The sequence below is a fragment of the Dipodomys ordii genome, unplaced genomic scaffold (genome assembly GCF_000151885.1).
Source record: "Dipodomys ordii isolate 6190 unplaced genomic scaffold, Dord_2.0 Scaffold127, whole genome shotgun sequence".
Classification (NCBI taxonomy): domain Eukaryota; kingdom Metazoa; phylum Chordata; class Mammalia; order Rodentia; family Heteromyidae; genus Dipodomys; species Dipodomys ordii.
The window spans coordinates 246,101-371,307 of record NW_012267343.1 but is presented as its reverse complement, the minus strand read 5'-3'; the positions used below and the strand labels follow the sequence as shown (position 1 = coordinate 371,307).

General features: G+C 44.0%; 2 protein-coding genes across 3 annotated transcripts; both read left to right on the top strand.

Moving 5' to 3' along the window:
• Nucleotides 1-3,612: 3,612 nt before the first annotated feature.
• Mrrf (mitochondrial ribosome recycling factor) lies at nucleotides 3,613-59,352 on the top strand. Of its 2 annotated transcripts, XM_013030199.1 has the most exons (6): nucleotides 3,626-3,831; nucleotides 10,237-10,392; nucleotides 14,615-14,733; nucleotides 23,295-23,386; nucleotides 46,159-46,318; nucleotides 58,531-59,352. In XM_013030199.1, the coding sequence occupies exons 1-6, from the start codon at nucleotides 3,648-3,650 to the stop codon at nucleotides 58,606-58,608; spliced, it is 789 nt and encodes a 262-aa protein (XP_012885653.1). In that variant the 5' UTR covers nucleotides 3,626-3,647; the 3' UTR covers nucleotides 58,609-59,352. The 2 variants fall into 2 exon arrangements, with proteins under 2 accessions (XP_012885654.1, XP_012885653.1); XM_013030200.1 differs by lacking the exon at nucleotides 46,159-46,318 and having other exon boundaries at nucleotides 3,613-3,831.
• Nucleotides 59,353-98,584: 39,232 nt separating this feature from the next.
• On the top strand, nucleotides 98,585-119,154 carry Ptgs1 (prostaglandin-endoperoxide synthase 1 (prostaglandin G/H synthase and cyclooxygenase)). Its single transcript, XM_013030196.1, has 11 exons — nucleotides 98,585-98,643; nucleotides 98,726-98,815; nucleotides 104,548-104,664; nucleotides 105,018-105,158; nucleotides 105,365-105,508; nucleotides 108,529-108,710; nucleotides 108,821-108,904; nucleotides 110,667-110,913; nucleotides 112,747-113,033; nucleotides 116,340-116,487; nucleotides 117,928-119,154. The coding sequence occupies exons 1-11, from the start codon at nucleotides 98,637-98,639 to the stop codon at nucleotides 118,281-118,283; spliced, it is 1,803 nt and encodes a 600-aa protein (XP_012885650.1). The 5' UTR covers nucleotides 98,585-98,636; the 3' UTR covers nucleotides 118,284-119,154.
• Nucleotides 119,155-125,207: the final 6,053 nt, after the last annotated feature.

Here is a 125,207-nt window from a genome sequence, read left to right as displayed (position 1 = left end):
CCCCCCCCCCCCCGTTATCATACTCTTCATTTCCGAGAATCTTGGCGTGCTTATGAGATGAAAACTTGCCCCAGTTAAGGGCTCTCGCTGCCTGGACTGCAGGAGGAACTTATGGTTCTCCTGCCTTCTCCAAGCTGATAATTTTATAGTAAAACAAAACCTAGATAGGAGAAATGATTTAATACATTTACAAGTGATAGAAGTACACCGGATGCTTTTTGTTTTTTTTTTTTGCCGTTCGTGGGACTTGAGCTCTCAGCCTGGGCACTGTGTCTCAGCAATTCAGCTAAAGGCCAGCGCTCTACCACTTGAGCCACAGCACCACTGCCGGCTTTTCTGTTTATGTGGTGCTGAGGAATCGAACCCAGGGTCTCATGCATGCTAGGCAAGCGCTCTACCACTGAGCCACCTTCCCAGCCCATGATCTCTGCCTCTTGAGTCACTAGAATTGCAGGTGTGAGCCACCAGTGTCTTGGCCTACTGCTTTATGTACACAGTGTCCTATAATAGTTAAGAGTGCAGACTTTGGAGCTAAGTTGTGTTAGTTTAATCTTAGGCAATTCACTTGTGCTTTTGTTTCCTCATCTGTAAAGTGGAGACAGTTTTAATACTTACAGGGTTATCTTGAGGCCCAGATAAGTTAATGTGTTGTGTGAAGTAGAGTATGGTATGTAATATAATTATCACTAAAATATTAGCTATCATCATTACTAGTGCTATAATACTATAAACCCAAAAATATAATTATAATAATTTATTATATAATAACCTTTTTATAGGGGGGCAATACTAGGGTCTAAACTCAGGACCTGGGCTTGCTTGCACAAATAAATGGCCTATCATTTGAGCCATTTCCCCAACCGTTGGTATCTTCTTAAAAACTCATTAATATCACTGCAGTGAGGTAGAAATTGTTGCTCAAAAAGGCTATATGACCTACTCAAGGTCATATTATCTATTTAGTGGGGGAACTAAGATTCCAGTTCCACAATATGCCCAAAGCCCTACACTATAGCCACATTGCTTCTGCGTATGGGTTAATTTTGTTTGAAAGTTCTACAACTCTCATGATGTTTCTTTAACATTAATTCTTTATCTATGCTGAATTGAATGTTTATGTGTTTGTCCTTATGGTAAAGATTCAAGCGACAGCCTTTATTCAGTTTTGACTTTGATATTTCCTGACTTCTATGTAATTAAAATCTATGCCTCAAAGCATTTCAGCAATATGGTCTATTTATAGAATTGTCTTCCGGTTCATGTGTACCGGGTCTGCTTTTGGGTGTTGCATTTTCTGTCAAAGGTTGTTTATTTCTAACCCATTTTGACTTCCTGTTGCTTTGTGGATTGGTACTCTGACCTGTAATAGGAACATCAGGAAACCTGTCATACAGGGGGTAGCCAGATTGGGCCTCTCTATATTAAATATTATGTAGCCATATTTGGATGTTAGTGAGTTAGGTCCTGGCTATATTAGGCAAAAATGTAGTTTTAGAAGTTTCACTAGGAGTTAGGTAACAGTGGCTCATGCCTGTAACCCTAGCCTCTCAGGAGGCTGTGATCTGAGGATTGTCGTTTGAAGCCAGCCTACACAAGAAAGTCTGTGAGATGCTTATCTCCAATTAACCCCCCCCCCCACACACACAAAAAGAGAAGTTAGGTGTGGCACCAATGGTAGAGCACCATCCTTGAGCAGAAAAAGCAAAGTGAGAGCATAAGGCCCTGAGTTCAAACTCCAATACAACACAAAAAGAAAGCAGGAAAGAAAGGTAAAGAAAAGAGATCTCCCTGCGATCCAAGCCAAACTTTTGTGAATAGCACTTAAGGAGAACTGGGCTATTAGCTGCATGTTCTTGGACAGTGACTTAATCCCTGAGAGCCTCAGTTTTCAACTCTTTATACTTTGTTGAATTATCAACAAGATGTATTAATCTAGAGCTGGTTCTAGCGGCTCATGTCTGTAATTCTAGCTCAGGAGACTGAGATCTAAGGATTTTCATTCAAAGCCTGCCTGGACAGGAATGTCCATGAGACTCTTGTTTCCAGTTAACCACCAAAAAGCTCATGTGGAGCTATAGTTCAAGTAGTAGAAACTAACCTTGAGCAAAAAAGCCCAAGGAAAGTGCTCTGAGTTCAAGCTCAAGGACCACACATACCCACAAAAGAATAAAACAAGAAGATAAGACCTGACCTCAATGGATATTAACTATTGATAATTAAAAAGGAGGGAAAAGTATTTTTTACTTTTCATTCAGGTCTGTTAGTAAAGACTTCATACACTAATCACTGCTGCCAGCACACTTGTTATTGAAAATTCCATCAGGAGAAAGTAGTTACTTTTGTACTACTCATTTGTTTCTCTTTAGAAAAGAAATAATGATAATAATGGTAGTAGCTATGTTCATTAATAGCTACCATATTCCAGACAATGGGCTACATATTTATATACACTCATGATTTCATTTTATTTGAAGAGCAGGTTCCTTTTCTCATTGGTAAAGAAAGTGATGCCCAGAAAGGTAGAATAAATTATCCAAAGTAGAAATTTGCATACATGTCTGACTGACTCCAAGCCACCTTAAACATCAGCATTAATGATATACATATAGAATTTCTTTGTGTCTGACCCTTAAGAAAAAGATGAAACTGTTAATAGATACTTATTAGTCATTGTGCTATGTAACCTTGTTCTGAATTCTTAAGAAACAAATAATATGTCTTTTTTACAGTAGGGAAATTAAGATGCTGAGAAATGTAGAACATTTATTTAGTGGTGGAGCTGGGACTGGATCCCTGTTTTTCCAGGCTTCAAAGTCCTTATCTTTGGTCAGTCTGTTAAACTGCATTAGAATTTTTAGGAAGATGTTTTAAATTTTTAAATGAGATGTGGGACTGATTTTCAAAGAACAGCTTCTGAATACTTGCCACCAATTTTTAGTTGAATAATAATAGCCAGATTCTGGGCAGATGCTATAATACTGTGTTTGTTGGCTAGGACTGTGTTCCATTTCAGGGGCAGCATCTTTCAGACCTCAGAATTATAATATATAACTTACATTAACCTAGTGGAGGGTAGTATTTTCCAGTGCTTTTATACCATAGAAGACCTCAGGCCCCAATTATGCTTCAGACTCACATTAAACTGTGTTCTAATTGGTAATCAGTGCATAAGGAACCAAAGAAAATTTTAATTAAATGCTGTCGTGTAAATTTTCCAGTCATTTTATGCCTGTTGAAATGGTTTTCTTATTTAAAGTCCTCATCCAGTGTTCTGCTCTTCCTTTTAAACTTCATCTAGATTTTGAGCTTTTTCTTATATTAAAATTTAATTAGCAGTACTTAAAGATTTAGGCTGCTGCACATTTGCTTAATAGGCATTTTGGTGCAATAGAAAGAACTGGGGTTCTGTGTCCTGTAGGCTGTGGGAAAGTTACTTAAATCACTGTGTGCCTCAATTTGTTTATCTTTATAAAGTGAAGCAAGTCTTTTTTGTCTACAGTTATTGGAATATTAGACATAATAGATCTACATTGTCTGGTCCCACTTGTTGATAATTGGTAAGAATTTTCTAAACTATGGTTTCTTTTACTTAGATCTCCTTTTTTTGTCTTCTTTCTAGTGGATATTCACAAGGATTGTCTTCTGTCATGGCCTTGGGATTAAAGTGTTTCCGCTTGATCCATCCTGCATTTTGCAGTTACCTTACAACTTTGACCAGACCTATTTCAGAAATCACAGTGAAGACAATGAGTGGCAGACAACCTGACCATAGGCAGTACATGGCCTGTACAGTTGTACCAGTTCGACATTTTGCCACTAAGAAAGCCAAAGGTATAGACATATGACCTCCCCTCCCCTTTCTTATGTTTGACCCAGGAATTATAAACTGTCTGTGATCTCAAAGATACACTGAATTTCTTTCCTGTCCACACAAGGAAATTATGTCTTGGACAGTTCAGTTGAATTGCTTGAAAGGTCTCAATAACAAGAGACTGTGTGTGAACCCAGATCCTTTTTTCTTTTACTATGCTGCCTCATTTATTTCTTGGTGGCTCAGAACATACCTAACTTATTCTTTCAGGTTTAGAATTAGAGGTTTAAGTATCAACCAAACAGGAATGCTTGTGACAGGCATCATCATCTTCTCTCCTAGAAGGAAGATACATGGTGGAAGCATAATTAAAAGCAGGAGGTTTTTGGGTAAAAGGAGTATTAGAACTGTGGATGTAGATGGATGATCTTAATAGCTTTTGTCATCTAAGAATGAGATTTTGATGTACCACAGGTCTCGGCTAAAATAGCACTTCCTTAGGGAAGCCTTCCCTGACCTCTTAGAGTAGGTCAGGTCCCGAGTTACCTGCACTCATGCACACTGTTATTTTACCTTTGATGCACTTAGAACAGCAGTAATTAATTAATTAATTAGTCACTTGTGAAATTATTGTTTCTTATGGTCTCCCATGTTGAACCCAACAAAGGTAGTCTTTTTTTTTTTTTGTTGTTGTTATTTAGCACCCACCACCAGGGCCTGACTCATGGTATATATTCCACACGTTTGTTGGATGCATGAATAAGAATTTGTAGTAGTGGGTCAGGTAGTCCATGCTCAAGGGTGGTGTTACAGATATGACACTAATATTTTCCTATTCACTGTCCTTTTCTGGTTTCATGCTGTTAATTACTGAAAGATGATGAATGGTCAGAAGACTTTACATTCTGTTAAGAGTGCTTCAATAATAACATTTGACATATATGTTTTATTATATTTATTTTTTAAGTTCTCTTATGTTTACTGGATTAGTCTTTATCATTTATTCCTTGAAGGGGTTTTTAATAATTACCTAGTTAATCCAGATCTGACCATTTTGCAAATGAGAAAAGTCCAGTACCTTTGTAAAAAATTTGCCCATGGTCATGTCTAGTTAGTGGAAGAGCTGGAAACCTGAGCCTCTTGTTGCAGCAGCATTTCAGTTTCCTAGACACCCGACTTGAACTGCGGCCTCTAACCAACTTCTTTTCATATTCAGTGGGCTGTTCAGGTTTTTTTTTTTTTTTTTTAAGTTTCCTTAAAAAGTTGCTTTTCTTTTTCTTTTAGATTTATCATTCTTTTTATATTAGGGATACTAATCTTTTGTTGATTGTGTTATAAGTTATCTTTTTCTTTTTTACTGTGTTTATGGTGTTTTTGCTGGATATAAGTTTTCATGTTGTTATGTTTTTCAGCTTTTTCCTTTGTCATTTATGCTTTTTATGCCTTTTTTCTTTTTTTGTTTTAAAAAACAGTTTTATTGAGATACAGTTCACATTTCTATAATTTAGAGTGCACCTCACTGTTTTTTTTTTACAACTGTACCTTTTTTCTTTTTATTATTATACTTAAGTAGTTGTACAAAGTTCACCAAAATAGTTTATAAATATATCTTGGTCAGTGGCTTTTTCAATTAATATTTCCTGTCCCGAGAGAGTTTATATCTGAATATGGTGTGAATTAAAACACTAGTTTTAAGTTTCTTTTCTATTATTATCAGTCATAAGTTGTTTTATACCATATGTAGTTCATCCAGGTTTACAATGACTCCTCTTTTCTTTATATGTATGGTATTGTTCCTGAGCTTTTGTGTTTGTTGAACTACTTTTTCTCTCTGCATTTAATTCCTGACTGCTTGAATCACTGTCACAAAATCTTGAATTTATTGAGTCAAATCTTTCCCCTCATTATATATTTTTTAATTTTCTTTTCAGCCTTTTAATCTTCCTTATGAAATTTATAACCATACTGTCAACTTTTTCCAGAAGAATTTGCACAATCTTTTAGTCAAATATGTTTATGGGGTACTGTAACATTTTTGTTACTTTTGTATTTGATATATTTAAAAATTATTTTGAGCTACAGCATATATACTTGTATGTGTGTACTATATATATATATATATATATATCTAATAGAATTTGGGTAGTAGATATCTAAATTTCAAGTGTATGGCTCAGGAATTTTTTTTCTTTTTTCTTTTTGATGGTATTGTTTAAGTTCAGGGCTTTCCACTTGCTAGTTAGGTGCTCTACCACTTGAGCTATATGTGCTTTAGTTATTTTTCACATAGCATCTTGAATATTTTGCTTGGGGATGGCCTAAGATAGCAAATCTGCTACACTATGCCTTCTATGTAGTTGGGATCACGGGCATCTGGCATAAGCAAGTATCTTCTATCCTTATTTGCTAAAAGATATTTAGCAATCAGGTGCTGGTGGCTCATGCTTGTAATCATAGCTACTCAGGAGGTTGAGATCTGAGGATCAAAGTTGGAAGCCATCCCCAACAGAAAAATTCATAAGACTGCATCTCCAATTAACCAATAGAAAAGGCTAGACTTGGGTGTGTGGCTCAAGTGGTAGAGTGCTAGCTATGAGTGAAAAAGCTTGTATTGACAAAAGGGGAAAAAGATTTTTTTTTAGCAAAACAAGCATACAACAAAACCCTTTTAAATTTTAAATTAGTTTAAGTCAAATGTTACCACATTTATTGAGATTATCTCCTCCCTGCACCTCTTATCTCCCCTCCCTGACTTTTTCTGCAATGCTGGGGATTGAACTTATGACCTTGCTCATGTTAGGCAAGTGATCTATCACTCAGCAACATCCCTAGCCCATCTTTGATTAATATGGTAACTCAAAACCATTTTTGGAATTTTGGTATGAGGCCTGCTTGCTATTGATATATAGTTTGAGTATACATTGCTTAGTATATAATCTGTATCTATCTTGCAACATTTATTGAGCCTGTATTTAGGATTTATATGTATTGTGTTTGTTGAGTGTTTACATTTTTATCCTAGTAATTTTGAATTTTCTCTATGTCTGCGATTATCTTTTTATTTCTTTCTTTTTTTGGTTCCGGTCATGGGGCCTGAACTCTGGGTCTGGGCGCTGTCCCTCAGCTCTTCAGCTCAAGGCTAGCGCTCTACCACTTGAGCCACAGCGCTACTTCCGGCTTTTTTTTTCTTATGTGGTGCTAGGGAATCGAACCCAGGGCCTCATGCATGCAAGGCAAGCGCTCTACCACTGAGCCACCTTCCCAGCCCCATCTTTTTATTTCTTTCCATTAATAATCTAGTATCTTTGCTAATTATTTCTTTGTTTCTTTTGTATCTCTGTTGAGTTAGAAGACATATATTCTCTTTTGTTTAAGTTTGATAGTTGCCCTTAATTAATTTCCTTTTACCTTTTTATAGAAATAAAAAAAAGCACGCCGGGCGCTGGTGGCTCACGCCTGTAATCCTAGCTACTCAGGAGGCTGAGATCTGAGGATTGCGGTTCAAAGCCAGCCCGGGCAGGAGAGACCGTGAGACTCCTATCTCCAATAAACCACCAGAAAACCGGAAGTGGCGCTGTAGCTCAAGTGGTAGAGCGCTCGCCTTGAGTTGAAGAGCTGAGGGACAGCGCCCAGGCCCAGAGTTCAAGCCCCATGACCGACCAAAAAAAAATAAAAAAAAGCATTTTAGGAAAATACAGCTATCATATGACTCGCACAAACTGAAATCACTTTGTCTAACCAATATCCAAATCAGTGGTATACATCTGTACCACCTTAAGGATAGGAGGTAGGAGGACACTGAGTTTAAGGCTACCTGGACTACGTAGTTCAAGGCTATCCTGAGCCACATAGTGAGATTGGTCTAAAAAAAAAATAAATAAAAAAGAAAGAAATTAAGTAGGAACTAGGAATGTATTTCAGTGGTAGAATGTTTGCCTGTCATATGAGGTCATAGATATGGTCAAATGTACTGCAGATAATGATAATAATGAGAGAATACTCTAGCACATTAAACACATCTAATAAGTATATTTTCTTTGCAAGTAATTATTATTCAGCTTTTAGTGGCAAGGATTAGTTTTTGTCTATTTTATACTGTTCAGCATCTGTTCTTGTCTATGGATTTTTACCATACAGTTGTATTTTTGTGTCTGGCCTCTTTGCTCAGCATTATATTTGTGAGATTGATTTAAATTCTCTGTAGCTATAGATGATTCTTCCTCAGGAAAATATAGTATTTTATTCTTACCATTATCCAGTCTAATGTTGATGAGTATATCTTTAATATGCCTACTTATATTTTTAACATGCATGCTTGATTTAAAAAGTCTAAAGTTGAAGGTATCATTTCCATTGTTTATAGCACTTAGAAAGCATTCTAAATTTTTCTTTTTCTTTTCTTTTTTTAGCTGGACGTTATTCCTTAGCTTGTTTTGCTCAAGACTGGCTCTATACCACTTGAGCCACAACTCTACCTTTAGCTTTTTGCTGGTAAATTGGAGATAAGAGTCTCAGGGGCTTTTCTGTGCTAGGTAGTTCCAAATTGTGATCCCCAGATCTTAGCCTCCTGAGATTATAGGCAGCTAGGCCTATAGCTAGCAATTCTTTTGAAGAGTTCATTTTCTCCTGGTCTTTTTCAAGATTTTTATGTCCTTGATTTTCTTTATTTGCAAGAAGCTTAGCTATGGGTTTGCTTTTATTATCCCATTTCTGATTTGTATTTCTGAACCTCAAATTGATATTTTTAATTATTTCTAAAGATTCTAATTCATTAGTTTGTTAATTCAGGAGCAATAGGGGTTCCAGCATGATGGTACAGCAGTGTTGTTGTTTGTTTGTTTTCTGATTCTTGAATTTAGGGCCTGTGCAATGTCCCTGAACTTTTTTACTCAAGGATAGCACTTTACCACTTAAGCCACAGCTACATTTTTAGCTTTAGGATGGTTAATTAGAGCTAAGAATCACACAAACCTTCCTTCATGGCCTGGCTTTGAACCATAATCCTCAGAGGTCAGCCTCCTGAGTAGCTAGGATTACAGGCTTGAGCCAGTGTTTTAAAAAAACAGCAAAAATCACTTTGCTGCTTACTGGTTACTTACTTTGGTTAAGACATTTAAATGACATGTACTTCAGATTTCTTATCTGTACACTGGGTATAATAATAGTCTCTATTTTCCTACCTTAGAGAGCTATCTTGAATATGAAGTAAAAGTATGCCCTTGAAATTGCATTGGAAATTAGAATATGCTTTATAGATATAACCCAGGATAGTACTTGCTATAGATATTTGTTTCATGAGTCTAGTTTTTGTTGCATGAACAGTGTAATATTATATATAGATATTCATTTCAATTTTTTTTTTTGTCAGTCATGGGGCCTGAACTCTGGGCCTGAGCACTGTCCCTCAGCTCTTCAGTTCAAGGCTGGCACTCTACCACTTGAGCCATAGCACCACTTTCAGCTTTTTCTGCTTATGTGGTACTGAGGAATCAAACCCAAGGCCTCATGCATGCGAGGCAAGCACTCTACCACTGAGCCACCTTTCCAGCCCTCATTTCAATTTTTTTCTTTCCCTACCTCCATAAAGAAATGTAAGAGAATTTGTATTCCATACATGTGAAAAATCAGTATGATGGTTTAGACATAAAATCCAATTTTCAATGCTGACTTTCTAAAATAAAAGCTATTATTATTATTGATAGTGTCTAATGTCTCTAAACTATTGCTGTTTTTGCATGTATCAGCCATTCATTATTGTATATAACCTTGTCTTAATATTCATTTTTAAATGTACTGATGTGTTTCCTCTGTCTCCAATTAGATTTTATGGAGATGGTCTATTGGGAATTCATGGGTGTAAAATTAGACCAAATCCTGACTTTATCATTTCCTTTGATATTAGGCAAGTCACTTTACCTTTCTTACAATTTCATTTTTTTTTGAAAAATAAAGTGTTAGTTCCTTTATGGATCCCCTGTGATGTATATAAGACTCTTGAGGTGTTTGAATGACTTAATTTATATTTTTAGAGCAATATAGATTTTAGTACTTCTCTTTTACAGGTAGGGAATGTAATACTCAGAAAGGTAGAGTAACTTGCCTGAGGTTATATTGCAGGATTTTAACTGGAGTGTTTACTTACAAAGCCTGTGCCCTCATTGATATCTGAGCAGTGTATAACACAATGCTAGGTACCTACTTAGCAATAAGGAAATACAGGGTTGTGTGTGTGTGTGTGTGTGTGTGTGTGTGTGTGTGTGTGTGTGTGTGTGTGTGTGTGTGTGTGTGTGTCACAGAGAGTGTTTTATAATTTAGTCTTCTAGCACTAGGCATTTTCACCTACACAGTGTAGGCTATCCTTCACCAATGCTTATGGATCCTGTTCATGCTACTGTTCTTTTATTTACTGAATGCTGACTTTCTAGCTAAAGGGAAAGGACAATCCCAGACCAGAGTAAACATTAACATAGCCTTGGTGGAGGATATAATTAACTTGGAAGAGGTAGATGAAGAAATGAAGTCTGTGACGGAAGCACTCAAGGACAACTTCAATAAGACCCTCAACATAAGGACCTCACCAGGTTAGTGACCAAATCAGTGTTTTGGGGAGGGCTGTAGTGGAAAGAACATGGCTTTGGTTGAGTCTTAGTTCTAGCTTTGGCACTGACTGACTGACTTTCTGGTGACCATGGGTAGTTACTTTTCAGGTCTTTATTTTCTTGTCTGATTCTTACCTTACAGTTTGGGAGTAAGTGTTAAAATAATGGAGGTTTAGTGCAACAGCACAATATCTGGCACATAGTTAACACTACTTAGCAGTAAGCAAGCCTAAGGTGAACTAGGGATTGTGCTTATGCACAAGGAACTAGGAACAATAAAAAACAATAATGGTGGTCATTGTTCTCAAAAATTAGCAGTTACTTGACAGGCAGAGATGGAGAGGATTGAGTCATGGGGCTAGTCTAGACAAAAGTATCGTGAGACTCCATCTCAAGCAATAAAACTGGATGTGGTGGTATATGTCTGTTATCCCAACTATACAGGGAAGTGTAAATAGGAAGATCACTGTCCAGATTGGCCCTATTTCAAAAACCACCAAATCAAAACGGGCTGGGGGCCTGGCTCAAGGAGTGGAGGAGCACTTGCCTAGCAAGCATGTTGCCATCAGTTCCACCAAGGAGGAAAAAAAAGGAAATAAAGGAATTTTATTACTACTGTAAACACATCTATTTAGGTTCACGGGTCTGATACCTTGGTCTGCCTTTTCCAATTTGTCTTATTTGGCAGTTGTTATCCCTTACAGAGAATTAAATGGCTGTAGAGCTGTCCACCTGAGGCCTTTCTGTACCCCTGAGCTTGACCAGGAAGATTTCTTCTGGGTTAATAGCTTCCTGAAAGCAGCTTTTCTAAGTGGGAAATGTCAGAACAGTCCAGAAGAACTGTTTGCAGATGTGATGGAGAAGTGAGTTGTCAGCTAATGGTGCAGGCAGGCAGGAAAAATCCAATTGCTGTTAAATTGGCCTTTTGCAAATTGTCATCATCCTATAGTTAAGCCTGGGACCCCCTCTGAAGTTATCTGTGGGAGCTTTGGCTGCTCCCACTCAAGTCTTGATTGGGGAACTTTGTAAGGGAAATATAAAATACTTCATGAAATAGAAAATACTTAATGAACTCATTCTTAAGAGAGCCAAGTAAAAAATATAGAACTTCATTCTAAACACTATCAGAAACATTGTGAGTTCAGAGATGAGATTCAGTGTGAAACTAGGAAACTATTCCCAGCATTTGTCAACCTTTAGACTGGGGCATTTGTGCTTTTGCTGACAGTAGAGTGTGCCATTCAATCTCTCTCAGCTGTTTACTTTAAACTTGCTTATTATTTTAGGTATGAAACTGATAAAGTGCTCTGTCTCCCATGTGCTTTCTGGCCTGTTAACATTCTGCAGCCGAAACCAGAGAGCAGTTTGAGAGGAGCTTGGGGAGAAATGTGATACTTAAAATTAGCCAGCAAACTCCACTCTTGTTGAACTTAAAAAGATGATGGGCCTGGAAAGAGGTTGGGAGTGTAATTTGTTAAATGTTAACCTCTGAGAAAATGAGGGGCAGGAATGGGGCTGAGGGAGATTCTCGCTGGGGACAGATTGAGGGAAAAGGATTTGATGCATTATGTCGATATGGATTTAAGGAATGGGAACCAACCACCACAATTGCATACTGAATTGCCTTTGTTGGAACTTCTGTGGCAAGGGATCTTATGGCAAATCAGGAAGGCTAAATTAAGATCCATTTTCAAAAGGCCTACCCTTGGTATTTCCTCTTTGCTTCTTTTTCTTTGGGTTATGTTTATGTAATGTTCTGTGTAGAACTTGGGACCATGAAGAAACTGGGTGAAACAGGCTAAGCTCAGCTAGATTCTTTCATATCGTATTTCATTACTATCTGAACCAGCAGGCACTTTTCCTTTTACACTTCTATGTGTCTAAATTTCTATTTCCAAGATAGTTGACAGGTTTTAACAGTTGTCTAAGTTACAGATTTCTTTTATCCTTTTCTGTTCTCATTTCCTTTCATCTATCCATTCCTTTCATTTAGTCACTATAGCAATATTGAGCACTTAATCTGTAGTAGTTACTTTAATATGTGCTGTAGCTACAGAGAGAAAACATTATTTCCACTTCTAAGAGCCTAGGACCATATATAAAGGGGCAGAGAAGTAAACCATCATGTTTATACCACCTACAAAGCAGAATGGGCAAGACCATGGCTTGGAGATAGTAAGATCTAGATTTGAATTCAGGCTCTATTATTAAAGAGCTGTTGTGATCTTGGGCAACTTACTCATGTATAAAGTGGTGGAAGTAATAACCATCATTATCATTTTTGATAATAAGAGCAAATACATTGTAGAAAGTCTTCAGCATGATATGTTGCCCATAGGAAGTGTTCAGTAAATTTAGGTATCATCATTATTTGTAGAATGGGGACTCACATTAGGGGTCTGAGAAAGTCAAACATATTTATGAGATTAGATGCTACTAATAGCTGAGTATTAAAAAAATTGAAAATTATCTGAGCAGATAATTATCCTGAGGCAAGAGAGGACACTGTGTTAGAGAAATTACAACTACATTAGTTTGATTAAAATGTAGAAAAATGTCAAGAAGTAATAACAGTAAATACTATTGGGACACATTTATGTATCTTTTTTCCAATACTCTTTTATTTAATCCTCTTAAGAACTCTTTAATACAATGTTTATGTTCATTTTAGAGATGAGGAAACCAAGGCCCGTGAGGTTGGAGAGATCCACCCAGATCTCACAATCTAGAAGTAACAGAATAGGTATTTGAACTCAGGTTTTTGTTCTTTAGAATCGTGGGGACTTTGATCATTATACCTCCTGGACTGTCACAGTTAGACTTTTCTAGTAATGTCAATAACCTTTTATCTTGACATTGAATCTGGTTGAGTACTTCAAATCAGATCTTTGGAGCATAGTGTGGTGCAGCATTATTATAATACTACAGGATAACTCCAGTTTGTATAAGAGATTCCACAGGCCCTTTCTCTTTGTCTGAATGAGCCATCGTGAGTGGTTCCTGCTATGGATGGTAAGGCTTTTCTGCTAGTTTCAGTTGGATAGGAAATCAGGGAGTCTGAATAATGTACCTTCTGTAGCTGTAGCTTTAGTGATTACCTTCTTCAGTTTCTGAAAGTTTTGCCTAAGGTTTTCTAGAATTAGGATGTGGAAAAAGGTCAGATCTGGGATAACAGCAAAGCATTAATAGGTGTTTTGTTTTAGACAGGGTCTGGCTGTCCAGACTGGCCTAGAACTCTTGGTTCTCCTGCCTTAGTCTCTCCAGGGCTGCGATTGTAGGCGTATAGCATTGTGTCTTGCTCCTACCCTCCCTCTCTCATTTTCTTGCCTTCTTTTTTGGTTAATGGGCTTGCTTCAGGAGAGCATCTCAACACCAGAATCAAAAGTGGCAGAGGGAATAGCCTGTCTGTGTGCTAGAATTATGTGGTGAATTTAAAAAAATTTACCAGATCCCTTCCCAAATCAGGATTGCTGAGATGGGGTCCCGGAATCTAATGTTAAAAGCTCCTGCATGATTCTGATGCAAGGCAAATTTGTGTTCTACTCATGTTAGGGAAAGAACCTTGATTGAAATCAGAATTAAGCATACCTGAATTGAAACTTAGTTCTTGGTTTTCCTTAAGTTAGCACTATGATCTTGGCCCATTTATCCTTCTCAAGTCTCCTTGAAAAGTGGTGGTGGTAGTATAGTGAACAAGGAGTTATGAGAACTAAACAGGATAAGATATCTTTTCAGTGCTTATTTTTTGGTATTGGTTATATACCTGGTCATTTTTATTTAGCATTTTTATTTATTTATAGTCTTTTAGCTTCAAACTTTAACTTTAATTCTGTAAGGTAGTTTTTTTTTCTTAATTAAGATCAAAACAGAAAAAAAGTAACTTGAATGATGTTTCGTAACTAGTAAATGTTGCTAGAAGGGTGATTCTACTCTTCATTCTCAGCTCTGAAAATTCTATATCAAAGAAAACCCCTTGAATTCAAGTAAATGAGAATGGTTGCTAGCAAGGAATCCCAACCTATTTCAGTAAGTGAGTCAAGATCTCTCTGTCATGTGACACTTCTAAACAATACCCTTAAACAGTTGTATCACATTAGTATGCCTGAATGTTTGTTGAATCCAAATTAAGTAGGAACTTAGACATGACTCTTAAGGTCCTTTGGAATTCTGAAACTTGATAATTTATTTTTTTATTTTTTTTTAGGATCCCTTGATAATATTACTGTGGTAACTGCTGATGGGAAGCTTACTTTAAACCAGATTGGCCAGATATCCATGAAGTCACCACAGTTGATTTTGGTGAATATGGCCAGCTTTCCAGAGGTTAGTTGGTTTTGCTGAAAGGGTCTCTCCACGGTCTCTTTTGGAATAAAGGAATGGGTCAGGAAGAATTATTCTCTTCAGCTTGGGATGAAAGAAGAGTAGAGATTTACTCACCAAAGGGAACTTAGAATGAACAAAGCTCTGTCCTGTTTCTAAATTGTTTATCTGATAAAGGCTATATGTGAGTAATTTGAATATTTATATAGCTTCATTTAAGAAAAACAATAATGGAGATGCAGTAATTGGATCTGGCTGATGTTCTGGGACTTTAGATACCTGGATAGCCTGTGCCTTGTCTGAGGGGATAGCTTGCCCAGCCCCTACAGATGAACATTGCCACATACAGATGTAGGTCAGATACTATAATTCTATTTCTAGAAGAGCCATAATTCAAATTTTTGTATATCTTTGTTTGCTAAGTATTGATGACTAATTCACTTTTCCTTTTATTTATTTATTTTTCCTTTCATGCATTTTTTATTATTACTATAAAGGTGATAAGTGGTTATGTAAGATAGAGTATATTTCTTTTTGGACAATGTCACTTCTTCCCTCGCTCTCTTCCAGTTTTTCCCACCCCTCCCTGCCCACACATTGTATAATTCATTTTCAGCATAGTGTCTAGTGAGTACCACTGCTGCATTTGTTCACCCTTTGTCCCACCATTTCTGTGCCCCCTTCCCTCCCAAAGACAGATAAACAAGACAAAAAGAAGACAAAAACAGCAACAAAGAAAGAAAAGCCCTCTTGTTTCCATTTCAGAATTCGTTTCGATGAATATTATTTTATATGATCAGCTGCACATAGGTATTGCATCTTTGTGTTCCTCTCCTAAGAATATCCTCCTTTGCTCTTACTATGTATGAATGCCTAGAGACCTGTATAATTTATCATGTCCCTGTAGTAGACTAATGGATCAAGAAAATGTGGTATGTATACACAATGGAATTCTACTCATCCATCAGAAAGAATGATATTGTACCATTCATGAAGAAATAGACTTGGAAAATTTTATATTAAGCAAAGTAAGCCAAACCCAGACAAATAAAGGTTGTGTGTTTTCCCTCATTTGTAGTAGCTAGAATGTGCCTATAAATCTACAAGTAATCACTTCTCTTTTTGAAAACCTTGAGATAAAGTCAGGTGCTGGTTACTCAGGAGTCTGAGGTCAAGAAAATCACAATTTGAAGCCAGCCTGGGCAGAAAAGTCTGTAAGACTGTCTCCAAAATAAACAGCAAAAAGGAGGGCTGGAGGCTTGGCAAAAGAGAGTACTAAACAAAGAAGCAAGAAAAAAAAAGACTTTTAAGTTCAAATCCTGGTTTTGACAAAAAATGGAAACAAAAACCAAGAAAAACCTGTGAGACAAATAAAACATTTTAATAGGACATATATAGCCTGAGTGCCATCAATTTGTGATTTCTCTATTAGTATTTGAAGGAGACACTCCAAAGATTTCACATTCTTTTTTAAACTAGACTGTTTTCAGACTGACCATTGCAGAATATTGAACAGAGTACATTGCTTCCAAGATCAGAGGGTAAATTGCATTAAATCAATTATAACCTTTATTTTAGGCTGTGTGGTATTAAGTCTAGTTGAGGAGGGTAATTGGATTCTTCCTTAATTTTTTTTTTTTTTAAGTCCAAGACTGGGACTTAAACTCAGTACCTGGTGCTTTCACTTACTAGCTAGGGCTCTACCAACTGAGCTACGTCTCTAACACCAGATCCTTCCTTATTGGTCCAGTAGGAATTGGCCTAGCTTGGGTGTCCTATAGGGTCTGAAATTTGGTCCCATCCCTAGCTCTAATTGGTTGTTAGAACTTGGGCAAGTAGTTTAACTCTCTGGGCCTGTATTTCCTCATATGCTAATATAAAGTAAGATCTTCTTATTCTCTATCTCAAAGACTTAGACCAAAGTTCAACATGTACAAGATTTGACAAACTTAGTATCTGTAAAGGGGGAAAGTCCTTGCTGTAAACAAACTTTCAAACCAGAGGCTTCTTGTAGCAAATGTGCTAGGTATACTTACTGGGTTGCTATTAGTTACCACTGCCCAACTCTGTTCTATCTACTGCAGTTAATTTGTAAAAGGATGTATTGGATTACATCATTGCTAAGTCTATGTTTTAAGTTTAAGTGGTTTAATGGTGTATTCAAGTAATCTTTGAGAAATTAAAGATACAAGATCAAGAATCTGAAAGTACTGTGGACTTGGAATTTACATGATTTGGCCTGTCATTTTTTTCCAATCTTGTTTGTATACTGCTGTATCTACACTGGCCTTCTAGTTCTTTAAAATAACAAATCCCATTGCATACTTTAAACTTTACTCCCATTGCATCCTTTGGGCCTTTTCATATATTGTTTGTACAGTTTGGAACACGTTTGGCTGGTTAATTGCTACTCATATTTTGGATCACTACAGCAGTGTCACTTTTTCAAGGAAGCCTTCCCTAATCTACCTAGTTTAACTCTCCTCCTTTTTCACTTTCACTAAATTGTAAGCTTGGACTATACTACAATAACTACACCTTTGTCACAGTTTTGTGGGTTTTCTGTTGTTGTTTTTGTTTTTCTTGTGATATGGAGATTGAACTCTGGACTTTATGCTTGCTAGGTAGATGCTCTACCATTTCAGCCATGCTTTCAGTCTGATTCATGAATTAATACATTTGTTTTTTTTGTTGGTTTTGGGGTTTGAACTCAGGGCCTGGGCACAGTCTCTGAGCCTCCTTTGTGCTCAAGGCTGTACTTTACCACCTGAGCTACAGCACCACTTCTAGCTTTTTCTGAGTAGCTTATTAGAGGTAAGAGTCTCATGCACTTTTTCTGTCTGGGCTGACTTTGAACCTCAATCCTCAGATCTCAGCCTCCTGAGTGTCTAAGATTATAGGTGTGAGTGAGCCACTAGCTCTTGGCATGAATTTATTACATCTAGTTTTGACCAAGTGTGATACAAGGTAAATCAGTAAATAGAAAAAAGCAAAAGAAGCGGGCACCAGTGGCTCATGCCTGTAATCCTAGCTACTCAGGAGGCTGAGATCTGAGGATCAAGGTTCAGAGCCAGCCTGGGCAGGAAAGTCTGTGAGACTCTTATCTCCAATAAACCACTAGAAAACTGGAAGTGGTGCTGTGGCTCAAGTGGTAGAGCACTTGCCTTGAGCTGAAGAGCTGAGGGATAGTGCCTAAGCACAGAGTTCAAGCCCCACTACCCCCCCCCCCAAAAAAAAAAAAGAAAAGAAAAAGAAAAAAGAAATGTAAACAATTACATTTCCACTGGTACTGGTAATCCTAGCTACCCAGAAAGCTGAGATTTGGAGGATCATAGTTCAAAGCCAGCCCAGGCAAGAAAGTTCATGAGACTTGATCTCCAATTAACCAGCAAAATGCCATTTTAGAGAAAAGACTCAAGTGGTAGAGTACCAGCCATGAACATCATCTGAGTGAGAGCACAAGGCCTAAAGTTTGAGCCTTGGTGCTAGAAAAATAAATAAATGTAAATTTCTTCACATGCTTTATGCAGCTGAGTTGACTCAAGTTCTCAATCAGGCATTACCATAAGTTATGTTAAAATCAATGTGTTCTCCTGGTTCCCTGCCACTAAAATAGGTCTCCCAAAAGGCAAATGGTGCCCCCCAAATAAAGTAAACGTTAATGATAATCCTCTCAAGCTGCCAAGGGCGTATGTTGTGCTTAATTTAAGTGATAGAGTGAACATTTTAGATTCGTCTTTAGTGGAAATTAGTTGGCATTATGGGGAAATAAATCAAGCATCAGCAGTATTCAAGATGAAGATGAAATAAGATTTAGTTTTTGGTGAGTAGTATTTATGTATGCAACAATAATTTTTTTGTATGTGTGTGCCAGTCCTAGGGCTTGAACTCTGGGCCTGGTCTCTGTTTCTGAGCTTTTAAAATGCTCAAATGTAGCTCTTTGCCACTTGAACCACAGCTCCACTTTTGGCTTTCAGGTGATTAATTGGAGGGCTTTTTTGCCTAATCTGTCTTCAAACTGTGATCCTTAGATCCCAGCTTCCTGAGTAGCTAGAATTCCAGGTGTGAGCCATCAACACTCAACATAAAAGTTTCAAGTTATAGATTCCCAGACCTACTGTACATACAGGTAAATTTGAATAATCTTAGAGTTCTGAACTCTGCATACTGAACATTTGTCGTTTTTCCTCATTGGTGGTCTCCTTAGAACCATATATCTATGATACCCAAGGTCTACTGTTAAAGTGTCTAGCTTTTTCATTGTGTCTAGTATCAAACACAATGAATGAAACTACAATGCTGATACTTAGAAGTAGTCCATAAATTTTCCTTGATGGATGAATTCTTGCCCTTAGGTTGTTGGAAGGGAACACTCATTCATGAGGTTACTGAGGAACAGGGAAATGGATGAAAGAGGAAACACCGCTCTTTCCCTTACTGGCCTCTCTGAACCCGCTATGGCCTTTTTGTCTTGTTCATCTAATCCCATAGGCACTGTAGGCCAATTTAGGGAATAGCCTCCTAATTACACAGCTTGAAGACCTCATCAGGCAGATTGCTTTTCAGAGCCAGCCACTTCTGTTATTAAATATCAAATGGTATTCACAAAAGAAGTACCTGATTGGCTACCAAAGCATCTTCTATGGTAGGAGGAGGTAGTAACAGCATAATTTTTTCTTAGGAAGTTGGAATATATCTCCAAAATATCTTTGCCATTTTTCCAGGTTGAAATTCTCTGGCTTTTGAAAAAGCTTAACAAGCACTGCAGCAGAGAGGTTCATATTTATAGGGACAGAGTGAGAAAGTGTGAGTTACATTGTCTTTTAAATTTCTTTATCTCATCTGGTGTATATATTAAATAAATAACTCTAACTAAACATTTCCTTCCTCCAGCTTACAAGCTGTCCATGGAGTTTTCAGGTTCATAACTTCAAAATGCTGAGCTAATCCTCTCTCTGTTTATATAATCCCTTTTTGTTTCACATATAAGTTGGCTTTCTTTCCAAATCAGAGCATATCTGTGTCATGCTGCAGTGACATGATGCAGATTTGCATGTAAAATCTTTTTTGAATGCATTGAGGACAAAAAACTGTGTTGCATTTGTTTAACATATGTCCTGATTGATAAATGATACACACAATTGCTGCCTTCCATAAACTTGTCCAAAGCTAGAATTAATGATGGGAAAAGAAGGGAATGTAGCTACAATATTATTTGAACCAAACAAAGCAAATACAAGAGAAAATTCTGCATGCTCTGTTCTTGTGGAGAGGAGACAGCTACTAATGTGTGTTGCCAGTCACTTTCTCATATTTTATTTCACATGATCAACAATAAAATTAGCATTATTGTTCCATTTTATAGATGTAGAAACAGGCTCAGAGAAATAAAATGTCTCCCCTATATTCATACTGTTTTTACATAGTTAAGATTTGAATGTAGCTCTTTGAGAACAAAGCCTATGTTTCTTTTACCATTCATAATTCAATATGTATTTTGGGGAATTCATTGATGATTGAGAGAGATTAGATCTGTTTTCATAGACTTTGCATTCCTGGGATTCATTTGGATACAGAGGACACAGAAGGCCAGTAATTGATATGGTAATTTACAGAATTGAGCTTGATTTCAAATTCTCAAGCTCTTGTTCACCTGTCTACAAGTCTGTCATATTTTGCTCTTCAGCATAGATAGCTTAAGAAGAGCAATGTCACACATTGCTAATTAATCATAGCACTCTTTTTTGTCTGACCCCAGTTGGAATCAGTGATCTTTCTTAGTACAGTACTCTAGTATCCCTAACCAGTGGTTCAGGGCTGCCATATGAGAGTAATCAGTTAGCCTTGCAATGCTGGTGAGCATCCTCCTTCAGTGAGAGGGTAAAGGCTAAGATAAGGGATAGAAATTCTATATGTATGTGTGACCCGTGAGTAGTTCAGGTTTGTGTTGAGGAAATGACTAATTTCCTGTGAGGGTTTGCATCCTACCATGCCAACTTAGAGTCTATAGACCTAGAATACATTGGGTCAGCTACTTCTTACAGTAAATTTCTTTACAAAAATGAAGCCTTATATTTTTATCTATAAAAAGACATGAAAAAGTTAACAGTATAAAATCAAGTTTGGGAGGTTATATAGATGAAGTAAGGAGATGACTTTTTCTGATAGATTTAAACCAGATCATTCTTTTAGTAAGCTTTTACTGAGCACTTAGCTTGTACCTGTCACTTTGCCTTGTATTGGGAAGTTGTAAATACTGAAATGCAGTTTCTGCCCAGCTTAGTGTCACTAGTGAGTGTTCCTGTGCCAAGGGAAGGTTATATGAAACTACTTGGGCCAGACTGTGAAAGGTGGTGGTGATAGTAGTGGTACATTATAGCAATGTCTTGCCAGCTGTGGAGGGAGAAGCTGAAGAAGAGGACTGGGAGATTTGAGATCAGGCTCTCCTTCCAAGTGGAGATTTGTCATTAACTTTGTAAGTTACTGTTTAATTTTATTAAGGATGATGATTCTCATGCAGAGGAAAATCAATTTCATTTCTTTATCTTGTTAACTTTTATTTACTTTGGTCATATCCTTTATACACAAGACCTAGTTCTATTTTTTTTTTGGTTAATAGGAAATCAGCTTGTCATAATTTCTGAATACATTGAACTTAGACAAAGTAACACCATTAAACTAAATCTCCATTCAAATCCCCCTTAACTGTCAATAACTAGAAGTAAGATAGAAACCTTGTTCCATCTCTCAGATTCTAAGAGAAGACTGTGTGTATGCTTAGGGATTTGACTTTATCCTTTGGATTCCAATACACTGTACATAATGTAAGCTATGCTTAGTTAACTAGAAATTCTTTCTTTCTTTTTTTTTTTTGGGTCCAGTCGTGGGGCCTGAACTCTGGGCCTGGGCGCTGTCCCTAAGCTCTTCAGCTCAAGGCTAGCACTCTACCACTTGAGCCACAGTGCCACTGCCGGCTTTTTTCTTTTTGCTTATGTGGTGCTGAGTAATCGAACCCAGGGCCTCAGGCATGCAAGGCAAGCGCTTTACCACTGAGCTACCTTCCCAGCCCCACTAGAAATTCTTTCTAAAACTGATTAACTCTGGTCAGAAGTTTCATTTGAAGCATTTATTATTTTAGGCACTGGCCACAATCAGGTTCTATACACACTTAGAGTCTACACATCTATATGTGAACATTCTGGTTTGTAATTTTGATCTATGGTAGTATTTAATATGAGTGTAAAATTAAGGTCACTTAACAATGAAATGAAAAGCTTCTTAGGCATCTTCTCCAAAATAAGAACATGTTTATAAAATAAGGAACAGCTCATGCATTTAAAATGCAAAGTCAAATGGAGGAACTTAAGAACTGGCCTGTGAATCCAAGTGATGTGAATTGGCTCTGGTCAAACCTAAGATTCCATTACATTCCAGGTACAGCTACAGTGTTGCTCTTGGGTGAGGTAAGGCCAGTATACTGGTGTGCTAGAGAAGCCCTTCAAGCCCTTCAAGAATGTTAGTGTATCACCTAGGTGATGACAGCAACTCAGCCTTTTTTGGGGGGTTTTGTGCATTCCATGTTTGTTTGTCCAGGACTGGAGCTTGAAATCAGTGCCTCCTACTTTCACACAGCTTTTCCACTCTAAACTGGTATTCTGCCACTTGAACTACTCCTCCACTTCTGGCTTTTTGCTGTTTAATTAGAGATAAAAGTCTTGAGGAATCTAATTTCCTAGGCTAGTTTCAAACTGACATCTCAGATCTCAGCCTCCTAAGAAGCTTACAATCATAAACACGGGCCAGTGGTGCCTGGGCTATTTTTAATAAATATTTGTAATTTGTTTCTGTAATGACTGAGTGGCAGGAACATAGCCTGATGAATTGCTTGTGCTATCTCATGACTTGAGGTTTAAGTATCATCTCAGATCATGAATTCAAAGATGTCACACTTACTGCTCTTAGTCAAATGGTTATCTGAGCTGGGATTTAAAATACGAGTTTTCTGACTCTAAAGCCAATGCTTTTTACCTTGATTCCATTTTACCTTTCCTGCAGCACTTAGCAGTGAGATTTATTATTCATTTGAAAACGTGAGTGCGTTTGGTATGAGTATAGATGTGAATGAGTTAAATTTATTTATTCACTCTAAATCTACATTGGTATATTTTGTAAATGTCAACTAGAGTTTTTAATGTATGAAATCTTTCATCTGTCTTTACACCAATCTTTGCACAGACTAGCCCTCCTCCCTTGAGAATTTCTTGTGGTTTTGATCTGTGTTGCCTCAAACCATTGAAATCTTTTCAAAGAAGCAGAGCTGTTTTCTTTTTATTTTTTCTTCTCTGTCTTTTTTTCCTTCTGCAATACACTGGTACCAGGAGTGGACATAGTTTGCTATTCAGCTTGATCAAAGCGCTCTACACCAATGTAACTTCCTGATCTTACTGGTAACAGAACTAAATGTTTCCATGTTCTGCCAAGATGGGTTGCCAGTTATCGACAGAGGGCTCACATCTGGTAATAATTATTTACTAATTCTGTTTACCTTTTGATCTGGTTTTCAGTGTACAGCTGCAGCTATCAAGGCTATAAGAGAAAGTGGAATGAATCTGAACCCAGAAGTGGAAGGGACGCTAATTCGGGTTCCCATTCCTAAGTAAGTTTGGCTGAAATTTATGTATTTCAGAGAGATGAGGTGATTGTCTTTGGATGGAAACCAGTACCCTACTATATACTCTTAGGCCAGTAGCATACCTAACCTACATCTTTCATCTTAGCAAACCCATTTTAGATCCAGTTTACTGGTTCAGAAATATCTATCAAGTGTCTGTTATGTGTCACATACTGAATATTAAGCAGTAAACTTATGTATTTCTAACCAGAAATACATTCTGGTTAGAAAGTTAGGCCAAACAAGCAGACAAGGTCACTATAGGTAGTGAAATGCTTTGCGGAAAGAAAATTCCATGATGTCTGATAGAAGTGGAGAGGATGGTGGCAGGAGCGCCTCGAGCCTAGGACGACTCTCTGGAGGTAACACTGCTGCTGAGAGCTGGATGGAGTCGAGTCATCAGCTTAGGGGAAGAGCATTCCCATCAGTGAACAGCAAAAGGGCTCTAGGTCAAAAAAGGCAGCCCCCTTGACCAGCTATTTTTAGCTTGCTAGTTGAAGAGTTTTAGGTATAAAAACAGAATAGTGTTAATTCTATAAGGATTTAGAACTTAAAGACTCCTATATGTTCTTTTTTTTTTTTTGCCACTTTTGGTTTTGTGTGTTCATTCTGTTTTCTTGCTCATGTCTGGGGTTGTGCCTTTTGAGTCATATGTCCAGTCTAGCATTTTGTTGGTTAGTTGGAGATGGGAGTCTTGCAAGACTTTTCTACCCAGGCTGGCTTTGAACCATGATCCTTCAGGTATCAGCTTCTTGAGTTGCTAAGATTATAGATGTGAACTACTAGAGTCTGGTATAGAACTCTTTTAAGTTTTAGTAAAATATGTATTATGTTTTAAATTAAAAACAAAAAGACAACAGCATTCAGATAGAGGCAGAAGAGTCATGAGTTTAAGGAAAGCCTAGGCTACCCAATGAGATTCTGTCTCAGGAAAGAAAAGTAAAGAAAAAGGAAGACCTTGGTGTGCTTGAGAAAAAGAAAAACTGGTAAATCTAAAATTCTGAGAGTATTAGGAGAAAGAGGTTAGACTAGTCTGGGTTGGTGGATGGTAGAGGCTTCATAAGTGGGATTTGGACTTTATTCTAATTGTGATGGGAAGCCATTGAAACAAATGAGTGATCTGATATGGGCTTTAGGAGCAATTGGCTAATAACCTGAATGTAGGGAACATAGTGGACATGAGAACAGTCAAGAGCCAGCTGTCCTGTCTAAGTGAGACAAAAGTCTCAGATTCCCGAGCAGAAGACTTAAACCTCTACTCGACACAACTATTTGTTGAATTAACTTGTTGAGTCATTCAGCAAACATTAAGCATGAAGTACAAGCCAGATATTTTCTCAGTTATGGTGATATGGCAATTAAAACAACAAAGCTGGACACTGGTGACTCAAACCTGTAATCCTGGCTACTCTGGAGGCTGAGATCTGAGGATCACAATTGGAAGCCACCCCTGGCAAGAAAGTCTGTGAGACTCTTACCTCCAGATAACCACCAGAAAACCAGAAGTAGAGCTGTGGCTCAAAGTGGTAGAATGCTAGCCTTGAGCAGAAAAGCTCAGACCCAGCAAAAAAACAAAAACAAATTCCCTGTCCTGAAGCTTGCCTAACAGTGGAGTACATGTAGCATCTAGAAAAAGAAAAACATACTATACTGCCAAAAAATGAGTAATAATAATGAGAGAGGGATTTGGGGGCTCTATTATAGATAGGTCACGAAGGAAGTGACATTTGAATGAAGGTGAATGAGTGAAACTTTCCAGTTAACAAGGAGGGAAGTGGAGTATAACCCTAATTAGGTTTCTCTTTGTACCTATGTTTCTTTGTACCTTTATTTCTTTAAACATATTGTCTGACTCAACACAGAATTCCTGTCAGGTAGGTGTTTTTCTGTATGAAATTTAGGACTAGAGAAGTAAAGTAGTGTGGCTACACTACTTAAGGCTACAAGCTTATTCTGAAGCTGGGACCTAAACCCAGGTTTAGTTGATTCCAAAGCCCCATGATAACATCAAGAATATTTATTTATTTATTTATTTAGTTAGTTAGTTAGTTAAACTTAGAGACATGGTTTCTATGCATTCTAGCCCATCCTTGAAATCCTCTTGCCCTAGCCTAGTTGGGATTTTAGTGTGTACCACAATATCTGCAGTGAGAATTACTAACACATAATAGAAACTTTCAACTGAACTTTTTTTCTTTTTGCCTTAAGGTTAGTAAATGGCTCTCTTATTCTTTTGTGTTTTCAATACTCTGTAAGGCCTAATTTATACTCTGTGTTGAAATCATGTGAAGTGCAAGCAATAGAACCTGGTGTTTCAACAGCATACAGACCTGGTTCAAGATTAGTACCTATTTGATTAGTAAGTTCATTGATTTGCTCAATCTGTCTTTGGAGAATGTGCGCCTAACAAGTTCTACTAGGGGCCTAAAGACCTGCTGTTTGCCTTTGTGGCCTTCACAGGCTGTGTGCCAGGTCTCTTGTTTATGTTACCTCCTGCTGACTTGTGGAACTTATTATGACCCACAGTGTATAGACCAAAAATAAATCCTTGAAATTCAGACAATGTCAGGGACTTCACAAGATTATATTATAGATAAGTGGCCATCAGGATCCAAATCCTTTTTTCTATTACTTACTGGAAGTGCTAAGTGAATTATGGACATTAGAAACAAGATTTACAAGTGGAATAGATTGCAGTTAGCAGGTTAATTTTCTGCTTCTTTTTCTGTCTGTGATAACTTGAGCAAACCATCTTACTTCCCTCAGCTGAGGTTTCAAAAATATAACAAGTGAAAGTGTGCTTCTAAGCTCTTGCAGGTCTCTTAAGAAACTCTGAAAATTCTCTATGAATTTATGTTAAATTTTTAAATATTAAATGTATTTATGTTAAATGAATTTATGCTAAATGTACATTACTGACTTGGAGTTTTTCAGAGCAGTCCAGTTTTAGGTTACATGTTTCCTTCAAAGACTAGGTTGATAAACCATGAATCACTGCAATGCCATCAAGAGTTCAGTGTTGTCCTTGGTATGTTCCTTGAAGGAACAGTAAATTTAATTTGAATTTCTAAAGACATGAGGATTTGTTACATTATTTTTTGTCATATTTTATCTTGGACTGACAGGTGTAATCTAAGAGAAAGTTGACAGACCCAAACCGTCTGCTCCTGCAAACCTCATTTTTTATATACTTTGTTCCCTTTGACAAGGTGGTGGGGTCATGAGGCCTGTTGCTGAATTATGTGTTTGATAGTATTCCAGATAAAAAATGAACGATCTGTTCTTTATTATGTAGACTGTGTCATGTGAAGGAATAAAAAGTTGATTTAGAGTAAGGGCACCAAGGTTTTTTGTTAGGGTGTGGTAGTGACTTCCGTATGACTGGGCATATCATCCTAGCAGTTTGCTGCTTTTTCAGTTCCTTATTTGTAAAGTAGGTGAATAGTACATGGGCAGGAATTTGGTGAGCTTAAGAGAGAAAATAATTAAATAGGATGATTTCCTTAAAGAAACTGTGCAAGTGTAGAGTGGATTATGATTTTAGTAAGATGAATTTTCTATTTACTTACAATTTTAGGAAAAAAGAAAGATGTAAGAAAGGGAGTTAATCTGCTAGAAACTTTCTTTCCCTGACATACAGGGAAAGACAACAGTATGGTGGTTAAATTTCTGTCTTGGTGTCATATTGAATTGAGTTCCAGCTCTTAAGCTTTTTAGTTGTATGAGTCTCAAAGCCCATCTGCAAAATTAAAACTTATGGAATTTGTTTTACATAATTCTTAGGGAATTTCATTGTGCAAATAATCTGCAGGAAGCTTTTGATGTTTATTAAACACACAATGTTAGCAAATGTTCTATTGCTTTCATTTCCTGTCACAAATAGGTAAGAGCATCATTCTCTTTTAGAGATGAGGAACTGAGATTCAGAGAGGTAAAGTATTAGTCTTGGGCCACACAGCTGGAAATTGTTGCCAGTTCCTCTTTTTGTAGCTTCTGTAGATCAGCTTTGAGTTGCTGAGTCTGTCTTGTCTCTCTTCAGGCAAAATACTATTGAGCCTCAGAGACTGGCTTATATTCTTCCCCACAAACTGTGGATGTAGTTTTACTTTCTTCTCCAGCCAGTGTTTTTATTAAGATAAGGCAGTCAGCTGAATGAAACCTTTGAACATTCCTTTTGAGATTAGCTAAAATAGTTTCTTTTACTTTTCTTTCCTATTTATGCAATCACATTTGAGGTACCATTTACTAACCATTTACACTAGAGGTTCTGCTGATTCTGTCCATACTATGTGGTTAGGAGTCTGGGATTTGTTGTTGTTGTTTTGTTTGTGCTATCCTGGGACTTGAACTCAGGGCCTGGGTGCTGTTCTTGAGCTTTTTTTGCTCAAGACTAGCATTCTGCCACTTGAACTCCATTTCCAACATTTGGATGGTTAATTGGAGATATGAGTCTCAGGGACTTTCCTGCCTAGGCTGGCTTGGCCCTGTGATCTTCAGATCTCAGTCTTTTAGTGCCTGATGTCGGAGTTTGTTTTGAGCCTCCTCTGATGGATGAAGTGCCTGTAGTTCTCAGATGTTAAAGCTTGAGATCACATTGCTGAAAGTGGCCCAAGTGGGGTCAGAATGGATTCTTTGTGACTGCTTTTCTTTCTTTGTTTTTTTAATCTTTTGATAGCAGCCTTTCTCTTCTTAATCTGGCCTTCTGAAAGGTTTTGAGGTATTTGCTTTGATTGGTCCATTTCTGCCTCCATCTTATTCACTTCTTCATTCTGCCCTAAACTACACCAAGTGGAATCTGGCTGCTTTGGTTTGAAACTGCTAAGTTCATGTCTAGTTTTAAATAAATGCTGTAACAAAATGATAAATTCACTCAAGAGATAAAAGTACATATGATTAATTAATATCCTTTCAGTTTATATATATATATATATATATTTTTTTTTTTCAGTGGTGAGGCCTGAACTCTGGGTCTGGGTGCTGTCCCTCAGCTCTTCAGCTCAGGGCTAGCACTCTTCCACTTGAGCTACAACACCACTTTCGGCTTTTTCTGCTTATGTGGTGCTGAGGACTCGAACCCAGGGCCTCATACATGTAAGGCAAGCACTGTCCACTGAGCCACCTTCCCAGCCATGTCCTACTATTCTTTTATCAGTGACTGCATTACATTTTTTTAAGTGGAATTAAATAAAAAATTAAAACACTTCCATCATCTTTTGCATAGGAAACCACTACTGATTTTGTAGAACTTTTTGTTTGCAAAGTCAACAGATGTCAGTGAAGACTTTCAATGAAAGTGGAGTGATCAGCTATTCTGAATACTGCTGATGGGTCTGCTGATAATTGCATGTAATAGTCTAATTTATCACTTAATCCATCTCTGTGGTATAAGAAGATGACCAGGCTTCAGGATTAGGGCTGGGCTTAAGTCCCTATTCTGTCACTTTCTGGATTTTTCAGTTGGTATCCTCCGAGAAGCAGATACCAGGACAGAATAAGATATGTAAGAGATATATTGCTTCTGACACGCATGAGAGATAAAGAGGAAGGGAAGTGAGTGTAGGTAGGGTCCAGGTCTGAGACCATGAAGGAAGGAAAGGAGGATGGTTTGGATAGGATATTTACTGCAGTGCAGCTAAGAGAAAGTCTTAGCCAGGATGCTCAGGTGTTCCTGAGCAAAGAGAATCTGTTATGGACCCCTTCTTTGATTATAATGGTCTGGCTTTAGTGTATTCTGCCATTCAGGTCATTGGCTTGGAGCGGTCCAGAGAATGGGGTCTTGGCATGGTGTCAAACCCAGATGCCCCTCAGTAGATGAAAGGATCAAGAAAATGTGGTATATATATACAATGGAATTCTATGCCTCTATCAGAAAGAATGACATTGCCCCATTTGTTAGGAAATGGAAAGACTTGGAAAAAATTATATTAAGTAAGCTAGGCACAAAGAAACATAGGTCCCATGGTTTCCCTTATTTGTAATAACTAGTATATGTCTGAGAAGCAGAAAAGGTCAGATAAGTTGAGGTTAGGTGAAATGAACCCCAAGATCGGTATTCAAATGTTTTTTTTTCTTGCAATTGTTTCTAACATATTTATAAGATGATTTGTTTGTTGCTTTGTATGCCCCTCCCCCACAGTATAACCCCTGCTTTCATTGTATTTGATGCTGGTATAATTTGTGGAGGGGAAGGGAAAAAACAAATCATTTAAATAGGGATACAGGTGGACCCATTGCAACAATGAGATGTACAAGTTGTTATGTCAAAAACAAAATTTACAACTTTGGCTGGGGGGGGAGGGGTGGGAAATGGAAAGGGATGGGAAGGGGAAACAAAAGAGGAGGCAACAATGCTTGATAAGAAATATACTCATTACCTTGCCCATGTAATTGTAACCCCTCTGTAAGGTATTTTCACAATAAAAAAAAAATGTGTGTTATAGATGACCTGACAGTTTCATAGCTGGAAGCTGTGAGGGTGTGCTTCTCCAAGCCCTGAGATCCCATCTGAGGCATGTACCTCCCACTGCAGTCAGTGACTCCCAGTAGGATGCTTAGTTTTGGTTTGGTTTGATTTGGTTTGGTGTGGGTGTCAAAGCTGTCCCTGAGCCTCTTTGTGTTCAGGGCTAGCACTCTACCACTTGACCCACAGCGCCACTTCTAGTATTTGAGTGGTTAATTGGTTATAAAAGGCTCACAGGGACTTTCCTGACCAGTCTGGCTTTGAACTCTGTTCCTCAGATCTCAGCCTCCTGAGTAGCTAGGATTACAGGCATCAGCCACCCGTGCCTGGCTTGGTTAAAATTTTGAAGTTGACAGCCTCCTTAGTTTAAAATGAGAATAATGTCTGTGTTTTTTTGGAATTCTAGGATATTATACATGAGGATTCATGTGGGAGGCATATCATAGGTACTTGACATATTTTAATTCTTTTACAGTATCTATCATTATCTAATTCTCCTGGCTAAGTAGTTTTGGAATCATCTCTTTCTCTCTCTTTTTTTTCCCCTGATTATTTGGGAGTCAAACTAAGGATATTTATTCTGTTGCTGAATTCTCTTTCTGTCCTCAGTGCTCTCTTCTGTCTCCTCTAGCCTCTCTCCCAACCCCAGGTTCATGAGCTAGCTTGCTTGTTTGCTCCTTCCTTCCTTCCTTTTTTCTTTCCTTCTTTCCTTCCTCCCTTTCCTCTCTCTCTCTCTCTCCCCCTTTTCCTTCCTCTGTCTGTTTCCCTGTCTCTGCCTCTGTCTGTCTCTGTCTGTCTGTCTGTCTGTCTGTCTGTCTCTCTCTCTCTCTCTCACACACACACACACACACTTTTAGGGATGGGAAGAATTGAGTAATTATGTTGTAATTATCATGGAATTTAAGTTGCTCAGGAACACTGTAGTCTGATTGTTAATAAGCACTTGGTTTGTTCTTTGCATGTGAATTATGGTGAACAAGACCTCCTGGAAGGTATATCTCAAATAGGAAAATCTAGAGACTAGTCCTGCCTGTGCTGTGAGGTTTGTTTTATTTTCTGCCAGGGACTCTCACTTTCCTTTGTATTCTGCTCACAGAAGAAGTCTTTAAGGCCTCCTCACTATCGGATATTTGGATATTTGCTGTCATCAGCTCCCTCTTTTCTTTTGGGCATTGTTGGAAGACCTGATGCCTATACTAAGCAAACTTAGTTCCCAGGTGATAGAAGGCAGATTCTACTTAGAATCAGACAAGGTAGCTTCCCAATAACAACAGTAAAAGGCCCTTAGTTATAGTTTCTTCAGGCTAATTTCTGTTTGTTTTTTGTTTTCTCTACTGTATGAACAGTTTGTCATGGATGCTGACCAGGATTTTTTGGGTGAAGCAGGGTAGCATGTTTCCCAGGCAGTGCTGGATGGGAAGGGGAGGCTGCTCTACAGCCAAGGAACTGATACGGGGAAGAACCTCAGGGATAGAAACATTCTAAAAAAGAATGAAAGGTCTGTGCCCTTTGGTGAAATATTTCAGCTTTCTGAGCCTTAGTTTGTAAGTTGGGGTAATAGCAACATTAACTTCTGTGAAGGTTTGTTGGGAGAGGGCTGGGAAGCAGCTCAGTGGTAGGGCCCCTGCCTGATATGAAGGAGCCTCTGGCTTCAGTCATAAGCAAGATGTGGTAGGTAGGGAGTAGGGGGATAAACTCCTGTGAAGGAGGAAGAGGAGAGAGAGCAGGAAAGCAGATTAGACATTAGAACATTAGAAGCCAGTACAGAGGAAAATGGAAAGACGCTCAATACAGGTGATTTTTAAAAAATTGTCATAAAGTTTTCCATCCTCTGACCTTTTCTGCCTGAAGTTAATGGTTCTGGTAGTATCACCTTCACAGTCCTGAGGAAATGGCCTGACAGTTCTTTGATTAGGACTAGAGAGATTGAGGCTTTTTAACAGTTTTGTTGACATCTTAATTCACCACTACAAGAATGTAAGTCTGGGGCTGGGAAGGTGACTCAGTGGTAGAGCGCTTGCCTTGCATGCCTGAGGCCCTGGGTTTGATTCCCCAGCACCACATAAGCAAAAAGAAAAAAGCCGGAAGTGGCGCTGTGGCTCAAGTGGTAGAGCACTAGCTTTGAGCTGAAAAGCTGAGGGACAGCGCCCAGGCCCAGAGTTCAGGCCCAACGACCGGACCCCCCCCAAAAAAAAGAACGTAAGTCTGGCTTTTATTTATTTAATATGTCCACAGAGGTGTACAGCCATCACCACAATCACTTTTAGGACATTTTTTTCACTGTCACATACCTAAAACCTAGTACCATTATCAGTCACACTCTACTTCTGCCCCAGACATCCTTCTGGGATAGGCATAGGCAGCTACTAATTTATTTTCCATCTCTAGTTCTCCTATTCCAAACATTTCATATAAATGAAATCATAAAGTCTATGGTCTTTTGTGATTGGCTTCTTTCACTTAGGATACTGTTCTCAGGGCTCATCAACACAATAACATGTACTGGTGCTTTTTGATTGAAAAATAATATTCCATTCTGCAGATATACACCACATTTTATTTAGCAGTTTGCCAGCTGAGGACCATTTGGATTTTTCTTCCTTTTTAGCTACTGTGAACAATGTACCATGCATATTGTACAAGTTTTTGTGGGAACATGTTTTTAATTTTCTTGGATATATTCCTAGTAGTAGAGTTGCTGGGTTATATTGTAACTCCAACTTTTGAGGAACTGCCAGCTGTTCACCTAGGCACTTCCCATTTTACATTCCTACCAACAATATATGAAATTTCCAGTTTCTTACTTCCTTGCCAACACTTACTATTATCCTAATGGTGTGAAGTGAAATCTCATGCTTTTAATTTGCTTTTCTCTAGTGACTAGTGATATTGGCCTTCTTTTCATGTGCTTTGTATTTTCCTTAGAAAAATATCTGTTCAAATTTTTTGCCCATTTTTTGATTGGTTAGTTTCCCCTTTTATTGTTGTGTTATAAATATATATTGTGGCCATGAGTCTCGTATCAAATATATAATTTTCATTTCTCTCTCTCTCTCTCTCTGTTTCTCTTTCTCTCTCTCTCTCTCTCTCTTTCAATTCTGCAGTTTGATCTCAGGGTCTAGGTGCTATCCCTCAGTTTTTTGCTCAAGGCTAGCACTCTACCACTTTAGCCACAGCACCACTTCCAGCTTTATAGTGCTTAACTGGAGATGAATCTCACGAACTTTCCTTCTTAGGCTGGCTTTGAACTATGATCCTCAGCTCTCAGCCTCCTGAGTAGCTAGGGTTACAGACATGATTATAGGTGTGAGCCAGAGGTGCCTGGCTTATCTCTTTTTTTTAATTGCAAGAATACACATCACAAACATTCAGGTCCTATAGAAAGCTAAGAGCTGGAATCTCACACCCATAATCTTTGCTCCTTAGGGTACTGAGACCTGCTCAGAAAAGTCTGAAATGATGGGCTGGAGGCAGAGTGCAATTGGTAGATCCCCAGCCATGAGCAAGAAAGCCAAGCAAGAGCTGAAGGCCCTGAGTTCTGCCCTGGTACTGATTTACACATGAAAAAATCCTATAGAAATATAAAAAGAAATGTTACTTACTATTCCCCAAGTTTATTACTATTCTTTCTAGTAGTAAATGCTTTTTACTTTAGTATGCATTCTCCTATATTTTAAAAGATGCATATATTAACGTATACACGTACACACAAACACACAGTTGTTGGCTTGTGATGATTTGATATACGATTTTTAATTTTATGATGATGTGGAGTCAGTGGAAACTGTACTTTGAATTTTATGTTTTTTAACCTCCTTGGCTAGCAATATGTGGTACAGTACTTCCTTGTGGTCTTGGTTGTGGCAGTGAGTCTTAGCTCCTAGGCAATCATGTAATAACAATGGGAAAGTATATTGAACAGTCTGCTGAAGTGTTAAGCTACATTGTTTGGTAGGTTAGGCATGTGATATAATGCATTTTTAGCTTAGAATATTTCAGTTTACAATGAGTTTATTAGAACATTATCCTCATTATAAGAGGAACACTTATATTTAGTTTATATACATAGTATTAAATGCCTGTAGTGCCACATCATGCCTTTATTCTTTTTAATTTATTCCCTTTTTTTTTTTTTTTTTTTGGTTGGTCGTGGGGCTTGAACTTTGGGCCTGGGTTCTGTCTCTCTGCTCTTCAGCTCAAGGTGAGCGCTCTTGAGCCATAGTGCCACTTGTTTTTTCTGGTGGTTAGTTGGAGATAAGAGTCTCACAGACTTTCTTGCCCGAGCTGGCTTTAAACCGTGATCCTCAGATCTCAGTCTCCTGAGTAGCTAGAATTATAGGCGTGAGTCACCGGCTCCTGGCTTTAATTCTTAATAATATGTGTATATATTTTCATGGTGATTTCATTATTTTTTTGACTGCTTAAAAATACCTTTTTTGAGATGGTATAATACAAAGAAGGAAACTAGGATCAGAAAGTTTATTGGTAAGGTTACAGGTTAGAAAGTGGGGGAGCCATTATTCAGTTTTGAATCTGTGTGCTTCTAGAGCCCCAGTCCTTGCCATACTATCTCATTGCTGCTGAAGCTGATGACATGGGCTGCTGGGCCAGCACTGTATTACCTTACAGATCTTGTTACAGGGATGGTATATATAATTTACACATTCCGGTAGTTCTCATTTCTTACATAGCCCATACATATCTAGTAATCTTGAAAGGAAAAGAAAACATCAAAGAAGAATGCCTGGTGAGATACATGATGGGCTAATTATCTGTCTTGTACTAGGGTGTCCACAAAATTCCACTTGAAGCAGCTGTGGCTGCTTTCTTCTTTTCCGGTTTATCCTTACAACCTGCTTGGCTGCTTTATAGGACCATTCATTCTCCAGGTTGAATTCAGTGTTCCATCTTCTTTCACCATCTAGTCATCTAGTCCTGGAGATTCCATGTAGTTCCGGATTCCTGTCTAGTCCTATTTCAGCATTGCTTCCGACTGTGGTTTTTCAGAAGTGCCTCTTCATACTGCATGTCCCAAGAGTATAGGTGGGGCCACCTCTAGGCACCAATGTGCTGATTGAAGCACAGAAAGAAGCCTGGGCAGAGTAGAGTTATCATCAATACTTAGGTTAAAATTGCACACGGACAAGGCTTTTTCTCTCCCTGCCCCTTCAGGATTCTCTTCCCTGTATTTCATGTACCACTTTACAGTACCTAGTAATTGTTTTTGTTTTTGTTTTATTCCATTGCAGTCACCTACAGTTATTCCCTCTTTCTTCCCTTCCTTACCCTGCTACCTTCCTCCAGCCATTCTTGGATGTATATGGGGAATTGGAGAGTATCAGTGAGATATATATCTCAGCAGATTTTAATGGATGAGGAATTCTCTTCTTACTAATACCTCTAGTAAGGATATCTACTAGATTTATCTAACCAACAAATCTATAGGAAGTACAGCGGAAGGCCTGGAACTCAGGAGTCAACCTAGACTGGATTTACATTCCAGGTCTGTCAGGAATAGGCAGAGTTCTTGATCTGAACCTCTGCTTTGTACTTGGTAAAATTCAGGAAATAATAATCTTAATGTCTAGGATTTTAGTGAGGTTCACTGAGCTTGCATCAGCCCAGTGCCCAGTTGTTCAAAGGTCTCTGCAAATATTAGTTATTATTTTTATAGAAAGGAGACAGATAGCACTAGGGCCAGATGAAGAGGCAAATATAAACCAGGTTATTACAATACTGCTGCCAAGATGCTTCATTTATTTGTTTACTGTCTTATCTGCCCTTTATTAGAATGTGTATCTTTTTAGAAGAGAGAGGGAGGACTCTGTCAGTTTTATTAATTGGAGTATCCCTGGAATAGGGCTTGTTATGTAGGAAGTATGCAGTCACGTAGCCAGTATTTGTGGAATAAAGGAGAATGAGTGCGAGTGCTCACTATGTGTATGTGCGTGCCTACTACAGTTCCTGATACTGTTCATGTATTAGCTGACACGTTCAGTCTTTTAAACAGTCTTTTCAGGTCAGAATGTTAATTACTCCTGTTTGAGGAACAAAGAGGAACAAAAATCACAGAAGGAAGTTCTTTGTGCCCCATCTCAGAACCTGTGTGTGTATGTTAAACTCTCTCTCTCTCAGTAGTGTGGAGGATTGAACCCAGAACCTCACAGGTAGTAAGTAAGTACTCTACAACTGAGCTACACACCGCCCACCACAAAATCTATTATCTTGTAATTGACAGCTTAAAATAATTTAATACCTTCATATACAGTTCTTTAATCATCATCTATCGTTTACTCAAAACCCTGTGGAGAATAGGAACATTTTTAACCCCATCCCAGCCCCTAGCCCTTCATTTAACAATCGTGAAAATAACATATAGTATTTATATATACTCGTACATTTATTAACTTCAATATTTTATTAATTATATAAGTTAACATATAATGCAATTATATACTTATATAAATTAATAATTTATTAACTTTAATCCTCATAACAGTCTGCCTAAGTGAATAGTATTATATATACTGACAGGAAAACTGAAACAAAGGTTAATTTATTTGCCCAGGATCACATACTTTAGACACGATAGCTCTGGGCTTTGAACCCTGGAAGTTTGGATTCAGTGACTTCCCTCTAATGCTTCACTAGACAGACACAAAGCCACTGTCCAGTTATTCAGCTTTGCATTGAGAATCAGGTGTGTGTTGACCATCAAACCTAGGCTTGTTCTTATCTCTGTGAGAATTGGGGAAAGAGTTGTGTCTACCTGTCCCAGGGCTTGGATTCCACCCTAGGGTGATAAGGAAGGAGAAATGACTCAGTCAGGGTAACACTGGCCTCCTGTTTCTTTTTGTGTCCCGAGGGCCTGTGTTTCAGGGAGGGTTTAGCTGGGCTCACAGAATAAACCTTTGAAAGCAGGTGACCAGTTGGGTCCCCAGAGACAACTAAAATTCCTGTTGGGAGGTAAAAGTCTTTCTCAAGTGATTTCCTCTATACTGTGTCTTTATGAGACTTTAATGTATGTAAGATAGGCCAGTGGTAGGGAAAGGGGGTAGGGCACCTGGAAGCATAGGAAATCTGGCTGGGCTGCACAAACAAAAACATTTCCTACAGTCTCTGAAGGCATTGGGCAGCCATTTCCAGTAAACAACAAAGCAGGACACACGTCTGCTGATGGTAGGCCCATGCTACTACTCTGGGAATCTCCTTGCAACCCTGTGTGGAGGTAGCTGGCTTGAGAAAGAGGAATTGTCAGAAATACGTTTTAATATGCCATTCTCTAGAGCGCAGCTTCTTTCTCCCTTAGCTTCCCCCCTGCTCCCAGCTGCTGGAGCAGAAGCAGTGGTTTTTGTGGCCCCCACTGCCACGTCTGTTGCTGCTCTCTGTTTCCCTGCTGTCCCTCTGCTCACTGTCCACTCCGTGGGCCAAATTCCAAGGGACTGACTGCTTTCAGAATCATACCCTTGTTGTCTCCAAGACCTGGAGAGTCTGTAGGAAGAATAATAGTGCAGCCACCCTGCACTGAGCTCCTACAGTGTATAGCCTTGACAATAGGCTAGGCCTTTGCTCCTTATCATTTCATTTCATCCTCACATCCACACTCAGGGTGATATCCATACTTCCCATTCCATACATGAGAAAATGGGAGACATTCAAAGTTATACAGCTAATAAGCTGGCAGAATTGTGATTCCAACTTGGGTCTTGGCTTTAAAGCATGTCTGTCCAAGGCTTAAAAAGACTCTTTTTTTTAAAAATGATCAAAGATCTTTCTAAAGTTGAATGTCTCCCTACAACTGGTGTTTGCTAATTGCCCCAAAGGGAACAAGTCTTCCTGTGCTGATGTGTAGCTTTGTCTGTGTGTCCCATGTGGTTGAAACAATAGGAAATATCACTTCAGTCAGTGGGATTCTCTGTTTTGTTAGTTACCAGTGGGGCATGCCCTCTGCCTATTGTTCATAGGAACATGCTCAAGGAACTTTGCAAGAAGGCCCCTGACCAGGATGTTACTGGAAGATCTGGCTGGCAGAATTTGTACAAACAAAGTATGACCTTGCCAGCTTAGGCCAACCCCCACCTTGTGCCAGAGGCTCCCTGCCCCTTGAAGAAAAAGTTATCACTTTCATCACCGAACCAAGATGCTGCTGGGGGATGGGTCTTGATTTCCCATCCTCCTGCCTGCTTAGGGGCTTTTGTGTGATTTCTCCCATGTACTTAGATGTGGTTTGTACAGTGATGTCTACACAAAAGTCTGGTAAAAATTTCCTCTGTCTCCTGAAACTCTCCTGCGTACATGTACCATGTTCATTGGAACAATCTACCAAGACACCCACTTCCCTACTTTAAAAATCTATAAAGTATAGGTCTGAGAAGGTGGCTCAGTGGTAGAGTGCTTGCCTTGCATGTATGAGGCCCTGGGTTCAATTCCTCAGCACCACCTAAGCAGAAAAAGCTGGAAGTGGTGTTCTGGCTCAAGTGGTAGAGCGCTAGCCTTGAGTTGAATTGCTGAGGGACAGTGCCCAGGCCCCGAGTTTAGGCCCCACAACTGACAAAAAAAAAATTACATACTAAAAATGTGGCTGTTTTAGTCAGTAACATTAACTCACATTGTTACACTGCCAGTCTCTAAAACGCCTTTCATCCTGCTAAACTGAAACTCTGTATTCATTTGAAAAGTCTTCATTTAACTCTTCCCCTCATTTCCCTTTTCCCATCAGTGTAACTGCTATTTATCTTCTTTTAAGGATTTGACAAATCAGAAGTGGAGGTGTGGCTCAAGTGGGTAGAGTACTAGTCCTGAGTTCAAGCCCTACTACCAGCAAAAATTAACCAAAAGACAACTTCAGAAACTTTATATAAAATGAAACCATAAAGTATATTTGTGCTGTTGACTCTCTCATATTTCACTTACCATATTCTCTTAAACCTTATTCATGTGTGACACATACTAGGATATCAATTTTTTTAAGGCTGGATGGTATTCCAGTACATGTTTCCATTTTAGCATGACATTGAAGGGCCCGTGTAGCCTTGCCCTTGCCAACCTCTTGAATCTCCTCATTTGAGATAGTCTTTATCCTCTTCTGTGGCAACATGGCCTTTTTTTCAGACTATTCAAGAGCACCGTCCATACCTGGAGACAAAATGCCTTTTACATTTCTTCCTTCCCTTTGTTGAGTATGATCTCCCACCATTCTGTCCTCATTCTTACTATCTTAACTTAAATATCTTGACATTTAGTTCCTACGATCCCAGGATTGATTGGATACCCTTCCTTTGCAAATTATTTTCATGGAATTCTGTATGTTTTTTTTTTGCCAGTCCTGAGGCTTGAACTCAGGGTCGGGTGCTGTCCCTGAGCCTCTTTGTGCTCAAGACTAGTGCTCTACCATTTGAGCCACAGTGCCATGTTCAGCTTTTTTTGAGTAGTTTATTAGAGATAGGTTCTCATGGGGACTTTTCTGCCCAGGCTGGCTTCAAGCCATGATCCTCAGATCTCAGCCTCCTAAGTAGCCACCAGTACCCAGCTAATTTTATGTCTTTATAGTGTTCATTAGAATTGTAAGTTAGTTAATAACTATGTCTGTCTTCCTTGATAGACTGTGTATTTAAGATAATATCCCTTATTTCTGCCATAATAATATAAAATATCCCTTATTTCTGCCATAATAATATAATATAATACCTATTATATGGCATATAATAGGTAAACAATTGTTGAATGATTGAATGAATGAATGAAGAATGAAAAGAAGATTTCAGGACTATCTGCAGAAACATTTGAATTCTAAAATGCTTGTGAGATGATCAATTATTCATCAAAGCCATCTTGCTGAATTGTAAATCTTGTTCTGTTATTTCTCTGTTAGATAAAACTTTCAACCCCGTGGAGGTTACTGAAGCCTAAGTAGCAACAGAAGACAGTTCACATTATCTGAGTGTTTATTTTTTATCAGAATAAGCTTGACTGGCTACTTTCCTGAGACTCATCATAACTCTGAAATGGAACTACTGTTTTGTTTTGTTTGTTTTAAAGTTCTTTTTCCAGATGAGAAACTAAAGCTCAGAGAGTTTAAATAACTAGCTTAGTCACTCAGCTTGGAAGTGACAGGCTCAGAGTGGCATGGAGCTGGGTTTTGCAGTCTGGTTAGAGCTGTACCCTTCCTCAGCCACTACCTTCCCATCATCATCTGGTCATTGAGAAAATTTAGAATTTATCATATAAATGGGACCTCGGCCTTTTTTTTTTTTAAGCCTGAATTTTGTGGCTTGTAAAACCTGTAGGCCTGCAGAACAAATGCATGTGGGCGTGCACTTTCCAGCCTTGTTCTTCTACCATTACATCTCTTCCTGTCCTGTGCTTCTCTTCCAAATACCCTCTGTTCTGAAGCCAACAGTCAGCAGGCACTCTAGGCATTTTCCAAATCTCAAAGCAAAAGACTATGCCACAATTCTACAAGCTTCTTCCAAGACAGAAGGTCCTAACACAATTTATGGTCTTTGTAAGTACTGTAGTAGCCTACAGATTTGTATCCACCAGTCTCTGGAAAAGGTGACCCAGCCTGTCTCCTCTCTAGAGTGCCCAGAGTCTGGCCATGAGTACTTGATTGATAAGCTGATGAACATCAAATTATTTTGGAGGCTCAGGACTGAGTATCTTGGTTCAAAATCCTAGAAACAAGCCAGGCATTTAACCCTGCTACTCATAAGGTTAAGATGTGAAGGATCATGATTTGAAGCCAGCCTGGGCAGAAAGCCTATGTGATTATCTCCAAAATAACCAGTAAAAGCCAGGCTGGAGGCAAAGTGCCAGCCAAGCCAACAAGCTGAGCAAGTTTGAGACCTTTAGTTAAAACCCCAAGTTCAAACCCCAGTATCACAAAAGAAAGAGAGAGAGAAAAAAAAAGGAAGGAAGGAAAAAAGCCTTAAATGTGAGTTCATACACAGAACCCTATGAATGTGAGATGCAGATGATCAGATGTATTAATCACTAGTTTGGAAAGAAATAAAAATATTTCCATAATATAATATGTTCCTTTTCTAAAACAGATGTGCCCTTATTATTTCATGAGGAAGTTATTAAATGTATTTGATTAAAACACTCATAAATACTGCACACTGCCATCTTTGCTTGTACTTTATGTTCCTAGTATCAGTTTCTCTAGTTACCCTGTCAGATGTCTGTTTTGTCTTCATTTAAAGGTAAGGAAACTCAGGTTCAGAAAGGTAAAGTCGATTTTGCTACCTTTCAGCTTGGGTATCCCGAACCAGTATGCATTTGCATTTGCCCTTCTTCCTCTCAGCACTCCCTGTGTCATATCCAGCATCCTTGCTTGTGATGACTGTTTGAATTCTGAGACATATTTTATTTATTTTGTTCTACTTACTTAGGTGGTACTCAGAATTAAGCTCAGGGCCTTTTACTTACCAGGCAGGCAGTCTGCCACTTAAGCCACGTCCTCCTAACACTTTCTTGCCTTCAGCTTCACTGGATCACCAGGTCCAGCTTATTGGTTGAGATGAACATCCTGGCTGTCCTGGAACTGTGATTTCAGACAAAAGCCACAGTACCTAACCTATTTTGGTTTTTTGAGATAGGAAATGCTCTCCTAGAACTTGGAATCTCTCTGCCTCAGTCTCCCTAGTGCTGAGAGTACAGGCATGTAACAGCACAGCCAGCTAAATAGGTATTTTTGACAATGTCAAAATAATAACTGTATTAATAATACAATAATATGTTTACATTAATAAATACAAAATAATACATTAAAGCCAAGTTACATATAATAAATTCTTTTTCTTTATGTGCCCTTTTAAAACTTTTTGAGTCTGTGTTTTTAAAAGTACTGTTTTTTCTTCCATTTAAAATACAAATATAACAAGGCATTGAAAAGAAAAATAGATAAAAATTTTCATTAAGGATTTCTAAATAGTGGGATACCCATTTAAAATTCTGTATGAAATATTTGATCTTTTGAGAGAAGTTTAAAAAGTTTCTTACAATCTGATTCATTTATTTTCTGCCCCTCCTAGTATTTCAACAGGATTAAGGTTTTGAATCAGTGGATCGTTTTAATTTTCCTTTTCCTTCCTTATACTGACATATGCTTTGGCAGAACAAAAAAGAGACCTAAACATGTCAGCATGATTTTTGTTCAGTGAATTAAAAACCATAAAAGTAACAAGATCTGATCCAAATCCCTAAACTCCTGACATGGTGGTTTTGTCCTTTTCAGTCCTAAGATTCATATTACTGACTTTGAAAAGCTTTCTGCCTGGAAGCAGAAGTGCATGATTTATTTGAAATAGGTTACAAGGGGTAAGCAACATGGAGGAGTAGAAAGAATGGAGTCTAGCATGATTTGGATTTGAATTCCAGTGCTGTCACACAGGCATACACACAATTCAGAGCCTCAGTTTCCTCAGTGGAAAATGAGGGTCTACTTTGAAGAGTTTGTGTGAGGATGACTGAGTACTCAACATGGCGTAGAGGGGTTTTAATAATAATAGTAATGAGAACCAGTTTTATTTGGAGAACATTTTCTAGTAATTGAATTCGGAAGAAGTTATTTATAAAACAGCTGTCTACTTTGTCTTCAGAGCTTTTTCTTCCTCAAAATTCTCGTTTACTCATTTTTGTTATCAGAAAAAATGTCAGGTAAATGCCTCCTAATGTTCAGTGGCTGATCATGGACCAGGAACTTGGGATTGTCCTTACTCAACAAGAACCATGTTGATTTGAGGGTCAGGAAACATGCCAGTGGTGACCATTTTAGGGTAGAGAAATTTTGTTGTACTATAACCAGTGACTTTTGAGATAGGACTTCCTTAGCTTTGACTGAATGTGACTTCCCTCCTAGCATTTGAACACAGGTCCTTGCTGAGTTCAAACTCTGGGTTCACTTGAACCACACTTTCAAGCTGGCTTTTTGCTGTTTATTATAAAGACTTTTTGCCTGAGCAGGCTTTAAACTGTGATCCTTGAGATCTTAGCCTTATGAATAGGTAGGATGATAGCTACTGGGGTTTGGCCTACGTGTGAGTTTGAATAAGATACCAAACTTCTTGGGCTTCATTTTATTCACCAATATAATGGGTTTCATAGCCTCTTTATAAACAGATGATCCCTTTATAAGATCTTCCAGGAATGACAGCCTTTTCAGTAAATGGTGCTGGCAAAATTGGTTAAACACTTGTAGAAAACTAAAGTTAGATCCGTATATATCATCCTGCACCAGAATAAACTCCAAATGGATCAAAGACCTCGAAATAAAAGCAGACACCCTAAAACATTACAGGAAGGAATAGAAGAAACTCTAAGGTTCCTTGGCACAGGCTGAAATTTTCTTAGTAGAGACCCAGAAACACAACAAATCAAAGAAAGGTTGTACAAATGGGATTGCATGAAACTGCAGAGATTCTGCAAGGTAAAGGACATTGCTAGCAAGATCAGCAGAAAGCCCACGGACTGGAAGTAGATCTTCACTAGTCATACAATGGACAAGGGTCTCATCTAAAATATACTTAGAACTCAACAAACTAAATCCCCCAAGAACAGATCCTCAAACAACTTCCTGATTAATAAATGGGCTAACGACTTAAGAGAGACTTCTCTGAAGAGAAAATAAGAATGGCCAATAGACATATGAAGAACTGCTCAACTTCTCTAGTCATAAAAGAAATGCAAATCAAGACAGTGTTGAGATTCCACCTCACCCTAGTTAGAATGGCTATAATCAAGAAATCTAGTAATAACAGATGCTGGAGGGGATGTGGCTAGAAGGGAACACTACTGCATTGTTGGTGGGAGTGTAAAACTTGTTCAACTACTTTGGAAAGCAGTATAGAAGTTCCTCAAAAGACTCCACATAGAGCTTCCCTATGACCCAGCAATCCCACTTTTGGGCTTTTACCCAAACGATCACAAGCAAGGTCATAACATAAAGCTACCAGCACAACCATGTTAATTGCAGCATTATTTACCTTAGCTAAGATATGGAACCAGCCCCAATACCCCTCGGTAGATGAATGGATCAAGAAATGTGGTATATATATATATATATATATACAATGGAATTCTATGCCTCTGTCAGCAAGAATGACATTGCCTCATTTGTTAGGAAATTGAAAGATTTTGAAAAAATTGTATTAAGTGAAGTAAGCCAGACCCAAAGAAACATAAGTCCCATGGTTTCCCTTGTTTGCAATGACTAGTACATTTCTAGGACAAGCAAAGAAGGTCAAAGGCTATGTACATATGACCACATGAGATAATGTTAAGCAAAATGTACCCCACGACAGGGCACAAATGGTTTTTTTCTTTCTTGCTAGTGTTTTTAATGTACTTACAAAGCACTATGTGATTCTTTTGTTTCTTTGGTATGTTATTTCCCCACATTATAACCTCTGTTTTCACTGGATTTGATGCTGGTGCTCTGCACCTTGTATGTACATTTTTGTAATTTGGGGAGGGGAAGGGATATTGTGGAACACTTAAATGAGGATGCAGGTTGACCCATTGTGAGATGAGATGTACAGGACACTATGTTGAAAAGGAACTTTACAATGTCGGGGTGTCGGCAGCGGGAGGAGTTGGGAAGGTGGGGAGGGAGGTGATGGTGGGGGAAAACAAAGGAGGAGGTAACAATGCTCACTGCGAAATGTACTCATTACCCTACTATGTAACTGTAACCCCTTTGTACAACATTTTTACAATAAATATATGTTTATATTAAAAAAAAGTTTTTCGAAAAAAAAGATATTCCAGGATATGACTTTTCAGCCTTTCTTTTGTGACTCATTTTTAAAAAGATTTTAAAAATTAGCTTACATTAGTTGTACAGGGATGATTTCACTGTGACATTTCCATACACGAATACAATTTTCCCATCAGCTTCCTTCCCTTTATCACTCTCTTATCCCTTTCTCTCTTCTTTTTAAAATAATTTCTATTTTCATATGTGCATATAAAGTACTTCAACCTTGTCACTCATTTTTTGGTTATCTGTGCTCCCATCTGCAAATGAAATATGATTTCTTTTACCTCATAAAGCCTTTATAAATGCTCTTTTCTCCTGGATATCTTCTTTCCCCTGCCAGTACAGGCAACTTAGACTGATTCTCCAAGTCTAGAGAGAACAGTTGTTTATTTCATTCTCTTGCTGCCTGTTAGATCATGTTGATCACATCTTTACCCTCGGTCTCAAGCTGATGGAAGCTTCATCTCCATAAGTTCAGTGGCCAGGGGAAAGGAAGTGAGGTGAGGTAACATGTATCACTTCTGCTCACTTCTCATTGGTGAATGCAAACTGTACAGGCTAAATCAGAAGAGGGGCGACATATTCCTACTATATGTCAGAGGATGAGAACAAGAATACTGGTGAACAGCAGTGAATACTAGTATCTAGACACCATTTCTCTGGGGAAATCTTCCTTCACTGCCCTCTTCCTAAACTTGGGCAGCTCCTGCTGAATGAGCTGAGATGCATTTCCTAAGGCACCTGGTCCTTCCCCATTTGTCTTACTGTAGTATTTATCAGTGTTAGTAGATGCCTCTTGTCTCTCTCCCTAACTAAGCTCTTGGAGAGCAGGTCATAGGTCCATCACTTTCATCCTAGCTTGCTCAGAGCCCAACTTTGGTTTTGGTAGAGAGTGAATAGCACTCAATTTGTACAAGATCTAGCAAGGAAGGCAGAAAAAATGTGCTGAGCTGCTTTGCTAGATTGTCGTGAAGATCAAATAAATGTAAAATAATAACCGACTGGTGGTGGTTGTAAGGACCTTTGTCAAAAGTGCCAGTCCTAATGCTTGGTTGTTAGCCTCTGTTTGTTCATAGCAGGGAAAAACTAGTAGTAAAAATAGACCTTAACTTATTAAAGTATAATGGATTTCATTTTTACACTTCAAATATACATACAATGTACTTCAGTACCCCATTGCCTTCTCTTATTCCCCATCTCTTTCTTCCTGGATCCCTCAGATATCCCCATTTGCATATTTATGTCTTTTTGTTGGTTGGTTTGTTGGCTTGTTTTTAAGTCTATATTCTACTTATGAAAGAAAGATGATATACTTGTCTTTCTGCCTCTGGCTTATACTATAAAGTGGTACTTCTACTGGCTTTTCTTTGCTAACTCACCAGGAACTGTGAAGATCATCATCTGACAAGTAAAGTTACAGAGTATTGAGCTGGTAGACAAAATGGTGTTAAATTCTTGGCTGGAGGTTAATGTATAGAATGATTTTGCTGGAAGGTTGTAGTTTTATTATTTATTTGTTTGTTTCTCTTTTATCAGAGTAACCAGGGAACACAGGGAAATGCTGGTGAAACTGGCCAAACAGAACACCAACAAGGCCAAAGACTCTTTACGGAGAGTACGTAGCAATGCAATTAATAAGCTGAAGAAATCAAAGGACAAGACCTCAGAGGATACCATTAGACTCATAGAGAAGCAGGTACTGTTACCAACAGATGTAGTGTTTATGTGCCTGACCTAAAGAATTACTTGTTGGGGCTGGGAAGGTGGCTCAGTGGTAGAGTGCTTGCCTTCCATGCATTGGGCCCTGGATTCAATTCCTTAACACTACATAAGCAGAAAAAGCTGGAAGTGGCACTGTGGCTCAAGTGGTAGAGTGCTAGCCTTGAGCTGAAGAGCTGAGGAACAGTGCTCAGGCCCAGAGTTCAGGCCCCACAACCGCACCCCCCCCGCCCCCCCAAAAAAAGAGAATTATTTGTTCAGTTAAATCAGAAGCCTCTGGCTGGTCCTTACGTTCACGGGGTCAACATTTACTAAATCTGTTCTGGATGTAGCCCTGTGCCAGATCCCAAAGGACTCATGGAAGAAGACATGATGCTAGAGCTTTTCCGTTGCACCAGCTCCATGCTGAATCCTTTATCCTCATCACTACAAACCTCTGAGATAGGGGTTAGGGTTGTAGCTCAATGCCCAGTGGCAGAATACTTTCATAGTATGCAGAAGGTCCTGGGTTCAATCCCCAGCATCAAAACAACAAGGTAGTGAGACAGGGTCAGTAACATGCCCAAGTCACACTATTTGGTAAGTGGTAGAGATGGGATCTAGACACAGACCAACACATTTCAGAGCCCACTCTCTTGTCTGGTTCTCTGGTTGCTGAGAAGTGAGCACTTATGATCTCAGTGTGCCGAGTGGCGGCACTTGAATCCTAGAGGAATTCCTGGAATAATATGGAGAAAAGAGGAAGAATGGTAGGATAGCATGTGCATGGTATGGTGGTCGAGAATCACATTATGCATCTAGGTCATTGGGGCCCAAGCCTTGGAGGAGGCTACAGAATGAACATAGAAGGCAGTGAGCACATCACAGAAGGTCTTTTATACCAAACTTGGGAATTTAACTTTATGTCCAGAAGTTTTCATGTCATCTGGGCATTTGCCTCAGTAACCTGTGGTTACAATAATTTTGTGTAGGAGCTACTCCAAAACTTGGTGATTTACAATATCAAAGCATTTTTTTATTGTGAAAATACTGTACAGAGGGATTACAATTACATGGGCAAGATAATGAGTACATTTCTTATCAAGCATTGTAGCCTCCTCTTCCGTTTCCCCTTCCCATCCATCCCTTCCCATCCTCCCCCTGCCCCCCCCAATCCCCCCCCCACCGAAGTTGTAAAGTTTGTTTTCGACATAACGACTTGTACATCTCATTGTTGCAATGGGTCCACCTGTACCCCTAGTTAAACAATTTGTTTTTCCCCTTCCCCTCTACAAATCATACCCACATCAAATACAGTGAAGGCGGGGTTATACTGTGGGGGAGGGACATACAAAGCAACAAAGAAATCATCTTATAAATGTGTTAGAAACAATCGCATGAAAGAAAAAAACATTTGAATACATATCTTAGGGTTCATTTCCCTAACATCACCTTATCTGACCTTTTCTGCTTGACTCAGACATATACTAGATATTACAAATAAGGGAAACCATGGGACCTATGTTTCTTTGGGGCTGGCTTACTTCACTTAATATAATTTTTTCCAAGCCTTTCCATTTCCTAACAAATGGGGCCATGTCATTCTTTCTGATGGAGGCATAGAATTCTATTGTGTATACATACCACATTTTCTTGATCCATTCATCTACTGAGGGGCATATGGGTTGGTTCCATATCTTAGCTATAGTAAATAATCAAAGCATTATTTTTTGTTCACATTTCTATGGGCCACATTCTATTGGAACATGTATATTTTGAAAGCTCCCCAGATAATTCTGCAAAAGTTTGTGGAAGGTAGCTATCCTAGACTAGGCTCTCAGTAGGCTTCAAATCTTGGATTGGGCTCGTCTGCTTTATATAGCTCCAGTCTTCAAGAGTTAACAAGTGTACTGGGGCATCATTCCTCAGCAGCAGCAAATGCCCAAGACTGCACATTCAGCCACTGAAGCACATCTTAAGCACTGCTCCTGGCAAAGCCCAATGATCAAAAGCAAGCCACGTGAGCCAAACCCACTCTTTTTCTAACAGGGAAGTATGGATGTTCAGACAGTGTAAGGGAACAGCACCTTATAAAACCGCAGGCATCTGATGCATTATTCTGAGATTAAGTTAGTGAATCTGGAGTGGGGCCCAAGAGTTTTTAAACTTCAAGAAGACTTTTGTACAGTAACTGTCTTGAAAAATTTCTTTGGTAGGGAGATCACATCTGTGTTTATGAGACATGACTATTGTGGCCAGGTAGATAACATTGTGAGAGATGAAACAGGAGGCAAGGAGACAATTGCAGAAATCCAGACAGGAATTAATGATGACCTGAGCCTGAGCAGTATCACTGGTAAGTGAGCGGGGAGGTGAATTTACCAGTATTTGGAGGTAGATTAGTAATGTTAATAATGTTTAGTGTCATGTGAAGGGCTTGAGAGGCTGTGAAGCCTGCAATGAAAATGTCATGTAGGAAGGATGAATAGAAATGTGGACAGGATGGAAGTAAAAAAGGAAGAAGCTTGAGTACGTTTGGGGACTCCTTAGGAGTCCACAAAGTGACTTACAGCTTTCCTTCTGGACCAGCAGTTAGCATTAGTTATTGGAGGGCCAGCCAAAACAATCGCCTGGAAGGAATTTTAGATTCCAGAGCTTTGCCCCTGTGTTTTCTGATTCTGTATATCTCCCTAGCAATGTTTATTGTTGTATGTTTGTTTGCTGGCCCTGGACTTGAATTCAGGGCCTGGGTGCTGTCCCTGAGCATTTTCAGCTTGAGGCTAGTATTCTGCCATTTGAGCCACAAATCTGCTTTTGACCTCCCCCCCCCACTTTTTTGGTGATTAATTGGTGATAAGACTATCACAAACTTTCCTCCCAGGGCTGGCTTTGAACTGCAATCCTCAGACCTCAGCCCCCTGAGTAACTAGGATTTAGGAATGAGCCACCTGTACCTGGCTTACAATGTATATTTTTAAGAAGCTCCCCAGATAGTTCTGTAAAAGCACATGTGAAGGTAAGGACCTAAGAAACCCCTTAATACGAAGAAAGGAAGGGGAGAAAAAAGAAAAGAAAAGAATATTTTTATACTTCATGAAGTTGCTTGACTCCTTGAGTTTCATTTTGTTTTGCTGTATTAAAAAGTGGGTGGAGGTGTGGCTAGAATGGTATAGTACTTTGCCTAGTAAACTTGAGGCCCTGTATTCAAACCCTAGTACTGCCCCCCCCAAAAAAAATTGGTAATTTACCTTGAAGAGGTTGCCTGGCTGCTAGAAAGCACTATGAGATTACGTGACATCTAATGCTCAAAGCTCACCTCTTGCAATTGTTCTGCCCTCCTTTTCTCTGCATTAGCTCAAAAAGGACATTCAGATTGGGCTGGTTGCTTCTGAGCCATGATCAGATCTAAAATAGACTTTACCCTAGCCTCGACCCAGCTGTGCCAGCTCCTTGTCCCTCGCCTTGGACATTGTGTCTCTGATTCATAGACTTTACATTGCTTCCTCATAGTAAGCCTGCAGACCTCCGGGCCTGCCCAGGCATTTCTCACTTGGCTGACAGTCTTGGGATGTAGAGCCCAAGCTCCTTGCAAAAGAAAAAATGACCAAATAACCAGATTTCCATAAAACCCGTGTAACAGACCTCCCTAAAAGCGTTCACCTATTAGCCTTGGACACTAAAGTATCACCAACCTATTAAGATTAGACATTTTTTCCCCTTCTTTTGTGTGTGTTTGTTTCTTTGGTTGGTCATGGGGCTTGAATTCAGGGCTTGGGCACTGTCTCTGAGCCTCTTTGTGCTCAGGGTTAGTGCTCTACCAGTTGAGCCACAGTGCTACTTACAGTTTTTGAGTGGTTAATTGAAGATAAGAGTCCCACGAGGACTTAGTTCTGTCCAGGCTGGCTTCAGATTGCGATCCTCAGATCTCAGCCTCCTGAATAGCTAGGATTACAGGTGTGAGCCACTGGTGCCTGGGCTTCTAGGGCTTCTTAGTGGTGTGTGTGTGTGTGTGTGTGTGTGTGTGTACGTACTCGTACTGGTCCTGGGCTTCTTAGTGGTGTGTGTGTGTGTGTACACGTGTGTGTGTACACGTGTGTGTGTGTACGTACTGGTCCTGGGGCTAGCACTCTGCCGCTTGAGCAACTCTATGTCTGGCTTTTTGGTGGTTGATTGGAGATAAGAGTCTCTTGTACTGGGCTGACTTTGGACTGCAATGCTTAGATCTCAGTTTCCCGAGTAACTAGGATTACAGGTGTGAGCCACTGGTGCCTAGCTGTTCGTTTGTTTTCAAAACAAAAATAGCTTTATTTTTCAGATACTACACTAATACCTATTATTTCTAAGAGAATGAAGAAAGTCATTGAAATCTCATCAGTTAGAGATGACTGTTAGTGCACGTGTGTGTGTGTGTGTGTGTGTGTGTGTGTGTATGTCATTGTTAACAGGTGTTCTACCATTTGAGCATGTCTTCTGTCCTTTGTATGCTTCCCATATAGCTGAGCTGATAGGCAGGTGTCACCAAGCCCAGTTTTTTTGTTGAGAATTACAAGTTTACAGGCTCCAGCCACTGTTACCTGGCCATTTGTTAGTATTTTCTGTGGTCCTTCAGGCTATCTCTCTGAGTGGATCTGTGATACTTATATTGCACAACTTTTCACTATCAGAGTCTTTGCTCAAAGACACTTACATTTAAATGTTAATTCTTAGCTTATAGTTGCTAACTTCATTTACAGACATATAGTAAAAAGTTGGGGTAGGAAAATGTTTAGGACAAAGTCTTGTGTGCACTTTGTTTTGTTCTCTCTGTTAATCAGAAAACATCAGCCAAATGTTTGGTGTGAGTTGTTTGTTTTATTTTATATAAACAAGACTGTGGCTGATAGTTGCTTCAACAGTTTTAAAAAATGTATTTGTTTACTTTTCTTCCTGATTATTGAAGTAATATCGGTTTATTGTAGAAATGAAGACTTTCTTTAAAAGGGAAATTTTCATCCAATAAGCCCATATCACAGAGGCAGTCTTTGCATTTTAGAATAATTCTTACTTTAATTCTTTTCGTCTTCCTTTTTTAAATAAACATTACATAGTTTGAGCTGTGTTTGAGTATATATAGTATATTTACAATTTTATGTCTAGGTTTAATTTTCCACTTGGCATAAAAAGGAGTTAGCATTTTCTCATGTTTAAAAAAAAACTTTTTGTAAATAACTGGTTTTTTGAGGATAGTACTGTAATTTGAACTCAGGACTTTGTGCTTGCTAGCAGGTACTCTACTACTTGAGTCATTCTGCCAGCTCTTAATTTTGTTGATTTTTGAGATAGTGTCTTTGTTTGTCCCCTGGCCTCTCTTGAGCTTCTCAGTAGCTAGGATAACAGGCTCATACCATCTTGTTCAGCTTTGTGTTGAGAAACAGTCAAAAGCACTTTTTTTTTTTTTGTCAGAGCTGGTCTTGAACTATGATCCCAACAGTCTCAACCTTTCAAGTAGCTAGGATGACAAGTGTGAACCACCAATGCCTGGTATCTTTGCCTGCCTGCCTGCCTGCCTGCCTGCCTGCCTTCCTGCCTTCCTGCCTTCCTGCCTGCCTGCCTGCCTGCCTTCCTGGCCTTCCTGCCTGCCTTCCTTCCTTCCTTCCTTCCTTGCTTCCTTGCTTCCTTGCTTCCTTCCTTCCTTCCTTCCTTCTTCCTGTAAGTAAGGTTGCAATGAATATCTTCATTTTAAATCCTTGTTTTCCTTAGGCTAGTGCATCTTAAGTGTGGAATTACTGAACAGAGTAATGCATGTTTTTAAGATTCTTAGTGCATACTGCCTAAACCACTTAATGTTTTTAAGAATATATGTATTTGTTTTAGTTTACCTTTTCTAACTCCCAATATAAGGGTGTGTGTGTGTGTGTGTGTGTGTGTGTGTGTGTGTGTGTGTGTGTGTGTCTGTCTGTCTGTCTGTCTGTCTGTGTGTCTATGTGTCTATACTTGGGCTTAAAGTCAAGCTCTCATGTTCTTGCTCAGCTAGTACTCTACCACTTGAACCATACCTCTAGTCCAGCATTTTGCTAGCTTATTGGAGATGGAATTTCACTCGGCTCTTCCAACCTGGCTTCAAACTGAGATCCTCCAGGTCTCAGCCTCCTAGGTAGCTAGACTTACAGGCATGAGCCACTGTTGCCCAGCTTTGAACTGAGAGTTTTAATGTGAGCCTAAAGTATTGATAATACATGAAATATTGCTTTTACAAAACTCCACAACCTCCGAAAAGATTATTTTTATATAAATTCATATAGCCGTCTTAGAAGATAGTGGTATATATTTTGGTAGTATATACCAAAATCCAATTTTTGATTCAGTAGCTTAAGAATTTACCCAAAAGAAATTGTATTTATGTATATAAAATTATCTAAAATTCTATATGGGAACATAATTGGTATATATCTATTCATTAGAATATGTATATATGATAATTATAAGAATGTTATAAAAATTTTTAGAGTTTTATTTACTTGTGTATATATGTATGCATGTATGTATTTTTATTTATTTACTTGCTTATTTTGTTGGTCGTGGAGCTTGAACTCTGGGCGTGGGTGCTGTCCCTCAGGTCTTCAGCTCAAGGCAAGCGTTCTACCACTAGAGCCACAGCGCCACTTGTGGTTTTCTGGTGGTTTATTGAAGATAAGAGTATCACAAACTTTTCCTGCCTGGACTGGCTTTGAACCGTGATCCTCAGATCTCAGCCTCCTGAGTAGCTAGGATTACAGGTGTGAACCACTGGTACCCAGCTTGTATATTTATTTTTAATGTAAGAGTGGGGTGCTATACTCTAGTCCCTGCTATTGGTGAGGTGGAGACAGGAGGATTGTGAATTTTGAAGCTAATCTGGGGAAAGTTAGCTAGACCTCTGTCACAAAAACAAAACACAAGTGGAAGAGTGGTCAAGACCGTGTGTGTGTGTGTGTGTGTGTGTGTGTGTACTGAGGCTTAAACTCAAACTCTCATGTTCTTGCTCAGCTTGCTTGTTCTCCGCTAGCACTCTAGCACTTGAGCCACACCTCAAGTCCAGTATTTTGCTAGCCTATTGGGGATGGAGTTCCACTTGGCTTTTCCAACCTGGCTTCAAACTGAGATCCTTTGACCTTGCCCTGTTCATGCGCAAGGCCCTGGGTTCACTCACTAGTTCCTCCAAGAAATTCAATTCAGTTAAATAAGTAAATAATAAAATGGTGAGCTATCCAAAGCACTTTCATTTTTCATTTTTATAAAGAAAAGTCATATAGGCAGAAAATGTTTGGCAGCTAAGACATATCAAATACCAAAAGCAGTCATTTAAGATGATGAGATTAGAAACCATTTTTGTGTTTTTTTTCCCCCATTAAAAACATTTTTTAAAACTCTTTTGAGGTCAGAGTTTTAAAAACTTTATTGTAGAATTTCTTCAGTCTTTGGTGTGTAAGAATGAAATGAGTTTGTGGGTTCCGTCTCAGCCATTGTGTCTGACTCATAGTCATTCAACCCCTTCAAACTCCCTACCTCCAGCCCAGGTCAGTTCCACTGAAGAAGGACCAAGGGTCTTCATGCTCTGGACTCCAACATCTGCCAGCCTGCTGTTTTACCTTTTCTTTAGATTGCTGTAAATGGGCCTGTTCAACATCAAGGCTCTTGGCAGAAGCCCCCATAACTCTAGCCAAGATTCTTTCACTGCGCCTTTCTCTGAGAAACAGCTATTCTCCAGTGAGTGATGCTGGGCGCTAGTGAGGCTGAAGGAGAGGAGGGCTCTGGCAGACACGCAGCAGACAGGAGACTGAACTAAGGGAGGCAGTGGGCATCCTGAGCCAGTCTGAGTATGGATGGTTTACACACAAGCTGGGCCCATAGCTGTTCCTGGCACCCTGCCTTTCATGCCCTTCATTTTCCTGTGGTGGTGATGATGATGATGATGATGATGATGATGATGATGATGATGACGATGATGACGACAATGACGATGATGACAGTATGTTGGTGATAATGTTAAGCTCTTCATGAGACTGCATATGATAATGGAAAAGGCACTTGCTTTGGAATTGGTCAGGCCTAGATTCAAATTATAGCTCTTTTACTTCTCAGCCATGAGGGTCAGCTTCACTTTCTTGAGCCTCTCTTTGCTCATCTGTGAAGTGGGAATAGTGCCTGTCCCATAGGATTGTTGAGGACCAAGTGACACACCATACCTAGAAGTGACAAGTATGGCTGCTGGTCCTTGGTAATTTTCACCATATTTGTCCATGCTATTCTTCTCCCTTCCTTGTGGCCTTAAGGGGACTGGAATTGACTCTCAGTGACTCTTTGCACATCCTGCTGGAATGAGGAAGGCTGTCTCTGTAAAGGGAATAGGGTATCAAACTGGCCTCTGGGAGTGGGAGTGGGTTTTGCTCAGCATCACTTCTGCTCTTGGGCAGCATAGTGAATTTTCTATATCTTGGTTTGCTGCTCTGTCAAGGGGATGGAACCTGTTTCACATGCTTTATAAGGGGCTTGCAAAGTGGTTGAATTTGAATGAAGTAACAGAGGACTTTTGCACAACAGGAACTATTATACAATAGGCAGGTAAAATAAAATTTCTGGTATGCCAGATGGAAATATGGTATCTCACATGCTGTGAGAGGGTTGTGTGCACAAATACATTTTTTTTGGGGGGGGGTCCGGTTGTGGGGCCTGAACTCTGGGCCTGGGCGCTGTCCCTCAGCTCTTCAGCTCAAGGCTAGCGCTGTACCACTTGAGCTACAGCGCCACTTCCGGCTTTTTTCTTTTTGCTTATGTGGTGCTGAAGAATGGAACCCAGGGCCTCATGCATGCAAGGCAAGCACTCTACCACTGAGTCACCTTCCCAACCACACAAATACATTTTAAATAGAGTAAGTATACAGCAGTCGAGGCTGCTGTTGGTATATTTTAAGAATTGTGATAAAGATGAAAAAGATGAACCTTGAGTTAGACTGTTCCCAGCGGCAGTTTGTACCTACAATATGGTTAAAGTTAGTAAATCTTTTTATTGATTGATTGACTGGGAAAGAAGTCAAGAGCCAAGCTTCAATGGCTCATACCTGTAGTGCTAGCTACTCAGGAGGCTGAGAACCGAAGGATCTTGGTTTGAAGTCAATTCAGACAGAAATGTCTGAGACTCCACTTAATTGACCAGCAAAATGCTGGACTGGAAGCATGGCTCAAGTGCTACAGTGCCAGCCATGAGTAAGAAAGCCAAGCAAGAGGGTGAGGTCTTGAGTTCAAGGCCTGGTACCAGCACACACACAAGTGTCAGGATGTGATAGTAAAAAACAAACCAAAAAACCCCAACATTTGCACAGGAAATAACCTGCTTTAAATCCTCTTGTATAGTCATGAGTCTGCTTAACTCTCACAATTATTTTTGAGAAGGGGAACTTCATTTGATAACTGAGGAAACTGAGCTGCAAGTGGAAAAATGACTTATACATTGTCTCCCCACTTTTCTGGAATCATTACCCCAGGATTTCTCTTTCATTTCCATCCCCACCCCTGTGCTCACACTGTCCTCAGTGCCACTTTTCCCAGGAGGCTTGTAGCCCTTATAGCCCTTGTTCTTGGCTACCCCAAGCTGTCAGCCTACAAATGCTGCTGTGCTGCTGGGCACTGCTGCCTACTCCATACAAGGCAGCTACAGGGCTGGAGCATCTTGGTCTGTGGTTGGGTCAGTCAGGGGAACAAGTTACCATTCTGAGTCTAATCACTCTGAGTCTAATGCTTCTCCAGCTGGAAAGTGTGCAGCTGTGGTTTTGGTGAGAGCCTGGCCACCTCCCTACTGGGACAAATTGCTGAAAATCCTCTTCAGTTTCTACTCTTTCTTATTGAATTGCCCTTAGTTCCCAATTCCTGGCCCAGACCTGTGATCAGCAAATAAAGATGTCCAGTAGCTCTGTGCTGCTGAGCACCCAGATCTTGGGCTCCATGCTGTTGCCTTCGAAGTTCTGGTATTGCAGAACATTTGGAAAACATGAATGATTCACTTAGTAAGTATTTCCTGAGAACTGGATATATGCTATGTGCTGGCTGGGGGCTGAGTGTGATCAATTACCTATCTGCCGAGCACTGAAAAATACATTGCTAATATTTTTGAAAAGTTTCCTTCTAGTTCTTCAATTTTTTGTTTATGTCTTTTATAGAGCACTTCTCTTATAGGTGTATAAACAGGATTTTGAGTGTTGCTGTTTAATTGAAGGGTGAAGTGACCATGTCTCCATGATAAGGGTCTTGAATCATTAAATCATTTTTTGAATTTTACTTCTTCTGATTACAAATGTAACCTGTGCTTGTTATAAAATAGTCAAGGCATTTTAGGAATAGATACTGGAATATTATTTATATGCACATTTTTCCTATAATATATAGGTTCTTAACCATTATTTAATGACTATGCATTTACTACTTTCCCATTCTATAACTTCAGATGTTATGATTTTTCATTATTAAAAATAAAGCCATGATAAATGTCTTTACACACAGGACCTAAGAAACAATGTTCAGATTCTATTTATGTGATAATTTCCCAGTTGAGAGATTCTGGGGTTAAATAGCATGAACATTTGCATCAGTTTGAATTTCTATCGGTGACATGAGCTTACTCATTTCACTACAGTTTGTTGGCATTGAATATTGTAATTAAAAATTACAACATTGTCTGGGTGCTGGTGGCTCACGCTTGTAACCCTAGCTACTCAGGAGGTTGAGATCTGAGGATCACGGTTCAAAGCAAGCCCAGGCAGGAAAGTCCATGAGACTCATCTCCAATAAACCACCAGAAAACTGCAAGTGACACTGTGGCTTAAGTGGTAGAGCACTCACCTTGAGCTGAAGAGCTGAGAGACAGTGCCCAGGCCCAGAGTTCAAGCCCCACAATCGACAAAAAAAAAAAAAAAATCAACATTGATGACAGCTGAACCATTTTTTTAAAATTTGTATTTCTTCAGTGTCTGTTGAATTTTCCATGTTTGTTAACTGGATATATTTAATTCTTCTTAAAATATCCCCTCTCCTTAACTCTTGGGATCTTAATATTCTTTTTATCAGTCCATCTAAAAGCTTTCTATAGCAGAGATAGAAGACATTGTGGAGGCTCATTAAGAGATAGGGCAAACCAGGTGGCAGGAGCTCATGCTTGTGATTCTAGTTATGTGAGAAGTTAAGATAGGGAGGATCTCTCACTCCAAGGCCAGGGCAAGAAAGGTTTATGAGACTCCTTCTCAACCCATCACTAGGTGCAGTGACATGCCCATCATTCTAAGCTAAGTGGGAGCTGAGAGCCCCAGTTCAGGGAAGATGGCCATTCAGCCAGCCTGAGAAGAGAAACCTATGATGTCATCTTAGCAGAAAGCAGCCGGGGCATTATGCCAGTGCTCCATTCCTGTTATCCCGTGTACAATGAAAAGCAAAAAATAGAGGACCACAGTACAAAGGTGTGCCTGGAGCAAGAAGGGAGACCCTATCCTCAAAATACGATAGATCCAAGAAAAGAGGGGGCTTTAGGTGTGGCTCCTCAGTATTTACCTGGCAAATCTCTGAGTTCAAACCCCAGTCTAAAGATACATGGAAGGTTCTCAGTGTGTATGTCAGGTGGGGTGGGGTGGGGTTTAAATGCTGGCTTGCAGAATCAAACTACTGTAGGTTAAATTTGGGGATTGCAACTTTGTAGCTGTGTATACTGAGTAAATGATATAAGTGTCTCTGTTTTTTAGTCTTTAAAATCAGTGGTAATAGTATCTTTTTTGTGTGTGTGCTAGTGCTGGGGCTTGAACTCAGAGCCTGAGCACTATCCTTGAGTGTTTTTGCCTAAGAGTAGTGCTATGCTACTTGAGCCATCATCCACTTCTGGTTTTTGGGTGGTTAATAGGAGATGAGTCTCATGGACTTTTTTTGTCTTGGCTGGCCTTAAATTGTGATCCACAGATCTCAGCCTCCTGAGTAGCTAGGATTACAGGCATGAACCAATCACCAGTCCCAGCTAATAATAATATCTTAAAGGGTGATTATTAATGAACAAGAATGTCTATGTAAACTTTTTAGTTCAGTGCCTGGCTGATAACTCGATGTGAACTTTTATTGCTATTATTATTCCCAGATAACCTTTTCCTGTTTCTGAAACATTTGGCCTTCTACCCTTTTGTAGCCCCAGTAATCAAACGACCTTATTTTGTGTTTTTGTAGATCAGCCAAATGGCCGATGACACAGTTGCAGAGCTGGACAGGCATCTGGCAGTGAAGACCAAAGAACTCCTTGGATGAAGGTCCACCGTGGCCCAGCCACACACCAGAGCCTGGTTTCTGGTGGATCCCATAGATGGCAAATGGACACCCCTCTCCTACCAGCCACACAGAAGGTTGTAACTATCCTGTCATTGATGAGAGGCCCAGCCTTCCCCTCATCCCCACTGTTCTGCTAGGAGCCTTCTGGTGTGGAGAATGAGGACACTACTGGCGAAGGAGCTTTCCTCAGGCAGTTGCCTTGTCCATGGGTCCCCACAGCCGGGGACCATTGGCAGGTTATCACATACTGTTCCTAGTCTCAGGAGCCTCTTTTTCTGTGAATCAGGCCCCATCTCTGCTTGGACTGATGTGAGCCTGAACCCCTTTGCTCAAGGCCCATTTTCATCGTCATAAAATCTAAATAAATTTAAAAAATAACTACAAAGAAAAAAATAAAGTTGGTGTGGATAGATAATCTCTAAAAAAATCTATATATAAAACAATGATGTTTTCACCTCTGGATTATCTTCACATTTGTTCTGCTCTCTGCCTGGACCACTCTCTCTCCTCACTATCTGGTCCTGTTCATCTTGGATGTCATGTCTTCTTGGGAAGTCTTCTTGTCCCCCTAGCCTAGGCTGTCATAGCTTAACGTACCACTTTTATTTGAACCCCAGTCTGTTTCTTGGCATCACACCTAGAGAGAGGAACAGAAGAGAAACATTTGTAGGCATTCATGTATTTGTATTGTGAATAAATGATGCATAGTAGCTACTCAGCAAATGATGGCTACTTTTCTTCGTTTTATGGTTATCATGCTGTCATTTTCCACTCTTGTCTTTGTCCTGGGCATTTCCTGGGTATGGTAGTAAGATGCTTTTCCCCTAGGGCCAGTTGTTGATAGACATGGTTTATTGTGGCAACCTTTGAGTGCTAGAATTTTTCCCCCTCCTCTTTCTCTTCCTCCCTCCCTCTTTCCTTCCCTTTCATTTCTAGGCATTATTTGTAATCTTCACAGTAACTTGACAGATGAATATTATTTCCATTGACAAATAGGAAAATGTAGATGACAATATTAGGTAAGAAATCCTCCTAAAAGAGTAAAGCTAGAAGCCACTGGAGGGTTTTCATTATTCATTGTCAGCCTCACTTTACAAAAATGTGAAGTTTCTTGCCTAAGGTTACATAGCTAGTGAATAGGATTCACATAGAGGCCTGATTCTGTCATCTGTTCGGCTCACTGGTGTCCGAGGAAGGAAACGACCTTGTTCCTACTATATTCTCGCGGTCATCACAAAATACTTCTGCATCCAGATTTGTGAGGCTTTCCTCACACCATTCTCCAGGGGCCAGCAAGCATCTTGCACTGTAATCAATTCCAGTGCACTCTGCCTGGAGATAGTGTCAGATCCCACAGGCTGAGAATTGAACCCCATAAAACTGCCCCTACTTCCAATTCCAGTCATGAGTCTGGGCCACCCTTACTTGTTGACTGCCCTTCTACAAACAGGGTGCCTAACCTCCTCCTTTGATGTGCTGAACAGATCACAGAACTCAGGGCAAGTTTCCTGCCCATTATTAAGGACACAGATGAGGAGGGACATAGGACAAGGCTGAATGTCCATAGTCACCTGTGTCCCTCTTAGCACCTCTAAGTGCTCAAAGGAGCCGCTACCTCCTGCCTCCTGGTAAGCATTTAATGGGTACCCATGCATTGTCATGTACTGTATGATATGCTGGGAGCACTGATAGGAGGGGTCAGCTGTGATGCCTGCCATGGCTCTGTGTGGCACCTTGAGAGGAGGTGGTGGTTCTGGGTCTGCCAGGTGTCTGCCTTCAGAATGGGGCCACTTGGCTGGCAGTGGGGCCTGGTGGAATGCCTTGGGAGCCGTATCTGACCTCTTCCTGTTTGACCCCCTCCAGATTCATGCTGGAGGTAATAAGGGCTGCTCTGCTCCCTCTGCCCATGCTGTGACATAGCCAGTGAGAATTCAAGGTCAGGATTAAGGTCAAGGATGAAAGGACAAACCCCGTTTGCCAGCCCTCGGTGGTCATCCCGCGGTCCATCACAAGTCCACCAGAAGAGCACAGGGACAGAAGGTGAATGAAGGAGCCCCTTTTGGAGGCCAAGGCACAGAGCTCTGCAAACAGGCTTTCTTGTGGCCCAAATCCCTCACTCACGGCAAATGTGCTTCTCAAAGATGCAGGATTTTTTTAATAAACAGAGGAAATGATAAATTATGTTGTAATTCCACTCCAAAGGCATTTGGTTCTTAACAGCCAAATCCTCTGTAGTCTTTAAATAAACAAAAACTTATTTGGGGACCAGACGGGGTGGGGGTGGGGAGAATGAAAGATTTTCTGTACTTGGGTCCCACATGTCAACAATTTCTCTCCTGTGTATGTGTTGGCCAAAGCCGTATATCATGATAAATGAATAAAGGAAAACGTGAAGCCCAGGGCAGTCACACAGCTCAGCAAATGGCTTTCAGCTGATTGCTCTATTTCAGTTGACATTTATCAAAGGGTTCTGTGTTTCTCTTTGTCAGGGGTACAGTGGTGGCAGGGGTAGAGAAGAAATTACCTGTTTGGATATGCTGAGTAATGACTGTGGGGCAGTTTACCTCCCTTCTCTCCTGAAGTCTCCTCTCCCTCAAAAAGAAAGAGCTACATATGGAAATCCTCACACTTGCCAAAAGAATTAAGCACCTCTGTTCAGTTCAACGATTTGACTCTCAAGGTCCCACAAAAAAACCTCAGGCCAAAGAAGTTTTTTGCCTCTTCATTTTTGTTTCCTTTTTGTATGTGCACACTGTAAAAATAATTAGCTATTTCTTTTTATATTTGTGTGTGAGTGTGTGTGCTGGTGCTGGGGCTTGAACTCGGCCTGAGTGCTGTTCCTGAGCACAATTTTGTGTTCAAGGTTAGCTTGAGCCACAGTTCCACTTTTGGCTTTTGGGAGTTTAATTGGAGATAAGAGTCTTTTGGACTTTTCCTGCCTGAGCTGGCTTAGAACCATGATCTTGAGTAGCTAGGATTATAGGCATGAGCCACCAGTGTCTAGCCAATTAGCTATCTAATACAACTAGAGCACAGTCCCTGGCACAGTGCACACTGAAGAAGAGAAAAAAAAATTGTTTTCATATCCCATCCGATTGACAGATGTCAGAACCAAAGTGGACAAAATGATGGTGAAGCAGCAATGGCACAGACAGTACCAGGTGTTGCTGTGTACTTGCTGCTGCTCTCAAAAGGATGTCCAACATCCTGTGTCCACTGGAACAGCTGGGTGAGACTGTGCTGTTGGGGGAAAAAAATCATAAGGCTCAGACCTTCCAAAGTCATAGACTGAGATTTTATTTGTTCTTAATGTATGCTCAGCTTTCATGATGAATGCTTAAAAAAAAAGTATTCCCTCTTTTGGTGTACATAGTTGATGTATAAACAGGAAATGTAGCTTATAGATAGTTGTTTTGGTTTTCTATATTCTTAGTTTTTGACCCTTTGGGACTCTTGGTCTGAGAGGGTGTGTTTTGGTCTCCTGTAAGTATATTTCTGTTTTTGTTTTTTTTTTCTTTCCTGCATTTCTTGTGACTCCCACTGCGTGGACCTGCTACAGGGGTGTCCGATGCATATCTGGACAGCAGAGCCTTCCATCTTCATTGCCTGCAGTGCTTTTGGACCCGAGTCCTGTCTCATTCTGTGTCAGATCACAGCCCTGGTGTGGTTTCTGTTTACATTTACTTGGTACATCTTTCCTCATTTCTTTATTGTTAGCCTTTCAGAATCACTGTGTTTTGGATATGTTTCTTTTATAGAGTTGGGTTTTATTTTACGAACCATTTTGAAACTCTCAACTGTTTTCTATTTTTAATTGTATAATACACATATCATAATATTAATCATCTTAACATTTTAAGTGCACAATTCAGTGGTGTTAAGTACATTCACGTTGTTGTACAACCAGTCTCCAGAACTCTTTATACCTTGTAAAACTGAAACTCTACACCCATTAAACAAACACTAGCTCCCCATTTCCCCCTCTTCCCAGCCTCTGGAGGCCCCAGTCTACTTCTGTCTCTTAGTTTGCTAGCTCTAGGAACCTCATGTAAGTGGACTCATGGAGTATTTGTCATTTTTGACAGGCCGATTTCATACAGTTTGGCATCCTCAGTATACATCCATATTGTGTGTGTCAGGATTTCTTTTTTTTCCTAAGTCTAATTTTTCCCCTTAATATTTGTGTGTGTGTATGAAACTTTTTCATAGGTGACAAACTCATTTCTGTTTGTTGGCAATATTGGTATGTGTAGAGAAACATTTTTTTCTCCTACTTCTTTTTTTTAGTTGGCTGTAGGGCTTGAACTCAGGGCCTGGAAGCTGTCCTAAGCTTTTTCACTCAAGGCTAGCATTCTTACCACTTTGAGCCACAGCTCCACTTCTGGTTTTCTGGTGGTTAATTAGAGATAAGAGTCTCACGGACTTTCCTGCCCAAGCTGGCTTTGAAATGTGCTCCTCAGATCTCAGCCTCCTGAGTAGCCAGGATTACAGGTGTGAGCCACCAGTGCCTAGCTGAAACATTTCTTCTTTAATATTTACTAACAGAGCTGTAACAAGAGAGACGATTAGGGGAAGCTTTAGTTCTCCCTCTGGGATCCAGCATCCCTAAGTTTTCCCAAGACAGCAGATCCCCCTGTTGTGGGGTTCCCTGGCGTAGGGCAGGCTTGAGCCTTGACCAAAATAACTTCCTCTTTCCAAGATACCACTTCACAGCAGTTCTCTCCTTCCTGACAAGAAACAAATTTAAAAGTACAGGACCTAGCCAGGTGCAGGTGGCTCATACCTGTAATCCTAGCTACTCAGGAGCCTGAGATCTGAGGATCATGGTTCAAAGCCAGCCCAGGCAGGAAAGTCTGTGGGACCAGAAAAACAGAAGTGGCACTGTGGCTCAAGTGGTAGAGCTTAGGGCTGAAGAGCTGAGGGGCAGCGCCCAGGCATAGAGTTCAAGCCCCATGATTAAAAAAAATAAATAAAGGACCTTGACTTCATGTTGGGAAGCTCTAGGAGCTGCTCAATTTTGTAAATAAGGATGAAAGCACAGAGAGGTTAAGTTGCTTGGTCAGAGACACACGGAGATTTGGAACTCAGGGAGTCTGGTACTTACTCTCTCAGTAGGCACCCTCATAAGTTTAAAAAAAAATTCTATACTCATAGCTACTCAAGAGGCCTAGGGCAAACAGTTTGGGAGACTCCATCTCATCCTATTACAAGCTGGGTGGGGTGGTACACATCTGTCATCTAGCTACCCAGGAAGCATACATAAGAGAACCGCAGTTCAGGTTCACCCCCAGCAAAGAGTGAAACCTTTTTAGAACAATAAGAAAAGTAAAATTGGGCTGGGAGCTTGGCTCAGGTGGTAGAGTGCCTATTTAGTGAGTGCAAAGCCTTGACTTCAAACCCTCGTATGCTAAAAATTAAGAGAAAAACCCTAGGAGACCAGTGAGGCTAGAAAGGGCCATAAGTGTGAGTGGCCCTGGAGCGTGCTTCCTCCCTGGGTGGAAGGAAGGGGGTGGAATCTGTTCAGTAGTTTCCACTTAGGCCAGAGAACTTGTGCTGTGCACTGCTGGCTTTCACCTTCACTCTGGGCCAAATAAGTAAACACAACGTAGCCAATGCTTTCATAAAATTAAATTTATGGGCTAATTTAAAATTATGTACTACTGTACGCTCCTGAGATGCTTTTTGTTGTTGACAAAATGTTGTTTCTCTTAGGAAATGATAAGCAGATAAGCAGGTGGTTCTAAAAACAATTTTCATTTAGAAAAAAACGAAGTTGGGCATGTTCTGTTGTTCCTCCCATCCCGCATCCCTCCCCCCAACCCACTTTTTTTTTTTTAACTTTACTGATGCAGAAATCTTCAAGTCTGGGAGCCGTAGGACCTAACACCTACTCCTGGGGCTGCTGGCCCTGAAGCTATTACACAGGGAGAAGCGGAGAGCTTTTACTAGGAGAGAAGGAAGGAAAGGCAGTTTGCCCTGCGTGGGTGAGCAAATGGGACCCTGTGGGTGAGTGAATGGTGGTGGTGAGGCCTGGGTGGAACACAGGACAATAGTCAATCAGGAGGGTTCAGAGACCTGAATGGGAGGAGGGATAGGTGGTGGGAGGTGTGTCAGGAGAGAGGAGGACAGAGGTAGAATCAACGAAAACACAGCAGCATGTACACACAGGTACATGCACACACACACACACATGTACACACACACACACACACACACACACACACACACCCCTGCAAGAGCTCCACAGGCATCTAGCAAGAGAGGTGGGGCAGTCTCAGGACAGGCTATAACAGAGATTGTGCATCTTTACCGTCACTAAGAGATTGAGAACACCCAAGGAGAGAAGGAGACAGAATCCTAGGAGTGAGCCAAAAGGACAGATTTTCAAAAAGAAAGGAAAATGCAAACACACACACACACATACACACACACACACACACACACACACACACACAGAGCAAATGAGGCTCTTAGAGCCAGGAGTGAGAAGGGAGGGCCAGGCCTGGCACCGCCCTGTCCCGGGTATGTGCTGGGTGTGCGGGTGTGGGCGGAGGAAGTGAGATGCAGCCGGGGCAGGCAGGCAGGCTGCAGGGACTAGATAAGAATGCCTGCCAAAGGAAGGAAAGACATTTACAAATCTCCCAGGGGGAGAGAGCCAGGGAGGCTGCCCTGGACCTGAGAACAATGGCTACTTGACTTCTTCTGGTCATTAATGAGACAATTAATGGAAAGAGCAACAGAAGCTTCCCCAGGGAGGCTGCTGTGAGTGGATAAGTGGAATGATGGAGCATGATGGTGGCTCGAACTTAGGGGGCCTGGTGTCTCCTGCACCCACTCGAGATTCCGAGTTTGTGGCATGGTTTCCTCCCATCTCTTCTGCACATGCCCAGACCATAGCCAGCTCCCTGACGTCTTCCTGCCTGCAATGTCTTCCTCTGTGAATGTCCATCTATAGAAACTCAGGGAGTGGGAGTGGAATACATCCATAGGATGCTCCTGAGCCAGGCCCAGCTGCTTGCTGTCATACAGATGGTGTGATGCCATCTATCAGTCAGAATGGTGGAAAGTCAGAGCAGTTCTCTTTAAGATTGTCCTTAACTCTTGCATTATAAAATTGGGAGAGGAGTGGGAAGATACTGTATGCATAATGGTTGATTGCTGCTGAGGAAAGAGAATTCCGTCACCACCTACAGAGAGGTGTGGATATCTGTGTGGATGTATATACACATGGACGGAAATAATGTATATAAACATGACATCATGTTCATACATGGATGGGGAAATACTAGTGCTTGCTACCTTGTTTTCTGGCTTTTTAAGATTTTTTGTTATTTTTTGTCATCGTAGTTTTCATTTTGGTTTTTGTTTGTCTTTTGAGTCAGGATCTTCATATGAATGTAGGCCAGGTTGGCCAGGAAGTTGCTGTGTAGCATAGGTCTCCTGCATGGAGGGTTCAGGCAGATCACCACTACCAGCGTGACTTGCTGTCTCTTTCCATCTTTAGTTTTATGCACACACACACACACACACACACACACACACACACACACACCCATGCAGAGAATTTTTTTTGGATAGAGATTTCTCAGAGAGAAAGAGAAAAGAGAGATCACCTAAATGTCTTTGGACCAATTTCTCCACCTGCAGGAAGCCTTCCAGGACCCCATCCACCATTCCTGGGTGGTCTCCCCAACTAAATAGCAGCCCTTTGAGGGCAGGCACCTCATACACAGACCAAAAGTGTTTAAGACTCATCCATCTTCTCACAGCTGCCTATGTGGAAAGCAAATGAAGATGTCTCTGATCCCAACTCAGATCACACCTAGGTCAATGAGTGATGAAGAGGTGAGAATCCTGAAATTCAGACCGTAGCTTCTAGAGGGGGAGCAGAGGATCGGGGGACAGCTCCCATTCAAAAGTGTTGAGGGAGGAAGAAAGAGGCTATGTTTGGTATTAGCAGGGAATTCTACTGTGGCTAATGAGTTAGTTGGCAGTGGCAATTTGGCTAATAGAACCGGCAGCCAGAATGCTAGCCCAGTGGAGAAGAGAGTAAAGAACCCTCAGAGTCCACTGGCCCCCAGTAAATCCCAGTTCTTATAAAGTAGGGCCACTAGATAGGAAAGACGAAATCAGTGCTGGTCCATGCAGACAGCTAGCTCCTACAGCATTTACTCATTCATCTCATTCTCATACCAGCCCTCTGCCTTAGATGCCGTCACTCTCATTTTGCAGGTGAGGAAAGCTAGCTACAGCCCTTTTAGGAGACAGGCTAGCTGGCCCTGCTTAACTTCACAACAGGCAATAAGTGTTGGACCTGGAGCTTGAGTCTAACTTGTTGGGTGGGGGTGAGTCTAGGGAATGGGCAGTCTAAGGTCACCCTACTTCTAAGAAACAATACTCTCCTGGTGCACAGAAGGGGTAGTGAAAAGGACTTGTATATAGCACAAGTGAGTGGCAGAGATGGGACGTAAACCTAAATGATCTACTTCCTGTTCATTGGCTGCCCATCTTTATCTGTCTGTCTGTCTGTCTCTTTCTTTTCTATTTTTGTGTGCTGATACTGGGGCTTGAACTCAGGGCCTGGGTGCTATTCCTTTTTGCTCAAGGCTGGCGCTGTACTACTTGAGCCTCACTTTATGCTTTTTTGCTGATTAATTGGAGATCAGAGTCTCTCAGAGTTTTCTGCCCTGGCTGGCTTTGAACCGCAATCTTCAGATCTCAGCCTCCTTAGTAGTTAGGATTACAGGTGTGAGGTGTGAGCCACCTGAGCTTAGCTCAGACTGGGATTTGAAATCCAAGAGACTTGAAGATATCTTCATGCCCACCTGAAATTGAGGGATTTGGGGAGGAAGGAAGGGCTGCAAAGGTCATCTAGTTTGGCTCCCTGTTTGTAGTGATCATTTAAAAGTCTAATGCAGCTAAATGACTCACAAGCGACCCTTTGATGTTGCAAAGGTCCTTGCTAAAAAAAAAGCAGCTTCATGATCCACAGTCTCTTCGATTCTCAGAACAGATTGACTTGGAATCCATGTTAATAATAGGCAACTCAGTGTCTAAACCCAGAGCTGACTGGAAACCATCAATTAGAAGGTGGCGAAGGCCAGCTCCCCCACAGAGTTGTTTGGGATGCTGAATGCAGGAATGAATGAATGACTGCCCGACAGGCTGATTTCTGGCTCTTACCTGGTTTCCCTTCCTCTGCTCTGTGTCTGGATGTCACATCAATCATCTTAAAAGGCAGCCTTGGCCGTGAGGTGGCCCAGTGCAGGAACCTTCTGTGGGTCCCTCTTGCTGGAGACCTGAAAAGCTAGCCTGGTTCATTCTCCATTTGTTGAACTCTTCAGCATGCAAAGTATGTCACTTCCAGAGGCTCTCTACTACTCCCAGCTTAAAAGTCAATTTTTTTCTCTTTTTGTCCCTGTGCCAGTACTGGGGCTTGAACTCAGGACCTGAGTACTATTTCTTAGGCTGATGCTCTGCCACTTGAGTCACACCTCCATTTCTAGCTTTTGGCTGCTTCATTGGAGATAAAAGCCTCACAGAGTTTTCCTACGTGGGCTGTCTTTAATCTCAGCCTCCTGCACAGCTAGAATTATAGACATGACCCACCACTGCCAGGCTAAACCAAAGTCAAGGTCTGAAGGGGGAAAGGTTTGAAAGGGGACCAGCCTTCTGTCCCTCTTCTCCCCAGCCTCCCCTTTGCTGTAGGCTCCAGTCATGTTGGCTCTGTCAGCTCCTCACACACACCTGCCAGTCAGTTCAGGGACTTGGGCCCATTCCATCCCCTCTGCCTGGGACACTCCAGACCTTACTGGCCTTGTAGTCTTCAGTTCTCAGCCACCCATGGGCCCCTGGGAGCAGCCTGCCCTGATTAGGTTGGTACCAGTGTTGTCTGATTAAGTATAACATCTTTAGTACCTGTCCCAGACCTAGATGGTGAGCTCTGAGACTGCTTATTGGCAAGGCACGCTTACACACATCGTACACTCAGCAAATATTTGCCAAATAAACAACCAGATATATCTGGCTGCTCATCCCAGCGACTTATCCATCTAACATGTAAGCATCCGGTGTTTGTTGAGCATCCTCTGAATGCCAAGGCTGGCAAGAGGTGAACCAACCACTACAGAGTCCCTGCCTTCCTAGAGCTCAGAGTCTGTGTGGGAGAGGCAGATAATCCAACAGATAAAGTCACATATATCTAAGCCTGGGGGGCTGAGGCTCAAGCAGTAGAGTAGCTGCCCAGAAGGTGCCAGGTCTTGAGTTCAAACCCAATGAACACATGCATACACAATCAGGAGATCGTGAGGCTAGAGGAGTCAAGGAATGCTTCTGGGAGGAGGTGATATCTCACTGGTGAGCCAGGACTCCTGAGAGACACTGACTCTGGCCCTCCTCGGGGCTGGCTGGGCCCCCAGGTGCATCCAGGTGTGGTAGTTTCAGATTCTCAGCCCCCTCCCTACCTGGGGGTTTGGAGCAAGGAACCCAGGAGGGGCCTAATTTAGGTGCGGAAGCCTCAAGCAACTCCCTCCCAACAGTGGTGATTGGGTTCTTTCTGCGTGGCAAGAGGCAGAGATTGCTTTGTGCACCCGAGGCCTCGGCTGATTGTGGCCGGACGATTGGCACCCACAGACCACGGCTGCCAGGGTTTACCACGCACCCCCCAGCGCCAGGGGTGGGCCGTGCGCTGCGTGCCAGCCCAATCTCGCCTCCTATATTCAGAGTTGATTAGACGCTATTTCTGCCTGGATTTTCAGAAGGCTCAAGAGCTTTTTTAATCACTACAGTGGCTCATTACGGTTTTGCAGTGACACTCATGTCCTTCAGTTCTCTTCTCAGATTAGATTCTATAGTCAGATGAATATTGGATGATTTCATTACATACAAATGCAATCAACAGTTTTGCATAAATTTCTTCTCTTTTCTTGAGTTTCAATTGACCCCAGCACCCATGGTGGCAGGCGCGATCCACATGCAAATGAGCTGGGTTTGCTGCCGAAGAGAGGGGCCCAGAGGAGGCCGGCACTCCTCCACTCCAGCCCAGGGAGGCAGCAGCCTTGATTGCTCAGGCTCTGGGGAGGGGGCGTCCCTCCCTCCACTGGCAACACACACAGGATGTGTTCCTGAGCCAGGATGTGTTCAGGAGGCTGCTCCTCCTGGAAAACTGAGGCAGGCGAAGGCATGCTCAGAATAGGGCAGTCAGAGAACTGACTGTGGACTTTCCAGCCAGCACACAGAGGTATACTGTCAAGAAGCTAGAGGGTGATGGATGTGTGTGTGTGTGTGTGTGTGTGTGTGTGTGTGTGTGTTTCATTGTTTTGTGACTGTTAGGCTCTGTGCTTGCTGTTGCAGGCTAGCTATGACTCTGCAAGGGCTTCTGCTGATGGGGTGTTAATATCAGAAACACCATGAGTCTTTCCTGATGATTGGCATTTGGGTTAGGTGAGCTACTGGCCAAGTCAAAAGCCATCCTGCGTTCGGCACGTGAGAAAGTTTGGGGCCTAGGGCACAGAATCTGCAGATCTTTGCCTCTTGAGCAGCTGGGACTGCAGACCGCTGGCCACTGGCAACAGGCTTCTCTACCTCTTGGAGGGTCTGTGTACACTCTGAAGGTTCCTAACTCACCCATCCTTTCTCATCTGCTTGGGAACTCCTGCTGGTCTGCCTCTTCTCCCCAGCAGGGGTGGAGAACTCTGGCCCTGTGGGGACTGCCCTGGCTCACACAGCTCCCTGCTGAGAAGGGAGTTCTCTGAAGCCTCTGGCCCTATCTCTGGGCTCCACAGCCCTTGCTCGCTCTGCCCCATGACCACCCAGCCTCCTGTCCACCAGGGACTGTCCTTTTGAGTTCCTGGTGTCTTTCATGGGTCGTAGGCCAGGCTAGACTCAACACCAGGTATGGGGCTGCAGCGGATGGAGGAGGGAAGGGACCCAGCACTGCACCTCCCTTCCTTACCCCGCTGGAAGCATCAGAGCTGAGGGACCTCCAAGACAGGGGGCTGAGCGCCCCTCAATTTTGTTTCCTTCAGGCAGCTGCTGGATAAGAGCTCCAGCTGTGAGCACAGATCCTGCCTAGATTGGGACCCAGAGAGAGAGAGACACCTATCAGCAAGGGCACCCATCAGGAATGAGATCAGATCTACTGTCATAAATTTTGGGCAAGATGGAACCCTGTAGGGGGCGGAGCCACAACCACAGGCTGTGAACAGTTGGGAAGCAGAGGCCTCCTGTGTTATCTGTGGAACTACTGAGAGCCAGAGAGGGCAAAGGCTAGCAGAAGTCACACAGCATCGAAGCCAGGGTTTCCTGATGTGGTCTGAAGATTGTTCCCAGTTTCTCTGGGTGCTCCTGCATATAGACACCAAGCCCCCTTTTCAGCTGGCCGGGTGCCTGTCTTCTGCTTTTCGCCAGCCTTCTCAGCTCTGTGTGTCTTTCTCCTCCCCGGTCCTCCCGCCTCGGTCTCCTTGTGTGGCTCTCTGTCCCTTCTTCCTTTCTCTCTGCGTCCCTGGGCCTCTCTTCCTCTTCCTGTGCCTGGTGGCCTGGTCCCTTTGCCAGCCTTTATCTGTTCCTTTGCCATCAGTGGGTTCTGTTGCCAGAGCTAGCCTCTGTCTGGAATAGAGCTCTGGCTCCTGGAAGGAGGAGGTTAGGGTGGTTTCTGAACTCTTCAGAGCCTGCCTACAGAAGCCCGCCTTGCCCATCCTTTCGGGGAAGCAGCCAAGTCATTCAACCCAACCCAGCCAGCCTGGAAGATGGGGCTGGGAGTTCAGAGTGCAGAGCCCAAGGCCCCCCATGACTCCTTAGGAGACTGAGGTCCAATCCCCTGTCTTCAGTGGGGCCCAAATCAGCTGCTGTCTGAGGCAGCCCCTCCTATCCCTGCCTGCCCCCCACCCCAGGCCTTCCTGGCAGAATCAATTGTTTCCCCAACCCGGTGGAAATCTGGTCCTGACTCACCTGACTAGCTCCCTTTCCTTTCTCCATCTGCAACTCCCACCCCACCCCGACACACAGGGGCCACCCCTCTAGCTAACATGTCTGCTCCACAGGGTGGAGAGGGCTGGCTAGAATCAGTCTGGGCCATATCCCAGCTCAGCCATTTGCCAGCTGGGTCATCTCAGGCACATGGGTTAGCCTCTCTGAGCTTATTTATTTATTTTGTAAAAATGCATGTAACACTTTACTCTTTGGGAAGCTGTGGTTAACTTGGGGGAAAGTATCTACTGTGCCAGTAGGCACACAGTAGACACTCAATAAAGCATTTGTGAGGATAGATGAATGAGCAAGTAATGCGTGAATTATACAACCTAGATATGCGTAGATGGGATGTGCCAAGAGAGCAACAGGTGTCAGGAATGTTAGGAACAGAGGCTTGGGGTAAGAAACCCTGAAGAGGAGGGCAGAGAACCATGAATGCCACAGGCAGGTGCAGCCTGGCATTCCAAAAGGAAGTCTGGACAGGAGATGAGGTAGAACATAACTCACGGTCTGGCGGCCAACACAAGGGCGTTGGATTCTTACTTATATTTTGGTGGTACTGAGGTTTGAACTCAGGGTCTTATACTTGGCAAGGCAAGTGCTCTACCACTTGAGCCACACCTCAGCCATGTGTTTTAACTTGAGCATCCCTTCTTTTAAGGAAAGGAATGGCCAGAGGCTCTCCCATGCCAGGCAGTGACCTTATACTGAGATCCTTGACAAGGAGAACGTCATTCATTTTTATCCTAGCCTTGTGAGGGACACGAGTCTCATGTTTCAGAGGAACAAACTGAGACTGGGGAGTGGGGGGATGGTGGTGTGGGGAGCTATTTTCCTGGGCTACATAGGTAGTTAACTGTCCCAGCCCAGACTCCTATTCTTCTGTAGCCAGTTGCAGAGCTAGTGAGCAGTCCCTTAGCCCTGTCTATCCCTCACATCACCAAGCAGGGGAAAACATATGCATGAGGTGGCTTAGGAGCACCTCCAGTTAGTGAAGGAAAAGAAAGAAGGCATCAGCAGAGAGCTAACTGTCAAGAAATTGGTAGTCTGGTCCTGATGGTGGAGGAGCTGACCAGGGGCCTAGTCTGCCCAGAGGGAGGTTGAGGAGACCTGGTGGTGGTACATGGGAGATGGGCCATCTTCACCCCAGGCCTGAGGACAGTTGGCTGTGATGCCTGGTAGTCTGGAGCTGGGGTTCTTGACTTGGGGAGGGGGGTCTACTTTTGGTTCCCATTTATTTCATTGGGCCCCACCTGACCCAGTTAATGACTCCATGTTGCTAGCCCCTCATGAATTAAGACATGGAGGGCTCTGCTAAACCACTCCAGCTCTGCCACCTTCTGGCTGCAGGATATTGGCCTAGCCAATGCCCCTTTCTGATTCCTTTGCCCCTCATTTGAAAAGTATGGCCCATGAAACCCACAAGCTGGGCACAGTTGCAGGTCAGGGCCAGCGCAGGGCACGATCAGAGCACATAACGAACAATAATGGCTCCTCCTTCCCTCCCCAGGTGTCCCTCACCCTCCACCCAGGCCTAGAGCCCACTCCAATGCATCCAAAGCCAAGAGAGAATGAGTATGTGGCCGTCAGGTTATGGTGAAGCTGAATGTGTGGCTGTCTTGCTGTGTCCCCTGGAACGGGCACCAAACCTAGTTCCGTGACCATTTCTTCATGTAAATAATAGCAATTAGTGGTCCAGAGTGCCTTCTCGAAAGCCTGTGACGTCAGATGGGTGTCAGTCTCCCCGCTTCTAAAGTCTAATACAGAACCCAGTCATATAGCATGTGACTTCCCGATGGGCCATTTATTAAAAGCAAACTCACATTTTCTTCAGCAAAACATAAACAGAGTCAGGTGCTGGTGGCTGAGATCTGAGGATCATGGTTCAAAGCTAGCCTGGGCAGGAAAGTCCGTGCAGACTCTTTATCTCTAATTAACCACCAGAAAACCAGAAGTGGTGCTATGGCTCAGAGTGATAGGGTGCTAGCCTTGAGCAAAAAGAGCTCAGGGACAGCAACCAGGCCCCGAGTTCAAGCCCTACAACTGACAAAACAAAACAACAACAAAAAAGACACCCCCATAAATATACAGACCATGGAGTGAAACAAAGGCTCCTCCCTCCCCTAACAGCCTCTCTTTTATTTCAAGCTAGTTTTTGCATCTAGAAGAATCCTTGGTCACTAAAACATTTACATTTTAACACTGTTGAAGATAGGCATTGTGAGACTGGAGTTTACCTCATGGAACTACTATGTAGCTAAGATGAGTTAGTATATACAAGCAGTAAAGATTCAGCTGGCACAGAGCACTACACACACACACACACACACACACACACACACACACACACACTACAGTGAGTCCCTCCTTTGCTTAAACCCCTCCCTCCCAAGGCTCCCATAGTCTTATATGCATTTAGCCTGGCATTTGTGGCTCTTGGAGGGCAGAGCCCCACTAAGCATCTGTGTTATTCTATCTCTGTGCCCCTTGAACTCTGGCTTCATTGATCTGTTTTCAGTTCCTCGCATACACTAGGCCTCTCTGCACACCGCTGCCTGTGGAATGACCCTTCCTCATGTTTCTGAGTTGTCCTGAAGGGCCCCAAGCCAAGTATCCATCACTTGCTCCCGCCTCCAGTCTCTGGTCTCCAGGAAGGCCGTATCTCCATTCCTTGTTGGTGTTGACATCCGTGGGCACAGAATGGTTGAACTCCCTCACACAGCAATGGAAACGCTTTTAGCTGAGGGACTGAATATGTTTGTTAACTGAATAAATGAAACAGCTTTGGAAGACAGACGCCCCCTCCCCCTTTTGGACCTCCAGATGTACCCCAGGAGAAGATTCTTGGAATGCCTTTCCTTTTCCAAAATTCCTGTCGTGATTTTTTTTTTTAAAGGGGGACCGGTTCTATGCAAGGGGCCTCCAGAATCGCCCTGGCTGGGGGAGGTGGTATCAAGTACATTAGGCAGAAGCCACTTGTCCAGAGTTGGCAGAGGCCTCTGGAGCCTGGGGAGGCAGGGGTGGGTGGAGGAGGCCTCCAGGGCTCTGGAGCAATTGCTATAAAATAAACTCCATAATCAGGTAAATGCGTCCAGGCGGGGGATGGTTCCCGCGCAGCTGCGGGCGTCCCCTGGCCGGCCAGCCGGAGGAGACCTGTCTAATCTCAGGGTAATGAAAACGTGGCTCTAATTACCACAGCAGGCCAGGCCCTGGGCTGAGACTGGAGCGAAGGGAGCGGGGCCCTGGCAGCGGAATTAAGAACATTTAAACTGTCAGTCCAAATCCGGGAGAAGCCTGATTACCTGGCCTGCGAAGAGGCCGCTTCGTTTTGGTGTCAACTGTAATTTCCTGGTCACCAGCCATGATGCCAGGGCCCACCTTCTTTCCCCTGGGACAGGGGTCCAGGCCTTGCCAACATACCCAGAGGAGCTGGCCTGACCCCTCTAACTGTCCAGGAGGAGCAGACAGGGGAGCAGGTACACACACCTCACACGCCGGCAGGTGTACATGTGTGCACAGGTTATAAGTGCATGATCCAAGGAGCACGGAGGCTGGCAGGATGGGGATGGCACGTAGGGCACATGTGCATTTGTGTGCATGTGACGTGGTGGGGTGTGGTACTCATGGTAGGAACACGTATGCCATGTGCAGCTGACCCATTCGTGGGCACGAGAAGCTCCTGTCCATGTGCTGTGTGCTCATGATACCTGCATGTGATATGTGTGCAGGGCAGGGCTGTGTGTGCGTGGAGTCTGTTCACAGTGTCCTGTCCCAGTCTGTAAGTAAGATGAAGGCAAGGATCCAGTCTGCTGTGCCCAACAACCGCTGCACCAGCACCAGCTGGGTGCTGGAGAGGTGGTGGTGGGTGTTCATTTCATAGCTGTTCCATGAGTTTCTGACTATGTGACATTTATTAGGGAGAAGTGTGGCTGATGGCTTGGCTGCTTTAAAGATAGGAGCACATGGAGTCAGCAGGGACTATGTCTGGTGTGTGTGTGTGTGTGTGTGACTAGTTCCTGCTGTATGGGTCTCAGGGCTGGCATTTGGGGACAGTACCAGGAATGCTTCAAAGGACTTGAGCTCTGTGATCACCCAGACCCGTGACGGAGGCTTTGCCTCCTCCACTGACAAGAGTGTGACCCAGCCAAGTCACCGCACTACTTCCTCCTCCTCTTCCTCCTCCTCTTTTGTTGGTCCTGGGGCCTGGGCGCTGTCCCTCAACTCTTCATCTCAAGGCGAGTGCTCTACTGCTTGAGCTACAGCACCACTTCCGGTTTTCTGGTGTTTCACTGGAGATACGAGTCTCCTGGACTTTCCTGCCCAGGCTGGCTTTGAACCTTGATCCTCAGATCTCAGCTTCCTGAGTGGCTAGGATTACAGGCATGAGCCACCGGTATCTGGCAGTCACCTCACTTGTTTGGGCCTCTTGTCATCTGTGTCATGGACAGTAGTCACAGTTAACATTTACTGAGCAGTGTCTACCCGCCGGGTGCTGTATAATGTGCTTATCTCACTGACTGCACCACAACCCCAAGAGTGAAGCACTTTGTTTTTGTTTAGAACAACTGAGGCTTCTTGAAGTCAGAACCTCAGGCTTGCTAAGCAGGGACTTTTACCACTGGAGCCACGCCTCCAGCCCTGATTTTTGCATGTTACTTTTGAGATAGAATCATGCTTCCTTTCCAGGTATGTACCTGAACACCATCCACCTGTGTTAGGCATCCTGGTAGCTAGGATGACAGGTGTGTGCCAGTATCTAGACATTCATGGAGAACAGATCTTACCAACTTTTTTCTGCCAGGACCGACCTCAAACGGCCATCTCTCCCTTCTCAGCCTCCCGAATCACTAGAATTACAAGCATGAGCCACCAGAGCCTGGTTTAAGTAACGCTACTCTTGCCTCCATTTTAATGTGGGGACACAGAAGCTCTGATAGGCTTCCTCGTGGACCAGGGCTCCAACCATGGGAATCTGACTGTGGTGTGAGCTTCTGAACTGCTAGGCTAATTAGAAGTACCTATGGCCTAAGGCATATCCTTTGAACCAAATAGCAAGAATCGTGTCAATGGCTTTCAGTATGTGCGCGGTGGGGGCGGGGGTATAGGAACCAACTTCAAGTGAATAGAGGGAAATACGCATGGTGCATAGCTGTGTGCAAGATGTGGTGTGTGTGTGTGTGTGTGTGTGTGTGTGTGTGTGCACAGTACAGGTGGAGTCACACAGGCTTGTGCATGTACCTGGGTAGATGCCTATGGGGTGTATTTTTTGTGTGTGTGTGCAAGGATCACAGCACAAAGCATGTAAAACAATACAGTTTGATTGACTGGCTGTCATTCTGAGCTCAGGATAATGCACCCACGGCATCTGTGAGCCCCCACAGAGCTCTGTATGTGTAGATGAATTAATGGCGGTCATCTCAGGTGGCGTGTGGAGGTGTAGATACAGAGGCAGCTACAGAGTCACACACATACACACGTGTGCTTGCTACTCATACATGTGTTTACACATTTTTGCACACACACATATATTTCCATATAAAGATATAACTATGCCTGTATTTGACATATTTGACATGTAATGTCCGTTAGCTTTTTTGTATGAGGCTGGCGCTCTAACCCCTTGAGTCACACCTCCATTTCTGGCTTTTTGGTGGTTAAAATTAGAGATAAGAGGCTCATGGGCTTTTCTGCCTGGGCTAGCTTTGAACCACGCTTCTCAGATCTCAGTATCCTTAGTAGCTAGGATTATAGGCATGAGCCACCTGCGCCCAGCTGACACTAAACATACTTTTGAGATGTATATATGATTTCACGTTTGTGCACCTTTCTGCAATGAGATTATCAATAACCATGCAATTTTGCAGGCCAGTCTCTTCTTTATCCTTTTCTATAAGAGTACCCTTCCCCTTCCCTCTTTTCTTTCCTTCTTGTTTCCTGACAGAGTCTAGCTGTGGAGGACTGAAACTCATAAGAGTGAACAGAGGCTAAAATACCACTTGTGTGTGTATGTTTGGGAGGGGGTACTGGGGTTTGAACTCAGGGTTGGGATGATGTCCCTGAGCTTTTTTTTTTCTTCTAAGTGCTGTGTTTTTCTAGTGCTCTACCAGTTGAGTCATAGCTCCACATCTTTGCGGTGGTTAACTGGAAATAAGACTCACGGACTTTCCTGCCCCAGGTAGCTTCAAACTGCTGTCTTCAGATCTCAGCTCCCTGAGTCGCTAGGATTACAGGCCTGAGTTACTGGGAGCCCAGTGAAAAGCATCACTTTTTAAGGCAATCTATAATTGACGAATTCATTAGGGTCTCTCTGGCTGGAGCTGAAGACTCAGGAGGAGGAGGGCTTTTCAGTTTTGTTCTGTTTTCCCAAAGCACAGCCAGCCAGAGCTGGGGCAGACCTAAACAGTGGATCTGGGCAGATGCAAACAAGCGGGTATCTGGGCAGGCTGTGCGTCCTCGCTGGGTGCTTGCAGGGGAGGCTAGGTGCATGGCACACAGGTGCCTGCCACCGGGGACATGCGACCAACACACGACACTCGCGTGCAGGACAGAGTACAAGCAGGACCGGGATTTCACCCGGTGTCCGGTGCATGGTGCATGCTTGAATGATGGACACGTCCCAGCTGCCTCCCGTCTGGGGTGGGGGTGGGGTCACCTTGCTGCCGCTTGCCCTTGGTCTGCAAGCGGCCCCATCCCCAGGGCCTGCAGGGCTGGGAGCCAGGGCGGCAGGAAGCCCGTATTGTTCCAGGCGAGGCCAGGGCCTGGTGGGGAGTTCCAGGCCCTGTGGACATAAAAGGAGAAGGGGAAGAAGGCGCTTGCTGGAGTGAGTGTCCTGGGCGGGGGCTCTGTGCATGAGCTCCTCCTTGCCAGCTACTCCTTGCCAGCAGCCCCGCCTTGCAGTCTGCTAGACCAGGGTTCGAATCCCGGTTTCACCAACTCTGGGAGCCCATAAATGTCAGATGAGCCTCTCGGTACTCAGCTTAGTGAGGCCTGTCTTTACATCTCTGATTGCCTATCCCCCTCAAGTCCACCCTGTGCACCCCAGAAAAAAAGCACAGATAGTGGATCAGGTGTTTTTGTTTTGTTTTGTTGTTGCTGTTTTTAGTTTGTTTGTTTGTTTTTTTTGAGGGGTCGTAAGCTCAGTCCAGAGCTTGAAAGACCTTTGTCTTCCAGGCTTTAGGATAAGTAGGGAAACGAAGGCCTGGAAGGTGACACACCTGCTCAAGATCATCTTTTTCTTTTTTAAAGGACCAAATCGTAAGTCCAGAGGCGTTGGTTCTCTCTGTGTTTCGGAAGACAGCCATTGTGTGGTGGCTGTGGATGGTCAAACGGATGAAGTGAGTACGGTAAGCCAGGTGAAACGTGGCGAGTACTACTAGGTCACGCAGCAAAATGGCTGCCAAGCATCGAGTCCAGGCCTCCATTCGCAGACCTCTGTCTTTCTTGGGAGGCAGAGGGAGGATGTCTTCCTGTGTTCCGCAATGAGGAAGACCTGTCCGGAGGTGCCTTCCCTGGTAGACATGCTGATTATGAAGAAAAGGCCTCCCTTACCTTCCTTTCCTGCCCCGCCCCCCACGGGAACCCTACACCAGGGGGGTAATTGAGATCAGATGATGGGGTGACCCTCCGATCGCTCCCTGGGAACCTGGAAGCATTTATTGTCTGGAAGAGAATCCAGGGCCTTCTCCCTCCCTCCTTGGCAGTCTCCTCCCCAGGCCGCTGAAGGTGGAGGCCTGAGAAGCCTCTGGTGCTGCCTGGGGTTAGAGCCACGGCTGTGATGAATAGGATTGCTGAAAGCGCCTTCCTGGCCTCCCCCTTCCTGGGGATATGGTTACAGGGGCCCAGACTTCCTGCCCAGCCGCCAGCCTGCTCCTTCTGCGTGTGGATCTGCCGGGCACTCAGGCCCACAGCTCTTGGGCCTGCATCACAGCTGGCCCAGGCTCATGCAGAGCCAAGCTCAAATGTCACCTCCTCAGGGAGGCCCTCCCTGACCACCCCATAGGAATTAGCCCACCTACTGGCAGTCCCTCACGCGCCTTTTCTTCCTATCACGTATCTCTGAGCTCCATGATTATTTTTACCCTAACATTTATTTCCTCTCCCTGGCTTAAGAATCTTGCCCCTGGCATGGCAGGGACTTTTGTCTTGCTCACTCCTGTTGATAAGACTTGGAACTGTGCCCAGCACGCAGTAGGTGCTTAGTAAATACTGGCTGACTGAGGATAGCAATGAATAAAGTCTCTTTGCCTCTGAACTTGGAACTTGACCTTGAATCTCTTTGGCTCTTAGCTGAGATTTGCTATCCTGACCTCCAGCTTGGTTGTCAGGAATCCACACTTGTATTAAAACTCCCCTTTCTGATGTTGATTATTTGCCTACATTTTATTGCATCTGGCTCTATTGGGAGGGGGAGGGGAAAGCTTCCGGCTGACCTTTGACATATATATATATATATATATATATATATATATATATATATATGACAGATTCAAGGTCCCACACCTGAGTTCCTGGCCTCTCCCATGTCCCCACGTACCTTTGTAAAACTCCAGTTTGTGATCAGCTGACAGTGACCTTAAATGAAGACAGAAACCTTCTCCCCTGGGCACAGGTTGGCTGGATTTCAGCCCCATTGTGTGTCTTGCTCACTGCTGACCACTGTGCCTTGAACTGTGTCTGGCACCTAATGGGTGCTCAGCAAACACACACATGTCCACGGTGGTGTCTTTGGGGTGTGGACCGGTGCTTCCTTTATTGGCCCGGTGCCTGGCCCAGGCAGGTGTTTGGGACCTGCTGGGGGAGGGGAAGGCGCCAGGGTGGAGTCCCTTAGGGAGGGGGAGCGAGTGACTTTCCATCAGAGGCATGGAAGAGGCTCCCTGAAGGTCAGAGGATGGATAGGGAGAGGAAGGGCATTCTCCTGGACAAGCCCAGAATGGACAAAGTCGTTGTGGTCTGAGTGGGAGAGCGGGGCTGAGGGGTGATTGCCAGGGGGAGTGAAGGGTGAGGGAATTTTATCCTTTGTGAGCTTGGGAGGGAGGGGCCTGGGCCTCTAATCCAATCGGAGCAGACCAGTATCTACCTGCTCTTCCTTTTATACTGGGGGGGGGGGAGAGGAGGGCGGGGCTTGGGAGTGGCTCTTGGGATTTTGTTTATAACAACAACAGAAAGATGTTGCAGCTGAAAAGCTGTTGAGGAGCCACAGCTGTTGTGGATGAGACAAAATGGGGGGAAAAAAAACCCCAAATCTGAGCTCTGCTAGTGTCACAGGCGGTTATCTAGAGTTCCGGGGCACCTGTCTCCTCCTTCAGGGATCTTTGCAGGAACTTGCTTTAGTGGCTGATGGCTGTCTCACTTTCCCTATGGACCTCACAGATGGAGTCCCCAGAAAAGAAGCTTCCTTTTCTTCCATCCAGGCGTCCAGAGCTGCTCCAAGAAAAGGCGGCCTATGCTGCCACCTGGTGGCCGCTCAGTGGCACTGTCTTCATAGTTGGTTGGGCAGTTAACAGTCTTAGCCTGAACTACTTGGGGACTTTGGGACCACTCATTGACTCCATCAAACCAGTTTATGGCGACTTAACACACAAATTGTCTAGACTAGAAGCCTGAGTTTTTACCTTCAGCTTCTCCCACTCAGGCCCTGAATCCCATCTGGCTCCGAGTCCTACCTTCTAGGTAGATCTGGAATGTGACCCCTGCCCACCATTTCTGAGGCCAGCTCAGCTCCAGCCACATCTTCATCCTCACCTGGTCTTCTGTAAGAGCCTTGTGTTTGTTTTTCTTCCCTAGGACCTGTCTGCTGTCAACTCTCCATGCTACTGCATCCGGGGACCTGGCTAAGACCCATCTCCCTGCTTAAAATGATCAGTGGCTCCCTATTATCTTAGGATGAAGCTCAGCCTCTTTACAAGGATGTCTCCCTGGAAACACTTCCCTGTAAGCCCTCAGCCCACCTTAAACAGGTCGCATGCTGCCCGCCATAGCTGGGCAGCATAACACAGCAGTGAAGGCCTGCATGCTTGTGTCTGGTGCCAGCTCTCAGGTCTCATCTTTGTCACTTGATAAACCTGTGACCTATGGTCAGATTGCTTCTCTTCAGGGGTCATGGTGAAGAGTAAAAGAAGCATCATGTAGAAGACTGTTTGAAATTAGAACCCCCTACAAGGACATAAGCCCAGTCTTCAGACAAGGGTATGTTCACTTTCTGACACCCAATTGGAAGTTTGGGAGGCTTCCTGAATCACTTGTGGTTTCTTTGTTAGAAAGCTTCACAAAACTCACCAGAAACTGTTGTACTCCCAGTTACAGTTTGCTCCAGGGGAGGTGCAACTGTAGTTGGCCAAAAGGAAGAGATGCACCCACAGAGCTGCGCAGGCACAGCTGCACCGGAAGAGATGCACTGGAGAAGATGCACAGGCAGAGATGCACTGGAGGAGATGCATACGCAGAGCTGCACAGTCAGAGCTGCACCGGGAGGAGCTGCACTGGATGAGATGCACAGGCAGAGATGCACTGGAGAGGATGCACAAGCAGAGCTGCACAGAGAGAGCTGCACTGGATGAGATGCATAGGCAGAGATGCACCGGAAGAGCTGCACTGGATGAGCTGCACAGGCAGAGATGCACTGGAGAGGATACACAAGCAGAGCTGCACAGAGAGAGCTGCACTGGAGAAGATGCACAGACAGAGATGCACTGGAAGAGATGCAGAAGCAGAGATGCACAGGCAGACTGCACAGGCAGCCAGGGGGAGTCCCCCAGACATGACGCTCCATCATCCTCTGCCCATGGAATCCCTGTGCTTCTCTCTCCCAGGGTTGATGTGACAGTGCTCAGAGCAGGTAGTTCACCTGAGCCTCGATGTCCAGGTAGATGGCACCATGGTTGATTCTGATCTCTGACTCCAGGTCAGGTGCCACAGTCTGATCCAAGGCCCCACAAGTCACATTTTTTTCTGGTGGTCTTTCTTAAATGGCCAGCCCTCATTTTAACATGATGTTGATGTGGCCAGCCTACCCTTAACCATGCGTGTTAAGTGTGAGCCAATCCTCAGGCCAGCAGTCTCTTTTACCGGAGATTACTTCCCAGAACCTAGGGCAAAGGCCAGAACATCTCTTTTGGCAAGGACAAATCCCTAACAACACAGAGGTGTTTAGAATGTCACCTGGCTTACCATCAGAGTTCTGGCTGTTACTGGTATGAATCGTAATCCACTTTTCATAGGTCCCCATATCTTCCTCTGGGCCTTTGCACATGCTCTTCTCTCTGGGAGGAATATTTTCTCTGCAAAGAGCGTTGGGACTGTGTAAGGTGCCCTGCTGACTTGATCTTAGGACTTATTTCATGGTCTTGGCCTGGACAGAGTTCAGTGTCTCTCTTCTCCATCAGAGTGTGGGTTCCTTGACCAGACTAGGATAGGACCTAGTTTGCAGAACCGCTGTCTTGTTCCTCCCCAACCCCTGCTCATGATAGGCAGACAGTAGGGAGCAGGTTGTTAAGTTAAACTTAAAACTCCCTGCGGAGTTCTGGTGGCTATGCCTGTAATCCTAGCGAGTCAAGATCTGAAGACCACAGTTTGAAGCCAGCCTGGGGAAGGAAAGTTCATGAGACTTATCTCCGGTTAACCACCATAAAGCCAGAAACAGAGCTGCGGTTCAGGTGGTAGAATGCTAGCCTTGAGAGAAAAAGCTAAGGGACTGAACCCAGGTCTGTGATTTTTTTAAGGTCCAGTACTGGTGCGTGCGCGCGCGCGCGCACACACACACACACACACACACACACACACACACACATTGGAATTCTCCTGTGTAGGACAGAACTTAAGAAGCTAGAATAGGATCTAGTTTGCAGAAGCAGAGTGTTTCCTGTAGGTTAGAAGGATAGTAATCATTGATTATTTATTCGCTAATATTATTATTATATGTTATTATATTAACATATGATTATATATCATTCTATATAACGATGATCGTTGGCTAATAATAAGTTCCTCGCTTGCCCATGTCATTTCTTCACTCTCTCCAGCCCATGTGTACACAGTGATCTCCCCATCAGAGCCAAGTTTCAGACTTGCCCAACCTCGCACAGCTGAAGTAGCCCTGGGACCCCTCAAGAACTCACATACGTGGCCTCTCGCAATAATTCTGCTGCCGTGGAGCCAGTGTGGTGGTGATGGTCTGCCTGTCTCTTCCTGGGAGCCCCGGGAGCCATGACCTGTGTCATGGGCCCTAGAGACCAGCGAGGAAGACTTCAGTTTTGTTTGTTCTAGGACTGTCCCGGAATGGAGACACGTGGCTCCGGCCTTCCCACATCAGCCCCAGGACAGGGACCTGGTGTGTTCGGAGGGCCTGACAGAGCTGAGTCTGGGATGGGATCTTCTCCTTCTCTTTGCTTAACCCTCAACCCACCTGGGCCCAGGCAGGGCTGGGGAAAGAGGAAGGAAGAGCTACCCAGGCAGAAGGAAAGCAGCCTGACTTTCCCAAGGCCTCCGAGTGGAAGTGGGGAGTGTGGCTTCCTCCCAGGCTCTCAGGTCAGGGCCCGCAGGTGGGAGTGGGGCCACTTGACCTGTGGGACAGATGAGGCAGAAACCAGGGTGCTGTAAGACCATCCTGAGAGGGTACCGAGGAAAGACCCGAGTCTAGAACCCAGGAGTCTTGGATTCCAGCTCCTTCTCTGCTGTGTGACCTTAGGCAAACTCCTCTGGTCCTGGGGTCTCCAGACCTTTGAATGGAGCTGTAGGTGTTGTGTCGCAGAGTCAAGGAAGCAGAGGCTCCCCAGAGGGTGGGTGGGGGTGGGGGGGCAGGAATCGTGTCTGAGGGCGTCTGTCCGGGAGTCCACAGCATGGTTCCTCCTGACTCTCAACCCACTTCTCCTCTGCCCACCACACAGACCGCAGCCATCTCTTCCCCTTTTCTATTTTCAGACATCCTAGAGTTCCAGAGAAGCCCAGGAGGAGCGCAGGCAGACATCGACATGCAGGAATCCTGGGCTCACTTTCGGGCCAGGGAGGGGGCTGGGCCCGAATGCCAGGCATGTCTATGCATGCCAGGCCCCCCTTCCCTGGCTCTGGCCCAGTCCTGAGGGGACACAGGTTCCTGGAGGCTGGTGGAGGGTGGGGCAGGGAGGAATGCAGGTCTGGCTCTGGGCCCTCTCTGCCAGGACAGCACTGGGGGCTGTGCCTGGCTGGCTCCCAAAGAAACCCCTGCACCTGCAGCCTGAGCCAGACTCAGCCTTTCACTCCCGGCTGGGCTCGGGAGGGCTTCCCTCTGGGGCTCTCAGAACCAGAGTAACACCCGAACCCAGAACACTTCCTGTCTTCCTTCATTTTACTAGGAAGAGGAAAAGAGAGGAGAGGAGGGGAGAGGGATGTGTGTGTGTGTGTGAGAGAGAGAGAGAGAGAGAGACAGACAGACAGACAGAGACAGAGAGGGAGAGAGGGGAAAGAAAGAAGAGGGAAAAGAGAGGTAGGGGAGAGAAAAGGAGGGGAGAAAAGAGAGAGGAGAGAGATAGAGAGGGAGAGAAGAGGGAAAGAGGAGAGGGGAGAGAGGAGAGTGAGAAGAGAGAACAAGAAGGAAAGGAAGGAGGAGGAGGAGAAAGAAGAAGAAAAGGAAGACAAGAGGAGGAGGAGGAAGAGGAGGAGGAGGGGCAGGAGGAAGCAGAAGAGGAAGCAGAGGAAGTAGAGGAAGCAGAAGTAGAAGAGGGAGAAGAAGAAGAGGAAGAAGAAAAAGAAGAAGAAGAAGAGGAGGAAGAGGAGGAGGGAGAAAGGAGAGGAGAGAGAGGAGAGAGGAAGAAAATGAGGCAAGAGATAAGGAGAGAGAAGAGCGAGGAGAAAAGAGAGGGAAAGAGAAGTGGATCTGGGCACCATTGTTTTCTGCTCACCTCTCTGCTGATCTCTGTCCTCCGGATTTGGAGTCGGGAGTATCCAATGCCAGGGCACTGGACCTAAGTGACCTTGGGCAAGCCCCTTCCTGTCTCATAAAACAAATGATTGGCTTGAATCCCTCCTGAGCTCTTGCATGTGGGACATCAGGTTCCTGGCTGGACAGGAGTTCTAGCCCTTGTGCTCAGGAGGTCTTGAGCCTAGTGTAGCACAGCCTGGGCAGGATTCTCAGACCACAGTGGCTTGCGTTCCCTTGGCAGCAGACGGGTGGAGGGATGTAGAGTGGAGAGCTCTTTCATCAGGGAAGCCAGTCTCCAGAAAAGCCTGGAACATGGAGCAAATTGTGCCTGAAATGAAGGCTGAGGCAGAGAAGAAAAAGGCAGTTTGTGTGTGAGATCACAAGATGAAGACACTGAAAGAGGAAGCAAGTCATATATAGAGATTAAGAGACAGGGACACACACAGACAGGAGCAGAGATAATGAAGAGGGGGAGGGAGGAGAAGAAAAGAAGAGGAGTGAAGTAGGCCCGAGAGGAGACTGGTACAGCTTCTTTCCAGGCTTTGCCTTTGTTTTAGGGATTTTAGGAAAAAAAAACCCTCTAAACAAGGTTAACTCGACCTTGGCTCCAACCAGCCCAGTTCTTGGAATGGAAAGAAAGCCACTTGGTCCCCCTCCCCTTAACAACTTAACCCACCTTCATTGTTCTGTTAAGGACTGACCGGTTAAACAGCCAGTAATCTGGCTCATACTGGCAACATCATGAGTTTACCATTCACGTGTTTATATTAAACTCCACTAAACTCCTTTGTGTGTGCTTACCGTAAGCTCCGCCTTACCGTTGAATTCGTGAGTCATTGAAGCCAAGTGATAGGCTGGTTTAAAACACCCATTATGTGACAAAGTGTAACCTCATTGGCCACCTGCGTGTGGTCTAGTATGACTGTGCAATCTTTTGGGTGTGTAACAATCTCATTGGTCACCTGCGTGACCAGGCTTGACCTTGTGAATTTTGCCTTTAAATACCTAAGTACACAGGCTGCTCGGGGTCGCAGTATCAGCTCTGGAGCCTGTGCTGGGGCCCTGGCTGGTCAGTGTAGGAACCTTCTCAATAAAGTTGCTTCTTTATTAACAACTTTGTTGCGGTGGGCTCTGTCACTCCGGATGACTGGGTGGGTTTGCCGCCTGAGTAGGGGTCTTCCTACGACAAGGAGGAGGAGGGGAACAACTTAAAAGATAAAGACCAGCAAAGAAGGGTGACAGAGCAGGTGGACCAAGGTGGATGGGGCAGAAAAATAGAAGGCGTGTGGATAGAGTCTAACTGCTATTCCCTGTAAAGTGACCAGGTCAGATTGTCCCTCCTCTGTCATTCAAACTTCCTTTGTGACTGCTTACTACTTCCCATCTCTTGCAGACCTGAGCTCTCTGTGGAGGGTGGGTAGAGTTTGCAGAGATAAGCCCTCACAGCCCAAGGCTTCATGGCCTTGGAATGGAATTAAAGAGTGGGGTAATGAGGAAATCAAGGATGAATACGGCTCACTGCCCATGTGAAGATCTGGTCAGGTCTGGGAGAAGAGCAAAGACCTGGAAGTTTTTCAGGAAAAAAAATACGGTCCATATTTGTTGAAGACAGTTGTTAACTCTGTGCCTCTCCATTTAGGGAGTGATATGGAATCTGGTAGCCAGGATGGAGGTGGGAGGAAAGTATTTAGGGTTGGGATAGAGGCGGAGACCCAAAGAGAGAAGTGAGCTTTGCTGAGTGGTATTGTATTGGTTGGGTTGTATGTAGTTGTGTTGATTTGAGTAAAGCAGAGTAGATCTGTGTTGTATGGTGTTGGGATGGTCGAGTTGAATGATGTTTAGTTGGAACTGGGTTTGGGGTTGGTTGATGTGTTAGTTTTTCAACAGTGTGAAAAATGCCTGGGCAAAAGAACTTCAGAAAGATTATTTTGGTTCCGTTTCGGAGGTTTTAGCCCATCATGACTGGGCGAGCATCACCTGATGGCACCCAAGAAACAGAAAGAGGGAGAGGGAGAATGTCTGTTGTTGATTCCATCTGGGCTCCGTGGGGAGTGGCCACCCACATTCCGGGTGGGTCCTCCTCGCCTAGGTCCATAGAATGGCTTTGTTAATCTCCTCAGCATTTCTCAGTCTGATCAAATCCACAAACAAGATTACACCCCTCCCCACCCCTCCCCCTTCCCCCCACTGAGCAGAGATGTGTGCCTTTGGTTTAGCTTCAAGTCAAATTCAGTAGTCTTGGGTGTATTGGGATGGGCTGGGTTGAGACAGGTGGTGACTGAATTGGGCTGGCTTGGGTTTGGGTGGAAATAAGTTGGGCTGGGTTGACTTGAGTTGAAGTTAGGGGAGTTGAGTTGGATTGAGTTTGAGTTGAAGTAGGTTGAGTTGGTCTAGATAAGAAAGTTAAAAGATTCCAAGTAGATAGGAATAAAGAGGAACTCATACAATATAATAATAATCATAGTAATGATAATAATAACCATACCTTTGGGAGGTGGTTTGGAGTTCTCAGTGGAGAGGCCTGATATGGAGCGATATTCATGATTGCAATCTGAGCAGATCTCTAAGTTCTACACGGTTACCTCTGTCTCTCATTCTCTCTCTTTCTTAGACCACTTGATGCTTCCATTGGTAATGGAGTTCTCAGTTGTAGTTTGCATTGTGGCATGGGAAGAAAGGAATGGACATTTTACTGTGTGTGTGGAAGTGCTCTCCCACACGTGTTTGTGTTTAAGATGGATGAGCAAATATCCGTAACTGAGTGTTCTTCTCCTTCTTCATTTTCAGTGGTGCTGGAATTTGAACTCAGGTCTCAGGTCTTGCTAGGCAGGTGATTTACCAGTTGAATCAACCCCATCCTTTTTGTTTTAGTTTATTTTTAAGGTAGAGGCTTGGTTTTGCCCAGGATCATTCTCAGACCTCTATCTTCCTATGTATACCTCCTGAGTAGCTAGGGTCACAGGGACACATCACTATACCCAGCTAGTTTGTTGAGATGAGATCTCATTAACATTTTTTGCCTGGTTTGGCCTTGAATTTCGATCTTTCCAGTTGCTGAGTAACTGGCATTACTGGTGTGAACCCCTGTGCCCAGCAAGGCAGGTTCCCCACCACTTGAGCCGTGCCTCCAGCTTTCTTTTGGGTAGGGTTTTGCCTTATACCTGAGCTGGCCTTGCCTGCTATCCTCCCACCTGCGCTCCCTTGCACTGGGGATGACAGGTGTGCACACCCCCTTGCCCTGTTATTGGTTGAGATGCAGTCTTGTGAACTTCTTTTTGTTCAGGCTGGCCTTGAACCATGGTTCCCTTATCTCTCCTTTCCAAGTAGCTAGGATTACAGGCATAAATCACCAAATCTGTCTTCCACAACTGATTCTTTTTTTGTTTTTTGTCTGTTGTGGGGCTTGAACTCTGGGCCTGAGCGCTGTCCCTCAACTCTTCAGCTCAAGGCAAGTGCTCTACCACTTGAAAGCGCTCTACCACTTCAGCCACAGTGCCACTTCCGGTTTTATTGGCGATAAGAGTCTTACCGACTTTCCTTGCCTTGGCTGGCTTTGAACCTCGAATCTCAGATCTCAGTCTCCTGAGTAGCTAGGATTACAGGCATGAACCACTGATGCCCAGCTCCACAACGGATTCTAATTTTTTATTATTGTGAAAATACTGTACAGAGGGGTTACAATTACATGAGCAAGATAATGAATACATTTCTTATCAAGCATTGTGGCCTCCTCCTTTGTTTCCCCTTCCCATCCCATCCTTCCCCCACCCCTGCCCCCCGACCCAACCTTCCTTCCCGCCCCACCAATGTTGTAAAGTTCGTTTTTGGCCTTACCACTTTTTCCTTTTCTTGTTGCAATGGGTCCACCTGTATCCCTATTTAAATGTTCTGTTTTTTTCCTTCCCCTCCACAAATTATACCAACATCAAATACAGTGAAAGCAGGGGTTATACTGTGGGGGAGGGACATACAAAGCAACAAAGAAATCATCTTATAAATATGTTAGAAACAATCACATGAAAGCAAAAACATTTGAATACTTATCTTGGGGTTCATTTCACCTAGCATTAACTTATCTGACCTTTTCTGCCTGTCTCAGACATATACTGGTTATTGCAAATAAAGAAAACCATGGGACCTATGTTTCTTTGGGCATGGCTTACTTCACTTAATATAATTTTTTCCAAGTCTTTCCATTTCCTAACAAATGGGGCAATGCCATTCTTTCTGATGGAGGCATAGAATTCCATTGTGCGTATATACCACATTTTCTTGATCCATTCATCTATTGAGGGGCATCTGGGTTGGTTCCATATCTTAGCTATGGTAAATAATGCTACAATAAACATAGTCATGTTCATAGCTTTAGTATGGTCTTGTTTGTGAGCATTTGGGTAAATGCCCAAAAGTGGGATTGCTGGGTCATAGGGGAGCTCTATGTGGAGTCTTTTGAGGAACCTCCATACTACTTTCCAACGTGGTTGAACAAGTTTACACTCCCACCAACAATGCAGTAGGGTTCCCTTCTGTCCACATCCCCTCCAGCATCTGTTGTTATTAGAGTTCTTGATTTTTGCCATTCTAACTGGGGTGAGGTGGTATCTCAATGTTGTTTTGATTTGCATTTCTTTTATGGCTGGAAAGGCCAGGTGCTGGTTCATGGATCTTCAGGTGCTTCCCAATTAGACTTTTCCTAAGGATCCAGGCCAGTGAGTCTTGGTCAGGATGAACCCAGGCTCTCCTTCATGTTGATTCCCATGGTTCACCCGTGAGCTCCTTGAAAGAAAAAGTGGAGGTGGGCTGAAAGAGGATCTCATGAATATTTATAGGACAGGTGACATCGAACACAAGAGTCACATCCATGAAGTTTGCCCCGTGTTCAAAGAGACCCAGTTTCTATCCAGAAAGTAGTCTGAGGTATGGGGAGGGATTCACAATGTGAGGGGTGACCACAAAGCCAGTTCTGCTCTCCACAGAGAGGGTGGGAAGTGGCTGTGGGCTGGAAGCCGAGTGTTCTTCACTCATCACCCAGTTCTTTCTTGTGGTCCTGTGGTCATGGCTGGGCTTCTTTCACCCGGGGCCCTGTGATGCACACGCATCATTCCCCTAGACAGCCCTAGAGAGAGCCCCAGAGTGGATGTGGGACAGGTGGATATGGGGCAGGTGGTAAGGAGATGGGATCTTTATAGGTGTGGGGTCAGGACAGCCCTTTCTCATCCACCAGCTCTGAGAGATGGTGATGTTCACGACTCCTTCATATACTTGTTCATTTCTGATTTTTTTAAAATGTATATTTTCTGAGGATGGACAAGATGAGAAGCCAGAATCTGAAATCTTGGAGTGGCAGTGAAACCACCAGAAAACCCTGGCTGAGTGCTCCCCTCTCCACCCGCGCCTCCTGACCTCTCAGAAGCACTTGCTGTCCTTTTGTAGGCTAATGGGGAAGATCACACCAGGTAACAAAGAAGAAGAGCATGTATAACTGGACTGGGAATCTAACAGCCTTCATTCATTCATTCACTCATTTACCAATTGCAGATGCAGTGTCTGTTAAGCATCAAGAAGTGTCCTCAGCATACAAAAATTAACTCATTGTTGGTAACCCTGCGAAGATGGTGCTAACATTGTCTCCATTTTACACACGTGGAAACGGAGGCTCAGAAGGGTCAAGTTAGCTTGCTTATTTTAAAATTATTTTTTAATTATCCTGAAGTAGTTGTACAAAGGAGTTGCCTTTTTTTTTTGGTCCTGTTGTGGGGCCTAAACTCTGGGCCTGGGTGCTGTCCCTCAGCTCTTCAGCTCAAGGCTAGCGCTCTACCACTTGAGCCACAGCGTCACTTCCGGCTCTTTTCTTTTTGCTTATGTGGTGCTGGGGAATTGAACCCAGGGCTTCATGCATGCATGGCAAGCGCTCTATCACTGAGCCACCTTCCCAGCCCAGGAGTTGCCATTTAACAAAGCAGTTTATGAATATAATACCTCTTGATCAATGTCACCCCTTTCAATGTTCTCACCCTCCTCTCCTGGATCGCCCCTTCCCCCTTAATTTTGTAGGGTGCACATTGAATTCTTGCCTGTATTCTCCCCCTTCCCTTCTCCTCTCCCTGGAAGTACCTTGCTTAATGCTAAAGAACTAGTGACTGGGACATCTGGGATTGTGACCTAATCACATTTGAATCAGAGCATTTCATTCAATATTAATTAATTAATAAATATTAAGTGCTATCTGTCAGGCCTTGGGTCCACAGAGAGGAATCACATTGGCTGGGCGGGGAGGAGGGCAAGGAAGAGGGTGATTGTGGTTCTCCTTCAGGGGCTGAGGGCAGCTTCCTGGGGTGAGGTTTCATGTGGGGTGGTGGAGGTTTGGGGTTGTTGCTGTTCCTGGGCTTACTAACCAGCTAAGCTTTCTGTCCTGGGCAGGTCATCCCTCCACAAATGATCACTAGTACCCTGGTGAAAAACCATTCAAGAAAAGAGCACAGGTCTTGAGTTATTCCAGTCCTGCTATTCCTAGGTTCTAAGTACCTGCAACTTGGACACAACTGACTTGTCTCCTACTCCTCTGAGCCTCAGCTCTGGCCTCTGCTGAAGTACAGACCCTGCACGTGTAAGGCCCAGGGCACCTGCAGGTCTTGGCTGCTCTGCAGATATCAACATCCTTTCTTGCTCAAACACATGCAGGAGTGTGTGCACCTTCAGCATTACCCACCCCCCACTCCCCTTCAAGTCTTCTCCTTCCTCCCAGGGCTCAGGGGGAAAAGGCTCCTGAAGTTTGAAGCAGGCAAGGCTGTGGATATGCAGGAGTGCTCTCATCCTCTTGGCCCTTCTCACCATCCAGGTCCAAGGCCAGTTAAGCCTCCCTTACCTCCCAGCTCAGCTGCCTGAATCCAATGGAGGAGAAACAGAGCAAGATAGACCTGCCCATAGGGTAGCCCTTCCTTCCTCTGTTGACAATGGTGCCTAGGATTCTACTGGGAAGCATCCTGCTCCCTTTCTCAGTCACGTAGGCCCATGGTCAGGATCATGCTATCCCATCTTCCTGGCCACAGGTATTGGTTCAAGGATGGACCAAGTCAGAGCAATTAGAAGTCTCTGGGAGCCGGGGAAGTTGGTGGCTCATGTCTGTAATCCTAGCTATTCAAGAAGCCGAGATCTGAGGATTACAGTTAGAAGCCAGCCAGGGTAAGGAAGTCTGTGAGACTCTCATCTTCAGTTAACAACCGAAAAGCTAGAAGTAGAGCTGTGGCTCAAAATGGTAGCAAGCCAACTTTGAGTGTAAAAGCTAAGGGATAGTAGCCACATCCTGAGTTGAAGCCCTAGTACTGTGTGTGTGCAGATGCACACACACGTGTTTCCCAGGAACATTTCTTGGAGTTACCAGAAGAGAGGCATCCTCTTCCCATATGAGATTGGGGCACACAATCATCTGGAGATGCCAGAGTCTTCACTAATGGCACTTGGGTACCATCTGCCTGAGAGTGAAGGATGACAGATGGAAAAGTGAAAGGGAGAGATGGAGAGACAGACAGACAGGCAGATAGAGTGATGCAGCCATACCTGTCCCCAGACTTTCACCTTGAGAGATGATACTTCCTCTTCTTTTGTCAAAGTGTGGTTGCATTACTTCCCCTGGAAGTAATCCTGACCTATTCAGGGACTACCTATTAGTAGGTAAAAACACTGACATGGAAAGTTTGCTGCGTAGATCAAAAGGGGAAGCTGATATGAGTGGGATGTTTTTCCAAGCTGTAGATAGCTGAAGGGTGGTAAGTTGTTAACAAAGCATTACAACAGAGCTGTGCGTGCTTGTGGCCCAGGATGAGTCATTCCAGATCTGTGTGAAAGGCTCCAGAAAGCAGACTTGTCTGGCTCTAGCCTGAGATCTGAAGAGTTGTTTGGGAGTGCGAATGCCTGCCCTGGGAAGTGTCAGTTCACAGGGTGCAGAATTGCAAGGGCTGACGTGCCCCTGCAGTGGGGCACAACTGTTTGTTTTGTAAGCCTAGCTCTATGGTTGCTCCTTTTTTTTTTTCAAGAGGCCACCACCTTGCTGAGTCTGATTTTGCCACCTGTGTAGAACTGAGTTGGACCTGCTCTTGGGAGCACCTAGCTTGAGTGACTATGCCCCTGCCAGTCTCAGACCTCATCCTGAGACAGGAAAAGAATGCCTACCTCAGAGTCTGCAACAAGTAGTTCTTAAATTTTCCAGAGAAGTAAGTACACATTAGAAACCACAGCCCACACCAGAAGGTGATGTGTGTGTGTGTGTGTGTGTGTGTGTGTCTGTCTGTCTGTGTATGCACACATATACCCATCAATACTGTTGTTTGAATTCAGTGTGTGGGCACTGTCTTTTATCATTTTTGCTCAAGGCTGGTGTGCTACCTATTGAGCCACAGCTCCACTTCCAGCTTTTTGGTGGTTAACTAGAGATGAGTCTTATGTACTTTCCTGTCTGAGCTGGTTTTGAACTGCATTCCTCAGAACTTAGCCTCCTGGATAGCTAGGAGTACAGGCATGAGCCACTAGCCCCTGGCTTCCAGAAGAGACTCTTGCTTGGAATCTGTCTGGGGCCCCTCTCCATTTCTAACATCCTGTTCTTGGCCTGTTTATGATGAAAATTCAGTTCCCCCTCAACCTCTGCAGCCAAGTCGCATCACACAGTTCTGGTAGGAGATATGTAGCTGAGAGTTTGCAGGGTAGAGGGAGGGACTTCCTGTTCCCTTCCCAATCATTCCCTGCTTGGAACACCTGCTGGAAAGACAGGCACAGGAAAGATGCAGCTCATTCTCAGGGTGATACTCAGAAGGATGCAAAGAGCTGGACCTGTGGTGGCCTGACAGAGCATGTCTGAGCTGCCTGCCTCTGCACCTTCTGACTTACAGGAAATGAATCCCCATCTGTTCCTTGGCTGAAAGCTTCTATGTTCGGGACATATACAATTAAATGCATTCCTGAGACACTAAGCTAGCACTCATCTGGAACCATTCTCTCTGAAACTAGCTAGACCATTTTTTCTATATCTAGATATCTAGACTATTTTTTTTCCCTGCTCACATCTAGGACCACAGTAGCAGAATCGAACCAACGACATCATTATTAATCGTGATCTTTTAACCAGTAATAATCACTTTCCCACATCCTCCTGAGGGCTAGGAATTTTGACCAAGTGATCTTATCCTCACAGGCAACAGATGCTATTATTACTCTTCTTTTTGAGATGATAGATGAGTTGCTCATGGTCACATGGCTAGAACCTGGGCTCTGGAAGCTAGGTCTGCTTGGCTCTAAAACCCTAGTACCTCATCTATGCCTCGTTCAACAGACATGTATTAAGTAGAGAAACTGAAGCCCAGATGGGAATCCAACTTGCTGATGGTCACATAGTAATTTGGGGGGGGATTCCCATTCCAAGGTTCTTTCTATGACAGCCCATTGTATGGGTATAATGGGGACTGAAATCCAGGAGAAGGTCTGGGAACAGCTGGTGCTGTTGAAGGCTCTAAGCAGAGTTAGAGTGATTCACATACTGCGGGAGGGTCCATGGAAATGGCCCCAGCCACTTTCTGAGCAATCACAATTTCTTATTTCTTCCTGGCTTCTCCGTCACAGGCTGCTGGGCCCCCTGATTCCAAGAACTGATTACTCTGGTGGTGAAGACAGGGCTGGAGGAGGCCAGTGGCGTGACTACTTGGTGATCCCCTGCCAATCAGATGACGCCAGCTGCCTTAGAAGTGAAGCCTGTAGGACAGGGGACCCGGCAATGGAAACTCCCCAGATGAACTTGGAGACTCTCCACTTTCCAACCTCCTGCTTGTTTATCTTTTTTCTTGGCCTGTCCCTGCCAGGATTTGGGTGTTTGTATTAAGGATCCAGGGTTGAGGATGCAGGAGAGGCAGTGATTGGGGTGTAGCAGGGAATTAAGCTCGTGATGTTGAAATTCAATGGACGAGGGCTAAGATCCCAGGGGCTCCACCATCTATGTCCTGTGGCCTTAAGCAGGTCAGTGACTTTCTCACTTACAGAAACAAGGAGCAGAAGGAAGTTGATCTCATGGGGCTGTTGCTAGTTTTAAAGGAGATGATGTGTGCTTCTTAGAAAGTTCTCCAGCAGTGGGTGTAACTCCCCCTCACCCACCCATCACATCTTTTGAGCCTCAGTTTCTGGGGGACATCTTAGAAAACATTGCTTCATTTTCTCTTTTACATTATGGAGATCATGGTAGTTGTGAACATTGCAATGAGAAAAGGATGCAAAAAAAAATCTAATGATTCTCCTCTTAGTTTCTCAGTGCTAACAGTATGGCTTACCCTCACCTGACTCCCAGCCAATTCTCTCTTCTCCCTCCATCCATCCATCCCTCCCTCCCTCCCCTCTCCTCCTCCTCCCCTCCTCTTCCCCCTCTTCCCTCCCTCTTCTTCCCCCTTTCTCCCCTCCCCTCCCCTCCTTTCCCCCTCCCCCCACCCTTCCTTCCTTCCTTCCTTCCTTCCACTTTTTTTTTTTGCCAGTCCTGGGGATTGAACTGTGGGCATGGGCACTGTTTCTGAGCCTCTTAAGCCACAGCACAACTTCCAGTCTTTTTCTGATTGATTTATTAGAGATAAGGGTCCCACAGACATTCCTGCCCAGACTGGCTTCGAACCACGATCCTCAGATCTCAGCCTCCTGACTAGCTAGGATTACAGGTGTGAGTCACTAGTGCTCACCAATTTCTTACTTTATAAGTGGTCATGACAACGTTGTTTTTTCAGGGTTGTGGAGAAAGTTCCATAAAAGTGTGCTTCCAAAACACACAGCCTCCTTCTTCTACCTGGTGCAGAGAGGATCTCACCTATTGAGATTCAAGAAATGTTAGCCATTCTTACTAATACCAGCAATGCTCAATGTGAGCCCGGAACTAACTGAATGGGTTCAGAGGAAAAGGTGGAGAACTTTTCATGGAACTTTTTTTTTTTTGCTCTGGGAGGGAAGGGAAGGGAGAGGAGAAATACTGAGCTCCCACTAGGGGCCGGGGATCTTCACGCAGACCACCTCATCTTGTCCTAACCATCAGTCTTAAAAGAATGGACTTCTTCACCTCATTTTACAAACAGGGAAACCGAGGCTCACAAAGGGCATTTGGGCTGCCTAAGAACCACAGTGAGCTAGCGGTGGGCTTTGGGGCTGGGGTGTGAAGAGATGTTGGATGGTTTCTAGAGCTTCCTAGTATAGCTATAAATCTGCTGCAGAGGGAGGGTGGGGGAGTGCAGGAGTGAGTCAGGTAAGAGTCAGCTCGGGATTTCCAAAGCATGAATAAGGCCCAGATAGGTGAGAACCCCCCAGGGCCATTCTGATCTAGTCCCAAGCTAGAATGGGCAAGAGATCATGTGATTGCTGAGGTGCAGGGGGTTGGAGAGCCTATAGAGAAGGAGACATTTCGCCACTGTCAACAATGGGATATAGAGAAGATGGATGGCTACGTCCATTCTCCATGACTTCCGTCCTACATTGCATCCATTTGGTTTCTGCCCCATCCATCCTACACCTGTATCCCTGTGTCTGTGCATTCCTTCATTGCCTCCCTGCTTAGTTATCTCCCTCTTTTATTGCCTTCGTCCCTCATTGCCTCCATCTTGAGATCTACAAGGTGGGTTCAGAGCTTGGCCATAGCAAGAGCTCCTTTGCTGGAACTGGACCTCTCCTCGAGGCCCATCCGATGTTATTATCTTATTGACCAAATGGGACGCAGATGCCCAGAAAAGACTACAGATTTGTCCAATGCTACAACGTAGAAAACATGAGAACTGGACTCTTTTTTTTTTTTTTTAAATTCTCACGCATAAGTCACACAAGTCCAAGCGGCAGGCTTGAGGGTGAGGTGTGGTGGAGGTACCAGGTGTGGTAACTCCACTGGGCAAGGGCCAAAGGAAGGAAAGCTTGGGAACCTCCGTTCAGCAGTTGGACCCCACATTACTACCATGATCTTATCTTTTATCTTTTTTTTGGCTGAAGATGTCATTGTCTTGTATCTCCTTGCCCTGATTGGCTCCTTACGGGGAGGGGGCTGTGTCTGGGGTGGAGGGGAAGATGGAGGCTGCGATCAGCACTCTCAGGGTTTGGGTCCCTCCCTGGGTCTGCCCTGGCTTGCTCTGCTTTCCTAGGGTAGCTGGCATTTGTCCCAGTGGAGCACAGGAACAGCTCCGGGATGGGGAGTGACACCACCTGGTGTGGTTCTCACTCCCTATGCAGATGCCTGGGAATGTCTGGACTCTTCTGCCAGTCACCCCACCCCCGACTCAGGGTCCACAGGGGAAACAGAGGGAGACAACCTGGGGGGATGGAGTCCAGGAGTCTCTGTGTGGCCTTGGCCTGATCCATTAACCCCTTCTTGGCTCAGCTTCCCTAGCTGGGAAAAAGAAAAGCCAGACTTTCGGATGTTGTAAAGGCAGCAGGTGCATATGAGTCCATTTAGAGCGTCAGATCTGGTCAGCTCTTGTTCACTGAGCACCTACTGTGTACGCATCATGCATATGGCTCACTAACTCTTCCCCAAACCATTTGGGATGAGTTTTGTTATTTCTACCCACTTTATAGATGAGAATAATGAGGACCAGAGTGGACAAGCATCGTGTCCAGAGTGTGTCCCAGAGGGTAGGCTGTGGTGTCTGGATTTGAACTCAGGTGTCCTGGAATCCAGGGAGTGAAGTCTGGGCTCCCTGTGGTAGTGTGTATGCCATGCAGGAAGCCATGGACAGACCTTTCCTCCCTTGCCCTCTCAGGGCCAGTGGCTCAGACTGGCTGCTGGCAGCTTCAGTCCTGTCCCCAAGCCCTGAGCTGCCCTCTGCTTTGTACCTGGTCTCTAAGCCTGTTTCCTCTCTAGCAAAAAGAGGAGGAGGAGGAGGTGGCCGCAGCATTTCTGGCATTCTCAAAAGGTCGAGTACCTCAAAGATCTCGAGTGAAAGCCAGTCTTAGTGGTCATCATCCAATAATTAATAAAATGTCTTGGCTGCGGTGGGAGCAGAGGAAGTCAGCAGGGGGGCGGGGAGGGAGGTGACAGCTGGAGGGCGGGGCCCTGTGGGCGGGGCCCAGCCCGAGCTGGGACAGTGCAGGAGGCACCGCACAGAGCAGCAGGCCTTCACATTACGCACCCAGCAGTCGTGCCGTGCGCGCCATGAGCCGTGAGTTCGACCCTGGGGGCCTCTGCGGGGCTTCCTGGTGAAGCCTTGAACGCCAGGCTCAGCTTCTGTCTCTCCTCTGCAGGGAGCAGTCTGCCTCTCCGGTTCCCGCTGCTCCTGCTCCTGCTGCCCGCACCCCCTGTCCTGCCCGTGGATCCTGGGACGCCCACACCAGGTAGGGGGCCTCCTGGATGCCCGCCTCAGGTCCCGCACCCCTGGCTTGGTCCCATTCCCTCCTCGCCCCTGCAGCAGGCCTAGTGCTTCCCCTTTCTGCAGAGCCGGAGATGGAGGAGGGAGGTTGAGTCTGGGGGTGTGACAGTGGCCTGTTGAGGGGTGGTGGTGGTGGTGACCAGTTTGTTTCTTTCTTTGAGGGGCTAGCAGAGCCTCCTGTGTGCTGGGCCCCTGGCTGTGCAGCCAGCTTCCTCACCCAGTAACCCCTCTGTTTCCTGTGGGGAGGGGGAGGGCTTCTTTGGGAGGAAGAGGCTGGGGCTGGGGGGCTGGGAGGGATAAGCACTGAGCAGGGGCTCAGTTTCCTTTCCCCAGCCTCCCTCAGGGAGAAGATAGGAGGGAGAAATACATTCGGGGTGGGGAGGGGAGGGGGGCGCTGGGCTGTTTTACCTGAGATTCAGAGGTCACCTGTGAGGTTCCCGTGGAGGAGACAGAGGCCCGGCAGGTACAGTGACATCCTCACCTTTGTACATGGCAGAGTTAGGACTTGAACCCAGGGCTGACTGACTCCATGCACTTTAGCTACATGGTGGCCCAGAAGGCTCCCCACATTCCCTGCCTGCAGCAGGGCCTGAGCCCCTGGAGCTCCAGCAGAATGGGGAAAGCCAGGTCTCTCTGGTGCAGTTCCCATCTCCCTGCCAGCTGCATCTACCAGGTTCCAGGAAGGAATGCACTCCTCCCCCAGCCAGCCTGCCCCATTGCACGTGTGCACACACATGTGTGCTGCCGCGGCTTCCCCATGGTGGTGTGGCCCATGCCACCCACATACCTTGTGGGTATTGGGACTTGAACTCAGGTCCTTGAACTCCAGCTTTTCACTCAAGGCTGGCATGCTACCCTTGAGACACACCGCCACTTCAGACTTTTTGGGGGATAAGAATCTCTTGGATTATCTGTCTGGGCTGTTTTTGAACTACCATTTTCAGTAGCTAGGATTATAGGCACCTGGTTCCATACCTCTTTGAATTCCCCCTCTGTAGAATGGGACCCAAAAAGGCTGGATGAGTGCTTCCCCCCCCCCCAGATGTTTTGGAGACTGAAAAGAGAAGAACATTATCTTATAGTGTCTATGCAGGTTGTGACTCATAGAAAAGGTTTTGCAGAGAAGGAAGGGTGTATGTATATGCAGGAGTATATGTATGTGTGTGACTGTGTGCATTTGTGTGTGTGTGTGTGTGTGTGTGTGTGTGAGAGAGAGAGAGAGAGAGAGAGAGAGAGAGAGAGAGAGGTCCCAGGGGAGGACTGAGGGGTCCTAGGAAAGAATTTGAGTTCAGCAAAATCTGCTTTGTGAGAAGAGAAGGAAGAAGACTTCTGCATCCCACACCTAACAGTTTAACTGCTTAGCTGCTCAGAACAGCTCTGCCAGGGAGTGGTGTTAGACCCATTCAACAGGAGAGGACTTGGAGGCCCAAAGAGTGTGAATCTATCTGTCTGAGACCACACAGTGGGCTGGTGGCAGAGTGGCTGCCTCAGTGACCTGCTTTGTCAGTGCTTCAAGTGAGCTCAGCACTCCACCAAGACCACCCCACTGCCCTGGGCTCCTGAGTGCACAGGTCCTTCCCACCTGCCTTCTGTGTCCTCCCTGCTTTCCTGTGTTTCCCCTGCCTTCCTTTGTTGCTTGTATCTCTCTTGTGTGGAAGGGGATAGAATCCAGCTTGGAAGGCAAGACTTAACACTCAGGTTTATCCATCCAGCCTCTGGGTTTGGCTTGGTGCCTTCTAGCTAGCTAAGGAAAAGGCAGGACCTGGTGAGTGTGTGTGTGTGTGTGTGTGTGTGTGTGTGTGTGTGTGTGTGTGTGTGTGTTTTACCCTAAGTTTTTAAACAGAATTTTGTTTTTACCAGTCCTGGGGGGTTGAACTCAGGACCTGGGAGAAGGGAAGACAGAGAGAGAAAGAGAGAGAGAGGGGGGAGGGAGGAGGAGGGAGAGAGATTGAGGATCCATATGCTCAGTTCATCCTCTCAATCCTCTGGATTTGGCACAGGGTTTAAGGGTTAAGGCATGACCTGTGGCCAGGTGGAAGAATTTGAGGCTTGGCCGGCCTGGTGGTACCTGACCCGAGGCGGTCTACAGGCTTCATGTTGGGGTCAGGGCCCCAAGCCTGGCCACCTTGGCCTGTTTCCTCTTTGGCTGCTAGACTCCTGGAGCTTCTCTAAATATTATTCTTAGGGGATTTGTTGCAGCCTCTTCTCTTGTGCCTGCTGCCTACGCACTCTGGAAGATGTGGCGCACTTCAACGGGCCTGTGCCCTGCCGCCGCTAAGCCCTTGCAAACTCCAACTCCTGGGCTGGGAGACTTTTCTTACCCAAATCCTTGGGAAGTATCTGGGCCAGGCAGACCTGGATAGCGGGAATGCGTGGGAACAGGGACCGTATGCTTGGCTATCATGTCTGTGTACGGCACAGGCAGTGTGGGTGTCAATCATCCTACTTAGGGGGCCTTGGGGCACTTAATACAAACAAGTTGTAGACTTTTCTTGTGAGGGGTGGGTCAGTCTCTTCCTTTGAGCCAACCCACTCCATCCTCTAGGATGACAAAACAAGGTCCTGAGGCCAGAAGAGACTGGCTCAGGGACACATAGCCAGTGGGAGCAGCCACTTTGGAATTCTTTCTTGGGTACTTAACTTGGTTTCTGGCCTGTGCTGAGTGTGACCCACTCAAAGTGAATTAAATCGTGTCTGCACCTCCCAGCTCTCTTTCCTGAGGGCTTATTATTTCCTCAAGAAAGATGGGTGATCTCAGCAGAGGGTGGAGGATCCTCGTAGAATTAACTGGGTTGGCACCAGAGCATGCGGGATTGAAGTCAGAATGAAGGAGGATCTTCCTGTATGCATAGTTTCTAGGAGTCAGGGGTTGTGGTAAGGCAGAGCAGTGTCTAGGTCCAAGTTTCAGTCCTACTGTCATTCATTCAGCATTTTCAATATCTTCTCTGAAGGAACAGTGAAAGTTAACCCTGGGAAGGACATTTCCAGCCTTTAGATCTATGTGCCTCACCTTTCCCATCCCTCCCCCAAATCTAGGCCTGGAGATCTCCTGGGGGAGGAAGATGGGGTGGGGGGGATAGGGGTGGGAGGAAGAAAGGGGTTCACGTTTTAGCTTTGCAACCTCTTAGCTGAAGGGCTTGGGCAAGTCTCTTGCCTTCTCAGGAGCTGGAGCTCCTCTCGCCCCTTCTAGGGAGTGCTGGGGTGGGGGTGGGGGAGCCATGGAGATCTGCTACAGCTCTGCTACCCAGCCCCCCCCCCCCCAAGCAGCTCAGACCTCTGTCAAGCAGCACCCTGAGGGCAGCTGGTGTTTATGGAAAGATTGTAGGGGAGGAGGGAGGGGGGCTTGGGCGAGAAGGAGGGGGAGAGGAGGAGAGGGGGCGGGGCCTGGTGTGGGCAGCAGCTTGTGGCTCTCTGTTGGCTGGAGCAGACCTGGGGACTGCAGCGGGAGGCCTTGAAGCTAGTCTGGGAGGGGGCAGGCTGCTCTCCTGCCAAGCTGGGAGTGGCCAGTCTCCTCACATCATTTTAATTAATTCCATAGACATTTGCTAAACTCTGGCCACCACATGGCTCCCTGGGTGTCTGGGGCGCCATCAGGACTTGGGCAGATCCCAGGCTGGGTGCCTGCTGGGGGCAGGAGAGTGTCTGCAGAATTCTCTCTCTCTCTCTCTCATAGAGGCAAGCAGGGGGAGAGTGAGAAGCAAGGGGAGAGCAAGAGAGGGGGAGGAGAGTTGGGAGGGTTGGTGGGTTGGAAGGAGGGATGGAGCCAAGCTTTGGCCTTTGAGGTAGAGGGCTTCCACAGCAAGTCTGAGCTTTAGGGGCCTCTTACGTCTCCCGTGCTGTAGAATGTGGAACTGGGGCTAAGAGGAGCTCCCCTCAGTCCCTTTGTCCTCCCCCCACCCTCCAGCTCATGCTTGCCTTGTGGAAGAACTAGACCATTGGTGTCAGAGGTGGGAGCTGGCAGGTGAATTCAGATGAATGAGGATTGGTCCAGCAGGGGTGAGAGGTAGGGGGTCTCTGAGCCAGCCTAGAGGGCTGAGTCTCCTTGGCCTTTCTGTGCCAAGAAGGGAAGGCTGGGGTTTTGCCTACCAGATGTGCCTGTGGCAGCCTGATAAGGCCTTTTTTTTTTTTTCCAGTCCAGCCTTCTTCCCCTTGGCCTTCCTTTCCCTCTCACACCCACCCCAGCACGAACCGCACAGTTGCCAAGGCATAAGCAGAACTATTTGCATAATACTTAGGATTTTTGTGGCCCTAGACAGAGGGCTCTGTGGACCTCCTAGGGGGTGGGGCAGGAGGACTCAGCTGCCCAGGCTAAGCCCCCTGCTAGGAAGTGAGAACTTGGAGACTGGCGTAGGGGTGAGGACTCACCTAGAGTCATGCTGTCTGATGTCAGCACCCCCGAGATGAATGAATGTTTCATCCCTGGCTGCTCATGCCTTTCACTACCCTCTTGACCCCTCGAGCCCTCCAGCTGCACAGAAGAGTTCCTCCAAAACATTGGCTCAGAGCCCAGAAAAAGAAGTATGGTTTCAGAAGGGATTTGGACACATCTCTATAGACAGCTGGGGAAGAGACCTCTTCCTAGGAGCCAAGCATCCTGTGTGTCTACCTGACTCTGCTCTGTGTCCTTGGTTGAATCACCTCTCGTTGAACTTTGGTTTCCCGTTGCTGAGCAGGTTTGGGGGAGAGGGAGAGGCTCCTTAGGGCCTGATGATGAGCCCAGGGACTCTGACTGCCTGCAAAAGCGTTTCTGGGCAAAAGCAGCCAGTGGATGGCAGTCAGAGGAATCAGGAAGGACTTCCTTGTGCGAGTAGTCTTCCAGGAGGGAGGAGAAAAGCTATGAGGCTCATCTACCCTTTCCTAAGAGGAGATTTTCTTCTAGCCATGCTACTCTTGTTCCCTTGGTTCATGACTTTCCCTTAGGATCTTAAACCCCACTCTGATTTGGGCCAAGTCTGTGTGTCTCATGAGTGGAGGTCAAGGCAGTTGAGACATTGGAGTCCCCCCTCTTTTCTTCCTGTACCCAGAACTCTGTCTCCTGAGTTCTGGAAACTCCTTTCCCGATGCGTGATTATTAAGCTAGCTGTAGGGTACAGGCGTAAGTGAAGAGACAGGCAATTGGTCAGATAGGACCATCACTTGACTTTCTCCTTTTTCTGGCCTCTGGTTCTCCATCTCCAAAGTAGGCATCAGGATGACCTGCTCTTCACTTCCTCCTGTAGAAATGGATGGTGACCAGCCTCATTTTCCTACTGTCCAGGTGCTCAGAAACTTGGAGCTGATCGGGGAGAAGCCCTCCCCTGATCCTTGTTCTTTTTCTGAGCCCTACAGCAGAAGTGAGTGCTCCAGCCAGAGGCCTGAAGGGCTGCAGTGTCTTATCTGCCAGCCATGTCAAGCGTCAGCCTCAGGGCTAGGCATCTGGACTTTTCCCCTGCCGGCCTTTGTGGCAGCATGGAGGAAACATAGGCCCCTGGAGGCCCAGTGTGGAGGCTGGGTGCTGGGGAATTTAAGTTCAAGGCTATGGGAGCTCATGGATGGAGGCGGGGAACTCTGCAGCCCAGAGAGGGGTCACCTTGGGATTTAGGACTCAGCTGTGACTTGAGTCCTTGCCCTTGGCTCCTCCCCCCCTCCTCTTTACAGACTGCCTGGGATCAGGGCGCCATGCAGGGAAGATGTCTCATGCCTGTTTCTCACCCGCAGTGAACCCCTGTTGTTACTACCCGTGCCAGAACCAGGGTGTCTGTGTTCGCTTCGGCCTTGACGGTTACCAGTGTGACTGCACCCGCACGGGCTATTTGGGCCCCAACTGCACCATCCGTGAGCCGGATCTCCAGCCTCTCCAGCCCCTGGGCTCAGACCCCACTTCCTGTCCTCACCTCTGACCCCATGTCCCTTCTCTTTCCTGGCCTGGCTCTGGTCTCTCCCACATGAACTCTTGCTTCCGTTCACCAACAGTCCTGGCCTGTGGGCTCTGTGGCCATGCAGTACCATGTTTCCCAGTCGTCCATCATCACACCTGGCTCTGTCATGTGTCACACTTCCAATGCTCTATCCAGATCCTTGCTACCCTGTCCCCTCCTGGCCCTTGCCCCTCAGTCCCCATCTTCCTACCCTGGCTACTTCCGGTCCTCCCATGAGGGCCTACTGAGCAGCTCCCACTGCTTCTGCAGCTGAACTCTGGACCTGGATCCGGTCTTCCTTGCGGCCCAGTCCCACTTTCGTCCACTTCCTACTCACACATGGACAATGGTTCTGGGAGTTTGTCAACGCCACTTTTATCCGAGACTTTCTTATGCGCCTAGTCCTCACAGGTGGGTATGGAGGAGGACCCAGCCCTTCCCCAATCTGGCCAGTGAGACATGCTACCAGTCCTGGGGATTCTTGGTATGTGAAGTGGGTAGGGAGACTCTTCAGTGCCAGATAAAACAAACCTTAACCCCAGAGGAGGCAGGGAAAAGAGGGGTATAACTGGAAGAAATGGAAGCAATTTTGTCACCATTATTTTCTCTCTCTCCAGTGCGATCCAACCTTATCCCCAGCCCTCCCACCTATAACTTAGCACACGACTACATCAGCTGGGAGTCCTTCTCCAATGTGAGCTACTACACTCGAGTTCTGCCTTCTGTGCCCAAAGAGTGCCCCACACCCATGGGGACCAAAGGTAATGGGCATGGCATGAGCTGGCCTGGGGACCATAGGAGATGCTCAAGTGCTCTTTTCAGGAACAACAAAAGCAGACAGAGCTGGGTGCTGGTGGCTCACACCTGTAATCATAGCTACTCGGGAGGCTGAGCACTGAGGAACATGGCTCATATGGCTGACATGTCTAAAACAGATGAGAACAGGAAAGGGTAGCCACAGGTCTTAGGTCACCAAGAAAGTCAAAGAGACAGGAGGGATGGTCAACACCTGGAATTCCACAACTCAGGAGTGTGAGGCAGGAAGGTTTTGGGTTCAAGGCTAGCTTGGTTATAGAGCAAGATTCTTTCCCCCCCCCAAACAAAACCAAACAAAAAGGAAGAAAGGAACAAAGAAATAAAGAGGCAGAGGCAGAAAAGTGTTTCCATATTCCTAGGCTACTTCTTGGCTTGATCTTTGTCTACTGATGAGGGTCATTCTTCTGAGGGTAGAAGTGATTTCTAAGTTGAAATGGAGGAGATCTGGAAGGTAGGAAACAAGAAAGAAAGAAGGAAGGGAGGAAGGAAGGAAGGAAGGAATGGAGGAATGAACAGTATGCCATATATTGGTGCTCACACTGTGTTTGGTTCTTTTGTTTGTGTCCCAATCCTGGGGCTTGAACTCAGGACCTAGGTGCTGTCCTTGAGCTTTTGTGCTCATGGCTAGCACTCTACCACCTGAGCCACAGCTTCACTTCCAGCTTTTTTGCAGTGTTTAATTGGAAATAAAAGTGTCATGGTATCTTACCCATGTAATTGTAACTCCTCTGTACAGTATTCGCACAATAAAAAAATAAAAAATAAAAAAAATAAATTAAGCAAGAAAAAAAGAAATATTAAAAATGGAAAAAAAAAAGTGTCATGGACTTTCCTGCCCAGACTGGCTTTGCACTGCTATCCTCTGACCTCAGCTTCTCAAGTAGCTAGGATTATAGGCGTGAACCACTGGTTCTTTACTAAATGTACGTCCTTTTCCATGTTTCTCTGGGTAAAGTACAAAGAAGGTCATTTTTCTTCAGTTACTCAAGAACATTTGGCTTCTAGGTAGGGGGTCTTCCTCCTATGGCCTTCTTCCCAATTCAACCTTAGTTGTGCAGAAATCTGGAGGTTACTCAGTAAAAGGTCATCTGTTCAGCCAAGAGCAGAGAAAACAGACTCATCAGTCCAGCATGCTGTGGCTTCACTTCCTGCCACAAGGTGTCGCTGTTGAACATCGTTCCTGGGTAGCCCCTTGGTCCTGCTTTGGCAGATTTTGAACCTTGTGTGGATATTGATGTCTGCACAGGGTCTCCAGGGACCTGGTCTGGTGGTTCTCAATCACATGGTTAGCTACTATTGTGGTCAGTTTAGCAGAATAGCTGGGTTAAGCCAACATTGCTGAAATCAGTCCTTGTCCAATGTAAGCAAGCAGTGATGCCAGATTGTAGGGGTACAGATCATTTCCTCTAACCTTTTTCTTTGGTGAGCTTCCTTTAGGGCACTTGATATCTCTCCTTGCCAAAGGGATCCAGCTGTTCATTTCAATACAAAGACTTTCCATCGGTTGTGGACCTTATCTGAACTCTGGTAAAGGGATTCATGTAGCAGAACATAGAAAATCCTAGTGTTGGGTGCCAGCTCATCTGACATAATTGATGAAGGCCTCCCAATACTTAAAATGATAGGCATTTGCTTCCTGATGACTTATCTTTATCCCAGACATAGAGAAAACTGGCATAATTTACAAATATGTTGGCTATCTACATTTGATCACAGGCCAAATCTAGCCCATCTCCTGTTTTTATAAATAAAAGTTTTACTGGGACTCAGTTACATTTTAAAAAAATGTGTTGTCTTTGATGCTTTCCTGCAATAAAAACAAAACTGATTCAGGTGCCAGTTGCTCAAGCTTATAATCCTAGTTACCCAGGATTTGAGGATTACAGTTGGAAGCTAGCTCAGGCAGAAAAATCTGTGAGACTCTTATCCCCAATTTAACACACACACACACACACACACACACACACACACACACACACACACACACACACCATGCTAGAAGTGGAGCTGTACTTCAAGTGATAGAGTACTTATCTTGAGCAAAAAAAGCTTAGGGACAGCACAGAACCCAGGCTCTGAGTTCAAGCCTCAGAACCAACAAAACAAAACAAAAAACAGGCAAAGTTGAATAGACATGACAGAGACCACATGGTTTGCCATGGCTAAAGTATTTACTATCTGAGCTTTTTATAACGCAGGTTTGTTGATTCTTGGTTGAAAGGATTTAATTTTTCAAGATCTCTTGTTATGTTTATATCTTCTCATGCAATCTTCAGGTATAAATCCACTATATAAAAATAAGTATTATTGCCCTATTTTACGATGAAGAAACTGAGGCTCCAAGAGATGACTTAACTTTGTTCACATAGTTGGCAAGTAATTGCCAGTGGTAAATACAGCATACTTTGTTCCAGGGCAAGAGAGTCTCTTATTTCATTTTGATTTTTTTCTTTTTGATTATTTTTTTTCATGATGGAAAAGTGCAAATGTACCTATAAGTTGAAAATACAATGCACATATACTCATGTCTCAGTTTCAACCCTAACCCATGATTTACCAGTCTTAAGTCATCTCTTCCTCTCTCATCTCTTCTTCTTTTTTTTTTTTGGAAGTTTTAGCCAGGATTTATTTTAGTATAACAGGATGAAAGTAGGGAGAAATAAGAGATAGAGAGGGAATGAGGGAGAGAGAGAGAGAGAGAGAGAGAGAGAGAGAGAGAGAGAGAAAGAAAGAGAATCCTAGTGGAGTATTTTAAGGCAAATTTCAAATAGCATGTCATTTCACCTATAAATGTGGCTAGGTCTTTTCCCAGTGTGAGTGAAGGGGCTACTGTGTGGGGTAAGGCGTGTCTGAGGAGGATGTTCTGGGCTTCTTGCTTGGATTTTCTCAGTGAGCCCTGACATCTCCAAGACAGGGATAGTCAGATGAGAGCCAGGTAGCAACCACTCTTTACCTCCTCAACCAGGAAAGAAGCAGCTACCAGATGCCCAGCTCCTTGGCCGTCAGTTTCTGCTCAGGAGAAAGTTCATCCCCGATCCCCAAGGCACCAACCTCATGTTTGCCTTCTTCGCACAACACTTCACGCATCAGTTCTTCAAAACATCTGGCAAGATGGGTCCTGGCTTCACCAAGGCCTTGGGCCATGGGGTGAGCACTTAGGAAGAATGCAGAACTGCTCTACACCTGACATAGCACGTATAGATCATTGTCAGAAGCTTAGAGCCCAGGAGACGTATTGGTCCTGTCTCTCTCCTCAGGTAGATCTTGGCCATATTTACGGAGACAATCTGGAACGACAGTACCAACTGAGGCTCTTTAAGGACGGGAAACTCAAGTACCAGGTAGTGCTGGGCCTGGGGATGGGATGGTGGGAAGGATCTCCCTTGGTCTCCTTGCCAAAGGCTGCCTAGGTGGTTTGGGGCTGGATCGTGTCCTGGAGAAAGTCAGTCTTAGAAGTTGAAGATCTGTGCCAAGAGGAGAGACAGTAAACACTGGGGAGCAAATATGATCACCTCCTGGGAGGTGGACTTGGAGCTGCTGTCATTCATATTGTTTTTTTTTATCATGTTGACTGGGTACCATGTTGTGCCTTACCTGAGGGATTGAGCGGGGACCATCCTAGTTATGAGCCCTGCCCCCCAAAGGACCACAGCCATAGAATATATCTAGGATATGGTGCCAGGGCTTTTTGTCTATACCAGCATTAACTTAGGTGACACACACACACATATAATTCAAATTTTCTAGAGGTCACATTAAAAAAAGATAAAAAGAAACAGGCCTCATGGGTTTTCATAAATGTGTTTTACTTGCTACAATAGTATCTCCATTTCAACATGTACTTACTACAAAAATAAAACGTTTCACATTTTTTCTATTCTAAATCTTTGAAACTTTATGTGCATTTATGCTTGCAGAATGGTACAATTTGGATGCTAAGTTTCCAATGGAGATACCTGATCTCTTGATCGGCACTTAGAGCTTTGTAACCTTTACAGTTGAATGAGTAGATGCACATTCCCAAGTTTGCTGGAGAATCAGTTTTTTTTTCTTTTCCCAGTTCTGGTCTTGGGGCCTGGGCACTGTCCCTTAGCTTTTTTTTTTTTCCTCAAGGCTAGTGCTCTACTATTTGAGTCACACCTTCTCTTCTAGCATTTTGGCGTTTAATTGGAGATAAGAATCTCGTAGACTTTCCTGACCAGGCTAGCTTCCATCCTCAGAGCTCAGCCTTCTGAGCAGCTAAGATGACAGGCTCTGAGCCTCTGGGATCCAACTGCAATATCAGTTTTAAAATACTAATGGTAATCAAGTAAAATCGAAATAAAGTAAATTAAAATTTTCACACTAGCCAGATTTCTAGTGTTCAATAGATATAGGTGACTACTGGCTATCAGAATGGATTGTGCAAATCTTAGCAAATGAAAGAAAAAAAATCAGTGCTACATCTTTGGGGCTAAGGTCAGTGCTTGGCATACAGTAGTTCTTTAGTGAATAAGTAGTTAATGAATAAATTAATGAATGAAGATGTTGCTATAGAATTAGTGACATCTACCCCTGGTGAGAAGACGTGGGGGCTGCTGAGTAGCTGGAGGCTGGGCCTACCTGGAATCTCATGAGAGGAGAGGAGTAGAGAGGTCAGTAAGGGCAGAGAAGGGCTTTCCAGGCAGTGGGGTCAGCATGTGCAAAGGCCCAGAGGCACACACACACAACAGCCTGGCTAAGTTGGAGGGAGCATAAAGACTGGGAGGGATGGGAACTGAGCTGGCATGGAGGGTAAAAATGACTGTGGATGAGGGGGGATGCATCTGGAGGAGGTGTGTCAGGGACTGGGAGAATTTCAAGGGGATGCATGAGGTTATAGGTCAATGTAGCTTCGTTCCAAAGAAGGATCACACGAGCTATGGTGTGGAGAATGGTTTGTCTGGGCACAAGAGAGCGGAAGAGGAGGGTGGGTTGGACGAGGACACAGAAGTAGTAGAGACAGAGAGCTCTGGGTGGGTGCATGAGGAGGGTAGAATCCCGCAGCAGGGAGGCGTCGGTTTCGGCAGCTGTGGGTGCCCCCCCACCCCACCCCCAGGTTGGCAGGCGGCCCCCATCCCACAGGTCCTGAACGGGGAGATGTACCCGCCATCGGTGGAAGAGGCGCGGGTCGTGATGCATTACCCGAGGGGCGTCCCGCCCCGAAGCCAGATGGCTGTGGGCCAGGAGGTGTTCGGGCTGCTGCCGGGCCTCATGCTGTACGCCACGATCTGGCTGCGGGAGCACAACCGCGTGTGCGAGCTGCTGAAGGCGGAGCACCCGACCTGGGACGACGAGCAGCTCTTCCAGACCGCGCGCCTCGTGCTCATAGGTGAGGCTGGGCGCAGAAGCCCTGCCCGGGGCTGCCCTGGATGGTCTGAGGAGGAGGGCGGGGGAGGGGGGTGGCTTCCAACGCTGGGAATCCACTGGATGACCCCCCTCCCTCCTCCCCTGCCCCCCCATCTGTCCTTTGGGGTGATGGCTGGCTGGATCTGTGGAGCTGGTGCTGGAGAAAGGGACCTAGCACACAGCATGCTGTCAGGAAACACGCGTCTGTAACCATGTGTGATCCACTGCCCCATGCCTCAGTTTCCCCTCCTTTTCTGTACTCAGATATATGCCTCTGAGACAAGCCGGGCACATACAGGGTTCAAACTTCAGCTTGTCCAGTCTGGAGGAAGCTTCCGGTGTCCTGCGCTGCCTAGCATCTGCTTTTCTGGCTTTTGGTAGCTGCTAGGTGACTCAGGGACAGGATATTTTTATGTCTACAACCCCAAATGTCAAATGGTTTCCTGCCTACGAGCTTGGCCTCTGCCATCCCTGTCCAGACCAATTTCTGTCTGAGTCACCCCTTTTCTCTGTCCCCCCTCCCCCACCACTTCTGGGCACCACTGGGCATGGCTGGTCTCAATTATGTGCTGAATTACTACAGCCTGGAGGAACCTGGAATAAGAATAGCTCAAAGAGGAAAGAAGAACTGGTTTTGGTTCAGAAAGGGCAAGTCTATGGCTGGAGGTTACCCAGCACATTGACTGTAGATGAAGCTGTGACGAAAGGCAGGAGCCCTGGGGCACTGCACAGCTTTTACCTCCTTTAACTTCCCATAGCTTTCTGAATTGGATAGGAATGCCCTTGTGAAAAGCTTAGTGGCACCTGCCTGTCATCCCTGCACCTGAGAGGCCAGGGCAGATGTCAGACTAGGTTATAGAATGAGTCCAACAGAATGTATGCCTTTGTGTCTTCTTCACATGACCCAGTGAATACTGTTGCACACGTGTGTGTATATGTGTATATATATATGTGTGTGCGTGTATATATATATATATATATGTGTATACACACATACACACACAGAAGACTCCTTGTGCAGATCAGAAAAGTGAGCTTTGGAGAGATGAAGAAACTTGGCTTAAGCTCATAGAGCTACAAATGGCAAAACCAAGATTCGGATGTCTGATTCCAAATTCTGTGGCTCTGTGTCAGTCTACTAAAAGTCAATTTATCTCATGACTAACTGGCCCAAACATCAATTCCCTTTTAATCTCTAAGTGGTCTTTTTAATCTCAGGATGGAATATTCATTTTGCTGGCTTCGGAGCAGGCAGAGGGAGACTGCATAAGAATTCCGATATCAGAACAGATGAGCTATAAAGGATTTTAGCTGTGTGTAGGGCTAAATCTACCTTCTGCCTTAGGTCTTGCCTATAGCAGTTGACAGAGTGGTCTCTTTGAAGTCCCTTGCTTCATTGAGGGGTTTCTTCATGAGCCAGCTCCCAACTTTTCTAGCTTTTGGGGTTTCTGTAGCCTCTTAATGGGCTCAGTGGTCGCATCGAGTTAGATGCATTCTTTGTGATATTAGGGATTGAACCCAGGGCTTCCGCACACCCTTGGCTGTCTCATTTGCATATTATACTTAGCTGGGTCTACAACCTCCCATTGCATTGTGGGAGTTGTGGTGATCTTGTCTAGGGGTGGAATAAAATCTGAGAAAGTTCTGTTTTCCCATCCCATTATGAGAGGAAGGGCAGGCAAGTGGCCACATATTGTTAACCATACCAACGAAAAGGAGACTTTTCATGAGCTGGCCTGCTTTCTCCAAGCCTCGTGTCTATATCACTGTGCTCTGCTGATCTCATTTCTAAACCAACCCCTCTCCCCCTGGGCAGGTGAGACCATCAAGATCGTCATTGAGGAGTATGTGCAGCAGTTGAGTGGCTACTTCCTGCAGCTCAAGTTTGACCCGGAACTGCTCTTCAGAGCCCAGTTCCAGTACCGCAACCGAATCGCCATGGAATTTAACCATCTGTACCACTGGCACCCGCTCATGCCTGACTCCTTCAAGGTGGGCCAGCAGGAGTATAGCTATGAGCAGTTCTTGTTCAACACCTCCATGCTGGTGGATTATGGGGTTGAGGCCCTGGTGGATGCCTTTTCTCGCCAGAGTGCTGGCCGGGTAAGTCTCAGTCGGGTGAGGGTGAGGGTAGTCAGGCCTTGGGCTCCAATAGACCTGGTTAAAATCCCAGTTTCCTTGTCTGTAAAATGGGTATAGCGTCTCTATAGGGGAGCTGTTTTTGTCTGTCGTGGGGTTTGAACTCAGGGCCTGTGTGCTGTCCCTGAGGTCTTCTGCTCAAGGCTAGCTTTCCACCACTTGAGCCACAGCTCCACTTCCAGAATTTTGGTAGTTAATTGGAAATGAGAGTCTCATAGACTTTGCTTCCTGTAGTGCCCAAGTCGCAGGACCCCCACCAAGAAGACCACTGAGAGTCAGACGTTCTGAAATGCAAAAGCAAGGTTTTATTTAGATGGGCTGCAGCTCGGGCCTTGTCCTACACTCCGGTACAGCGGAGCCTAGGAGGAGAGCCCCGAGCTAAAGTTTACAGGGCTTATAAAGGCAAACAACCAGGTGTTTGATTACCACCAAGTGCTGCTCTGCTAGCTGAGATAATTGGTGGTCTAGGTTTGCTCACAGGATTTGCTTATCTTAGGTTTAACCTTTCAGTTTAAACAAGCAACAAATGGTCACTGCCTCAAAAAATGGAGTTAACCCTTCACTTCCCAGGCTGGGCTTCAAACCATGATCCTTAGATCTCAGCCTCCTGAGTAGCTAGGATTACAGGTGTAAGCCATCAGTGACTAGCCTAAAAATGACACTTTGATATATAGAGAGAGGATGCCTGAATAAAATGGTCATTGGTGACCATTTCAGCAGGTTTGAATATGTTTTCATAATAAAAATAAAAAAATTAGCTAATGCTTAGGACAGTCTAATGAGTTAGATATTTTTACCATATCCCCAGATGACATATAACTTTGCAAGCTGTCTATAAACATTGTCAGCAAATATCAAAGACCTTAAAATATTTGCATTCTTAATCTAGACCTTTGTGAATTGCTTCATGACCATTCACTATGATATGATGTTATCACAATATTTTTATGATACTGGACCCAGCCCTCCTCAAGCTGCACAAAATCCATAGATAATAAAAAGTCCCTTAAATACAATGAAGTTTTGCATTGAACCCATAAACATCCTCCTTATACGTTGGATCATCTCTGTAGAACACTGCATTGCTCATTACAAAGTGAAGACAAGGAAAAAGAAGTTAACCAGAGTATAAGAAGTTACAGCATGGGCTTTCCCTGATGAACATCATGTACCTTGGAACCAATTTTGAGACAGCTGCTTTGCTTCCCTTATCTTTTATTCCAACATATGAGGTGGATGTTCTTGACTTCTTCTATACATAGGACAGAACTCATATTTAGCTCAGGTAACTGCCCAAGGTCCTTGCGTTTGTTTGCTATGGGTTGTCCTAATGAAGTACCACACAGGGGATGGCCGAGAACCACAGAAATTATTTATCCTTTCATTGTTCTGGACACAGGAAATCTGAAAGCAAGATGTCATCAGTGTTGTGTTCTCTCTGAAAGCACTTAGGAGAATCTGTTCCATATCTTTCCTTTAGTGTTTGCTGTTGGTGGACAGTCCTGGATGTTCCTTTGCTTGTGGATTTATCACTCTGACCTCTGTTGCCCTTCATCCTGGGTTCTCTGTGTCCTCTTAGAAGGGTAAAGGTTAGGACACACCTTCCTCAAGGATGACCTAATCTGTACTTGAGTCCATGGTGAAGGTTGTAGTAGTTAACCCCTTATTCATGGTGGACTCATTCTAAGATACCCAGTGGATGGTGGAAATTGCCAACAGTATTGAACCCTATAGACTACATATTTTTTTATTGTGCCCATTCTGGGGCTTGAACACTGAGCTCTTTTGCTCAAGGCTAGTGCTTTGCCACTTGAGCCACTTCCAGATTTTTGGTAGTTAATTGGAGACAAGTGTCTCACAGACTTTCCTACCCAGGCTGGGCTTTGAAAAACCTCAATCATCAGATCTCAGCCTCCTGACTAGGTAAGATTACAGGTATGAGCCACAGGTGCCCGGCTCAAAATATCTTATTGTACTATACATATTCTTCTTGGGAAGATGTGAGATGACCAATACATACATGATGGGGTAGAATGAGAAGAATGGGACATATGGGAGGTAGGGTTAGTTATCACATAGGATTACTAAGATATAAGAACTATCACATCACGATGGTTGATCTGTTAACCAAGACAGCTAGCCACATGACTGACAGGCAGGTAGCTCAGCCATTGTGGATCTTCTGGACAAAAGGATGGTTTACATTCTGGGCAGCATCGAATGTGACTGCACTAGATTTCACCATGCTACTAGAAAAGCACATCATTAAAACCGTATGAGTTGTTTATTTTGGGAATTTTCCATTAAATCTTGTACCGTAGTTTCTGTGTGAGTAATTGAAACTACAGAAAGGGAATTCTCCCCTTCCCTCAAAAAGGGAACTATAGCATTTCTAAATTACTATAGGTTGGGACTTCAGTGTAACTTTTTGGAGGACACAATTCAATACACACAGCCGTGTTAATGGGCATTGGCACCAGCTTCTGCTTGCTTTGTTCAAAGTTTGTTTTGTTCCAGGTCATGTTTCATTCCAGTATGTTTGTTATTTCCTGCTCCCAACACCCAGTTATACATGTTCTATTGAAACAGAACTCTCTCTGCTTCTGAAGCATTGGCATCCTTTCATCACAAGAAATAGAACTTTCTCTAGAGCAATGCCTCTCAACTACTCCTAATCAGAATCATTTTCCAGCACCCTTCTTTATCTCATCAGAACATCTGGGCTTTGATCATATTTTCTCTGCCTTCATTAGGAATAGCAGTAGCCTTTGGTGTGATGCAAAGGACTAGGGAACAGCCTTTGAGCAACTAGAGCAGTCCTCCTGGCCCATCCACACTTCTGCTTTGAGTAAGCTGAGACTCTGCAATGGCCCTGGGACAGATTTTGATGCAACAGACTGAGGGCCAACCTTTCCCCCTCCCCCCATCATGGCTGCTAGGTTCTGTGTCCTGGACTTGAAGTATTTATTTCATTTTATTTATTTTATTCATTTTTTTGTTGGTCATGGGGCCTGAACTCTGGGCCTGGACGCTGTCCCTCAGCTCTTCAGCTCAAGGTTAGCGCTCTACCACTTGAGCTACAGCACCACTTCCTGCTTTTTCTGCTTATGTGGTGCTGAGGAATCGAACCCAGGGCCTCATGCATGCAAGGCAAGCGTTCTACCACTGAGCCACCTTCCCAGCCCCTTGAAGTATTTCTTGAAGGACCTGGGGGCTCCAGAACAGTTTGACCTGGCCCTCAGATTCATAGCTGTGCTCATCTCTTGCCAGATTGGTGGAGGCAGAAACATAGACCACCACGTTCTGCACGTGGCCATTGATGTCATCAAAGAAGGGCGAGAGATGCGCATGCAGCCCTTCAATGAGTACCGCAAGAGGTTTGGCATGAAGCCCTACACGTCTTTCCAGGAACTCACAGGTGGGCAACTGCTTCTTGAACATAGTCCCAGCCCTGGAGGGACTCACAGAAAAGTGAGGGAGATAATAAGGAAATAGACCAGGACAATACCAGTAGCCATCACTGTGACCACAGGAATGATAAAGGTGGTACATAACCCCAATGTGGGGAGAGAAGGTAACTTTTTGGCTGTGTTTGAATGATAAGTAGGAATTTCCCAGTTGGAGAATAGAGGGAGGAACAGTTTTGAGTAGGGCAAGGGGCAGTACAGAGTCACAGAGATCAAAAAGTCTGTGACCATTTGAGAGAACTCTGGTAGAGGTGGCTGTAGTAAGGAGCCTAGATGGGGAGAGCTTGAGAGCAAAGTGTAGAATCTTGGATTCCATGACAAAGGTTTCAGATTCTATTTTACCTAGTTGTCCCTAGATATTTATTGATGGGCCTATTGTGTATGAATTGTGTCAGAAGCTGATTAAAATATCAGATCTAGCAGGGCTATAGATCTGTGGTAGAGTGTAGGTTTAGCACATGCAAGACCTTGAATTCAATCTCCTCCACCAAACCAACCCTCAAACCAAACCAGAAACCAAATACCCCTTGAAATCTTGTGATTTAGCAGGTCTTTGTAGGGTTCAAGTGTCTGTGTGTGTGTGTGTGTGTGTGTGTGTGTGTGTATGTGTGCATGCACGTGTGCACATACACACACACACACACACACCACTTCTGTGGTCCCCAGATTTTGATCAGCCAAAGTGTAACCCTGTTAGTTACAGATAATGAGGCCACGGAAGCAGGGCGTGGCCTGCATGGTTGCCCATGGAACGGTAGAACATGGGTTTAGGGAAGCATAAAGGGAAGCTCTATGTTGATCTCTCTTTGATCACGCTCATGTGGGTCTCACAGGATGGAGGGGAGCCTGAGATCAGTCGGTTTCCAAGATCTAGGGACAGTAATATTTGTCGTTTTTTTCATCTCCTATAACAAATGGTGTAGAGGGGAGAAAGACCGCTGTCACTGCCATCTGGGGGCAAATTCTATTATATCTTTAGGCTCTAGTATGAAAATGGGGCTTAGATCAAGATAAAGCCTTGAAATCTGCCTGTGAATGAAGCAAGCTAGGAAGTAGAGCCTCCTTCCTGTTAGAATGACCAGATGAATTATCCTCAGAGACGTGGGATGGATGAGCTTCTTGTGGTCACAAGCTGTTGACTGGTAGATCTAGACCTCTGGGCTCTTTCTTTGTAGTGGATTCTTTCCTTAACAGCCAGTCTAGGATGGGGGTTGATCTGTGCTTGCCGGACCCTTTTTGCCAACACTAGCAAGGCTAGGTTTTAGGGCATTTGTCCAGTTGCTCAGATTATTCTTCTGGAATTTCTTTGATTCCCAGACAAAAGTGTGCCTAGATTCCCACTCAGATCCTAAGGCTACCAAGCCTCTGACCATAGCTTCTTCCACTTGCAGGAGAGGAGGAGATGGCTGCTGAGTTGGAAGAGTTATACGGAGACATTGATGCCTTGGAATTCTACCCCGGGCTGCTTCTTGAAAAGTGTCAGCCCAACTCCATCTTTGGGGAGAGTATGATAGAGATCGGAGCTCCTTTTTCCCTCAAGGGTCTTTTAGGGAACCCCATCTGTTCTCCAGAGTACTGGAAGCCAAGCACATTTGGTGGTGAGGTGGGCTTCAACCTCGTCAACACGGCCACCCTGAAGAAGTTGGTCTGCCTCAACACTAAGACCTGTCCCTATGTTTCCTTCCACGTGCCATACTCCAGTCAGGATGATGAGCCTGCTATAGAGCGACCATCTACAGAGCTCTGAGGGGCAGGAACATAGCCTTCTAGAGGGCGGGGCTTTGTGAATGCCATTCCAGAATGCGGAGGCCAGCGCCAATGATCTTAAATGCTGGCATTGTGAGGAGTTGGGTTGACATTTAGAGTTTGGGGATGTTCTTGCTAAATTCACTGGTCACCCCTACCCAGTGTTAGGAGTTGGTCTCATTTGGGCCTCCAGAACTCTGGGCTCCTTCCTGTTCCTTGACAATCTGGAACATCAGGTTCCTGATTGGTTTGAAATATAGGCATTCTAGAATGTAGAGCTCCCAACGAGCCCTTCTAGAAAGCTAAAGGGTTCCAATTTTGCAGTCTAGAATCTGAGTGGCCCTCCAGAATTGTTGGCTCATTAAGGATCCAGAATGTCATGTTCCTGACTGATGATGCAGAACTGAAGCCGATTGGCTGGGTCAGTTCTCACTTAAAATATTGATTTATTTTCCTGTTCAGTGAGAAACACACAGAGTAGGAGAACCCAGTTGCCAACAAGACTTCATTGCCCGAATTTATGCCCAAATGGAGGGGGCAAAGAAGAAATATTCTTCCCCCACTTAGACCCTGGTCTAAGGATGTAGAGAAAATAGGTGGTTTTTCTATGCCATTGGCTGGACGCTACCAGGACTCTGGCCTTAGCCAAGTCTTTACATGTGGCAGCTGTTTCTCATGAAGCTAATAAAGTTCTCTTTCTGAAGTTGTCGGCTATCTATGTCTTTTGGTCTCACCCTCATATGGAGCCATAGCACCCATATTCCTTTTTCCTTTCCACAATACTGGAGACTCAGCATGAGTTCTTTATTTATTTACTTACTTTGTGGAGATTCCTGAGACCCAATCTTGTGTATGTCCTTCACCTGGTGTGCTTCATTTGCCCCCCCCCCCATAGGCCAGCTTTATCCAATATACTCCTCTTCTAAAATACTCAACTGCCAGGCACTGGTGGCTCACACCTGTAATCCTAGCTACTCAGGAGCTGAGATCTGAGGATCGCAGGTCAAAGCCAGCCCGGGCAGGAAAGTCTGTGAGATTTTATCTCCAATTAACCACCAGAAATCCACAAGTGGTGCTGTGGCTTAAGTGGTAGAATGTTTGCTTTGAGCTGAAGGGCTCAGGGACAGAGCCCAGGCCCAGAGTTCAAGCCCCATGGCCAACCATCAAACAAAAAATACTCACCTGTCCAGTTTTGGAAATATAACATCTAGTTCCTGCCAGATGATGAAAAAATGCCCCTCTCTTATCAAGAAGACCAAAGACAAGGAGAACCTGGAGAGGGGAGCATTGCCATGTACCAATTTTGCACAAGGAATGCTCAGTTATTTTCACACCAGCAGCATGAAGTGGGTGTCTTAATCCTTGCCTCAAAACTAAGGAAGCCAAAGAGCAGTCACAGGGACACATCTGCCCCATAGGTGCCCCAGCCAGACTTGGAATGAAGCCCTGGATGAGTCTAGAGCTGTGTTCTTACTCCTGCATTGAACCAGGGGCAGGTCTGATCTTGCCTGATTGGCCCAAGCCAGAAGACAAAGGTGTAGGCACCTCTTTACATACTGGCTATTCATTCATTGAGAAATGTTAGTTTTATTTTTATTATTTTTTTCTTTCATTCTGTTTTTTTTATTGTGAAAATACTGTATAGAGGGGTTACAATTACATGGGCAAGATAATGAGTACATTTCTTATCAAGCATTGTAGCCTCCTCCTTTGTTTCCCCTTCCCATCCCTTCCCATCCTCCTCCCATCCCCCTACCCAACCCTCCCCCCCCAAAGTTGTAAAGTTGGTTTTTCGACATAACGACTTGTACATCTCATTGTTGCAATGGGTCCACCTGTATCCCTATTTAAACGATTTGTTTTTCCCTTCCCCTCCACAAATTATACTGACATCAAGTACAGTGAAAGCAGGGGTTATACCGTGGGGGAGGGACATACAAAGCAACAAAGAAATAATCTTCCAAATGTGTTAGAAACAATCACATGAAAGAAAAACATTTGAATATATATCTTAGGGTTCATTTCCCTAACATCAAGTTATCTGACCTTTTCTGCTCGACTCAGACATATACTAGTTATTGCAAATTAGGGAAACCATGGGACCTATGTTTCTTTGGGCCTGACTTACTTTACTTAATATAATTTTTTTCCAGTTCTTTCCATTTCCTAACAAATAGGGCAATATCATTGTTTCTGAGAAATGTTTATTTTATGAAGTGCTTTCTGTATGCTGGTTACTGCAATAGGCTTAGGTTATAGCCATATGATCAATGTGGATCAGTGAGGCTTCTGCTCACATGGAACTCACACTTCAGCACAGACAGGAAATCAGAACACAATGAAATATGATACGTTCAAGGTGACTTCTTACTAGAATTGGAGCAAACACATCCTTGTCCCCAGCAAAGAGAGAGAGAGAGAGACAAGGACGGAGAGCTAAGGTAAGAGATTGCAACCAGTTCATTGTGTACCATGCTTTGGACTTAATGTTTCTAAGGAAGAAGGATGGCCAGGAAACAGCAGGGGAGGTGTGACTAAGGCTGATGATCTTTGGGCTGAGCCTCCTCTCTTGCAGGCTAGAAAGTCCTTGTTTCTTAGGGTTTCTCCCATCATTCCTTCCTGAGAATGCAGCCCTTCCTTCTCCCACAGTCCCAGAAGAACTGGATGGTGAATAAGGTCACAGAGTAGCTGTTGGTCTTTGCTTGACATATATTGATTAACCCTGTTTGAATACTTCTTTCTTTGCCAGTTTCCTGTGTTACTGATTTTGGTATTGATATGGTGCAGTGGTAGAACACTTGTTTGGCAAGCATAAGGCTCTGAGTTTAAATCCCAGTACTACCAAATAAATGAATTCAGTTGAAACATAATATATGAATGGCAGTAAGAAAAACGGAAACTTTAAAGGTAGTTTTATTGAGCACTACTATCAAAAGAAGGATAATAAAGCATTTCTGTGTGTGTGTGTGTGTGTGTGTGTGTGTGTGTGTGTGTGTGTGTGTACCTATTCAAGGCCTTGAATGCAGGGGTGGGGCACTTTCCCTGAGCTTTGTTTTATGCAAGGCTAGCCCTCTACCAGTTGAGCTACAGCTCTACTTTCAGCTTTTTTTGGTGGTTAACTGGAGATGAGTCTCAAGGACTTTCCTGCCTATGCTAGCTTTGAACCATGATCCTCAGATTGCAGCCTCCTGAGTAGCAAGGGTATAGCCATAAGCCACCAGCACCTAGCTTGAATCTCACTTCCTTAGCTCATCATAATGTGTGCTGACAGCCATGTTGCTACTGTGAGTCAGTAGTTGTATTATCTTCAAATTGCAGTGTATATAAGGAAACATAGTCTCCTGTTGATGGACACTTAAGTTGCTTCCATTTTTCACTAGTATGAATAAAATTGCCTATTAAAAATATTGTGTTTTTAACACACATTTGTTAGGCAGAATGGATTATGTTTTCTAGCAAAATCCACTTCTGTATGTTCTCTTGAGGAGATGAAGAGAGAGAATGGATTCTTGAGGCTCCACGCACCATTGGAGAAAGGGCAGGAGATCATGTATTTATTAGAAGCCTGCTCTGTAGCTTTGTACTTCACCTGTCTGTTGCACGAACCCTTCCTAACAACTCTAGGAGCAGGCTTTCCTGTTTTACAAAGGAGCAAACAGATATGGGAAGAGTAAGGGTCTGTCCCGAGTTAGAGTTATACCCTATAAAGTGGTAGGAGGTGGCAGTGAAATCCTGTAAACATGGCCTTTGTCCACCTTGAGTCTCACCTGTTAGGGTTGTGGTGGGGATGAAGTAATGGAGGGGGCTGTGGGTTGGTGGGTGTTGGCAATGCTGGCACGCTTCCAGCTGGCTCTGTCAGTAAGAGCCAGATAGAGCCCTCTGTATGGCACCACGCTGCCCCCTCACCATCCTTTTCCTCTATGGATGAGGGACCTTTTCTCTCCTCTCCCCATGACTCACTTTTTCCAGACTTGCTGTCTCCTTTCTGATCTGTGACTGGCACTCTGCACATCATGACGACATTCACCGAACAGGGCTGGTTTCTCGGAGTCTAAAGAGTGGTGACCTAACTCTCGGCTCACCGGCCAGAGTCAGTGATGGTCACCCCAAGCTCTACCTCCTCTCATCACGGTGATAATCAAGTGCCTGATCTTTGGTTCTCAGTTCTTGCCCCTCCAGGAGGAACTCCTGATAGATCATTGTTTCTCCCTCCTTTCCACTCACTCCAAGGGAGTATGGTAGAACTTATTCTTCTTTACTATGTTAAAATATATGCAATAAAAAATCAACCATTTGAATTGTTGGGTTTTTTTTTGTGGTGCTGAGGTTGAACTCAGGAAGTGCTCTCCCATTGAGTCATACCTCCAAATCTCCTTTTAATCAGTTTACAAATATACAGTTGAGTGATAGTACATTCACAAGGTTGTGCAATCCTCCCTGGTATCTAATTCTAGAGAACTTTTTTTTATCATATTATAAGCAAACTCATACCCATTAGTAGTTACGCCCCCCCCCATTTTCCACTCTCCCCTCACCCCAGGCCCCATCCCCTGGGAAGCATTTCTTTCTGTCTGACAGTGCTTTGAACCCTCACTGCATACTAGGCACTGTGCTAATCTCCTTGTACATATATCATTAATTCTCATGAAAGCAGCTTTGTGAAGTTGGGGTTCTTCCATTTCATAGATGAGATAACCAGAGCTCAAGAGGAAAACTTCTATGTGAAGCTACAATGCTTGTAAATGGTAGACCTTGAATCAGAAGTCCGAGTCTGGTGCTTTCTCCAACTCCTGCAGAATGAGGACTAAGATCTGAGACATTTCCTGGGATGTGGATGACGCAACTTGGAGAGTCTTCCAAGCCCACATTATTTCCATTCTGAAAGAATATTCTTCCCATTTTACTCAGAAGGTCAGTGGGGCCTTTTGCCCCAAGAATTTCCCAAGATCTGGGATGCTGGGTTTAGGGATGTAGCTTGATGGCAAGACCTCAAACCCTGTGACTCAAGAAACTGTCGGTCACCGTCACAAAGTGTGGCGAGGTTCGCAGGGAAGCAAACTAAGAAACCAAGAGACTTCACTTGTGCCACAGACTGAAAGGTCTTAGGAAGGGAGAGGTCTTCATGTGCCAGGGGCCTGATTTTTATTTCCTGTTTCCTTTTGGTCATAGAATTCTCTAGTCAAAAGTTCCCATGACCACGCGGGCTGACTTCCCTGTGACTGCAGAAATGAAAGAAGTCATTGCATACAGAGGCCTGGGGAGTATTAGACTTAACAGAGAAGTTACAACATGGCAGATAATTTTTTTTGGTTGCCTCCCCAGGGTCTACTCTTTTTTTTTGTACTTTTTAAATTGTAAACATACTGTACAGAGGGGTTGCAGTTTCAGGAGCAAGGTAATGAGTACATTTCTTATCAAGCATTGTTGCCTCCTTTTGTTTTTCCCCTACCATCCCTTCCCTCCCCACCTTCACAACTATCCCCACCCCTAAAGTTGTAAAGTTCGTTTTCAACATAGTGTCTTGTATACCTCATTGTTACAATGGGTCAACCTGTATCCTTATTTAGGCATGTAACATGGCATATAATCAAGGACATATTTTCCTGGTCTTCATGTTATTCAGACAAATCTGTTTTGGACTCTTCTTGTCATGACAAGCGTATTAAAATGAACCCATTAGAGAAGAGGAAGAATGATGGAGAGAGTGACATTAATCAAGAGACATTGTACTCATAAATGGACATGTTGAATTTAAAAAATGCACCCAGGTCTCATATTTAGTGTCATTTATATGTATATAATTTACACACATGTGTGTGTGTATGTATGCGTGTGTGTGGAGGTAGCTTTTAGTTGATTAACACATTATTCTTTGTCAACATTTAAATGGACATTTATAATTTTTTTTTGTCACTCTTAGTATTTTGGAAATACATTCATTCTTCCAACTTCAAACAATTCACTAAGCCCCTGAGAAGCTCAATGAATCAGACGCTGCATCTATAGGTTTCTAGAATACCTTGGCTCTGTTGGGGTAGCTGGAGGAGCATCATTATTGAGTAGCATTGTACTTACTGGCTTGTATCTAGCCACCTTTGTCACACAGCCAGATAAGAGGTCAGGTGTGAGGTCTCTGCTGACTTGGAAAAATACTGACCTAAGTTCACCAATTAAGTGTCCTCATGGAATGTTACATATTCTGCTTCAAATGTATAGTAGAACTTACAGCTCAAAATGGCAGCTGATCTGGTCAACAAATACTGTCATGGAATCTCGTTCTCAAGTAGGCCTGGAGTAGTGTAAAAACTTGGCAGAATTTGGAGGGTTGTTCTGGGCATAGTAGTGCTGGTAGCAGAAGAGCAGAAAACAAATACATCAACAAAGACATGCTGAGGTGGCTTAAATATTTTTTATTAAAAAATTGTAATATGTTTTTATTGCAAAAAAACTGTATAGAGGGGCTACAGTTACATGAGCAAGGAAATGAGTACATTTCCTATCAAGCATTGTTGCCTCCTCCTTTGTTTTTCCCCTACCATCCCTTCCATCCCACCTCCACAACTACACTTCCCCCCACCCCCATGCTTAAATATTTTGTAGTATACAACTGAGAAATATTTTACATGCTGTAAAGTGTACAATTGTGTCAGGTGTAGTGGCATACTCTTGTAATCCTAACAAACACTTGGGAGGTGATGGAGGCAGGATTGCAAGTTATGTGATACTGAACTACATGGTGAGACCCTAACACACAAAAATAAATCAAATGTTTTGATTTATAAAACTTAAATGTTTGGGGCTGGGAATGTGGCTTAGTGGTATAGTGCTTGCCTTAGCATGCATGAGGCCCTGGGTTTGATTCCTCAGTACCACATAAACAGAAAAAGCCAGAAGTGGTGCTGTGGTTCAAGTGGTAGAGTGCTAG

What these genes read in the sequence shown, in the direction of transcription:
- Mrrf (XM_013030199.1), top strand. Translation starts at nt 3,648, where the DNA reads ATGGCCTTGGGATTAAAGTGTTTCCGCTTGATCCATCCTGCATTTTGC. An exon ending in ATATGGCCAGCTTTCCAGAG is followed by an intron (nt 14,734 to 23,294) that starts GTTAGTTGGTTT and finishes TCTGGTTTTCAG; the next exon opens with TGTACAGCTGCAGCTATCAA. An exon ending in ATTCGGGTTCCCATTCCTAA is followed by an intron (nt 23,387 to 46,158) that starts GTAAGTTTGGCT and finishes CTCTTTTATCAG; the next exon opens with AGTAACCAGGGAACACAGGG.
- Ptgs1 (XM_013030196.1), top strand. An exon ending in TATGCGCCTAGTCCTCACAG is followed by an intron (nt 105,159 to 105,364) that starts GTGGGTATGGAG and finishes CTCTCTCTCCAG; the next exon opens with TGCGATCCAACCTTATCCCC. An exon ending in CGCGCGCCTCGTGCTCATAG is followed by an intron (nt 110,914 to 112,746) that starts GTGAGGCTGGGC and finishes CCCCCTGGGCAG; the next exon opens with GTGAGACCATCAAGATCGTC.